At 39.5% G+C, this 121,896-nt stretch overlaps 5 protein-coding genes and 1 pseudogene across 6 annotated transcripts; 2 read left to right on the forward strand and 4 right to left on the reverse strand.

Annotated features, from left to right (window-relative positions):
* The first annotated feature begins 8,932 nt into the window (after positions 1 to 8,932).
* Positions 8,933 to 11,088, forward strand: LOC118221758 (interferon alpha-7-like). Its single transcript, XM_035407122.1, has 6 exons — positions 8,933 to 8,972; positions 9,076 to 9,209; positions 9,326 to 9,412; positions 9,921 to 10,073; positions 10,302 to 10,409; positions 10,769 to 11,088. The coding sequence occupies exons 2-6, from the start codon at positions 9,099 to 9,101 to the stop codon at positions 10,874 to 10,876; spliced, it is 567 nt and encodes a 188-aa protein (XP_035263013.1). The 5' UTR covers positions 8,933 to 8,972; positions 9,076 to 9,098; the 3' UTR covers positions 10,877 to 11,088.
* A 19,907-nt stretch (positions 11,089 to 30,995) lies between these two features.
* cd79b (CD79b molecule, immunoglobulin-associated beta) lies at positions 30,996 to 34,742 on the reverse strand. The gene is made up of 5 exons (XM_035402630.1): positions 34,570 to 34,742; positions 33,472 to 33,774; positions 33,065 to 33,183; positions 32,907 to 32,960; positions 30,996 to 32,039 (listed from the first exon to the last, which is right to left on the reverse strand). Exons 1-5 carry the CDS (start codon positions 34,616 to 34,618, stop codon positions 31,938 to 31,940), a joined length of 627 nt encoding a protein of 208 aa, XP_035258521.1. The 5' UTR covers positions 34,619 to 34,742; the 3' UTR covers positions 30,996 to 31,937.
* A 5,577-nt stretch (positions 34,743 to 40,319) lies between these two features.
* LOC118220358 lies at positions 40,320 to 46,712 on the reverse strand (annotated as a pseudogene).
* A 4,202-nt stretch (positions 46,713 to 50,914) lies between these two features.
* On the reverse strand, positions 50,915 to 104,550 carry scn4aa (sodium channel, voltage-gated, type IV, alpha, a). 2 transcript variants are annotated; one of them, XM_035397725.1, is made up of 26 exons: positions 104,372 to 104,550; positions 80,937 to 81,234; positions 80,350 to 80,468; positions 80,001 to 80,090; positions 79,261 to 79,389; positions 77,450 to 77,541; positions 76,950 to 77,222; positions 76,704 to 76,764; positions 76,269 to 76,410; positions 74,789 to 74,989; positions 72,946 to 73,128; positions 72,461 to 72,593; positions 70,452 to 70,690; positions 70,082 to 70,255; positions 68,344 to 68,700; positions 65,389 to 65,853; positions 62,141 to 62,267; positions 60,940 to 61,094; positions 60,510 to 60,683; positions 59,781 to 59,903; positions 59,069 to 59,347; positions 57,992 to 58,045; positions 57,707 to 57,844; positions 57,392 to 57,496; positions 54,145 to 54,415; positions 50,915 to 53,933 (listed from the first exon to the last, which is right to left on the reverse strand). In XM_035397725.1, exons 2-26 carry the CDS (start codon positions 81,183 to 81,185, stop codon positions 52,684 to 52,686), a joined length of 5,583 nt encoding a protein of 1,860 aa, XP_035253616.1. In that variant the 5' UTR covers positions 81,186 to 81,234; positions 104,372 to 104,550; the 3' UTR covers positions 50,915 to 52,683. The 2 variants fall into 2 exon arrangements, with proteins under 2 accessions (XP_035253616.1, XP_035253625.1); XM_035397734.1 differs by lacking the exons at positions 80,937 to 81,234; positions 104,372 to 104,550 and adding an exon at positions 80,793 to 80,895.
* Positions 104,551 to 106,895: 2,345 nt separating this feature from the next.
* Positions 106,896 to 116,116, reverse strand: ghrhr2 (growth hormone releasing hormone receptor 2). The gene is given in 9 exon segments (XM_035404227.1): positions 106,896 to 106,988; positions 107,086 to 107,127; positions 107,760 to 107,889; positions 109,066 to 109,157; positions 109,428 to 109,503; positions 109,945 to 110,005; positions 110,531 to 110,684; positions 111,090 to 111,222; positions 116,043 to 116,116. Coding segments are annotated over 9 exon segments (855 nt in total).
* zgc:163073 (uncharacterized protein LOC100037358 homolog) lies at positions 116,050 to 121,285 on the forward strand. The gene is made up of 7 exons (XM_035403298.1): positions 116,050 to 116,483; positions 119,449 to 119,476; positions 119,717 to 119,866; positions 120,375 to 120,548; positions 120,739 to 120,816; positions 120,920 to 120,955; positions 121,074 to 121,285. Exons 1-6 carry the CDS (start codon positions 116,115 to 116,117, stop codon positions 120,946 to 120,948), a joined length of 828 nt encoding a protein of 275 aa, XP_035259189.1. The 5' UTR covers positions 116,050 to 116,114; the 3' UTR covers positions 120,949 to 120,955; positions 121,074 to 121,285.
* Positions 121,286 to 121,896: the final 611 nt, after the last annotated feature.

The raw sequence follows: 121,896 nt of genomic DNA on the forward strand, positions 1-121,896 counted from the left end.
AAACGTCTCCCTTTCTAACACATCAATTTGTAACAAAAAAGTGGCAATTTAGAAATTGTCCCAAATGTGTTGAAAGTAACACAAACGTAGCAACACAAAGGTCTCCAAGAACATCACAGCGGTAAGCCGGGAGTGCAGATTTTTCCTGTATAACATCCGGAGAATCCGCCCCTTTCTCACCACCTACTCAACCCAGCTCCTGGTCCAAGCAATGGTACTATCCCGCTTGGACTATTGCAACTTTCTTCTGGCTGGACTACTGGCATCTGCCATCACACCCCTGCAACTCATTCAGAATGCTGCAGCTCATCTGGTCTTCAACCTCCCCAGACACTCCCACGTCACTCCCCTGCTCACTACCCTCCACTGGCTGCCTGTTATGCCTCGCATCAAATTTAAAACATGGGCCTAGCATACCAGGCAGTCAAGGGATCAGCCCCAGCATACCTCCACAAGATCTTTAAACCCAACATGCCAGCCAGACCCCTCCGTTCCGCTACCTCAGGACGCCTGGCACCTCCCCCTCTTCGCACCTGCGCTTAAGGGATATGCGTAATGTAGCTTAGGTTGCTACAATAACAATTTTAATAATAGGCTATTTTAAGCAAGTGCCACATTACATATAACAATAAAGCTAAATGAAACCATTTGAAAAAGATGCGGAAGTAGGCCTATGACGAAATGCCCCGTAACGCGAATGGCGTAATCTGAAAATGAAAGTTCTGCAGCGAAAGCAAGGTGGAGCCTACTCGCGGTTCATTCAGTTGCTGTCACACGTAATCAAATAATTTAAAGTGTTTGCAATTCATTATTTTTTTAAATGATTTTTTTCGACAAGTGATAGCCTATGTTAGAATTGTTCGACCAAAACTACATTTTCGGCGAAAATAAACCTAGGGGACAAAAAGAAAATGACCTTTTCTTCAGCGTTGTTTTGTTCGCCAGATACCCTAAATAAATAACCCCAGTAACAGCACTCGAAACTTCTTTACAGGGAAAATCCCGTCAAAAATATAGCATGCGAGTCTGTGATGTAACACAACAAACAAATGTTGGAACATTCTGAATAACTTGTTTAAATCCAATTCGGATTTAATAGTAGGCTATATATAAATATATGTGTGTGTGTATTGCTTTACTGTAGGGATGCGTGGGCTGTAGAAGTGGCTAATTTATGAAAGAGGGACAGAAGTTCTAGCGGGACTTTTCTTACCGCCGTTTCAGTTTCCCTACTTCAGCATTATTATATGGGCTATTCAAATAGTCCCACAAAACATCAACACTCAACACAGTATAAAGCACAGAAGCACTGTGTTAAGAACCTACAGCACTACTGACGATTACAGAGAGACAAAATATTGACAGACCCTAAATAATTTCGCGATGGTTGTTGTAGGACGTTTGCTTTGGTGTATACTTGCCACTCTTCCAGCTGTGCTTCCTGCATGCATTGAACAAAAGCATCCTTATATTACAAAAAGCATCACTCTCCTGGAATCCGTGGTAAGATTTTTGGTTTTACTTAAAATTGTCTCATATTCTTCCAGCAAATTATTAAATTGTCGCATCCTAGTAAATCGAAGACTGAATACAGACTTCCAAGTTTCTTGTTTTTCTTGTTATTAACCCTTGTACTGTTATTTATGCAATTTACCAGGGCAAAAGATTACTCAAGGATTGTCAACAAGAAGCGATGAGGATAAATATAAGCCATGACGAACGACAGAAGCTGCTTGATCTGAAGGTGCTTTATATGATTTCGAGGCAATTTTTGTATGTAATTAGAACTAAAATGAATCCAGTCTATCAATCAATAATCGCTCTCCACATTTGTACAGAGCAGGCAGGCTATCACGCTTCTCAATATGGGCATTTGATACATCACAAGAAAAGAAAAACAAGAAAAAATTTAGACAGCTGGACAATTTGTAAAAATCGGAAAAGTAACAGGGTCAATGCATTATTTCACCTTAAGTTACTACTGCAAATCCTTATTATTAACATGAATTACTTATATTTATTTATTTTTATGCTTAATATTTAATCTTGTTGGCAGATGTATCACTCGGTTTGTTAAACCACCACTGAAAGTACAATGGTTAGCCGCAATTTGTTTTTGTTAAACAGGTCTCAGTTAGTAGATGTGAGGTAGTTTACCAGAGCTTTTTCAGTATGAACTGGCCAAATGGGGAATAAAAAAAATGATGATCAACGGTCTAAAAGCCCAGGGGCTGTGGAATTCCAGGTTTTGCGCCTTCTGAAAATATGTGTTATTTGCTCACTAATTGAACAAGATGCAGTGGTAAATGAAGACATGACCGTACCTTTGTCGTATTTTTGTGGCCTTTGGAAGCTTAGCTTATCTGTCGGCGTTTATTTTACAGCTGTTTACATATAGACATAGAACGGTTTGTTTAAAACGAATTTGTTCACAAACAAAAGATCGTAGCGATTCTGGTGATTCAAACCATCATTAAAAAACTTATTTCCATCTTTGAGATTTGATAGCCAATTGGGCGATATAGAATTGCATTGTGTAATAAGTTTATTTGAACGGGTGCACGTGTTTCAATAAAACCAAGCAAACTCTCATTTTCACATTGCAGGAGGAAGACAATATTTCAACCCTGCAACAGGTTTTCAAACTCACTTGGAGAATCTTCCGAAAGAATATGACAGCAGTCAACTGGAATATGTCCAAGCTGGAATCCTTCAGAAAACTCCTGGAACGGCAAAGTAGGACGTTTTCAACCTGTGCACGTTTAACAGTAAGTTTTCATATTGAAGTTGGGTTATTTCCATTTAAATTATTTTCTTAAACTATTTTGTTTAATTTAAATAATTTGTTGACACTGTTGTGCCAATGTACATTATCGAAATAACAATGTCACAGACTCAGATTGATATCTGTATGTAATTTGAACTGTCCTATCATACTGATTTCACATGTGATGTCATTCTGTTGCATTAAAAGACAAGAGACAAGTATATTTCTTGACAAGAGACATGCACATTTATTTCAATTTTCCTGTGTCGTTTACTCATTGTCTACAGTTAAGGGAACACTAATAATGACATTTTTGTGTTATAGAGCAAGTCATCTCGGCCAGCAAAAAATGACGGGAAAAGAGTGTACTTCAGAAAACTTTCACGCTTCCTGTCAACCGAGGTAGAAAGGACTTTAAAAAAAGTTATAAGTCTAATCATTGGTATACAATTATTTCCAGAATCCCCACATAATACATGACATGTTAACATGTAAAATGTTAGTGTACTATAAATAACACGAATCAAATAGTTATTTCAGCTCTGTCCTGTCATTGCAGTCCGCTGACCTTTGTTCTTCATAGTTCTGGAACACAAAATTATGTTTTACACAAACTTGAAACATTCTGGGGACTTTTTAAAAACTTGAAAACATATTTGTCTCAAGGGAAACTAACGGAAGTTTCTGGTATTCAAATTACAGAGCATTTTGCATTTGTTGCATTTTCAGACAATGGATTTTGTTCTGATTTCCCCATTTCATTTTCAGAAGTACAGTCGCTGTGCCTGGGAGATTGTGAGAGCTGAAATACTGACGCTCCTAAGCCATGTTCCAAGGATTGCCCACAATTCTGGACACAAAGAGTCTACAGGATAGGATATGTCATGTACACTTCGAAGCTCAAGCTGGAATTTTGGCACTTCTACGTTTACAAAATTGAAGGAATATACTACAGGATGTACTACATCCACTTCTATGCTTTATATGTAATGTACTGAAAATGAGACTTGAGATGATTGACTACAATAAGCAAAATCACCATGATTTGCTATGAATGTAGCCACTGGGTAAAAAAAAAACAACAACAACAAAAAAAAAAAAACAGTCCAATAGGAACCACTCCTGTCCTTAAGTAAAGGCACAGAACCATGGAATGCTACTAACAATTCCAGGAAGCTTCCCACCTCAGCCAGTTAGCATTCAAGCCTCATTTTAATTCGAAACTGTCTGTGGAGTCAATTGTGTCATTACTACCCATATTTATGTATCTATTTATTTATGCATTTATTTATTCGGTGATATTAACTTATTTAAACATTGTATTTACAATGTGTTAGAAATTTTGTCTTGAAATAAAATTATTAAATTATCTGCAGATGGTTTCACCTATCGTTCCTTTCAATAAAAGACACACTTGGTACAGAAGAGTGCAGTCTATATACTTTCTTATAACAGACTGTAGTCTCTTTACCTCATGTACTTGCTATAATATACTGTAGTCTCTTTACCAAATAAACTTGCTCTATGAGATTGTAGTCTCTTTTCCTCATATACTTTGTACATCAGACTGTAGCCTCTTTACCTGATATACTTGCTATATCAGACTGTAGCGTTTTTGCCTGATATACTTGCTATATCAGACTATAATGTCTTTACCTGATATACTTGCCATATCAGACAGCCTCTTTTCCCCATATACTTTCTATAACAGGTTGTAGTCTATCTGACATATTTGCAATAACAGACTAGTCCCTTTTCCTGATATACTTGCTATGACGACTGTAGTGTCTTTACCTGATTTTCTTATGTTAACAGACTGCAGTCTTTTTGCCTTATATACTTGCTATATTACAATGTAGTGCCTCTATTTGACATACTTGCTATACCAGACTAATATGTGCAAAAATAAAGATATTCTGATTTACATTTTTATATGATATTAAAACACCCCACCGCGACTATCCCTTCCCCGCCTTTTTTAATGTCACAATTCCAGTCCAAGACCACCAGATGCCACTATTTCCCTAGTTCTAGTTCCCAGTTTGATCTGTTTCACCTTTGATTCTGCTCACCTGTTGTCCTGTATATTTAAGTTCCCTGTTCCTCCTGGTTCATTGCTTGGTCTAAGTGTTTTACATGCACGTCTACCACAGCTTCTAGCAACCCATTGTCAAGTTTATTCTGCAGTTCCTCTCGTGTTTGTTTTGGTTTTTGTCTAAGGTCATAGTTAAATCAATCTCTTTGACCCAGGACTCAGAGAATAAGTATAACAATCTGCACTGGGGTCCTTTTCCACTGTGATGTGGCATTTAAACTGTCCATTTAATTCAGGATTTTTTTTTAGTTGTCCAATTAATTTGGGGCTATTAGAATCTTGTCCTAGAGGCATTACTACTGGTTGTCATTTCTTGTCTCTCATGATCTGGGATGAGAGACTCATCATAAGATGAGTGAGATCTGTGGCCTAGCAGTGACATTAGTCAATCAATTAACTATCAGGCAGAGAAAAAATCTGTGGTATATTGACAACAAGGGCCTAATGCAAAATTTTCCCTGTTATAGCCAACAACCCCCTGCGTTATAATAACCAGGTAATACAATCTAGGTTAATATAAATGCCACACACCAATCACAGTTATAAAAAGAGTGATATTTAATATACTTGTGTGCATGCACACAAAATGGCTACCCATATCAGGCAAAAACAATTGTGTCCATATGATCCTATGCTGGAGGTGCTCCGATGTCCGACCAAAGCCTGAAAAGAAGGCTCACCTACTTGGATGATCGTCATCTTCTGCATGTAAGGTTCCACACTGATTCACACTATGCTATCACCCATCTATCCCCAAAAGAAAAATGGTAAATCCCAAAAGAAACAACTAAATGCAAATGACTGCAGAAGACAAACAACCAAAAAGAGACCACTAAAAAGATACAGTTAAAAATTAAAATGTAGGTTGCTCTGCCGCTATAAGCTAAAATTGAAGCTTTTTAAATATCCCACCACACAGCTGACACTCGTTTGTTCCTATGTACACACAGAGTGAGCTCCATAATGTTTGCCAAAAAGACATTTTTTCTTGTTTTAGCTATGTACTCCACAATTTTAGATTTGTAATCAAACAATTCACATGTGGTTGAAGTACACATTCTTTGATTTAAAGGCATCATAATGTTTGGGATAAATGGCATCACAGGAGTTTCTGATTAGTCAGGTGTGTTCAATTACTTCCTTAATGCACGCATAAGCTTTTGGTAGCTAGTTTTGATTGTCTTTGGAGCCTGTTTTTGCCATTTGTCAACATGAGGACCAGAGTCATGCCAGTGAAAGTCAATGAAGCCATTGTGAGACTGAGAAAAAAGAAAAAGAAAACAGTCAGAGACATAGGCCAAACCTTAGGCTGACCAAACGTTTGGAACACCATAAAGAAGAAAGTGAGCACTGGTGAGCTCTGAAATCAGAAAGAGCCTAGCAAGCCAAGGAAGACCTCTACAGTGAATACAATGAACTGAGACATTTGGTTGAACTTGAGTAGCGAAGATGCGTCTGTCCACTTCAGAATTTATTCTGCTGCTATTTATTCTTGTTTCACAGATGAGGGATCTTGCGCTGTTCCCACTAGCCTCCACACTTTGATCATGCTATAACTCTGATTCAAGTGAATCTTGCTCTTATTTATCCACAACACTTTTTTTCCCAGAACTCTGCAGGGTCCTTTATGTGGTTTTTAGCAAACTGTATTGGCCATTCTGTTTTTACAGCTTACCAGTGGTTTGAATATTGCAGTGTAGCCTGCAGTGTATTTCTGTTCATGAAGTCTTCTGTTGACAGCAGTCAGTGACACATTCTTTTTTCTCACCCTCATAAAGGCTTCCTTGAGTTTCATTGGCACGACTCTGGTCCTAATGTTGACAAACGCCAATAACAGACTCCGAAGGTAATCAGAAGGCTAAAATCAAGACTAGATACTGAAAGCTCTTTTATACCTGCACTAAGGAAGCAATTCAACACACCTGAAACACCTGTGACACCATTGGTCCCAAACATTATGATGCATTGAAATGGGGGACTATTTCTAAAAAAAATCTGTCATTTCTACCAGTGAAACCAAACTGTATGAAAATACCCTTAAATAAAAGCTGAGAATATAAACTTTAACCACATGTGAATTGTTGAGTTAAATCTTAAATGCAAAAACATCGGAACAGTAAAACAATTATTACTACAGTACATTGGATTTGAAGAGTCTGTCAGCTTTAATTTTAAGGTATTTACATCCATATTGGGTGATCCGTGTGGAAATTATTGCCCTTTTCTGACATAGTCCCCCCAGTTTGGGGGGGTGGGGGGTGGTGGGGGAGTAATTGGATGGTCTATACTTAATTCTAGGGGTGGCATTTGCATTTGAAGTCTGTCACTGTTGTCTCTCAACAGGAGGACCAAAGATGTGTGAATGCTAGTAAAGCGGGCATCATAAGGCTGAAATATGAATAAATTGATCAGAGATATTATAAAAAACATTGGGCCTGTGAAAATAAACTGTTAGGTACAGTGTTAGAATGCACGCATTGCAAAGCAAATCATTGGTGAGCTCAGCAATAGCAAATTATCTGGTAGCATACAGGAGACCACTGTAGTGCCTGACCAAAGAATATTTTCAATTGTGAAGAAAAATTCCTTTTCAACTGTAAGACAGATTTCAAAAACAGTCTCCAGGATGTAGGCATAGATTTCCCAAAGACTACCAGAAAGGTAAAAGTACACCAGCATGACCTCAGGGGGTTCACCATAAGATGTAAACCACTGTTAAGCTTCACGAACAGAATGGGCAGGTTGGAGTTTACTAATAATAAGTTAAAAAAACTATAGAGTTCTGTAACAAAGTCTTATAGACAGATTATGAGTTTTAACCTTTACCAAAGTGAGGAGAAAAGGAAAGTGTGGACAAAGAAATGGACTGCTCATGATCCAAAGCATACCACCTCATCTGCAAAACAGGGTGGATGCAGTGTTATGGTTTAGGCATGTAATGGCTGTCACTGGAACAGGCTCACTTGTCTTTATTAATGATATGACTGCTGTCAGAAATATTGAAGTTTACAAGCAACGTTTCTGGTCAGATCCAAGAACACACCACAAACCTCATTGGATGGTGCTTCACCTTGTAGCAAAACAAGGACCCTAAAAATACTGCTAAAGCAACCATGACGTTTTTCAGCGCTGATATGGTTCTGTAATGTTTTGTGTTTTAATGTGCAATAGAAACATGGAAACAAAGCCACTGATGGCTAGATAGTGATATTGTTATGGCTTGCCTATTATGAGGCGAGGTTATGACCATTCATATTAATTTTCCTATTTTAGCTGTCATATCGGTAACTTCATATATATATATATATATATATATATATATATATATATATATATATATATATATATATTTATGAATTATTGCATAAATGTATGAAACATTGACTAAATAACATAATGTTTGCTAAAAGTTTGAAACATTTAAGAAAAAAGGATTTGCTAAATAATAAATATTGAATATATTATCAGTTCATGATAAAACATTTATCTAAAATATTTATTTTGTTGCCTGAAATATATAATTTTGGGATAGCCTATTAGACCTGTCATTAAAAAAAATCAGAAAAAGGTGATTTCTTTCAGTTAAATACGAGAAAAAAAGAACATTCTGGCTAAATGTGGGGGAAAATGCATGGTAAAATACATTCTGCCACATTCAGCATCCCATTTGTCATAGATAACTAATGTCAATTGGGGGCTTTAATCTAGCAGAAAATTACAATTAATGTAAGATATAATTACCAAAGAATCTACTGTAGGCTACATGTAGCTATATTTTTTAAGCTGGATATCCCAATTTTGACAATCGCTACTACTGCTACTACTACAGCAACTACTACTGCTGCCACTACTAATATGTGTAGCCTACGATTGATGTAACTGTGCAGCGAGTTTCAGTGGGTGTAGGGTGAATCCGTTGAGCCAATGCTTTCCGTATTTGCGGTTGCTTCCTGGTGGAACTTTCCCATTTTAATTCACTTTCATCAAATGTTGAAAATTTAGGTCATCTTTCATTTTTCATTCATCCGTGATTTCAGACGATATAAACCACAGAATGGATTCAAAAGCCCGACCACACTTGGGAAGGCTTCGGGACGAAACTATATACAGGTAAACCCAATTCAGACATTGCTTAATAACCGTGACATCATTGTATTGGTGAAATGACTAAACGTCTAAATATTTTAATCCGACACAATTCGTTTGTTTTAAGGAACTCATCATAGGATACTTAGGATGGCTTTTTGGTTCATCTTCGTGTTCCTTACCCAGGCATGGTCTATGCCTCAGACATGCCAGCTTGATGGCAATCTCATTAGAACAAGCCACAACCTGCTAAAAGACGCGGTGAGTTGGAGGAATACAAAATGCGTGTAATCTATCAACTCTGGAAATATAAACGAAAACTGTACGAATATATGCATAACCCTATGACATATTTATATTATGAATATTTGTTCCAGGGAGGACATTTCCCTCTTCAGTGCATCAAGGAGAATGTTTTGATTATGTTTCCATCTTCTGCTTTTGAGTCTAACGGGACAATTGAGGTAAGTAGGCTACTGGTTCTGAAACATGTGGTTTATGAATGGTAAAATAAGACAACTGAACTGTGGCGGGTTTCCCGATGACGAGAGTAATTTTGTAAAACGAATATTCGCTCCTTTGTAGGCTAGTTTTTGGTGTAGACTTGGCTACACCACACCACAATTAGATGGTTTGTAGGCTACGCGTGAGGTTTCATTTGGCCTTTTTTATTATTTTTATTTTTATCTCACTAGCGCTCTGGACCACCCCCACAGCAAAATAACAAGCCACACTGCTAACTTCGGAGTTTGGGTAGCACGTTACCTTATGAGACTTGGGAAACGCACCTCTTGTTGTATTTTAAATGAGTTGGAGTGCAGCTGTTGTACTTGTCTATTATGTGCATTTCTGACGCGTTATTCGAGTAGCCCACACATGGTATTCGCATCCTAATTAATTTTATTTTTTTTAAGTTTAAGTTTAACAGTAACTAAACGAAAATGACGATGAACCCTTCTGTTTTCATCAAAGCAAGAGACAGGCGTCAAAATGGCCATCTATGAAACCTTGAGAAGCCTCAGTCTGGTGCTTGAAGATGGAGACCTGCCAACGAAATGGGATGAAAAGATAATGGACGACTTTCAGAACATTGTCTATCGTCAGGTTGACAGTTTCAGTAAATGTGTAAGTGCACATTCTACATAACCATTTTGCTTAATGGGAACAATGTGCGGACCGATTGATGAAGTTTCCCTGCCAACGCATGTTTAATATTATAGGCCTGGCCTAATAATTGTTTAGCTTGTTCAAACAGGCAAATGCAGATAAGCGTGCTGTATCGTCATCGCATTAATTAGATGAAATAGCAACAATTTTTAACGCCCATGTTTTTTTTATTTTTTATTTCTTCAGACGATGAGTAGCAAACCCAATGATGTGGATATGAACACGGATTTCTCTGACAGGGCGACGGCACTGAAGAGCTACTTCGATAAAATTACTTCTCTTTTACAGGAAAAGGTACAAGTAACCTCATACATAAGCGATAACATTTTCTAGGAGTTCTACTACGCATGTAGTAAAATGTTCAATGTTAAGTCAACTCTAACATTGGAGACCGGGAAAAAACGAACGCTGGGCATATAAACATGGGAATTTTACGTACAGTATGCCTAGTTGCACCTGAGGAAGAATTATGTAGCCTATTTGTTTTCACTTAGGCTATGTATTATCTCAACCCACTTCTCACGTGTGAGTGGTGGGATGATTTGAAAACGTAATCATGAGACATCAGAGTCAGAAAAACGTACTGTTAGCAGGCCTATATACTGTGTGATACGACTCTTCGCATTGTCCCCCCCCCCCCCCCCCCCCCGCAGAGTTTCAGTTTTTGTGCCTGGGAAATTGTCCGGAAAGAACTAGTGCGGACCTTGCACTTCATCCTGGACCACCGCTCTGACATGCTGCGTTGGCCAAGAAGACTATAAAACGGAATGCTGAATGTTTACTTCTTCCACTTCCACCATGCATATTTTGCCTTGTATCGGTTCAAATCTGAGTAGAGTTAATTATTTATTTATTTATTTATTTAAAGAACAGTATTCCTGAAATTAAAATGACATTTTCTCCACTTTTGTATGTTTTATACGCATATACAGCAAACATATTTTCCAATAAATACAGTATTGATGTTATTATATAACTGCTTTGTATTTTCAAATTATTTTTAGTTTAGTTTTTTTGTTTCTATCGTCGTCACGTTGGGTAACATTTTCACAGCGCATGCTTTACATGCCATTACAGGCGAAGAAAATTGAATGAAAACTCAAAAATAAGTCAGATGATCAGAGGGACCAATAACAGATTAATCTCAGCTTTATTGACTTCTTATAAAGACAGGTTCTGGGTAACGATGCATCCAACTGACACATTTAATAATTGCATCAGGGTAAACATGAAAACTTTATTCAATTGCCTGCGGGGATTTGAAGCTGTAGTAGCAGCAGCTGTCCACTTCACAGGCTTACTCCTAAAACCCGGCAATTCATTTTTGTCCAAACATGAGTCTCCGGTCTTGCCCATAATAACCATAGGCCTATGTGCTATTCTAGTAAGCTGAAACCAACGCGACATTCAATAAAAAATGAACTAAATAATATTTAGAAAATATTTTCACTGCAATGTTTTTTTTTATTGTCATCCAAAACGCTTAACCAAGTCAACAATGAAAACGCTTCCATTTTTTCCTGCCGGGTCTCCAGACTCGAGGATATGTTTTCAAGACAATAACACCAGGCTTAGGCTACTAAACACCTGCAAACCCTGGTTATAATGTCTAACAGCAGGCTGTAATTTGGTCGCTCGTATATAACGAAAAAATGTGCAACGACGCGACATTTAAAGTCAGGGAAAGCACATTGCTTTTTGATTAAATAAAGAGGCCATCGACAAAAGTCAACAACTGATGTCAACGGAACCGAACTTTCCTCGAGTCTTACCGATTGTTTTCAGTTTCGCTTTCCCATTCGGTTTCAGGGGCCTTTTAAACTGAAATGTAACATTTGAATAGGCTTAGTGCAGGGGCGTAGGCTATATTGCAAGGCGTTTAAACATTTAATCGAACCACACTCGTATCAGTAATTACATTTTAGATATACATAATAGCATTTCTCCTAGCCAAAATTGTATTCTCACTAGTCAGAATGGTAACTAAAGATATCCACAAGAACATTCTTACTAGTACAAATTGTATTTCAAGATATCTACCATTTTGATTGTACTAGTCAAAACATCGAAAAATCCTTAAAAAGTATAAGTGGCCGATTTAACATTTAATAGCTAGACTGGATTGCAGATATCCGTAATTCTTCCTAGTCAAGAAGAACATTTCAGATATCCACAATGACATTCTCCCTATCCACAATTGTCATTTCATATATCCACAACGTCATTCTTCCTAGGACAATTGCCATTCGCCATTCATGTGTATTGGGCTTTCAATTTCAAAGTCAAAGTCAAAGTCAAAGTGTTTTTATTTGTCAAGTGCACAGTATAACACAAGGTCATTCTGAGCAAAGAAATTCTTATGACATGGCAGGCAGCAACTACGTAGAAGCAAAACAGACAAAAATATCAAAAAATATCTAAAATATACATAATATTAAACATTGGCAGCAGTATCAGCCTGTACAGATGGGGGATATGGACAATGAGAACAGGAGTATTAAATATTTAAATATTAAACATATAAAGTGCAGGAGTGCTGATGAATATGTGCATAACATTGTGATAATGTACATTGAACGTACATAGGAAGTGAAGGAGCATCCATACGAGGTCATGTGATCAATGTGATCCCTGAGATTAATGTTGCTGGTTGAGAAGCCTGATGGCCTGGGGGAAAAAACTGTTTGCGAGTCTGGTCGTCCGTGCCCGGATGCTCCGGTAGCGTCTGCCAGACGGCAGCGGCGAGAACAGACCATAACCTGGGTGGCTGTAGTCTTTTATGATTTTCTGTGCTTTCCTAAGGCATCGTGTGTGGTAGATGCCTTGCACAGAGGGGAGGTGGCAGCCAATGATGCGCTCTGCTGTCTTCACCACCCTCTGGAGGGCTTTGCGGTCAGCAGCGGAGCAGCTGCCGTACCAGGCAGTAATGCAGCCAGTGAGGACGCTCTCAATGGTGCACCTGTAGAAATTGATGAGGGTTTTGGCAAACATGCCAAACTTCTTGAGTCTCCTCAGGAAGTATAGGCGCTTTTGGGCAGTTTTCACTGCTGCGTCTGATTGCCTGGACCAGGTGAGGTCATCATTTATGACCACACCAAGGAACTTGAAGCAGGAGACTCTCTCCACTTCAGCTCCGTCGATGTGAATGGGGGCGTGACCCCCCCCCTGTCGCTTCCTGAAGTCCACGATCATCTCCTTAGTATTGCAGACGTTGAGAGAGAGGTTATTGTCCTGGCACCATGTTGCCAGGACGCTGACCTCCTCTCTGTAGGCGATCTCATCGTTGTTGGAGATGAGACCCAGGATGGTGGTGTCGTCTGCAAACTTAAAGATGGCGTTGGAGCTGCGTGTGGCCACACAGTCGTGCGTGAACAGGGCGTACAGGAGGGGACTGAGTACGCAGCCCTGAGGGGCTCCGGTGCTCAGGGTCAGTGCAGAAGAGGTGAGGTTACCCATTCTCACCACCTGGGGTCTGCCCGTCAGGAAGTCCAGGATCCAGTTGCAGAGGGAGGTATTAAGACCGCAACATCCAGAATGAACATTCTGGATATCTGCAATATAAATCTTACTAGGAAAAACTCCCATTTCAGGTATCTACAATCCAATTGTTACTAGTCATAACCAGGGGTTAAACTGGGATTTGGGAGGTTGGTGGACCCTGAGATCCGGTGGAAGTTGGGTGAAAAAAGGTACAAACCAATGAATGTGACAGCTTAAAATAGTTGTATCTTTAATGTATTGTGCACATAATTGTAATTAAGGAAGACAATGTTTTAAAAAGAATGTATACTATTGATGCAAGCTCTTACATAATATTTCAAATTTATTGAGTGTCATTAATGCTGAGAATTTTTTTTACCCACTAAAATAATCGGCCATCCTCCTCTTGTCTTCACTTTCTTCCTCCTTTCCCCATCTTTCTTAAACTGGTGAGGCGCAAACCTTTCCTTTAAACTAATCATTGATCTCAAAATGTTTTAATTAATTTTCAGTGATTAACAAGCATGCAAACATCTGACTGATCAATTGGAAAGGGACACAGCTTCTTCGCATTGTGTTAGAGAGATTAAATTATAAATGCGATTTAGAAAAATTCGTTTTAATCACTAAGCAGTAGCGAAATCTTCCCCTGATTTTCCTTGAGTATTAATACAATTAATCCACAAAATAGGCTACTCAATACTATCATGTAGCCAGCTCTCCCCAAATAGGCAGTTTTAGCGAGTAGCCTAGGCCTTATAGCCTATATTTATTTTCATTTGCAGTACAAAATTGTGCACATTTTTAATCAACATTATTTGCGGATACATGCACTTCTTTCTCCGCACTCGTATTCATGGAAAATATCTGCAATGCGTAGATTGTAAACAAAATTGAAGTGCAGGTTTTGTTTTTGCTGGTTATTCTGAAGGCTAACACGGTAGATAACAGACTGGTGTATCTTGTTTGTTAAGTGTAGACTACTTAGTGATTAAAACTGATTTTTGATGGGTAAATTGAATTTATGATTTAATCCCCCAACACAGTATGAAGACGCTGTGTGTTAGGCTACTTGCCATTTGATTAATCCGATCGTTGGCACGCTTGATTATAAAGGAAAATTACTAATGAAAACTGGTTGAGATCAAAAAGGAAAGTTTTGCGCCCCACCGATTTTCAGCTCACCAGTCGCCGCTGAGTAAAACGTTATGTATGTGGGAAATATTCAATCCTAGTTTAGCTGCTGACCAGCAACCTGCTGATTTTGCTCAAGCAATCAAAGTTGCCGTTAATAATAGCCGGCGCTCGTGGGGGCTGTTTATTCATCTCTCTTTAAAATGTTGCATAGATGAAATTACATGTTAATGAAATTACCTGCCGTGTCCGCTTCCAAACAATCAAGACAATCAACGATATATTTCTTTCTTTGCCTGTCTATATAACGACTGTTACTCCTGAGTTTTTTTTTTTCTGATTTTTGATTGGTTGAGCGAGTAACTGGCTAGAGGGAACACATGGTCTGGAGCCTACGAAAAATGGACTGGATTGCCATAGTTATTTGTAAAACTGCCGGTCAAAATAATTTTTTTATTTACAAAAGGTGGGTGGACGCTGTCCACCCGCGTCCACCCCCAATTTAACCCCTGGTCATAACTGAAGTGAGCCATTTTTGCATTTATTATTAATATCCAGAATATCCAAAAAGATAATAATAAATTCTGTCCTAGGAAGAATGACGTTGTGGATATCTGAAATGACAATTGTGGATAGGAAGAATGTCATTGTGGATATCTGAAATGTTTTTTTTTTTTGACCAGGAAGAATTGAATTACAGATATCGGCTATACATATCCAGTCTAGCTATTAAATGTTAAAATGGCTTGCCATAGGCATAGGAACCCCCACTCCAATATTGGGAGCAGTTAAACTCCCCCCTACACGCCCCCCCCCCCCCCCCCAACCTCCAAAACTTTGCCTGGAAAAAAGTTTGCCATTTACTTTTATTTTGGAAGGCATTCTACATTGCTGCGGGAACGCAGTCAACGAGTCCACCCGATACAGGAAATATCATTCATTTTAATTGTGCAGTAGTTACTTACTAACCAGTAAGGTTGCACTCAGACAAATGAATGGCAACATTAAATACGGTTTAATTAAGTTGATTAAATGTGATACTTTCATTTTTGTATGCTTTTGCATACATACAGAACAATATTGAATCAGAAAAGTCAGCTCTTGCTAGTGAGAATGGATGAGATTAGCATGCGTCTGCATCTTTAATAGCCATAGTTGGCTCTGTTGGAAGCAATTAACCTTTCCTCTGTCTATTATATTAATTGTGGGGGTGGGTGGGGGTAGATGGTGGGGAGAGAATGTTTCCCCCCCAATGTCAAACTCACTCCTATGCCCATAGCTTAGTCTACACTCTGACTTGTCACCTGAAGGTTCCCGTTATGGTCTTGAATCTTTCCAATTTTTACAAAACTTTACAAAAAAAATCATGCCAAATTAACTCTTTACTGTTCATCCATCCATCCATTATCTATACCCGCTTATTCCTGGTCCAGGTTAGGTATAGCTTACATCCTATTGCTAATCCATCACAAGTCACACACAATTCATAGCTACGGGCAATTTAGTCTCCAGTTAACCTAACCTGCTTGTCTTTGTAATGTGGGAGGAAACTGGAGTATCCAGAGGAAACCCATGTGGACATGGAGAGAACAACTTTTTATATTGATCAATTTTTGGGTTTTCTGATTTTCTCTAATGAAATTTAATTAAAATTAAAATTAAAAGCAAAGCTGACCAATTAAGTGCATTTAACTATGTGCCCAATAATTTACTTCTTATACTGGAAGAAGACACAGCCCCTGGCTCAAGGGTATGTGGAGCCCTGCAGTAAGAATATCTAAAGCCATCCTGCAATTACAAATACATACCAGCTGGAAGGAACTGTTACAGGTCTTTTCTCACTTAGACAGCGACCTGTGAAAAGACACGCTCTTTTAGCAGCTAGAGAAGTGTCTTTATTAAGCCCAGTGCTAGGGGGTTAATTTCTACACATAACATGGTGTCAATTCACACTTAACTCACCTGTTTACAGGCTACTGCTAAACACACTGCATTACTGTAACACTTAAACTGCTAATAAATGTAACATGTATTGCATAACTTAAGTCTCACTCTTGCTGTGCTGCAGAGGACTGTGGAAAATTGGGTTGCACTAACTCTGGACTAACAGCATTCCAAAGATGTTTGATGGGGTAGAGGTCAGGGCTTTATGAAGGTCTGTCAAGTTCTTCGCCACCAAACTCGGCAAACCATTTCTTCATGGACCTTGCTTTGTGCATGGGTGCATTGTCATGCTGAAACAGGAAAGGGCCATCCGCAAACTGTTTCCACAAAGTTGGAAGTGCACAACTCTCTAAGATTTCCTTTCACTGGAACTAAGGGGCCTAGCCCAAACCATGACCAGACCATTATTCCCCCTCCACCAAACTTTAAAGTTGGCACTATTTGGGCCAGTACAGTTGGTACAATGCATTTCGTCAAACCCTGATTCGTCCATCAGACTGTCAGATAGCGTGATTCCTCACTCCAGAGGCTGCATTTCCACTGCTCAGAGTCCAATGGCGGTGTGCTTTACACCACTCCAGCAGACGCTTGGCATTGTGCATGGTGACCTTAGGCTTGTGTACGGCTGCTCAGCCATGGAAACCCATTTCATGAATCGCTTGACAAACAGTTCTTGGGCTGACATTGTTCCTCAGTTGCAACACTCTGTATTGAGTGTTGCAACTGAGGACAGAATGTTTACATGCTGCATGCTTCAGCACTAAGCGATCCTATCCTTTGAGCTTGTGTGGCCTACCGTTTCATGGCTGAGCTGTGTGTTTATTAAAGTTGGATAATAAAGAAAATATGATGTCTTTGGTATATTTCTACACAAATATAAGATAAAAAGTGCAACGAACTAAGCTATACATCTTCAGGTGAGTACTGAACTTAATATGTTCACTTCATAACACCTCAAATGTTAAAATGGGGACATAGTGTATCTTATCTATTATCTTATGAACTTTTGAAAAGCCTCAGTTTGTTCCTCATACAGTGTTCACAGTACATTTATTTGCTCCAGACTTCTAATATATTTTTTTATCAACTCTTCCTAGTTTTCTTGAACTACAGCCTAGTGGCATTGTGATTAATGTGTTTTCCATGATCATGGTGTCTTCAGGGTTCCCCTCTCAACTGAGTCATTCAGAAAATAAGCTCTGACTTGAATTGTAAGCCACTTTATGCCAGATACATTCAAGTAAGTTTAGTCACAGCTTCTATTTTTATTTAACCAGTGCTTGCAATTAAAATGAACTATTATGCAGCACCACGCTGGCATCTGTAAAGTAAGAGGTGGTCTTCAGGCACTGGCATCTGTAAAGTAAGAGGTGGTCTTCAGGCACTGGCATCTGTAAAGTAAGAGGTGGTCTTCAGGCACCACACTGGAATCTTTAAAGTAAGAGGTGGCCTTCAGGCACTGGCATCTGCATGATTTATTATTATGAAACATATATTTCATATATTTCTACACAAATATAAGATATAAAGTGCAATGAACTAAGCTATACATCTTCAGGTGAGTACTGAACTTCATATGTTCACTTCATAACACCTCAAATGTTAAAATGGGGACATAGTGTATCTTATCTATTATCTTATGAACTTTTGAAAAGCCTCAGTTTGTTCCTCATACAGTGTTCACAGTACATTTATTTGCTCCAGACTTCTAATATATTTTTTATCAACTCTTCCTAGTTTTCTTGAACTACAGCCTAGTGGCATTGTGATTAATGTGTTTTCCATGATCATGGTGTCTTCAGGGTTCCCCTCTCAACTGAGTCATTCAGAAAATAAGCTCTGACTTGAATTGTAAGCCACTTTATGCCAGATACATTCAAGTAAGCTTAGTCACAGCTTCTATTTGTATTTAACCAGTGCTTGCAATTAAAATGAACTATTATGCAGCACCACACTGGCATCTATAAAGTAAAAGGTAGTCTTCAGGCACTGATATCTATAAAGTAAGAGGTGGTCTTCAGAGACTGACATCTGCAAAGTAAGAGGTGGTCTTCAGGCACCACGCTGGCATCTGTAAAGTAAGAGGTGGTCTTCAGGCACTGGCATCTGTAAAGTAAGAGGTGGTCTTCAGGCATCACACTGGCATCTACAAAGTAAGAGGTGGTCTTCAGGCATCACACTGGCATCTACATAGTAAGAGGTGGTCTTCAGGCACTGGCATCTGTAAAGTAAGAGGTGGTCTTCAGGCACTGGCATCTATAAAGTAAGAGGTGGTCTTCAGGCACTGGCATCTGTAAAGTAAGAGGTGGTCTTCAGGCACTGGCATCTATAAAGTAAGAGGTGGTCTTCAGGCACTGGCATCTGTAAAGTAAGAGGTGGTCTTCAGGCACCACACAGGCATCTTTAAAGTAAGAGGTGGCCTTCAGGCACTGGCATCTGCATGATTTATTATTATGAAACAACTGCTAATATTCAAGTTTGGACCTATTTTCTTCCTAACAATATTTACAAATCAAAATATGCATAATTAATTTCTGTGTTTTGTAACTAGTTTTTGGAATATAGCATATGAAAGGGACAGTATGTTGTGATAATGGTTAATTGTTAACTTTATATGCTCAGCCTTTCATGTACACACATCACTACATGCTGTCATACTCAACATTTCACATGCACACATCACTAATGGAGCACCTTTTTTAAACCGACAGACAGACTTCTCCAGTCCATCTCATTGCCTGTGCTGCTCTTTGTATGCTCTGCTTGCTGCTGCTCACAGAATTTCTGCTCACCCTCCACTACTCCAGCCTTCACTTGTATTTTAGATCTGCTTCTATACTGTTTTTTTTGTTTGTTTTTTTTTGGTATTTCTTCTGTTTTGTAGGGAGATATATTGGGCTCCCTCTTTGATAAGTTAGTGCATGCTGGTGCACGCACAGAAATATGTAAAGCAGATCTATTCTGTGCCAAACCAAAAATAATTGCTTACTGCCAGATGATGATTAGAAGTAATCCAATGTTAGCCAAATGTCAGGTCACAAATTGTTTGGTTTGTTGCAACCAAGGATACTGATCACATATCCAAATCTTACTGCCAACTCAGTTAGGTAGACATAAGTGTCCTGATACTGTAGATCCCTTCAGGCCATTTTGTATGACCATTTCCCAAACAAGCTGGCAAGCTAAATGGAATGGTTGAAACAGAAAAAAACTGTAAATAGTAAGTTCAAATGTGTTTGGGGACACAAACTTGCGAGATTTATTTTTTGTTCATTAACTACAAAAGTATTACTTATGACATCGTGGGTAAGGGGTGCCATTTGTAAAATGTTCAGGGCCGGCCTGTGGCATAAACACTGAATGCGGTTGTTTAGGGCCACAACCGCTAGGGGGGGCCACATGATCTAATGTTCATCTAATTTTCGTAACAACGTTATTCATCCCATATCGCGGAATTAGGGATGTTATTGCATAACAACGTAATGTAAGAAGGATTTTTCCAAGAGAGCCCCCCCGGGCCCCCCTGACCCCCCCCCCCCCCCCCCCCCTTGACAGAATCGAACAGCACCCCCCATGTAAGAGAAGACACAAATATTATTATTTACAATAACTTGGGACATGGATGCCGTATGACCTGGTTAAGATATACTTAAAAAGTTACAGAACGGTTTATTTAATTGCTAAGAAATCATTCCATGTCCTTGTTTCATCTATACTATACTATTGAATGCCATTTTATCCTGTTTTGTTTTGGTTTATCTGTTTTATCTTTGTTTGTATATAGTAACACAGCATTGGCTTTGGCCATAAATGGGGTGGCAATCTCCCTTTCACCAGCAGGGGGAGACATCATCTCCCATTCAACCAGGAGACCAGCAGTTAGGTTCCACTTACGACTTTGACGTGCAGTTGTGTTTCTTAGCCTTGGAGCTAGCAAGTTGTATTTGTTACATTGATATTGTTGTTCAAATCTGGTTTTTATTTACTCATTATAGGAATGTCTTTGCTATTGGTTAATTGTTTTTACTTTAATGTGTTCAGCATTAGGAACACTTTAATGTGTCCAGCATCAGGAACTCCAGAAGTTATAAAAGCTATGATTTGGGCTGTAGTTTGCTTCCATAAGGAATCACAACTCATGTAATATAATTCAAAGAGGAAAATATACTATCCCTGAGAGACAAAGCTTCGATAAACCACATGATCCTCAGAAATCAGTATCCATGTATAAAAGTTCTGTAGTTAAGGTAAAATTCAAATGTATAAAATTACCATTTAATAAAAGCTGAGAATCTGCACTTTAGCCCCATGTGAATTGTTTGATTACAAATATAAAAAAATAAAAAAATATGTCTTTGTCCCAAACATTATAGGGGACATTGTATACATATTTCTACAGGAATTCTGTCTTCCACACGCACATATACACACACACACGCACGCACGCGCACGCACACAGTGGCCACATTATTAGGTACACCTATCTAATACCAGGTGGAATCCCATTTTTCCTCCAGAACAGCCTGAATTCTTTATGGCATGGAATCAATAATGCCAGAAACATTCCATTTTGATGTGATAGCATTATGCATTTCCTGCAGATTTTTCAGCCACACATTCATGCTGTGAACCACCAATTCCACCTCATCCCAAATGTGTTCTATTGGATTGAGATCTAAGGACTGTTGCAGGCCATTGGAGTAAACTGAAGTCACTGTCACATGTCACTGTCACATTCATGGAACCATTTTGAGATGTGTGTTTTGTATCTATTTGAAAAATGGTAAACCATGGCAAAAGGGATAAGGGATACATATGGTCACCAAAAATGCTTAGGTATGCTGTGTCATTCAGACAATGCTCAGTTGGTATTAAGTATCCTAATGTGTGCTAAGAAAACATTCCCCACACCATTACACCACCACCAGCAACCCGTACCATTGACAGAAGGTAGCATGAATCCATGGTTATATGCTGTGTATACAAAATTCTGTCCCTGCCATCTGCATGTCTCCATAGAAATCAAGATTAATAAGACCAGGTGGTGCTTTTCCAATATCATATCTTCTATCAGGTGGCACGGAGGTGCATTGGTGCATAGGCTCCAGCACCTCCTGCAACCCTGGCCAGGAATAAGTGGGTATAGATAATAGATGAATGGATGGATGTCTTTTGTCATTTAAGTCGCTGAAGTGAAGATTAAGTGACATGAGTTTAATTTTCAGAATCTACTTAAACCAATAAAACCTTTGTTTGACATTTGACACTGAATACCGAACACAAGTGTATAAGCAGTTTAAACCCCTCACTTAGCCAACATGTAAAATAAATTTAGTCAATTTCAGTTGTTAATTAGTATCAAGGATATCAAGTATTAATTCAATCGTCAAATTCATTGATAGGCAGAGAAATTTTTTGTCAAATGTAAGCAATGTATGAAGTTGCAACAAATATTCATGTGTAATCTAAAGACGAAGTTACCTTAAAAATGAACAAATGTTACAGACATGGACAGGTTACAGCCAAAAAAGAAAGGACAGGAGAGAGGAGAGAAAATGAAGACTAAGCACATACTATCAGGCTGGGGCCCTAAATGGGTAGACAAGGCAAGGTTCCACCCATGGCTCTCAGCCACGCTGCAAACTTTGTCACTGAGGCTAATATACAGTGCCCTCTGTAAGTAGTGGGTCAAAGAGCCGTTATGTATGAATAAATAGATGTCAATAAATATGTTCTACAGTTTGTTTTGCAGTCAAGTGTCATTTTATTTCATATTTTTAAATGACCTATTGATATTCACTCCGACTCCGGCGGCACGCGCGCACCACCCAGGTACAACAAAACCCTTTCACCCCGCTGCTGAAAAAAATCCTAGAGGAAACACTGTTAGGTCCAGCCATATACTAGGTTTTAACCTGGTCTTGTTTGTTCAAGCGTCAAGCCTTGAAACACAAGTTATATTACTTGGTGACCTATGGGGTTGACTCACCCCTGCCTTAGGTTGCCTCTCATTCGTTGTATAGTATAATTAGTACCACCTGGTCTGATAACAGTGGCTATCACATTTCCAGAAGAATCACAATATACGGTATGATTACACACACTTTTTCCCATATATGTAATCCCCGTTCCAGTAAAACATATAAAACCTTTTTCTGATGACATCAATAACATGGCAGGGGGCATGTTAGTGCTATTCTCTGGTACAATGGGATAACTGTAGTTGTTGTTTTCACATCCATAAGGTTCTCCTAACATTTCATAGATTATTTGTTTATTATGTCTGGGTTTGAGTCCTCGCTAAATTTAACATTCGGGGGGGCTCTCTTGGAAAAAAATACTGTATAAGTGACGTAGGAACATCAGTCAAGCGAAATGGCCATCATTTCCACTCCCCCTGCCGCACTGTGTGGTTGATGAATACACACCCAGCAATCAGAAATGTTTAAATCATCTGCATATTTTTTTGGTTCCTCTTTCTTTGTGAGCAATCCACAAATGACCATTTTGTCCACTCCAATGGTTACTCTCGTCACCGTCACTGTCATCCCTAAAAAGGTGTTCTTCTTCAACGCGGTCTGTATAAGAATAAAGGACCTCATTCACCAATATCTTCCTAGGTTTTTTCTTAAATTTGTTCTTGAGAAAGGTCCTAAGAAAAGTCTATGTCAGATTCATGACGTGTTCTTAAACCACATCATTGTTCGCAACCGTGTTCTTATAATGATGAATCCCATTGTCCTCGTAAACTGAAAGCGCGTGCCAGTTGTTCCTAATTAGCACAGGTAAACGCCCCGCCAATCCCCATAAAAGGGCATGAGACTGCAGGGCCATGTGCACACAGAAATCACACACAGAAATTGAAAAGAAAAGTTGAGAGAGAAGTCAAGAATGCCCAAACGAAAATCTAAAAACGGTGGAGCACCGGACTCCAAACGTAAGAAAAACTTCAGTAGTTCTGAAGTGAAGGTACTGCTGCAGGAAGTGGACAGCAAATGACCTGTCATATTTAGTAGTGTTAGTAGTGAATATAAAATAACACACACAAAAAAAAAGAAGATGCATGGGATGCTATTACTCGTTCAGGGACAAGGTCGCGCAACTGATGAAGTAAAAAAATAAATGGTTTGATGTCAAATCTGAGGCAAAAAAAAAAAAAATGCTGGTGGGAGTGGGCACAAGGAATTTCTTGTTATGCATTCAAATGACAAAGCAGTTCTCGTCACATTAATACTGCAAATTAAATCAACCGGCAGTAAACTGCATCGGAGAAACTAGCTGTTTCAACCCGTCGCTGCACAAAACACTGCACAAAAAATTTAATGCCAGTCATTTTGGTGTCACATCCCTCTGATGGTGTCACCCGGTGCGGTCCGCACCCTCCTAGTGACGCCTCTGAATAAGTGTTCTCTTCTTCAACATGTCCATGTGTTTAAAAAGTGTTACCTAAGTGCTTAGTTTGTATTCAAAATTTAAACATTTGCTTTTGCAGTATAGACCGAACATTGCATAATTGAAACCCCCAAAAATAAAAGGTCACTACAATGGTTTGATTTTTATAATTTATTTACAGATGAACTCCCGCTGAGGCAACCACCATCTGAGGCAAAACCTGGCACCTTAATGCTTTGTAAAATAATGAAAATAATTATTTTAAATTTAAAATATTATAAATGATAAAAATATTATCGTAATTTAAATCCTATAATATTATACAACTGTAGAATTGAAGAAAACGCAATAACCAATTATTTTGCACAAACATGTCAGCACTCAAATGTGCGTAAGTGTGCTCTTGAGTGTGCGTAGACTCTGTTCTTACCTAGGAACAAATCCCAAATAAGAAAACATTGGTGAATGTCAGAATCTTCATGAAAACTGCGTAAGTGGGTTTTAAGAAGAAAATTTTTCTTAAGAACGGTTGGTGAATGAGGCCCAAAGAGTGTGAAGCCACATGATATTAGTCGGCCGACTTAATGCCTGTGTGGTGGTATCACCATTTGTGTCCTTTAACCTTCACTGCGTTGTTTGTTAACAGTAGAATTTGGAAAGGCCACAGGCAGTGTGTTTCAAAAGGGGCTTTTGTCTGATTCTTCACATACACCAGCTGGCCTGGCTGGAGGTGGGCGGTGTTATCTGTTTTTAGCTGTCCGAGGACAGCTCTTCAGACAAAGTTATTTTGTTTCCAAAAAATGCAAATATATGAAGATGCTGATTAATTTCTGACAGCAGTTCATTAACATAATCTATTTTATGATCTCAATTATTGCAGACGTATTTTCCTTACTTGAGTAAAGGGAAACATATGATGGCGCCTTATTTTTATTTGGGAACCGCTACTTACACTACTGTAAAAAAACTACTTTTTGTTTTTCATCTAATTTCTGTTCATCCTCTCCTCCCTTCAGATTAATGAAAACAGTTACTGTCCTTAATACAGACCTTTTTGAAAAGAATACAGATGAATAATTTCCTCCTTGCACACAGCAGTCATAGTCCTGCTCTCAAAAATGTTTGCTTATCAGTCAGCAACACCAAGTTAAAAGAATGTGTTCGGACTATTTGAAAGGGAATCTGACTATTTGAAAAGAGAAGAGTAACTTTTAAATTGATTCGTGTTCAGTGTTACTCTCTCCCAATGCTGGGATAGGCTCCAGACCACCCCCCCCCCCCCCCCCCCCCCACGAGGAAAAATGGTTAGATAATTAATAGATGGGTGGAATTATTTATAAACAGCATATGCCGATTATTATTATCATGTTTGTCCCAAGTAACATAGATACTGTATTTGCATAGTTCCGAGGAGAAAGCTTGCCCTGTGCCCCACCAATGTTATTGACAGTATGCATCGTTATTTTTTTTCTCAAAAGTTCATGACTGCAATTTTGTGTCACACCAATTCTATTTTTAGGGACAAGATGTATTTACAAGATTCAGTTTTGGATATGACTATAAACATTTTAAAATCAAATTTGAAATAGAAATAGTGATAGGTTATGCCATAGATTTCAAGCTAGGGTATAACAGAGGAAATGCACACTGACTACTGCCTTATTTATATGTATATATATATATATATATATATATATATATATATATATATATAGAGGAAATTAATTAAAAAATAATAAAATAAATTATTTTTCTGGCCCACATTAGACCATAAGATGTGAATGTGTAATTGGCTGGCAAGAGTTCCCTCTGTGCAGGAGAAAAGCTTTATGCTGTTCTTCCCAGACTACCACTTACTCTTTTGAATTATCACTGGAAACTCTGGCAAAAGGCATTGACTGTGTGAAGTCCTCAGAATAGAGCTTTGGCATGTCTAGAATCCTGACCTGGAGAATGGTGCATTCTGCTACACTTTCTTTTACCATGTAAAGGGAACAAAACTGTGGGAATATACTGCAGGTGTAACTTTGTTATTATACAGTAGCTTTGGTATGTATTCTGTTTTATAGATCTCACCTAGGGTGCCTTCAAGATGCAAAACATTTTGCTATAGTTTGCATTAAATGGAATGTTCGCTCGAAATGGGTGATCAACATTTTGCAAAGATCTAAGATGTGATGCACGCTCTCGTTTCAGTAGACACGTTGAGCCTGGAACCAGTAGCAGTGAGAGACGTTTCACACATCGCACGATCACCTTATCAGCAGAACTCTGCATGTGGATGTTCAAAGTAGCATCCATTCACTTTACTAAACAATTTGCTATGTTTGATTTTTATGCGAATATACTGCAGCCCAAAATATTACTACATAACATAGACATATAACTTTCAATGGCCCACGATTGTAGCTTGGAACAGTTGTGACATCACAACTTACGAATAAACGCCTGGCTCCTTAGTGCAGCTGGAATTGTCCAATATAAAGTCACTTTAAGCAATGTCACTCTGTTGGACAGACATCTTGACAGCATGCATATACTTACATTCATGAACATAGCCATAAGTCAAATGTTACTTGATGCAGATAAAAAAATGTGATATATATGGTACATAAGGTACAATTTAAAGTAATAGCTATTTTATTAGAATCCATACTCTTAGTATAGGACAATAATAAATTACTTTTGATGGTGCTGTAAATTATCACCTTTCAAGAAATCACTAAATATTTTGTATATGAAAAATATATTATTTTAAAATGATGGTTGATATGCTGTGGAATGATCCATTGGTTCCCAGCAGTTTCAGTATGATTGCCCTGGCTCTGTAGTCTTCATAGTTTCATTGATGTCCACAGTTAGAATGGTTGGAGGACACATTAGGCCATTGGAAACTAGTCTGAGATGAGATTTAGATTAGGTCTTTCAACCAAGATTGGATTGGGGCTAAAAAGGAACTATTCAAGATGTCATTCTCACTGAAACAGACAGAAACAAACACAGAAAAACCGCCACAAGTTTACTTACAGAGAAATTATTAGACTTATTGCAGAGTAATAAAAATGGTGTCAGATTTTAACTGCTTCTAAGGAATCCTAAAATTAAGTTACAATACAATTTCACACCTCTCTTTTTCATATATGGTGATAGGTTCCCATTTTTATTTAGTATATATATATATATATATATATACATACATATATATATTGTTGTGGTTTCCAGACGAGAAGTTCTTCAATCTTTGTGCAGAATTTCTTCAATATTTTCAATAAAGAGGATGAGGCAGAATCTTCAGAATATCAGAATTTATTCTCAACCAGTGATCACAAAGCCGAAACCTTTCTGCAGAAAGCTCTGCCATCATCTGTTACATTCTTTTTTATACACTTTTTCAGACTTAACCCCCCTTAATTCCCTCCTTACGGGTGTTTCCTCTTTCAATGCGCCACCATAGTTTATCGATTTCTTATCTGTTTACTTTGCATAAAATGATGTTCATTGGTTGACACTCACTCTTGCTGACTTTATGAATCACTGTGCCCATGTTCCTTGGAAATTCCCCAAACCACCTCCTATTCTTGACCTTTTAGGTAACCACCTCCTATTCTTGACTTTTTAGGTTGTAGACTAAATGTTTTGCAAACATTGGCAAAAACAAAAATAAAACAAAAATATATTTGTTTAGTGACATGTGCTTTGATAAGTTTGATAAATTGCATGTGCCTTGATAAGTAATTGGCAAAAACAAAATGTCAGCCGTTAGAAGTTCCTGATGTTCTTTGATGTTGATTGAAGAAAGCAGTTCCTCCTTTTTGTTTACATGTGCTCTGATATAGTGATGGGTGTACAAAGAGTGCACAGCAGGTGTTATATATCTCTTGGAATTTTCCAACAATATATATATATATATGTATTGTGTTTCCTTTTCATGCCATTACTGTGTCTGAATTTTGCATGCCTCTGTGTCTAGCACCTCTGTAGTGTGTCTCAGTACAACACCTCTAGCGTCTGCGACAAGGATGTCACGTAGCTATGCTAAATGGCTGTTAGGGTTCCCAGGGAGGGACAAGACCATTTTGTCCCCGGCCGCCACTTAACTCAATCTTTTGATGTGTATGTCCACGGACCGTATATCAAGACAACACACAGTGTGATCGGCAGAGAATTGCTTCGCACACTACCCGAATGTTCTGAGTTTGTCTCTCCCTTGCGCATTGTAATAAACATCAAATTCTCTGAGGAGACGTCGTCAGCGTGTTCTTCATCGTCCTGCATTAGACTCCACGGAGAAGGGCAAAATAATCCTAACAATGGTAATAAAGATGGTTTTAAAGATGACGATTTGAATCCATTAGCACAAACAAGCTTAAGTAGCTTTTAAATATAATCTCTTATGCTACTTTGTCAACTCTCCCGTTTGCAACTGAATTTTTTTTGTTCATTGTTGATATGCTTGTGTGTGTTTTTCAATGTTTGCTTTGAGATTCCCTCATGGTGTGATTAAAAATATTTATGATGATGACCATAATCACAGTAACAGGATACTACACAGTGAAATGCCCAAATGTTCAACTCTAACAGAATACATATAAGTCCAATAGGAACCATATGTACTCTGTAAGAGTTGATTTAACACTGGACATTTTACGGTGAATTAGTGTGATTACTGCTGCTACCATCAGCAAAAATGTTGCTAATAATGACATGCTCATATTCTACTGTGGCTCATATTTTCCTGTCCGTGTGTAGACAACAGACTAAGAATAACACCCATCAGATGTAAGTCTGCACTCCTATGCAAATGTACCAGGAAATGTAACAGGAAGCACATGGGTTTCTTATTGCTTATCAAATTCCGACATCTTTTCATGTACCAGTAGCTTGTATATATTTTAGATATTTTAGGGCGGCAGTGTAGCGTAATGGGTAAGGAACTGGTCGTGTAACCTAAAGGTCTCAGGTTCGATTCCCGGGTAGGACACTGCTGTTGTACCCTTGAGTAAGGTACTTAACCTGCATTGCTTCAGTATATATCCAGCCGTATGAATGGATGTAATGTAAATGCTATGTAAAAGTTGTGTAAGTCGCTCTGGATAAGAGCGTCTGATAAATGCCTGTAATGTAATGTAATGAGATGGGCAGCTGCATACATGGAGCACTGTAGGACTTGGAAACATTTATGACTATAAAATTGTCCAACACCAATCAAACAAATGAGAATACAAAACCAATAGACTTTTGAAGTGTAAACTCGTTAGTCTTCAGTAATCAACAGCATTTTTTAACCTTTTGCCCCCCTTTTCAAAGTACTGCCTCATCTTCTCCTCTTGTGTTATGAGCACCAGACAGCATACAACAACTTCAAATATGAAAGACTTGAAAGTATATAATAATCATTGTGTCTAAATTAGTTGTAAATAAATGTTTCGGTTACAAATTGTGTAGTCTCTTGATTCTAATAAACAGACTTTGCAGATTCATAATTCCCTTATAAATAATTATAAATTGTTTATGTTAGTTCATTTATTGGTGCCTTGTTACTGGAGGAAATTGTAACACATTTCTGAAGGAGATGACTCATAATAAATAACCAACACTACAAGCTGGTGTCTTGTGCAAGGCCTGTAAAGATTGGTGTTATGGTAGTGAATTGTGCAATCATACTTTGAATTAGCATTAATAATTACATTCGCAGAAATATAGTTTTTCACAGTGTTTTGATACCATGCAATAAATTTAATAGATTTCATTTTTTTGTGCAGGGCTTAGTATTTGATAAATACTGAAATTGTATTCTTTGTGAATGTCTATGTCTGTATACATCATATACAGTATATTGTATTGCAATATACTGAAACAAATTGTACAAAACCATTGTAATATATCTAACTTTAATCAGATGTTAAATGATAGGCGTTAAAAATGGATATGCTGTCACATCTAAATGAGACACTATACATTAACCTTTGACTGGAAGCCAAGCTTAGCTGTGACACATGCAAAGCATGATCAGCCATGCAATAACTGAAACTTTCTGCTGTCTCTCTTGCATAAATAGCCAGTGTCATTACAAGTATAAAAATTTGGAATTTCATATTAGCTTGCCAATGTTTCTCCAACTTTAGTGAAAACCAGCAAATTTACCATTTAATCAACACATTTAACTTCAGTAGCTGATACCACACACTGCTTTCATAGCAAATTATGTATTTAGTACAATATCTATATGTATTTCCTCCCAAAGTACCCATTACAGTTCTATTTGCCTTAGGCACCAACGTGTTAGTGGAAACCAAGGAAACAAGAACTAGCCATGGTAGTAAGCCACCATTATAGCTAGCTAACAAATGGATCCATTTAAAGACCTTGTGCAATCACTATAATCACACATTTCTGAAGAGAACAATAATTCAAATTTCCAATTGATGTAAAGTACATAAGGTATATACTATATATACCTTATATACTATATATATAAAGTATATATACTGGTCTGACATAACAAGTCTGCTCTGCATGGATATTAGTTTAAGGTCACTTCTGATTGGCAGCCCACTTAACAGCCACACTGCTTATTGGCTACAATGGAAACGGCATGTTAATTAAGCAATAAACATGGTCTCCAAATGATCAACACCAAATCCTCCTGGAGTGAGCAGACTTTGTTGCTTTTGGGATTTAAAAAAAACTTGGTTAAATTCTTACATTTGTTTTATTTAGTTTCTTTATGTATAACTATTAACATGTAATAGTGAGTAGTCCTCCTGTTTTTTATATTTAGCTATTACCCAGAAGGCAATACATTGCATATTAGTAACAGCAGAACACTATTATTTACAGTATTTTTAACTATTGTTATTAGGCAATTAACATGTTGGGGCTAACGGCAAGGTTTGTGTGCCTGTTATAGGAATAATGCAATTAACACCCTTTCGGATTAAAAAAACAGCATTAAAAGTTTTTTAATTTCAGTTGCCGTGGCAATGCACAACGTGCTTTGTCCTTACTGTCAGAATCATTTACAAGATACATTTGACATAAAACAGAGTTTTTAGAAGCAAACAGCAAACAATACTATTTTACACATCTCTAAAAACAAAAAGGCTGTGGCAGTTCCATAATCGGTACACAGAAAGCGTGCATGTTGGACAGCAGTGCCACATGATTAGAGACTAGAACATGCAATGCTGAGGCTATATTTTTGATTCCTAGGTGGGAATGCCAATGTACGCTTGAGGGGGGTTGAACATGTTCTTTTAACTCCTGGGCCAGATGCTCTGTCATGTTCCTGTTGAGAGTTAATGTGGATGCTCAAATACAGTCCACAATGTTGCCTGCATATCTAAACATGCACGTAAACATATCTAAGCACCTGGGATCAGACTGAGCTATTGCGTGTGTACAGACTGTATATGCTCATGTCACTGTCTAAATAAGGTGGTTATAATTCACCCCAGCTCTGAGCAGCCTGTCCATACGATGCCAGCATGACATGTAATAAAACCGAACATATTGGGCTAAAGAAGGCACAAGAACTGCTCTGGCCCTCTTGACTCGTTATGAATTTTTGCTGCTGTTTAAAGTGGCTGTTTAAAAGCCAATCCCCTCCCGTGAGGGTCTACTCCATTTAAAAGTGATATTTTTGCGCTGGCAGGCGGTGTGGGACACTCTCGTGGCTAACCACAGGATAGACCAGGACAAATGGCGGTTGCTAGCTGGACTGGTGCTCGGCCGGGGAGAATTATGCCCACCTTACTGCAAGGGAAAGGGAGCAGCTGTCAGCGACGTTTACAGTTAGATGACAGCTCCTCTCACAGTGTCGCGTTGTGTCACGTTAGAGATCCTGTCACCCATTCTAAGAGGAAAAACCCCTCACTCTTCACATGGGGACTCAGTCTTATCCCAAGTGGCATCTGAGTTCTGGCAAACAGCTGGAATATCTTCATACAAACCGCAATGCTCAATGCCCAAACCCTGTACCAAAGGTAAAAGAAACATTTAAAATACATTTTAAACTACATTTACTATGATGTGAACTTACTGCATGCATAAACAATAAACAACTTACACAAGCGGTGGGAATAATAAAGACCTTTTACTTTTTACCACTTGGACACTCCTGGCTGAACAATTTAGGTCCAGCTTTGTGATACACAAGAGACATAGCTTTGAATGTATTTAAAGTAATATCAAAGTTAATCATAATCACTGAATGACCTGAATGGGAAGATTAAGGATATCTGCCAGTGTAAGGAATGAGAAACTGAACTGACAGATAGTGGAGAGAGGAGCAAGTGAAGCAAAGAGTGTGGGTCCAGGCAGCCATATCTGTGAAGAAGAGCCACTCTGATGTCACAGAATGGTAACTTCCCCCTCCTCCTCAGCAGGGCTGAGTTTGCGCAAGCTCTTCACCCTCCACACTTCTGTGGGTGCTCTGCGTCTACTGCGCTTCCAGTCAAGCACTAAGTGCTTTGTTGCACCTCTTCCTGTTTGCTGCACCTCTTCCTGTTTGTTTTTTCATGGTCTATTGTACTGTTTGTCTTCATGAGTTGTACAATGAAAATATGTGTGTGTGTGTGTGTGTGTGTGTGTGTGTGTGTGTGTGTGAGCATGCATGTGTACATGCAAATATGTATGTGTATGATGTGCATACTGCATATACAGTATGTGTGCACACACTCATGCTCTCTCTCTCACACGCACACACACGCACGCACGCATGCACAAACAGACACACACACACACACACACAGATATATATATATATATATATATATATATATATCTGAAACAATTATTTATTTTTTCCTGTCAAAATCCATAAGGAAAGATCAGAAATACCTCATAAATATGGTTGTCTTCAGGTTCTTCATAAATTGCGTCTTCTTTGCTTGTCTGGGGGCAAATAAAAATGAAGCCACAATTAAAATCTGCCTGTAACAAAACTAAACGTCCTCTGATGTCTCCTTGATCATCTGTGATATCCATGTGCCACTCACCTGCTTCAGATGGAGGACCAGAGAGGCGATAAGAACAGCCGCTAGCAGCAGAGCCTGGATGAAGATCATGGCGTCCTTAACCCTGCTTCTCCTCTCCGCCTGCTCTGCATTGACTTTCCCTGGGGATGAAAGCCACTGCATAATGACACTTGGTCACTGGAACAGAGTTGGGCTCGGAATCGTTGTAACAACAATTATTTATTCACCAATTAGTTTAGCAGGTAGATGACACCAACGTTTTTACACCAAGTGTCACATCGTCTACTGAATAATGCCAGTGAAGACACTTTAGAATTTTTTTTGGGGGTTTTCAGAAATGAAGTTTGACGAAAGTGTGAGTTAAAGATTGTTTTGAAATGTTTTGTAATGTTAACTTGGAAGGGGTGTTCTAACCCATGGATACTCACTGAATACTTGTAGCCCAGAACCTGGCCCCCACCAGGTATCATTCAGTTTGCAGAAATACACTCCGCTATCATCTGGCTGCAGATTAATGACACTCATTACACCGTTCTCTATGTTATGCTTCCTGCTGAACCTGAAACGGTCGGTCAGGTCCACAAGGTCTGTGGGTTTACGGTGGTATTCCAAAGCCTTGTACCACTCCGCCTTGAATGGAGTACTCCGGTCCTGCATTGCACAGTGGATTGCCACTGAACGCTGGCTTTTCACACCAAGAAATCGGGGCTTCTGGGAAATGTGCAGGCTCGCTAGAAAACAAACAAGGAAAGAATGATAAGGCTGAATAGTGACAGCTTAAGATGCTCATTGCTCATAAGAATGCAAAAACATTAGAATATTTGATGATGTGAACCGGTCTTTTGCCTCTTCTAGGCTTTTATTGTTATCTTATGCAGAGAGAGTATCCAGGACTGGGTTAAGCCAATAGACAAATGGCCTCTGCTTCTACTGCAAGTTATGGCAAGTATTAAAACTATTGCAGTAAAACGTTCCATGTGGAGAAATGTACATACATGTGCTACCTTTGCTGAACTTTGCCAACAGTTCGGCAAGTACAGAGATTGCCAAAGTTATCTTGCCAAACTGTTGGCAAAGATTCAGTAAAGGTAGCACATGGAAAGTATGTACATTGCGTACATTCAGATTAATTTGTTTAATCATTAAAAATGTAATTTTCACATGATCTCATGAATGTCTTATTGTGTGTATTATGAAATTGGCCAGATTCTCTGACTTCCTCTTTTACTGACAGATGGTCTGAAAAACAAGCCTGAAAAAAAGCAGCTGTCTGACAAGAAACCATGAAGAGTAAATTACAGTCTGAAACAGTACATCAACAACAGCAATTTTAAAAGGACTAATTTAGATGTTGAGTTGCGTGGCCTTTGTGAAGACTTCGATTCTGCATCTTATACAAAGATTACATGAACAATTAATGCAGCAAGCGTGTTCCACCAGGATGAAACTACTCTATATTTAGGATGGAACTTTCAGGATGTAACATAAAGGTCTGTGTTGTTTTATTCAGTTTAATGGATGCTTACCTGAGTTCACCAGAGTGAGTAAACAGCAGCCAATGAAAGCACAGTGCATGGTCCTCCACAGTACCACAGATCTAGAGAATATGCTGTTTTTTTGATCCAGAGATTCCCTGTACACCACCACTGCATGTAACTAATTGCGTCTTTACTGGTAGTGGCAGTTGCTAGGTCTGATACGCTCTAATACTACTTCCTTCTTCATAATCTCTGAGGGACGGGGCAACACAGAGACCCAAGATGCAAAACATCCTGCAGGCTTGTAGCCAGATATTAGTGATAGTTATTTTGACCTAAAGAAGCACAATTGGTACAAACATGTACATGTAGATCTGCTAGAGATGCTAGATTAATCTAATTAAAGACAGAACCATTTCAGTTATTTTTGAATGTTGAATGGTGAGGAGTGTCATGCAATAACCTATTTGCACTGATAGATACAATTTCTGTTCATTTATCCTCTGTGATACGTAAATTAATTGCTGAGTCCCGTTTCTATAAGACTTCACAACAAACAAACATCAGCCATCCACCATTCAATCAATCATTCATTTATTGTAAATCCTTATGTAACTGATGAAAATATAAGCATATAATTGTGCATAATTGTAGAAACATTAGACAAATCCCAGACTACATTCCAAATATTTTTGTCTAAATATTTTATCCTATACAGGGATGACTAGAGGCTTGTTTTGCTACTATACTGGCTTCCTTGTCAGGACTTGCCACAAATTCTGGCATGGAATTGAATCATAACCACATGAATATGACTGCAGCCATTGAGTAACACATAATTAGATGTGCAGTAGTATTGCCCCAGAAGGAGCAGTATCATTTGGCGTGTCCCTGTTTCCTCATGCAACTGAGTGTTCAGTCAAATGAACGCCTGCAGCCAACCTTGGCTAACTGCACAAGGGGTAGCTGTGTATTGTAATATTAAGGAACTGGGTATGTAACCAAAAAGTTGTCCTTTTGATTCCCGGCTGGGGCACTGCCATTGTTCCCTTAAGAAAAGTTATGTGTAATCACTGTAAGACTCTCTGGATAAGACCACCTGTAAATGCTGAGATGTAATGAAATGGAGAACTGCTCAGTGAAAAGAAGTGACCGCAGCAGAGCATGCTTTAGAGGAGCTTACTAATGTGATGGGATATTATGCAGCAGGAGAAAAGAACAGTACAATCACTCTTCCCAAGGAAATGTCTGATCAACTACGCTGAAGCCAAAAATCAATTAGATAAACTGTTTCAATAAGGAAGATCAACGGTAGTAACATGAATTATAGATTTTGTGACTTCTTAAAAAATTGTAAAAAATTAAAATATTAAATGAATAGTTAAGAAGAGATTAAATTATAAATGTAAGCAACACATACATCAGACATGCAGATCCTGTGGTTCAGGATCATGAATAGAAGGTAAATAGAAAGTCACTTGGGTTCAATACAAAGAGTCTTACAGCCAAACAGCCGGTAGAGGACAGTCCAGCTTGTTCTTACATTACAGGACTCAGTGGCAAAGTTAGTATGGTAACTTTACAGATATGAAAACTGAAAACTTGAATTTCAGTTTTCAAATCTAGTAATAGGGAACCGCTACAGCCTCACTAGATCCTATATCAAATGAGCACAGTCATTTTTAATGATAGAAAGAAATTAAAATTGAAATGTGGCACCACTCTAATCTGCACATGAGTACGTTGTAAATGAATGGTTCTGTTCAGAATGTATTGGACTTGTAAAGACTGAAGCATTGCATTTGACACCAGCAGGACAGCAGGAACACTCTTATGGTCACAGAAGTTCTTGCGACCCTTCCCTTGTCAAATTACACCAGAAGCTCCTGGGCTGAAATTACTTTGACATTTCCTTCCTTAAATATCGGAAAGGACAGGAAGGTCCAGAAGGATTTCCCAGCCACCTTGTGTTTCCGAAAAATGAATGGCCAAGTTTCCAGGCTGAGGCATGATAGCCTCCTATGAATAGTAAAGAGTTGCGTAAAACATCCGCATCCTCCCTTGAAAGTGCATCGTAAATGTATAGTGTCCCTTTTAGTTGCGACCGCCTGACTATTTTTTTTTACAGCTATCGTGTAACGTCTGATTAAAATTTGAAACCGTTACTTCCGCCTCTACTCCTAAGTGTAAAAAAAGGAGAACAATTTAGATGAACAGGGTTAAAGGACATCCTTTGACTGTCAACAACCACATTTTTAGTAATCTTCAAATGCAACGTCAAGCTTGATGGATTTATATTTTACCCTACAAATTCCGAAGCTTGTACAGCTAATGTATCAAGTACATGTTCTCAATTACAGATGAAGGACCAAAATACACTTCTGCATTTACTGTACTTACAGTACCAAAGTACACTAACAAGTCCCCCGTCCCAGCAAAGTGCTCAGCCTTAGCAAACTTATTACAACAGTACGGATTTTGGTCAGGGCATGTGTACAGGAAATAGGCGCATCCCCTTCATTTTTGAAATCATATTTCAGTAAAATATAAATAAATAAAATTACAGGCACTTTAATACTATTCTGTTTTCTTTTAAATTTATCTAAAAGCAACTTGGCTCATTTTAATAAAAACGTAAAACCAGATGAACAACTTTTGCTTGTAGTTTGCTAACAGTTTTGAATACTACTGCTGGTTAGAATTTCTACTTTTCTTAAGTGGCATTATGAGATGATAACTGCTTTTGGCAATGTATAAACAGGAACATGTGTGCACACACACTCACACACAGACACACACATACACAGACAGACACATACACACATATGCACTCACATACACACACACACATGGACACACATATGCACACTCAGGCATGCACACACAACTACACACTTAAACACAAAAACACACACATACACACATGAACGTGCACACATGCATAATAAGGCATGCACAATAGTGAACATATGCACACACTCCCACATACATACATACATGCATGCATCTGCTAAAAAATCTGCCTAATACTTAATAATCTGTGTTACTGATATATTTCTGAGGGTAAGTACAAGTCCGGAAGAGACCCTGAAATGTAAATGACTGATCTTGAAGCACACACACACACACGCGCGCACACACACACACGCGCACACACACACACAAATCAGAACAAAAAAACCTCCCCTGCAGCTGGACCAATAGAAATAAGGCAAACCAACATACAGTACCAAAAGTATCACCGCGTGCCAACGACAATGCTTAGGCATACCAACAGTTTTTTTTCGAAACCAAAATTGGCGCATTGAAATGATGTGTTAATACATCCCAAGGGATTATTATGGTGAACTGCAGCCCATGCATTTGGTGTTGAAGTCAGTGAAGTGTGTTAAGCCTTCTGCCATAAGTCAGTTCGCAGGGTTATAATAAGGAACATACATAGGAATGATAAGAATAGGCTATGAATCATATGAATCAGTAGGATCCCAATTAGTTTAAGTTCTTTCAGACTTTTTTTCCTGGTTTGACTTGTAATTTGCTTTGTCTATAAATAATTCATCATCCACCAAATGATTAGTTTTCAAGGCCATGTGTCCACATTTCACCAGTTAGGAGCCTATAGAATTACCTTCGTTTTTAATTTCAATAATTTTAAAATAATTTTGTTACCTCTTTTTGTTATTGTTTGCAATATATCACAATAGGCACAATGTGAACATGGGATTTTTTATTCTTCATAGCATGCATAACTATTTCTGACATATCAGGCTCTATTTTATGGAATCAATGTCACACGGTGCATGGATACAGTCATTGGCGTGGCCTGTGGGTGCACGGGGCATGGCTAGTGAATGTTGGTATTTTCGCCACCAGAGTCAAGGAGCATAGACATAAAAGTGCGTGGTGCACCTAGAAAAAGGGCTGGATTATACAGAATAATTCATCAGTGGGTGTGGTGCAGCTTGGTTCATTAACAGCCAATAAAATTACCTCTTTTTATTCCATTTAAGAGCTGGGCGCATTGCGCAGGGCATACTGTCAATTTCCATAGTTGATGACTGCAATGGAAGATGAGGATAAGGATATACTCATCTGTTTTTTCCTCACAAGACATTCTTTTGTGGGGGGTGCAGAGTTGGGCTGTCACTTTTTTCATGAGAGAAATTTGCTCAAATTGTCTTTCAGAATGTAAATAATACATTGTCTAAATGTACATGGGCCAATTTGAATTAAACCTAGCTAAATAGCTTAAAGACCCTGTGCAGTCAAAATCATGATTTTAAAATGCTTATATTATAACCAAAGACTATAAGGTTACTTACACATTGATTTTAAAAGTATTTCATACATGTATGTAATGAATTAGATTTTTTCCCCTAAAAACTATACAATGCTTGACATTGCCGCCTGGTGGAGTATTTTCCATTGGTGGTTTTGAGACCAAATTCGTGAAATCGCGAATGTTTCTAAATTTGCATTGACCAATGTGCGGTGGCCAAAACACTCACCCAGTATGAATATTTATGTAGTGTGCGCTACCAAGTTCAAAGCCGGTTGAACGGATCGGTTCCGGTAAGCATCCTTTTGGGCTAGATGACGTTCTGCTATTAATCGAATCAAGCCTACAAACTATAACGTTACCGTTATCCTCATCTCACCAATTTATTTGCTGTCTGGCTATCGATAATTTTGCTAATGTAGCTGTACCTATCTTGTGTAAATATAGCTAACATTAGCTGGCGAAAGTAACGTCACTGTATTCTCCAGACTGTTATAGCGTTACTGCCACAAAAAACCAAGCGATAATGTTATAATGCAGGTTATCCTATAACGTTAGGGTCCTATATTGTAGGCTGTAAGCGATGGGCTCATACATATACGGCTCAATATTTCTAATGCTGTTATTGCTGTACTTGTTATCCATTATTACGGTTGTATGATAACTAGCTAACATTAGCTAACAACTGACGTTATGTGGAGTGAGCGCTGATCCAGGTCAGTGGGACTGAGTGGCCCGGGCTGTCAATCAAAAGTGAATGCATAAATAATTAGGACAGAACTGACATGCCCAGTCAGTCTTGAGTCTGCTATATTAAGAAATTCAGGTTTTATATCAAAGCAGGTTTTTAAAAATCTTTTCAAAGTCTAATAAGTAGAAAAACTACATATATATATATTGTAATTTAGTAACTAAAGGAACAATTTAAATGTAAGAAAAGGGAGGCTGCACAGGGACTTTAACTAATAAATAACTAAGCTATAACTAATAAATAATAACAACAGTATCTGTTTTATTAAACAAAATAAAACCAGGAAAGATCATAGACTGCCAATGATACTGTTCACAGCAATAAAATGACTTGGTGTTGTTCAAACAAAAGAAAAAAAAATTATAATGCATGAGTCCATGATTAATTTGCAACAATGAAACGGCTTAACTGAACGAGCAGGTTTGGATGAGTTGTGGATTCGTCCATTAATTCGTTTTACACACAGCACGCTTATTTCAATCATTTGTCTCCTGGTTCCAAATCAGCATAGGTTTGACTTGTATTGCTTACTCATAAACATTACAAAGCAATGAAACATCTATCCCCATGTAGCATGGGTGTAACATCTACATACCTGTATGGAATGTAAATATAACACATGTAGAAGGGTATAGAAGAGGTACTTTTGACATACATCATCTTGTGATGCACCTGGACACAACATCAGTGATGTTACCTGGGATCATTGGGTGTTTTGGGTCTTTCAACAATCAGACACCCTCACCCAGGCGACCCAGCCGGGGTTGATCAAGCTTGTGTCCATGTAGCACTACCCCACCCACGGCTCTCCTCTCCTGATCCACAGCCACCTAGAAGCAAATTCTTCTGCCTCGGTGGTCAACTTAATGGCCCTTTGCCTACTGGCCCCTGTGATGCCCAGCATGTTGTAGGCCCTGCAGGGGGACTGGCCTGCGAACCCTCTGTATCCCAACTCAATGGGCTCGCACCTCGCTCGCCACCCGTTGCCTCGGCATTCCTCCACCAGCTCAGCGTACTTTGCCCTCTTCCTCTCATTGGCCTCCTCGATGCGGTCCTCCCAGGGAACAGTGAGTTCCAAGAGAATGATCTGCTTGGAGGCTTCCGAGATCAGCACTATGTCTGACCTTAGCGTTGTTGTGGCAGCAGTTTCTGGGAACTTCAGAAGCTTCCCCAGGTCAACTTTCAGCTCCCAGTCTTGTGCCATTGCTATCAGGCCAGAGGAGGTGGTCCTGGTGGCTGATGTTGGCTTCTCCCCAGCCCTGACGAAAGTGATGGTCTTCTTCACTGGGCGGAGGCGCTTACAGTGGCTAATCCCACTGCAGATGGTGTCCGCTATGGCCTTCAGGACTTGGTCATGGCGCCAGCGGTAGCGCCCCTCGCCCAGGGCTTTCGAACAGCAGCTGAAGATATGCTCCAGGGTCCCTCTCTTCAGGCACAGAGGACAAGCTGGTGAGTCCACCTTCCCCCAGCAGAACAAGTTGGATGGGCTTGGTAGAATATCATAGACAGCCTGGATTAAGAATTTTATTTGATGGGGCTCGGCTTTCCAAAGCTCAGCCGATGAGACTTTGCGCTCCACCACTTGCTCCCATCTTATCCAGGCTCCCTGCTGCATTCCAACCATCCTGCAGGCTCGCTCCTCCTCGACTGATGCTTGCACCTCATCCTGGATTGGCGACCTCCTGTCCTTCCCCTGCGCCTTGTCATAGCGCGGTGTTATGCTGCTACCCAGGCCAGCCCTTCCATGAGACACTGTGCCCACCAGCACCCTGTGCCTTAGCCGTGACTCAGCGACCTCCACGGCCTCTGCTGCCCTCCACTTCCATCCTGTTCTGACCTCAATACCAGCCTGAGAGACTTTTGGGTTGCAGGACTCCTGGTATTGCAGCACCTCCCTAGTACGGTTCACCATGAATTCTTCATTCAGGCTGCTGATGGGGAGCTTCAGCTTGTTGTTCTGCCCATACAGGGCGATACACTAGGTAAAACCTAGTTTTTACCGCACACATGATTAGTAGTTGGCCAAAAAATGACATAAAGCCTACAGAAAATCAAGATTAGCTGAAAACTCTGCCCTATTAACATGACTAAATAGACAAAATAAATGTATTTAAAACATGACAAACCACAACTCATCCAATGCCGCACATGAACTGTTTCTGGCAATAAACAATTGTTGCTGACTTGTTTTTTTGTTTTGTCCTGTGAATATTACACATATTAATGATTTGTGCAGTTATTTTTCATTGTTACAATTGTACCGCACATGCATACATCAGACTACAATATCATTTGTTTAAATTGTACACAAACGGTTCGTCATCACCTCAAACTTAATGTGACTTATTGCAGCAGACAAGTGCACACTCTTTGTGGTGAAATTTTGAAGATTTTTGCTTCTATGTAATTCAGTAAAAAGAGAAAATTGTTACAATTCTGCACATTCTTGTCACGTACGGGTAGGTAGGACCCAAACACAGAGTGAAGAAAAAAACTCAAAACTCCAAACGGTAAATAGAAATTAAGACTTTACTTTACTATGAACAAAAGCAGGGAACAAAAGGCCTCGCAGGGCAACTCTCAAAAAACACAAAGTAAAACTTCAAAAAAAAACATAAAACAGAAGAACAGAACTTGGGCAGGGCAGGAACTCACGGACGGAAACAGAGGCAAAGGTGCACGCGGAAACACATACGGAAACACAGGCAGAAACACAACCAGAAACACAAGGATCCAGCACCCGAGTCAGGGAAGAAAAGAACTTACATAGACAAGACACTAACGAGACACAGGAGGGAACAATGCACAATCAGACCACAGAGAGGGGAAGGGAAAACGAGACATAACCAAAAAACAATAATTGAATAATTGAAAACAATAAAGGACGGAGTGTAGCACAGTGGGTAAGGAACTAGACTTGTAACCGAAAGGTCGCAGGTTCGATTCCCGGGTAAGGACACTGCCGTTGTACCCTTGAGCAAGGTACTTAACCTGCATTGCTTCAGTATATATCCAGCTGTATAAATGGATACAATGTTAAAAAAAAATGCTATGTAAAATAGTTGTGTAAGTCGCTCTGGATAAGAGCGTCTGCTAAATGCCTGTAATGTAATGTAATGTAATGTAATAATACAATTAAACAGGGAGAAGGAACAAAACTACCGCCATCTGGTGGCCAAAAAAAGGAAAAAACAGAAAACAGGAACAGAAACCTGACAATTCTCCCCTAGTTTAAATATCCTCTTGACCATGACTGGTAATAACATTCTGTGACCATCAGTAATCTGAAATAAAGTATACAAGCCAAAAAACGTTTTATTGATATATATATATTTTTTTTTGGACAAATATTATCATTTTATGTAGAATAATTATACTGGACAAAGAAATACATATATGTTCAGACTCATTCAAAAATTTCTGCCAGTAAGATCGATTAGACGGCTCATTTATGTTGTTATGAACTAATGCATATAGGAATTTGTAATTATTATTTCTTGTTTAGCTCAAAACCTAAATTATTTCTATATTTTTGTGTTATGTTGATATTCTGTTCAATATATATTATATTTATTGCACCAAAAAGAGATTGTTGCAAAATATTGCATGAGTCATCAAACTCTGTATATAAAGGCAGTCTATCCATAATTTGTGCCAGAACTATTGCTGTCATTTTAATGACAGTGAATTAAAATGAAAAGATTGTTAATTATGTTTATTGTCATTTTTCTCATTACAGGCGGGTGTAAGAAAAATAATGAAATACAGCACCCTAGGAACCACAATGCAGTATAAGAACTGCCATGAACAATTAAAAATAGAAATAAATTCAGAAAATGAAATTATAAAAAAAGAAAACAGACAATGAACAATAAATGCAAAGTATGCATTTTGCTTATAAGATTTATATCAAATTTAAATTGGACAGCAAATAATCCATGAAAATCATTGATTGGCTTTTTTATTAGGCTGTGATCTTGCTCACGTTGCATGGGAAAGGCCTGAAATAAGAAATCTGCCTTACCCTGGTCTGGAAATTACATCATAGACCTGGTCTGAGCAGGCAGGCAACGAGGGCAAAAAATCGCACACCAGATCGACCGAAAAATTGCAATGAGCTACACCAAAATTGCAATCGACTTCTCAGCCTTGACCGACACACTCCCAGCAGCGACTCTCCTCCCACATCAGTGCAGGATAAGAAATTACCGAAAAATCTTGGATTGCAATTGTGGTTGGAATGAACCAGCACACACAGGGGTGCCCCAGGGCTGAAGTCGGGAACCGCTGTCTTAAAGGATCAGTTTTTCATGACTTTTTCACCATATCGGACAATTTTTGTTCCCCAGGTCATTCTTACAGAATCTTGTCATCAATTTAAAATCCATCCATCCACCCATTATCTATACCTGCTTAATCCTAGTCAGGGTCATGGGGGGTTCTGCAGCCTTACTGCAGCATGCATTGGGCGAGAAGCAGGAATACACCCTATATACACGCCATGTTTAATTGTTAGATCATTTAGATTGTTGGTACATAATTTAGTTGGTTTTTTAAAAAGTTATTACATGATTTACTGACTTTTTGTTTACTTCTGGTTGTTGTTCCAAATGATAATATTGTCAAACAGTTTACCTATAATAAATAAGGGTTAACCAGCACTTCTTTGTTTTGGCACTATACATAAAAAAATTATGTAAATTGTCCAATATATTTTATTGCAATACTTAATGCAAATCTAATCTTTGTTATGTTTTGGAATACAGTATTCAAATGTAAGTTTTTTGGTCCAGTTGACAACCAATCATGTGTGCATGGCAGTGGCACACTGATCAGTGGTTCTCAAGCTCAGTCCTGGACAACCCCTGTGTATGCTGGTTTTCATTCCAACCACAATTCCCAGAATTTGAAGATGCTAATTTATTTTAATTACACTTCATTTTATGTCAGAAGTAGTTATGCAAATTAAACTTAAAGATTGTGGTGAATCAATAGGCTCATAACTGATGAAAGTATGGACACCTGGCCACTAAGACTAACCATTTGAAGAACTCAGGAACTCAGACAGGGCAAAGATAACACATTAAAACCTGCATTTTGTTAATAAGAAAACGTATGACAAAATTTAAACATGTTCAACTACCTTAATTAAGCAAGAGATCAGCTGCACCAAATTAAGCAAGAGATCAGCCGCACCAAAAACCAGCATACACAGGAAACGCCCAGGACCGCCAACGCCCAAGTTTGAGAAGCACTGCTATAGATGTCATGATTCTGCAGGGCAAGTATGAGTAATTTGCATGCAGAGCTATCTCAGATGTGTACAGGATGTCACACCAGGCCCAGAGAAAATGACCCCAGCCTGTTGAGCTTTGCCCCAGTGACCACGGTAGTTGGTGCGGTGAACCAGATGATCACTGAAAAAGTCTCCCCTTTGACTCGACCTTTGTCTCACCCCTCCCTCGTCCACACAGCAGCAGAGTGTACCGTCTCTCCCCTCTCCTTCTCCGTCACAATACTTGTGTCCTCTCACGTTGCAGCTCTCAGGACAGCTGCTGGTACTTGACAGAATCAACCTTGTCATTAACACCCCCCCCCCCCCCCCCCCCCCCAGGACACTGGATCTGGCATTTGAGGCCCCCACAACACTCACCGCACTGCTCTAGGATGTGATTGAAGACATCGCAAGCACAGCACATGGCCCTGTATCCCTGCATTATTGCCACACTGTACACGACTTCAGACTGAAAAAAAGCAGCAACACACTGCTCACAGCTAACTGCTAGTGACTGCTGTTTGCACAGATACTTTCCAACAGAGTTGTTATCAACACTATTTCGATTTGAGGGTTATTGTTGGGTATTTTCTTAAATTGCTGGTTTTAGTAGGATGACTGGTCGGCCAATGGCCTTCAGGCATTGGACAGGCGGCACGGTGGCGCAGTGGGTAGCACCGTTGCCTCACAGCAAGAAGGTCTGGGGTTCGAGCCCCGCCTGGGCCTTTCTGTGTGGAGTTTGCATGTTCTCCCTGTGTCCGCGTGGGTTTCCTCCAGGTACTCTGGCTTCCTCACACAGTCCAAAAGACATGCAGGTTAGGTTAACTGGAGAGTCTAAATTACTCCTGCTGTTACCCTTGACCAAGCCACTGGCCTCGGAATTGGTCCCCGGGTGCTGCACTGTGGCTGCCCACTGCTCCTAAGAAATTAGGATCGGTTAAATTCAGAGGACGAATTTCACTGTATGTTCACGTATATGCACGTGACACATGTGGGCTGTCACCTATACTGTAACTATATTTTCCTGAGATCGGCAAATCAGTCTCTGGTCGTAATCTCAAGATCAATATGTTCTACTACGTAGAGACGTACACTACAAGGGACGGTCAAAAAAAGTTTTAAATAATATTTTCACTGAATCAAGACTTTGCATTTTGACATCCAAGATACTTGTATAATGTCATTTTTCTGTCGGGTCTCAGAAGTATATAAACATCCTGTTGGGACAGTTCAAATTCAGCAGTTCATTGCTCAGGCTCTTGAACCCCACTGGAAACCAACGACCTTGCTCTATGTCCATTATTTTGTAGAAGAAAGTACTTTATGAAGTTAAATATCAACCAAATGCTCTAGGATAAAACTAGCTGGTTTGTAGAGTCTGATGCAGTACAGTGAAGAGGCTACTTGTAACAGAAGAGAACGAAATCAGAGGCAGCATTTAGATGTCAATTGATGTAATGTAAATTAGTTTATTTTCATGAACAGGTAAAGCACAAATGACCAGGATTTATCATTGCACCAGATTGCTGATTAATATTGGCTTAGCTATGTTAGCTATTTACTGCGATGGCAGATGCTTTATTGTGAAGCCTTATGGGAAGTGTTAAACATTTGTGAGTGGTGCGAGCTGTAGACTCCTGTATCCAAGGGGTGAGTGATGATTTTATGGCACCATTATGAAAAGAATGCTTGTTAGGGGAATCCTGTATTTTTATAGAATTTTCTATTTTATAAAAATGACAAATTACTTGAACTGAATTACATTTTATGACATACAGCAGTGGTTCCCAAACCTCAAACCTAATCAAGCCCTTGATGCAGAAAATCAGGATCTGTGTTCACACCGTCCCTGGGGGCTCGTCCAGGATTAGCGCCCTTGTGTGCATGGGAGCTAATCATCCCTGAACTGTGAGATCTTGATTGCCTGGACCAAAGTGCTAGAGACCAGTCTTCAGTGATACAGTTATGTCTGCTCTGTGGGAACTGTGGTGGGAAATCCAGCAACAGCTTCATCTGCTGACCAGCTCTGCCAGTACAGATGTGCTCTTCTAGCTTGCATCCTCCTCCAAGGATGAGGTCAACAAAGATATGCCAGGTGCAGATGCAGTAGATGTGGAACTCTGACTTCATTGTGAACTTTTTGAGAAATTAACAGCTGTCAAGTCAAAAGGACTACGGCATAGCTCATCTGCCTACCTTTAATGACCAGTGATTTGCAAGCACCACCTGCAGCTGTTGAAGAGGACTATGAGTTGGTGAAAGAAACTCAGTGAGTAGTAGCAGGCATACAAACTAAAAACAGTCCATATAAGTAGCACACATCAAGGGAACCAAGCCAGTTCTCTGTAGACCCATACAAAAGTATAACGAAGAATAAATCCTGTGGTCAAGCAGAACACAAGCTGATGTTTGTGCCTCTTCTGTTCTAACTATGGGATCTGTGATTCACACCCTCCCTGACCAACCAAGTTAGGGAGGCATCATACAAGCATCTGAATGTGCCTCAGACACATCACCCTCCCACGTCCTGTGTATGAACACCTTCCAGTGGAAAAGAAATGCCTCAGTGAAGCCATAGTGAGGTGACACCAAATTGATAGTGTGACAATTGGATCTTCATGGTGTATAATGTTCCTATTAAGGCTGTTTAATTACTCACTAGTTCTACAAAACACGTGTGTAATGTCATTTTAAAAAGGCTTTATTAGAATAAATAGCTGGAAACACAATGACTGTTTAGGCAAATGTATTTACCAGATCTTGAATTCTTAAGTTATTGCTGCTTGTTATCTGGGGTTGAAGACATCTTGGGTGAGATAAAAATAGCTGGTGTGAAACAGAATATATTTGGACAGGGTGCCAGATGTGACTCCTGCTGACTTCCAGCAGATGGCGTGTCCTTTTAATCTTACGAGTCTGAAGTAAGCAGAATAAGCCCTAAACAGAGAATATACAGAGACAGCACGACAAATTCAGGAACACGCTGGTTTTAAAGTGTTAAAATATCTCCAACACAATTATATATGTTATATATTAATATAATTTACTAGATCACAGTAGTGGTACAAGGTGGAATAACAACAGAAGTAAAGGCATACTTTCTTTGTTTTCTCATTTACAATATTTTATTCTAACAACATTTTAAAATGTTATATTACATTAATAAAAGGCATTCATATAGATAATACAAAGGAATCTAAAAAATGAAAGAAAAAACGTCCAGTACTGCGCAAAAAGTATGTACAGGCAACACTAATACTATGCATATGGCATATGGACAGTGACTCTGTTCATTAGAAATGTAAACATTAGCATTATTTATATCATTTACATGCTGCCACAAAGTGCAAGCTGGCAAAGGCAACAGTGTGTTATCTTTTCTAAAGAGAAACCATTAGAAGGGGGTTTCATTGTTTTTATTTGAATTAGGACCTACTGGAACGGTTCATAATTTCCCTCAGATACATAAATTAGGAAACAAAAATGCAATGAAAGATGTTAAGATTACATTTTATAGGTGGTGGTTTTCAGCTGAAAATTGGACATCTTACAATAGATCTCTCATCCAGTTTTTTTCTCTTTAAATATGAGAGACAAATTTCTTCAATAGTTATCAACGTCTGGTACAGAAAAATCTGTTAAAAGTGCTCATTTTGTTCTTTTTAAAAATAAGACATTTCTCATTTAAGTAAGACATGTACACAACTTTAAATCAGTACATGTTTAAAGCAAGCTCAGACACTACATTACGGCACATAATTATTATCTTTGAAGACGCCATAGAAAATAGAATTGAATAACTTTATTTTTCCCAGGGAGAACTTCAGGACATCATATAGAACAGTGCTTTCAACAATATGTGTAAAGGCATAGTTTAATTTCAGGAGTTGTATGGGGGGCCTTCATGGGTTTGTGGTTTAAAGCAAGGAAACACAGTTCAAGTAACAACAAAGCAGCTTGCACAGCTACTTCATGCTTTAGAATTTTACAGAATTTATTCACAATTATAATCAAAAAATTATTTTTCCATACATGCCAGTACTTTGTCCCTTCTCAGTTCATAGGCTGTGCAAGCTCTTGCCTGTGTTCTTGCATGTCTACTGCTTAATATTAAAATTTAAAATTTTGTCCGATTGAAACAGAAGAAAGGTTCAGCTACATTGCTTGTTTATGAGGATAAGGAGCTGCAACAGATAGAGGCTAAGAGACTGAAGAGAGAAGTTTAACTGGCATGCTGAAATCCGGCTTCACAACAACTAGCCGCATTTTCAATAGATCAGGGTTGTCTAAATATTGCTGGTGAAAGTGGCATGGAGATGTTTTCAAAAATATTTTCTAGCAAGTTGGAATTGCACAAGCAGGAATCATTTTCAGTGCTATCAATTTGTTATTGCTTTGAGGCACTTCTCCCGTGTATAGTACTGTTAATATAGGAAGCCTGACTATTTCTTCCCTTAACTTCAGTGTTCTCAGGTTGCATCATAAGAAATAGTTTCAAACAAAGATCAGAAATAATATATAAAAAAGGTAATATACACATGTACAGCCTCTGAAGATATAACATTGCTGTAGAGCTGCTTCAAGTACTCATTTCTTGCTTTAAACCACAAAACTGTCAAATTCTCATGTCCCGGCTATGTTGTGAAGCCACCAGGTCACCATAAACTTCTGTAAATGTCCACAGTATCCTTCATCACCCACAATACTGTCGGGGCCAAACAGAAAAACTGAAATAATATTTTAAAACCATAAAAAGTAAAGAATGAACTGCTCTGAAATGTACCTTGATTGGGTTCAAGCAGGTATCCATAGAGTACACAAAATGAACTTAGTTCTTACACTAGTGTACGTCTGTTGTTAGGCTATATCCAAAAAAATAAACAAAAAAAAAACCTGCTGTCTAAAGAAGAGGAGGACTTGAACTGGCGAATCATTTTGCACTAACATAAATGTAAACATTACACATATCTTCAACAGTCATTTTTCCTGCACAAACAAAAACCAACTGACAAAAGCGGCAACTTTTAATATACATGACTTTCACTAAAAGAACATAGATCAAAGGCAAATAAACCTCTGGGGAGAATCTTCACTGCTTATGATAAGTGATAAACATAAGATAAATTGCTTATGAATAACTCAAAGCTAAAAGCAGACCTTTTTTCTGAAAAAAAAAATCAGGCAAAGAAATGTTATGTTAAAGGTGTTAAAGACTGGGTGTGTGTTAGGCAACAATGCAGCAAACTGCAGGAAGAGGAACATGTGTGATATAAATAGCACAGCAAAGCTTTGAGAAACACCCAGAAGTGTTGATACGGCAATGCTCCGCATTGCGTTTCAGCTTCTGGCACAGGGGACTTTCACTGCTTCCATAAAACCATTTCTAGATACTGCAAAGCAAGCTGAGACAAAATAGGCCAGACATGTCTTCCATTTTACTGGACACTAGCTCAGTAAAGCAGTCGTTGTTTTTATAATGCAGACCAATGCATTCACGGGAGGTTATAACACTATTATAACATTAACATTACTGACAGTAAATTATAATCATGTTTTTATTTGATCAGACTGCTGTACAAATGACATGGCGACGACACATTGTGTAAAATACACATACGATTAACGTTTTTGTGCAGATTGTGAATAATTGTTGATTGCTTATTGATCATGTGCATTATTAATCTGCACACTTGGTGATATTCCGTATGAAGACCATATGAAAATTTACTTTTTTTTTTTGCTTCTTTTCTGTCACAATTTGGATTGGCCAATTACATTTGCATACACTTCCTGTAGCAGCATCGCCCTCTTGAGGGTACATATTGGATTGCGCACCCTCCAATATGCATGCAGCTGACCTGCATCACAGAGGACTGCAAACCTGAGGCAGGCAGGTCATAGGCATGTGATCAACCTGAGAAGTCACTACTGAGCACCGAGATGAGCAATATCCTGCTAACTGAAATTGTAATCTGCCGCTAGGTTATGCTAGTAGCGGAATTTATATTGAAATCTGGCCTCGTTGAGTGACTCTATGGCCAATTATGCAACGGCTCAATGGGAATTTCTGTTACAGCTGGGAATGGCATGACCAGGATTTCATCTAGATGATAGGATGCATCGTTGTACAAAAAGCAAGTGCCTCAGCTGGATACGGTATTGGGAATCTCCAAAAACTGTAGTCTTTTTCTGGTACCTATCATTCCATAGTGCTTGACTTCCTAATAAAACAGCATGCTGTTTCATTTCAATTATTCTCTTTTCACTTAAATGAGTATTTTACCTCAATTAGCAGCATTTTAAGTAGTATTTTTGTATACACACAGTCAAACTACAACTGCTTTCCTGGATGGGTTACAGTAGATTTTCTGCTAAATATACACTACATTTATTGAGAGGTGTTACAGTAAGTGTGAGTTAATTAACCAAAATAACAATTCATCAGTCAAGAGCCCAGTGGTTTCTCGTGGGCTTCACAGAAGGCACATAGTTCATTGTTTTCTTTTTCACATAAAAGTTCAAAAATAGAGTTCTTCAAAACATCTCTTTAACGTTTAAGCAGTACAAATTCCAAATTATTGCAGACATTCTAGTTAGAATGCATACTGCTCAAATACTTAGAATGCATACTGTCCCGTCTGTCCAGTTTGTTTTTGTTTTTGATTGATAATACGCCCAGCAATGAATTTGCCCTCAGGGATAAATAAAGTTTATTGAATTGAAATGAAATGGAGCCATCTCAATTTCAAAGAAAGCAATTTCCTGAAAGGGCAGGGATAGCAAAAAGGACTGAAAATGACTATGATGTTTCTTACAGTCTAAAAAGTTCATCTTGGACTATAGGGGCATACATTTCTGATGTACATATCTATGCCCCATGAAATGAGTGGACGCCACCAATGCAGGAACATCCTAACAGCAGTGCCAATTATGCGGCACAGGTTAGGATACCCTCTACTGATTTTAGCACTGACCAATTTGTTAATTAATAAAACACTACGACAGTTGTGACATTGGGCATTACCTTCACAGTGACTGGTTTTAGCTTTGGAGTTTCATACAGCATGAAAAGTAGAGAGCAGTGTTCAGGGATTCATTTTACATTTGGGCAAACAAAATGAGCCCTTCATTTCACAATAGAACACCAAAAGTTATATGGCTATGCTGCTGTAGTTGTACAATTGACAATTACATCCCCTGGTACTTTTTTCATTCAAAGTTGCAAATGAACCTTGAAATGTTTTTTAAGTTTCTGTTTGTTTGGGTGATAGAAGGTGCTATTTATAATGGGAATGAGGAGTGGGTATTGCTGATGGTGTGATGGAACTTTTGTTGTGCTTTTGTTGTTCTGGCCATTTGGACCTGGAGGTATTTGCCCTTGATAGGTTTATAGATAATACTTCACTGGTACAGTATGTAGACCTATTTCTTAAAAGCTTACCATATATGCTATGTGGGTTCTTCTGATAAAGGTACCATTTTCTTAAAATTTTTACCCAGAAAAACGATAAATAATTTCTGTTCATAAAATTAAATCATCATTGACTTAAGTGGTAATAAAAACCATTTCAGGCACAGTTTATTGCTCTCAGACTGGTTTTGAATTACCAATCCAGGCCGAAGTTGATCAAAGGCTTTAAAAAAAGAATTCCAGCAGATAGCCCTGTCTTTCAACAAACCCAATTTCTGTATTTATCACACTCCCAAGTATGTGATCTATCAGCTAAGTGCAATCCCTTTCAATTAGTGCCATGCGAGGTGTTAGCCGTGTTGCCAAGATACTGCGGTCTCTCTCCCTAACAACTCACTTTAACTAGTGCCAATCTTCCAATGGACAACTTTCTCAAGTGCTGTCTGTTATACGATGGACTCCCTGATGTTGCTCTCTGATGTTAAGGGGTGACGGGAAGGGGCTGAGTGCAAGACCACCTCATTAGTGACTTCCACAGGAACCACAAATTGCGGCTCCTCAGTGGAAAGGGGAGGCCACATTACTCCGGGTTCTACGGAGCGTGGAGAATCAGGGTCATCATCAAGGGCCTGGCTTCCATAGAGTGCTTTCATCTTTCTGGCAATCAATCCCTCTGTTTCTGGTGGGTCATCATTCCCTTTCCTCACAGCAGCCTTGGAGCGGTGCATATAGGAGGCCTGTTTGATGGACCTCTTTATCAGATGTCCACGATAGGCCCTTTGAATCACAACAACTGCCATCTCTTCCTCCTTGCGCCTCAGAGTGGTGGTGATTGGCTCAAAAGATGAATTGGAGGGATTGTTCATGATAAACTTTGCCTCCATGCTCTCCTTCATGGCAACCATCTCTAACGTGTCACCCAAAACCTCCATTGTGAGGGCAACCAGTATGTCCAGACAATGGAATCTGTCCCCAGATACCATCGGAAGGTCCATGGCTATCAGTTTTTGCTTGTTTGGTTTTGGAATCCTCAGAGGATTCAACAAGGCATCACAGAAGTCTGACACTTGCTCATACTTTATAAACTGGCTTGCGTCCGGATCAAACTTCTCCCAAGTCTCGTAGAACATCTCAAAGTCATCCTCACAGAGGAGATCCCCGCTCTCCTCTTGGGCCACGTTGAAATTCTCTAGGATGATGGCAATGTACATGTTGACCACTACAAGGAAGGACATGATGATGTAGCTGCAGAAGAATATGATGCCCATAAGAGGATTCCCACAATTCCCTCTGACTTCAGACCCTGGATTCTCTACATCAGGGTCACAGTCTGGTGGCCCACTGTTCAGCATGGGAAGCAGGAGCCCATCCCAACCAGCAGAGGTGGTGATCTCAAAAAGGCAAATAATGCTATTGCCGAACGTCTCAAAATTGAACATGTCGTCAACCCCAGCCTGTTTTTTGACATATGCAAAGTTGGACATCCCAAATATGGAGAAAATGAACATGATTAAAAAGAGGAGAAGACCAATGTTGAAGAGAGCAGGAAGTGACATCATTAAAGCAAACAGCAGCGTTCGGATACCCTTGGCTCCCCGAATAAGACGCAGGACACGACCTATTCTAGCCAGTCTGATGACTCTGAAAAGGGTGGGTGACACAAAGTACTTCTCTATGATGTCCGATAGCATGATACCTGAAAAGAAAAAAAAACAAAGAGCCACATAAACTGCAGGCCTTGCATTCAGATATTCATCTGGCTTTTCATTATGATTTCTTGTTACATTTTACAAATTGTTCAAATTTGTCAAAGATGTAACATGCACAATTCCTGACTTCAAATTGCAATAATCTTTACTTTTTGCAAAAGTTTTATGTAATCTTAGAAGAAAAAGGCTGGTACACACCCACTACTGACAGGATGACCACAATAAAATCAAAAATATTCCATCCAACGGTGAAGAAATATTGTCTTAGAGCAAACATCTTCAGGAGACACTCTCCAGTGAAAACCACAATGAATATCAAGTTGATTAGGTAGAGAACATTCTCCTTCTCTGGACTCTGGTCATCTGTTTCTACCATCATGGTCACCATGTTGAGGCAGATCAGCACCATGATGAAGATGTCAAAGAACTGTTGGGTGATGAAGTCATACACTTTTCCTTGGATTTCATTCTTCAATTAAGAGCGAAAAAACAAACAGAATAAACACAAATAGAAGTTAAAAGAGTTAAAAAATTAAAACTAGCATTCAACAGTATTTCACAGAAGGCTATTTCACCATGTGTTTATATACAGATTATAATTCATGATGTTTGCCTTAGTCATTAATTGAATTGTTTAACTGCAAGAATTTAACTTTTCAATTTGTAAAAATCATACATGTTCTAAATATACATGTTCCAACTCAAAAAGAACATTAATTATTACATATTAATAATTACTTTGTACCAATCATACTTCGGGCTTTGCTAATCAAATACAACAAGATGCAAATTTCATCTGAAAAGCCATACACAGACATACTGTATAGCATAAAATTTCTACTTGCAGCAGTATACTGAATGAAATTAGCTTCTTAGCAGGAAAGTCGAACACTTCCGAGTTACACTGCACTGTTTAGTGCAACCCACTTGGTCAAAACTTGACAAAACTAGCAATGCTTTGATGTTCATGTCTTCCTAAATAATTCTGAGGGTTTTGATTGGACAAAAAACCTGCTGTCATTATTCACTTCCCTGGAAATATGAGGCATTGGTTTTATGGATTTCAAGGTATATTTCCCTGAGCGTCTCCTAGATGACTGCATTCCAGTTTGAGCTGAACCAAACGACAAAAACAAAATTCTTCCAGGTTCTGCCTGGCAGGGCTCCAATTAGTGTTGACTGACCTCTCCATATTATTCAGGAGTCTACTGACTGAATTAGTTCTAGTTTTAACATTCTGGTTTCACGCATATAATGTCCTCGAACGATTATAAGACGGGGTCAAACAGCTGACAAGTGGTAGAGACGTGTAGGGCAAGTGCAAGTCTGTTGGAACAGTATATTGCACAACTCTGCATTGCATTTTGAGTTTGCACTAAGATCATGAAACTCACTACAATTGAAACATCATAAACTGGAGTAAAGTCTAGAGTATCAAAAGGAAAGTATTAAATGGAATTCAGAAATTTAAAAATGCTTTTCAGTAGAGGCACTGAGTGGCTCTGTCAGTAAATGCATTCAGCATGAATTCAGGCTGGGCCATAAAACTGCAGATTTCAGCCTTGTCATTGGCTGACGATTACAATATGTCTGCTGTGGTGGGCCACAACTGGACTTTAGTACCACAACTAAACTTGAGCTGCCAGGGTAGGGTGGGTTTAAGTTGGCCAGAGTTCTATGAGTGAGTTCTTAAAACTTGCAAATGCTTTATCAGCAATGCTCCCATTCATCTGTCCTGATCCTCCTAGACCTTTCTGCTGCCTTTGACACCGTCAACCACCCCATCCTCCTGTCCTCCCTGGCAGCTATGGGGATCTGTGGCACCGCACTAGACTGGATTGAGTCCTACCTCTCCGGTCGCTCCTTCCAAGTCACCTGGGCTGGTGCAGTATCAGCACCTAGCCCCCTTGCCACAGGAGTTCCCCAGGGCTCTGTCCTTGGTCCCCTCCTATTCTCCCTGTACACCCAATCTCTTGGTCCTGTAATCTCTGCCCATGGGTTGTCCTATCATTGTTATGCCGATGACACCCAACTCTTTCTCTCCTTCCCGTCCTCTGACACTCAGGTCTCTGCTCGCATCTCTGCTTGCCTGAGGGACATCCAGAGCTGGATGGATAACCACCATCTTAAGCTGAACCCAGGCAAGACGGAGATGATCTTCATCCCTGCTCCATCCTCTAACCTTCTCGACTTTTCTATTTCCCTAGGGGACACTGTGGTGTCATCATCACCCACTGCCAAAAACCTTGGAGTGGTGATGGACAACAGACTGTCCCTCTCCCAGAACATCACGGCGGTGAGTCGAACGTGCAGGTTCTTCCTGTATAACATCCGGAGAATCCGCCCCTTCCTCACCACCTACGCAACCCAGCTCCTGGTTCAAGCGATGGTCCTGTCCCGCTTGGACTACTGCAACTCGCTACTGGCTGGTCTGCCAGCATCCGCCATCAGACCCCTGCAGCTCATCCAGAATGCTGCAGCGCGTCTGGTCTACAACCTCCCCAGACATTCCCATGTCACCCCCCTGCTCACTGACCTCCACTGGCTGCCTGTTATGGCTCGCATCAAATTTAAGACCTTGGTGCTTGCATACCAGGCAGCTAAGGGGTCAGCACCAGGGTACATTCAGAGGATCATCAGACCCTACACACCAGCCAGACCTCTCCGTTCTGCCACCTCTGGACGCTTGGCACCTCCCCCTCTTCGCGTCTGCACTTCCCGCTCCCGTCTGCTGTCTGTCCTAGCCCCCCGCTGGTGGAATGACCTCCCCGTGATGGTCAGAACAGCAGAGAATCTCACCACTTTCAAACGCAGACTGAAGACTCATCTCTTCAGGCTGCACCTCTCCCCACCCCTCCCTAGCCTATAGTTCAGCTCACTGTACCTAGCTAGGATAATTTGATTATGTTAGTGTATCTGGCAGGATTGTTTTTGTATGATTAGGTGTGATTCCAGTGCTAGTTTGTACTTGGTAGGATTCTTGCTTGCTGAACAAGCTTACTCTACAGGGTTGGAGTCCTGATCGATGTGGTCACTTCTGGCACTATGATCCTTACTTCACTCTAGTGTTTCTTTTGCGCCTCTACATCATGAAACCTATGCACTTGTTGTACGTCGCTCTGGATAAGAGCGTCTGCTAAATGCCTATAATGTAATGTAATGTAATGAGTCCTACTGAGCCAACCAGAGCAACAGCTGCAAATACAAAACTGGAAGTTCAAAGAAAATGCATTTGGATTCCAAAGTTTACCCATTTAAAGAATTCTTTAGATGTACCCTGATGAATCTCAAATAGATCACATAAACTGGACAAATTAAATTAGTTAAATTAGACAGAGTCCACTGTTAATTATGAATGTGAGTTTTCTAAAGGTTGAACTGTTGCTCCCAGTCATTCCAGTGTGTAGAGTATCATTCTGTGGTGCCTGTGGGTGTGTTTGCATACCGACGGTCTTGGAATGGGTTTCACTGGTTTCTTAGAGCCAAGTTTCTTCATTGCATTGTAGTATTTCTTCTGTTCCTCTGTCATGAAGATGTCTTTCCCTCCGAAGTAAACAGTTACAGATAATTATTTTTTATGCTCACGTTTGACCTTTGAAAGACATGTTATAAGCAACCTTACACTTAAGCCTTAAACTTAAACCTTAATTATTTGGCTTACAAAGCTACAGACAAAATATTATTATAGTTTGCATTATTTATTAAATGTTTTACCTAAATAAAAATGTTGCTATGGTGGTATGAGTGAAAGTATACTTATCTTTTTCTTTTGCTGATTGAAGTTGTCAATAATAACACCAATGAAAAGGTTAAGTGTGAAGAAAGACCCAAAAATGATGAAGATGACAAAGTACAGGTACATGTAGAGATTGATCTCATAATCAGGCTGATCCTCGACCTGGGTGGATAAACATGAATTTAATATGATACAACATATATTCAACCATCAGATTAGTTAAGGTTACATACAATTTGACACATCTTCCAATCTATTTTTCAACTACTACTGCTGATTAATGTGTAATATCAGTGGACAAATAATTACCTCACGTGAATCCACAGCTGCATACATAATGTCCATCCAACCTTTGAATGTTGCCTGAATAATCAGAAAATAAAGCTTTGAGATTCTCTGAAATCACTACATCTTTATTAGGTAAATACTATAAGCCAATGACTTTCATCTCTGTGAAATATATGATATTCTACATTCAAGGGCTATCCATGTAAAGTATCTGCAGTACTCCAAAAAATGAATGAATAAAATCAAAAAACTAAAAACAGGAAAAAATCTTACGCAAGCCATGCATGGAGATACACAAAGAATCCTGTAAAAAATCTTAACCTTACTAATACTCTGATGTGGAAATTAAGCAAGACATGAACATGTACAGAGTTTCATTGATATTTATGGTTTTTGCATTTTTTTTATAATTCAACTCAAATAATTGGAGTTTTGTGGGTGGAGTATGATCATTTTGGGCTTTTCTTTCAAGATTATGTGTGGCTAAGTGAGATGGAAAATACTTTCTTGCTTAATTTCTACTCAGTGTTCTGATGCCCATAAGTTCATTCAGGTACACTAAATTTCCAAAGGTTTGTGGACACCCCGTCTAATCAGTGATTTTGGCTATTTCAGCCACATTGATTGCAGACATACAGCCATGCAGTCTCCATTGACAAACTTTGGCAGCAGAAGGGGTCATTCTGAAGAGCTCAGTAACTTTCAACATGGCACTGTCATAGGATGCCACCTTTTCAACGAGTCAGTTTGTCAAATTTTTGCACTTCTAAAGCTGCCCCCAGTCAACTGTAAGTGTTGTTATTGTGAAGTGGATATGTATAGGAGCAACAACAGCTCAGCCACGATGCGGTAGGCCACACAAGCTCACATAACAGGACCGGGATGAATTGGAATGTGGAAGAGTGGAGGTTGTTACAGCAGCGGGGGAGGGGGAGGGGGGGGGTCCAACTCCATATTTATGCCCATGGTTTTGGAATGAGATGTTCAACTAGTACCTATGGATGTGATGTTCAGGTGTCCACATGCATTTGGCAATGTAGTGTATATTCCAGAGGGAGCTTTTACCCAAGAGAGCCATCTAGGGAAACTCACACTTACCACTTGCAGTAAGGAGAGGTAACCCAGGCCCACGTTGTCGTAGTTCACCTTGACGTTCACCCAGCGCACCTCATTGGTGTGCATGAGGGCCAAGCAGTCGCTCTTGTTGTTAACCACACTAACAGGGAAGACCTCCTCGCTGGTGGTGTTGATGCATCGATAAAACTTCCCGGCAAACAGGTTAACCCCCATGATGCTGAATATAAGCCAGAAGATGAGGCACACCAACAGCACATTGAAGATGGAGGGAATGGCCCCCACCAGTGCGTTCACCACCACCTGCCCACCCCAACAGAAGTACAGAGTACAGTCAGAATTTCCCCTCAGCTTATGAGGTGATTACAAACAAAAAAAACAAGATTCATGGACAAAGCCTAAAAATATTTTACATGGAAAAAATGAACAATGAACATTGCATGAAAATGAATTATTGTTATTATTATTATTATTATTATTATTATTATTATTATTATTACATATTGCATTTGTTGTGCTTCACTGGACTTCCCACCACAGGTCATTTTTTTTCTGCATTCGCATACCCTACGTGTATATTATAAGCTTCAATGAATAGTCATGCATAATCATAAAAAAATATGCAGAGCACTCCATGTGCACTCCCTTTCAGTGCCATAGGCCTAGCCTTTTACCTCCATTTCCCTGGAACATTTCAATACCTATTCACTACTGAGAAAGGGTTAAGATGACTTACCCTCATCCCCTCGAATCTGGACAGAGCTCTGAGGGGCCTCAAGGCCCTCAGTGTTCTCAGAGATTTGATGGGTCCCAGCTCAGAATATCCCATTAGGTTTGCTGTCAAACTGATCAAGGAAACCTGAAACAAGATTAAAGTCCTGCTAAATTAATATAATAAAACCATGTATATTGGGCACACAATATACAGTATTAATGGAGGGAACTGACAGAAGACATTTTTGTATTTTTTTACATTGAGAATGAAAGGTTGAAGGAATCTTGCAAGTTTGTATATTTTAAATGGTAAATGGTGAATGGACTGCATTTATATAGCGCTTTTATCCAAAGCGCTTTATAATTGATGCCTCTCATTCGCCAGAGCAGTTGGGGGTTAGGTGCCTTGCTCAAGGACACTTCGACATGCCCAGGGCAACCGGCAACCCTCCGACTGCCAGACAATCGGTCTTACCTCCTGAGCTATGTCGCCCCAATAAAGGAGTGAAAGAATTGTAACATTTTTGTAACATTTTTGTACAAAGAACAAATTAAGGATTGGCAGAATGTGTGGGTGGGTGGGTAAGTAAATTGATGAAGGAGTAAAAAAATAATGCTGAGGTAGAAATAGGACCCTATCCCTCACTGTGTTGTCCAAGCATAATTAAAAGAAGTTTTGTTCAGCACAGTATGATATTCTTTTTGGCTTAGCCTAAACATATCAGTTCATAAATCTAAGAATACTACTTACATCTACAATCAGGAAGTCCAGCCAGCACCAAGCATTAGTAAAATATGTCTTAAATCCATAAGCAACCCATTTTAGGAGCATTTCAATAACAAATACGTAGGTGAAGACTTTGTCTGCATATTCCAGGATGATTTTTATGGTTCTGCGGCGTTCTATGTATATGTCTTCAAAGGCCTATCAAAACATAAATGGGAAAAATGTATAGAATAGAATATGAACATAAAAAATGAAACTAAAAACATATAACAAATACTTGTATTTAAATGAATGGTATCTATCCTAGGAGTCCTTTATCCAGAACAAACAAATGTTATATAATTACATGAGGCAGGGGAGAACAGCAGAATTGCACGCCACCTGCAGTGTACCTGTACAATACTGACTCCTTGAATTGATGTTACAGGACACAAGCATCACTGGATACACATACCAAGGCTCCGCTGCTCAGGAGAATCATGAAGATGATGAAGGTCTCAAAGTAGTCGTGTTCCACAATGGTGAAACAGGCTCTCCGAAGGTTCCACCATTTCTTCCCTTTGCCCTGTGTGATGTCCACGTCCAGGAAAGGCCAACGTTTGATGCAACCTTGAAGGGATAACATGTCCAACTCCTCATTTCATGCTTTCTACAATATTTCTGTCTTGATTTCTTATAGAGTCGTAAAATCCAGGTTCAGAAAGTAAAAGTTATTCCCAGTTGTTCCAATTAGCACAATTCTTCAGCCAGGTGGTAGAATTAATTAGTGAAATAAACTGGTTGTGTTCATGGGTGAAAACACATTTTACTTTCTGATGACTGAACTTTCCACCTCCGTTTGTTTACTGATTTATTTGTTTTGTAAATTTGGTGCTCAACGTGTGGCTGACAATGTCCATTGCCCATACTAATTTAGAACATACAATTATCTGCAACCACAGTCACATTCATTTGTGAACCCCACTGCTGATTAAGGAAAGCGTATGGTTCTCCTGTGACAGGTGTTCCAGTGTGTTTCTTTTCACATCGCAGATTACAGCTAATCTCGTATATAGTGGAGATGAGGGAAGAGATTTAATGTGCAGCTTTAACATGCAGTCTGCGGGCCCCCAATCGACCAGCGGGGGTCTCTAGAGAGCGATGGAATGCAGACCCCTAACCTAATGAACCCTCTCATACCATGGGTGATGCAATTGCCAATTGTGCCTTGCCCTATGAAGCTACCTGGGTTCTGGGATCCATCCAAGATCGTGGGGCTCATCCTTGCACCACAGCATGGTGCCTTACCTGAATGAACCATCCAGCAGCCCCCCTCATTTCATGCTTTTAATTTCATTACTGTACTGGCCCCCCTTATAAGGGTGCAGTTTGCCCCCAAAACTCTTTTACTGGGTGTGAGCAAACATTCTTGTTCTTTTCACTTAGAGTACATAGACACACATGTAAAAGACACTGCCCCAGAGCCAGAAGACTGAACAAGGCAAGAAAGTAGGTGCCAGAGCACCCAGTATTGTTGCATAAAGCACCCACACAGACACATCGGGCCCATTGATCTCTATGACCTAATGCACCAAAACCACTGAGGCCAGTTAATGGAGAAGGGACAAGGTGGGCTAATGGACAATATATATCCATCTGAGACTCTGAATCTGTACCTTCTGTGAAACAGGCCTGGGGGTCTTCCGGCTCTGGTTCTTCCTCCTCCTCCTCCTCCTTCTCTGGCTCTGGAGGCACATAGTCCACTGTACTGCATTCTGATGATTCATCAAGGGCACCAAGAAGCTACAGAGTGGGAAATGATGAGAGACCGTGAAGGACACACCCCTGCACCCCAAGTAGACCTAAATTGCCATTTCAGAATTTGCAGGTGCTTGTATTTTGTAATGCATTGTGGAGCACGAGTACTTTCTCGATTAGCATATCTAAGACGTACTAGTGCTTTAGTGATGTTGCATATACACTCACTGCAATTGTCAATGTTGCTTGCCAGGTCTGGCACCATTTCTCATATAAATCAGGCGAATACACTTACTGTATGCTTATTTATATTGTAAGTCACTATGGATAAGATGAATATATACAGTGCCCTCAAAAGGTATAGGAACGATAGAGTGAAATGAGCTATTTTTGCTATATACAGCAGTTTTTATGTTGTCCCCCCATTTCCAGCTGTCCAAAAGTAAGTTAAAGGATGACTGAGATGTGTTAACTGTTGTTAAGACATCTCCATTTGCATGGATTGTTCACCTATAAAAGAGCAGTGAGTATCTCGTCTTGGTTTTAACCTTTGTTTATCATCAGTGGAGACTGCATTTAGAGTCAGAGGCATACACCACCGTGAAGACCAGAGGACTCACTATGGCTGAAAAACAACTAATCTATAAGCTGAGAGGACAGAATAATTAATTATGAAGGATAGCACAGAAACTGGGCATATCAAGTACACCTGTTTGGAAAGTCTTGAAAAAGAAAGAAACCACTGGTGGACTCAGAAACAAACAACGTACAGGTCGGCCAAGGAAGTCAACTACAGGTAAAGACAGACAAATCCTAAAAGCTATGAAGAAAAACACTAAAACGATTAGTTTTAGTGTTTTTCTTCAATGATTAGTGACATCACCATCAGACATTTCCAGACAGCAGGGGTGAAAACAAGACTTTGAGATCAGAATTATAGAGGCTACACTGCAAGATTAGAATTCACTAAAAAAATACAGAGATGAGCCATAAGAGTTCTGGAACAACATTTTATGGACAGTTGAGAACTGTCCAAAACTGTACACAGACAACTGAAAGCCAAATCTGCGGGGGAAGGAACAGCCCATGATCCAATGCACCCCCCCCCCCCCCATCTGCAAAATATGGAAAAGGTAGTGTCATGACTTGGGCATGTATGGCTGCTTCTGGAACAGGATCACTTTTCTTTATTGGTGATGTAATGGAGGGTGGCAGTAGTAGAATGAATTCAGAAGTGCACAGACAGTTTTTATATGTACATTAGCCGGAAATTCATCCTGCAACAAGACAATGACCCCCAAACAAACTGCCTACGCAACCAAAACATTCATCAGAGGGAAAAATTAGAAAGATTTGTACTGGTCAAGTCAATCAACTGATGTAAATCTAATTAAGCATGAATTTCATGTGCTGAAGAGGAGACTAAAGGCAGAAAAACAAAGATCTACTGCTGCAATGAAGGCCTGGAAAAGCATTTCCAAAGAAGATACCAAATGATTGGTGATGTCAATGGGTCAGAGACTTGATGCAGGGCTATACCACCAAATATTAGACTTTATTCCTTTTCCATTTACTTCTAAGCTCATCCTTTTGTACCACTGAATCGACACAAAAATAGCTGTTTCTGCACATTAGTAGAACATATAAACATGCAAATATCATGAAATAAAAGCTGATTGTTTGTATTTTGTCTCATATTCATCTTTTGATCTTAAATCCAAATAGTTTAAGTATATAGTAAAAATGGCAAATGCCCTCTACTGTTCTCATACTTTTGGAGGGCACTGTGAATGCTCAATGACTAAAATATAAAGATTTACTACACTTTGTATAAGGGAATATAGTTCACCGTAAATATTTCTGTGTGTGACAACATCCGTATATTAAAAGGACCGTTATCATGTGACTCAGTTTCCCTCAACCTGGGAACTTGTCAGGCTAGAGTTAAAATGCCAGACAGTGTAAGTTCAGCCATGGGAAGCATGTTACTTGATCATTCCCATAGCATTCCACATGTGCAATTGAACCTAATTATTTACAGTACATCCGTATGGTAACATACGTTACGTCATTTTAAATGAGAGGACATGAATATAAGAGGGATTTAAGTGTATTCAAGGAACTGCCATTTCAAGTTTCAAATATTAACCTATATTCGTGCACTATTGTGAATTACAGAACTAAATAAAGCATATACAATCTAGAATGATATGAAAAGGGAGTAGAGAATGGAAAGAGAGGGAATAAAAAATAAACTCATACTATGCAAGATTTTTACCTTGAAAATATTATAACGTAACCTGCTCATTCATCTATGATGGATTGGCAATCTCCGTCTTTGCGCACGTTTGCAGAATTCATTCTCCTCTGCCTGTATTTCTTCTTCTAAGAAGTGTTCAGGACATTTCTGGGCATGACACTACTTTCTGTATGGGGAGGGGTGGGTGTGGCTACAGAGACTGTAGGACAGATCAGAGTTCAGCGTAGTGTTTGTAGCTAGCTACTGCAATGGTGGAGGTGAAGAAGTACAGCAAATTTAAATGACAAGGTGACAGGGTGAGTTTTTAAGCCAGAGTCAACTCCATGGAATTGCCTTTCCTCAATGGTGACAGCTGAAGTTCACCTAGAGGATGAAAAGTGTCAAGGAGTTGTTGTGTTTACTGTTGGACCTGTAAGTAATGTTACCTTTAGCTGTCCAGCTAGCTACACTCGCTGCACTTAAGGGTGTTTCTTTTCCTTAACGAAGGTGAGTGGGCGGGGCTGAGGGCGGAGGAGAACACTTCTTTGATTGTAAACACAGGACCATAGCAAGAGTAAAAATCCTGCATAGTATGCATTTTAAAGTGCATACAAATTATATCAAATTATTATTGTTGAGTGGCAAAATCAGTATAAATTAAGATTTCAGTTAGAGATTTAACATGCAATAACAAAGGGTCGAGAAACCGCTGCAGTGTTGAATTTGCATTAGAACTTAGCCAGGGGAGGTTTTCAGTGTAGAAGTACCATATCAGATAATTTGATCTTCCTATAGATAGGAGACACCACAATATTTTTTTGCATTCATATTTGGTTTTGCAACACAGTGATAAAATAGATACCAGGTTTGTAATGAATGATTAATGACATTTTCATAAACTCACAAAAGGTAAATGGAGCCTCTTACTTTTCTTGAGTGATTGATATCTGCTTCATCTTCGGAGGAGGAGGACTCATCCTCATCCTCATCCTCATCCTCAGGATTTTCTAAATCAGACTCCCCCCGAGCAATGGGAACTTTGAGGGGCACGTCAGCTTTGACCATAAACATGCTGGGATAAACTTCATCTGTGGAGTTTGCCACACCATCCACCATTTTGAAGTCTGTCTTGGGGTCCTCTCCGGAATCCATGTGGTTCAGCGCAAAACTCTCTTTTTTTGCATCATCCTCATCGCCATTGTCACCACCCTCAGGGTCTTTCTTGCCCAGCATATGCCTGATTTTCCTGGCAATAAAAGCCTTTGCCCAGTCGATACCCCTGGTGATCCTGCCGATGGCAATTTGCAGGTTATTCTCCCCCTCATCGTCTCCCCCTGCCAAGTTGTCCCCACTGAACGAACTCAGAAGCAAGGCCAAGAAGAGGTTCAGGACCTACAGAGAGAGACAGAGAATCACACATGGAGCTGACATTTCTTCCAGTGAGTTTCATATAAAAATGAAACCACAAACACAAAAAATGACAGAGAAAAAGTTACAATTAGCAAGCAATAAGTGAATTTGCAGTGAACAGTGTACATATTACAGACTCCTTAGTTTCCAATTAATATCTACATACACTGAATATATAGAAAATATAGAACATATAACTGTGGTGTTCTTTATAAATGTATTGATTTCATGAGAAAAGTTTGAATTTGTTAAGATACTACGAATCCAGTATCAAGATATCTGAAAGTGTAAGTTTAAATCAATGGAGTTGCCGAAGAACACAGAAGAACGGGATACAATGTAATCAGTAATATTAAATTTGCATCAGTAATATCAGTAATATTAAATCTACAGGGATGGGTGAGGAGTGAACTGTGGTGCATGCGATAAAAGTTCATAATTTCAATTTTAAACCTGTGTGACTCATATGCATGACGCATATCAAATTTATGTGGTTCAAGTCTTGATGCAGACATCAATAAATATTATGTTGTCTGTCGCCCGTGTCGAGGCAGCTATCTTTAGTGTCAAAATGATGTTAGTCCGTTTCTGGGTTCCCATTTCTATTGGTTGGATGGAGATCATGGTTACATGGGTCCGAGCAGGCTGATCCTCCACTATGGGAGTTGTGATTCAGAGAGGGGCACCCAAAAAGGGCTGAGACAAGCAGAAAAGAAGCCTGGAATTACTGGGGATAAAAGCTGAACAGTGGCACAGTCAGGCCTACAGCCCTTTTCAAGTTGTACATTGGACAAATAATGGATAGACGGCCCTCTTTCCACAACCCCACCCACTGTAATAAGGATCACAATGCAGCTGTTTGCAAAACCAGATATACCGACTGACTTTTCTCCAAGGGTAATGTGACTGCTGCTTATGGCAACTAATCCAATCCTTGCAATAAATGCATCACATAGTATTGACAGGACATCCGATTGCCTCCCTATCGATTAATGCATTCTGCTGATGTGCGGCAGACCTCTTGTATCAGGTCTCGCGGTCCTCACTGTGTGCTCTCAGCTGTCCGAGTTTGTTCCCCGCGTGCCAGGAGCTCACTTGAGATGGGTCTTAGCACATACCCCAAGGTCAGAACCACTGTTTGCTGCCTCAAGTCATACGATTTAAATAGCCCCTACACTGAATATAGCTGGTCTCCCATTCGCTAATGTTTGTCTTCAGGACGAAGCTTGGCCTCAAGGATGAGACAAAAAAGCTGTGTTAGTCTTGGCACGCTTTTTGCTGCCATACTTTTGTTAGCTCAATGGAGGAGACATTTCCTATTTACTCTATGAATAACCTGACAGGAAATGCAAGTGGTTCCCACCATGAATGTATGTGACACTTTATAAATATATATATGCTATTGCAAACATTTCATCTGCGTGCCCTTTAACTTTAACTAGTTCTTTAACACTGAATGCAATGTCAGGGATATATTTGTTAGGTGATACGCCAACACTTCCTCCTCACTTGTTTATTGCTCATAGCAAACATAAACAATCTGTTAACTGTGCACCACTGCACTAATACACATCTAGTGCATCCACTATATATGCCATCAAGAATCTCCAGTGAATAATTGATTTTATTTTTCACAGGACAAAATACATTATGTTAACTCCTTGCAAACTTTATATTTACAATAGTTTCTTTAAAAATATGTAATCTCTAAACGTAATCTTACACAAGATTCCATAATCTAGGTATTAAAATATGTTCCTGCAATTTAAAAAGTGAAAAGGCACCAAAAACTCTATTATCTGTGTTTGTGCATTATGATCAGATACAAAAAGAGTTACTCACAAGATGAAGCAGTCTGTTAGTAGCATCCATTACCATAGTTAAAGCCAATGTGTCACTGACCTTACCACGCTGTGAGATAAAAAAATGAAGGATAATTTCTAAATTTGTTTACATAATTAAAGAAGATTCAAGTCACTGTGATGATTGCTACATTGAGAGGAAGATGACACAAAATTATTTTACCACAACACCAGAAAATGATGCAAAAAATTGGTAAATGTCCAAAGCAGTGGACTTCTTGTGGCACAAACGATACACCAAGTATTTGAAGTATGTTTTGATATCATCTGCAAACAGCTGTGTTAACTGTGTTTAGTGATTAAAAGGAATGTTGAAAGCCGCTTGACAGAACCAGAATTATCTGCATTATAATAATTGATTAAGTGTTGAATGAGGTCTAATTTGTTAGTTTCAATTTACAAGCCCAATCAATAGCTCATCTTACAAAACCATTTCAAGTGATTGTCAGTGTGTGTGGGTGTGGAAGTCAGAATCCGTACCCGCAAGTTCAGACCAAACCAATTAAGGCTTTCTCATTCTCTCCCTGTCTGACACACATGCTCACACACCAGTGCACACACACACACACACACACACACACACACACCAAATCAACAGGGCACTACTCACCACCAGATTTCCGATGACCATGACCATCATGAATACGATGAGACACATGGCTGTTCCAGCCACCTCCATGCAGTCCCACATGGTCTCGATCCACTCCCCGCACAGGATGCGGAACACGATCAGGAAGGAGTGGAAGAAGTCATTCATGTGCCACCGGGGCAGCTCACAGTCCTCGGCGATCTTGCACACGCACTCCTGGTAGCTCTTGCCAAACAGCTGCATGCCCACCACAGCGAAGATGAAGACGATGATGGCGAGCACCAAGGTTAAGTTGCCCAGGGCGCCCACGGAGTTCCCGATGATCTTGATCAGCATGTTAAGGGTAGGCCAAGACTTGGCCAGCTTGAAAACACGCAGCTGTCTCCAACACATACCACACAACAGACATGCCTGGTCATTCATTCATGGCTACATTTAAACATGAAAAAGTCACCAAACAATCAGAGGACCAATGAATTGCCACTCATTAACAACCCTAAATGCAAGAACGTTTTTAGGTGTCTAAAGCCTTCCACCCACATTGAAACAAATGCCTTCCATACATTAGATGACATACATTACATTACATTAGATGACATACATTAGAAGACTATTAAAGTCTGACACACTTTCAAATTGAACAACAATCAGCCATAAATCATGGGTTTTTAGTCCTAGAGGTGCACACATCTTTAGGGAATCATGTAGCTTCACAAATTATAAGGATCTTTGTATTTTGTATTTTTTAAATCTTAATCTCACTACTGGCGTGCTGATGTCAGACAACAGCCATGTCTGGATGGGATTAGTTTCACTAGGCGAGGTCAGATACTGTCATTTTTGCCAGCATAATTCACATCATTGATTTTTACCAGGCACACAAGTTCCAGCTAATAATTCCAGCTGAAACAACCTACGGTTTGAGGTCTGATAATTCTAATATATACCGTCAAGACCAACATGTCAATATTTAGCAAATTACAAATATTTTGGGAACATTTTTATGATATAATTTTTTGAATAGCCTATTTCTGTATTTCATATATTTTTTATAGATATATATACATTTCTTTCATATATTTTTGGCATGTCTTTTAGGAATATTTTTTTTTAATTCTTTTGTTTTATATATAAAATATATATATATTTTTTCCCCCTGGTAGAAATGTGTAACAAATAGGCCTACACCTGGGAACAGCCAGACAGACATGCCCCCTTAGTAATACTGGGGAGTAATAAAAGGAAAGGTTTTTTCCGTGTGGATCACTCATTGAGATCACGGATATGCAATGATAAAAATAGGTGCATTACTGATGTTGTCCTGCACTACTAATCCCTTCCGGACAGGGCAAAAAAACGCTGATTGATTGTTGGGTGTGTAGGATTATAAATTGCGTTATTGACCATCACAACTCTTTGGAGTCAAGACTAAATGATAATATAAAACGTTTGATTGAGTCGGAGCGGTCAAGATGAGGAACAGACCGTCACAAACTCAGTTGAAGCTATCTTAATACAATCTCACACAAATCGTGAGTTGTGACGGGCATTCGCACCGGCTGAGATAAGATTGAAAAGATATTACATTGACTCCTAAGACTGTGAAAGCACTTAAAATATCATCTAGTGTAAGGCCACCATAAGACCAGCATTAAGTGTTGTTCGCACAGGATCACTGAGCTATTGTAGAAAAAGAAACATAAAGGTTTGAGTCAAGACACACAATAAAATTGTAAGTGAGAGAATCGTTTGCCCTTACCAAACGGAAAGACCTCAGAACAGATAGGCCTTGGACATTGGCTAGCCCCAGCTCCACCAGACTCAGCGTGACAATGATGCTGTCAAAAACATTCCACCCAACCTGGAAGTAGTAGTATGGGTCCATAGCGATGAGTTTGAAAACCATCTCAGCTGTGAAGATCCCTGTGAAAACCTAGAGAAGAACGAGGCATTCATATGAATTTCTTGCCTATGTGTGTTCGGAGGGAATACGAGAGAGAGTGGCAACAACAGAGAGAAAGAGAGAGGCACAGAAAAATCACAGTATGATACAGTAGGTGCTTGCTGACTAAAGCCTCCACTCAGCACAAACTCAATAATGCTGTAAATGCACACAAGAAATGTCTCACCAGGTTTCCCACAGACAGCATATGATCAAATTCTTTGCTCATTGGGTAGTGCTCCATAGCCATGAAGAGGGTGTTGAGGACGATGCATATGGTGATGCCCAAGTCCACAAAGGGGTCCATCACCACAAAGTAGACCCACTTTTTGAAGGTGATCCAGAGTGGACAGCAATTCCATTTCAGGAATGTGTTAGCAAACTTGTACCATCCTGGAGGACATGGCCTCTGGGCATCTTCGAGTTCTGCCAGAATAGAACAATGAACGTCAAAGACTCAAAACTGCCTTGCCAGCCATCAGGGCTAGGTCTAGCCTTTGCACCATCCTAGGTGGGGTCATGGACTGGGGTGGGGAGGCTTGGGCATATCGTACATATGTACTGTTTGTATGAGAAGCCCATATTTGAAACATAATGGTTGTTCCCTCCAATTTAACATGATTAAATAACAACTGCTTTGACTGACAATTCCTTATAACTGAACAGACGTATATTGCTGGGGAATCCCACTGCCGGTGGCTCATAGTGTCTGTTAACATTCATTATACCTTATGTGTCCGTACCAAGAAAAATTTATATACTTAATCAATTTCTGCTGGTGTAAATCATTGGCTGACATTCCTGTTATCAGTTAGTTCTGGAATTCATGCATGTACTGCAAGTGATGTATACCGACATTGTGGCTGACATGCTGTGTTCTTTCTAATTAATACACAAACTAGCTAAATTTCTTTACAGTCATTCAATCTCATGACCAATATATTGAATGCATCCTTGTGAACACATTTCAAAGCAAGGGAGAAAACGATTCTGAAGAAACACAAAACATTAACATTAAATTGATATTATTTTCTTATTGATGAATATAATTAGCTTATTGTTTCATCTTTCATCTGAAACTTAAAGTTATGAATGCTCTGTAACCTGCCAGGGAAGGCCACACAAACTGGGCTCTGCACCAGTAAGGGAGTTATTAATATTTTCTGCAGTTCAGGATCTTGATGCCTGTTAGCCTGTGGTGAGCTGACCCTGGTCATGAGTGACAACAGCTTCACATCAATGGGCATGCATACCAAGCTGAAATAGCACAGGATTAACACTATGAAACATGTAATTGTATGTATATCAGTGGTTACTCTCCACACAATGTGACCGCCTTTAATCTTGCCCGTCACCTCCAGACAATGCAGCACTAATGCTTCTCAGCTCAGAGATGCATGATTAGCTTGACATGATAATCCTATCAATTACACTTCACATTAGAGCACTTCCTATTCAATTCCCGGCTAAGTCTGATGTATTTTATAGCTTTGCCGTTTGAGAGACAGGAAAATAAATACACTGCTGTGCTACATGCATTAAGGCATCTCACAGTATGCAGTCCCAGAGGAAAACTCTTTTGCTCAGGATAGTCTTTTCTTTAACTCTTGAGAAAGTAGTAAGATCTCAATTATACATCTTTTTGAGATCACTTCAATCTGAATTGTTGCTCCTAAAACCCCTTTAGGAGAAAAGTTGAGATAATGAGATAATGAATTTGAGACTTCAGTAAGACCAATGGATATTGAATCGACATGCGGTTGTTTCTCATGAGGTCACTATGAGAAAACTGAGACATATTTGAGAAGAATCATGAGATCCTAGGAGTCATAGCTGAGTTTTCTTTGAGCTCTTTCTCTGATCTCATGGTCCCATGTTCAGGAGACCTAAATTAGACTTATTTAAGATCATTTAGAGATCTCCTGTTTTGATCAGAGTAAGACATAAATGAAATTATATGTGGTTGTTTCTCCTGAGTTGAATTTGAGAAGTAGGAGAAAAAGCCTTTGGTCTCACCTTAGCATTAAAAATAGCTCATTTGTGTCTAGGAGAAATGAAAGAAACAACTATGAGATCTCTTCTTGGATTTTGCTTTCCTATGGGGTGTGCTGAATTTGAATGCTAAATTTACTGGATTAAAACCCATGAAAGCTATTTCAGTTTCTATCCTGATGCCAAATCCCTCCGCTCTGTCACCTTCTATGGCAGTAGAGAAGACACTCATTTTGCTAGCAGACTTCTTGGTCAGGCCAGGCTCTTCCAGAAACATCATACTGTGTTTGGAGCCACTGGACTTCTCTTCATTGCTGTCGGTTTCCTCTGCAGCAGACTGCACAACACAACAGAAAAACCAAGAGTTTTTTCTTGTCCGAAAATGTAAAAGATATAGCTGACTGCAAAAGCAAATGCGTGATGCAAACACCACTAATCAACTGCATCCAACCCACCCTAGGCCTTTTGAGTGGAATGCTCCGGTGGTAGTTTGGGGTAGTGATTTGGGTTTGTAACTGAAAAGCTGTGGGTTCGATTCCCACATGGGTTTCTGTCGCCGTGCCCTTGCTTGAGTAAGATATTTGACTGTATAAAATGCTGCGGATAAGAGCTTTTGCTAAGCAATGTAATGGCTATATATTAGGGAAGTAAAACAGTGGTGTTGGAATGACAGAGCAGTGATGACTCACCTCTTCCTCTGAAGATGCTTTGTCGATGACAAATCTGGGCACAATTTTCCCACTGCGGTCTTTTATGACTTCACCATCCTCCCCAAGGCTCTGCTCGTCATCAGCAAAGTTATGTTCTGACCCGCCCTCCCCCTTTTTGTCTTTTTTACTGGCCAGCGATGAATTGCTGTCACTAAGGTGCACCTGTCAGTGAATTGTTCACCCAATTAGAAACCAGAAATAAAATGTCCTTTTCACTCATTATGCTTTTATAAATTTAAAGACAAATACTTGGAAATATCATTAATTTTATGTTTATCTATAAATTATCATTCTGCTCTTGATATTCATGAGGTGTACCTCATGTAACAATGTAACTATAAGCAGGAAATTGGTGGCATCTGGCTTCCTGAACACAGGACTGACCCTCCTCTAAGTCACATTCCCATTAAACATCTCTGGTCAACCAAGTCATAATGAAGTACCTGTCCCCTTCCTCTTGTGATTCTGCAATAAATTCACTGCTTGATCAATTAGGCACCAGTTTGGGGAGGAACTCCTCGCTTTGAGAAAAAAAATGATGATTTAGTACGCTTTACATTTACCAGTTTGATTGGCAGCTCCAATACAATGAGCCAATCAAATGTTCTGGCTCACAAAATAATCTACCAATCTGGTTCCAGGGAACGCACATTTATTGGACCAGCTGACGAGCTGATGCAACACCTAACAGATTTGGGACTGGCCTTCTCTTTTTACTGTTAAGTATGGAAAGACATTTTATTTAAAGTGACTGTAAAGGTAAATCTGCGAATGGCTTCAGACTACATTATATTCAATTGCAATGGAATGTATTAAGCATCATATTGAGAAATTGGGCATAGACTATTGTTAATTGCTTTAATTTATGAGGTAGGCTATACTTTGAGTCTCATATTTCCCATTTCGTGAAATCGGACGGAATCACAGAATCTGTGTTTGTTTGGCCACGTGTGTTTGTTAATTATGGGTGGAGCCATTCAGTGGGGAGGTGGGGTGGTGGGGCACATCCGACCACGCCCATACAATTCTGAAGTTGTTTCCAATACAGATTTTATGATTGATTTGAAACGTTTATAATTATAGTCAATGACATTAATTTGAATATATATTTGGTGGATGTGCATTAGATACATACCTCTGTGATAATATATGGTTATTTAAATTCTTTTCATCCCTCATATTATGTAAAATATTGTTTCCAATGAGCCTATTCATGTATTTTCATTGTCATTTTGAATATAGCATTTCTCCAAACTATTGTAATGTCTGTGTTATTTCACTAAGTTGAGTTGTTGTAACTAGGTAGCTGTTTTCGTAGGTGACTTAGTTAATGCACTTGTCTTAACTACTGCCTGTATTTTTGCATAGACTGCATTGTTGCTGTTCTCGTTTGTGTTAGTATTAATCAGTTTATCCTTCAGGGTCCAAGTTTTACTATGCGGTTGTTCCCTGCACTTGGAATGGTACTTCTCTCTAGGGTTTTCGACACACTTGTTCCTGGTTATAGTTATACACTTTGTTGTACGTCGCTCTGGATAAGAGCATCTGCCAAATGCCTGTAATGTAATGTAATGAGTTCTATAGATGTACAACATTCTCATTAGTTGTTAAACTGCATTTGTTCTGAATAAACCTCACTACACTAATACAAGCTAATACAATGTCTAGAGCTGAATCTCACCTGAAATTCTAAATAAAAAAATCATCTACACCTAATTTGGAATATCATCCACACAATTGGTTGGTGATTGCAACTGTAGGCACAAAACAAAAAGGTTTAAACTGTTAATCTGTATACTTAATATTTTGAGCATCAACTGACGTGTGTATCCTGTTGCTTCAGTTGCTCCAGAAACCTTTGAAACTCCTCCTCCTTCTCCTTGGCCTCAGCCATTGTGGCTTCATTCTGTTCATCATAGGCCATGGCCACCACAGCAAGAATTAGGTTGATGAGGTAGAAGGAGCCCAAGAAGATGACAACCACAAAAAAGATCATGTAGGTCTTTCCTGCTGCACGTAATGTCTGCATGAGGGAAAATATACAAAGAACAGGTTGGCAGGGTGTAATGCATCTGTGATGAGTCCATTAGTTGACCATACAATATTTTAAATATGCTGTATAGCCTTGTATACTTTTAAATGCACTGCATATGGAAAACAAAGACAAGGATCTATATTATTTTAAATATACAATATTAGAAAATAAAACAAAAATATGCGTTGTATAAAATTAAATTATGTTACATGCCCAGATAAACTGATTTTTATTAAACAAATGTCAAATGCCCTTGGCTCAAAAGACAAAATTAACCTTCAGTCCAGCTACGTGGCACACTTTTAATATGAGAGGTAGTTACTGCCATTGTAGAAGGAGACTGACTACTTTTGGGTTGATTTGAATTGTTTCATGACATCAGGCAACATCATGAGTTATGTCCCAGTTAGCCTAGGATCCTACATAAGCATGTTCATGCCACCCTTTTATGAAGCCATTAGGTCATGTTTATGAAGACATTATATATGGCATATAAAGCCTTAATGAGAAACACTTTGTATAAAGTGTGACCAAAATGCTCAGGTCACTATGATCATGTGTAATAGGTTCTTTGACATGGCAGCTAAAAGAAAGGTTCTTTCTGGTGATAAAAACCATTTCTGCTTAAATAATCCTTGACTGAAAAGGCGTGCATTTCCTATCATTAACCTGCCCAATCACAATAGCACCAGTAGAGTTTCCAACGTTCCAGTAAGCATCACTGACAGTGACATTATGTCAACACAATACCCTATGACAGAGCAGTACCAGCTACCAGATGGGTATAGTGTTAATTCCATAATGGTAACTTTAAAAAGTAGTACTCCAGGCATCAGAAAATGATACGACTGCCATCTTATTCTCATGACAATGAAAGTAATATTTTAAAGACAATAACTAACAACAACCAAAAGCCCAAGCAAGTGCAAAAGCAACCTGTCATCAAAAACTAACAAAAGTATGCACCATATTTCTCCATTACAGTTGTGACAGTTTTACACTTTTTATACTTCCTAGTTTCCCGAGATAATGGCTGTGCATTTTCATTTCTTAAAATTTTGATATGTTATCTTGCAATATTAACTCAACCCTGCTTTTTGTCTAAAAATGTTGTGAATGTCAGTAAAAATGTCTCAAAATGTAATGCCAGTGTCTTAAGCTGTGTGTGCTATAAGCTTCTGCTGGTGAGGTAGACACCCATAGAAAGTGAATTTGTGATTATATAACACTTTATTTAACTGGATACTGAGATTTCAGGTGTAGGTACCAGCTGGAAGAGGTTCTCCCAGTAGTCCTGTGTCATGAGGCGGAAGAGAGCCAGAAAAGCCCAGCCGAAGGAGTCATAGCTTGTGTAGCCATAGTTGGGGTTTCTTCCAGCCTTCATGCATGTATATCCTTCAGGGCACTTTCTATCAACAGAGGTAAATAATCAGTTTATATCAGTTACTGTCTGAACCCATCTGCTCACAGCCAAGACCTCACTGAACCTGCACCTAAAAGTTTATAGAAATGCAAATAAAGACTAAGAAGTTTAAAAATGGAAAAGAATGCAATGTGAAAAATACAATGTCTTTCTCTTGCAGTGACATGGTGTGGTAATTCCAAAAGTAATCTATGCATCCTTATTTTTTTGTAGCACCGTTAACAACATAAACCAAAAAATGATTATGATCTTGTGTACCTTGGTAACGAATGGACCTACCCAGCATCTGAGCCGTTTCCACAAAGAAGGGGATCTAAACCGCCATTATAGTAGAAGTTTTCTGTAAAATAGAAACCAAAATATGAATTCACATTACAACTTGATATCAGCATAAACATATGTCATTGACTTTAACATACAACTCATCATAAAACAATTGTAAAGTGTAACTATCACTGCTCTAAAATGATAATGTGGTGTAAAGGAACGGTATTTGGTGATAAGATGCATGGAGCTTGGAGTCACCTTCATTGTTGATGTATGCCTTGAAATCGAATGTGCTGTTGGTGCTGGCGGTGATGTTGAAGGCCATGGTATCGTTGATGGACATGGTGGAATTGAAGTCGTTGACCAAAGTGTCGTTCACAAGGGGCCAGCGAATACACTTATGGCGCAGGTTTCCCATGAACAGCTGCAGGCCGATGAGGGCGAAGACAGCAAGGGCAAACACAGTCAGGATCATCACATTCACCATCTTCTTCACCGACTGGATGAGAGCTCCCACAATAGTTTTCAATCCTGTCCACCACAGAGAACACAGACAAGTGGAAAAGTCAATTCTGAAAGCCCAGATAGATATTAACATTTCATTATTATGCTTTTAGATTAAAATATAGCAAACATTGCTCTAAAGACCATAGGCTTGTTTTTGGACATACATTTCCATACCCATTTTGTTAAACCAGTTACTTATGAAGGGGCCAATGCATTTAAAGAATTTAAAGAACTATTTCCACAGTACATACCAGGAATAACAGTGATTGTTTTTAGAGCTCGAAGCACACGGAACGTCCTGAGGGCTGAGACGTTTCCCAGATCAACAAACTCTGTGATGTACCTGTGGGCATATCCAAGATTGAGGCGGTTATTTTATGAAGTGGTAAAAAAAGAGAAAAAAACATAATATTTCCCTTAATATTTTCATGTAACTGATTACAGGAAAGGTAGACTGGATGGCTTTTGCTCTGGCAAATGATAACAGTTAGCAGAGTCTATTTTTGGATTAAGGCAACTGTCCATTTCTGAAGCCAGATGGCAACATTATCTGAAGGCACGCAGTCCAGCCACCTAGTGGAAATCAGGCTATGAGACGAACATAAGATAAGCCAGTCTAGATTGTGTGCAATAATTGACTCAGTTTACAAACAGCGAGAAACTATGGCACACCACAATACAAGGGATGTCCTGCTGTTCTTCAGTGATGAAAATTATTACATTTTGCAGGACAGGTTGAAAGTTCAATTCCTCGCCACTCATGCATGCATAAAACAGTCGCTGCAGGGAGGTATCATTGAGTGATGTGGTCCAAATAAGTGTGTCTCGTGGGCATTTTGGATAGGAGGAAATTATGAAAATAAGTTTTCTAGGAAATACTGCTGAACATTTTTACAAGTAACACCTCACGGTACGTTTTATAGTAAGCACAGAAACAGGTATAAAAAGCACATATTGTAGCTAAAGTGAATGCTGATGTCTGTTGTTCGAAACATTAAATTGATGATAAAGAATCAAAAATAATCAGAAAATATCATGGCCAGGTATTGATAAAAAAACTAATGATGATTACAAATAGGGACGTTTTTGTTTTTACCAATAGGAAAAAAAATACACACTCACTAACTGTGTTTTAGGAAGTCCTGTGTGTTCAGTTTTCCACCAGAAGTCCTGGTGGAAAGTCTGGAGATTAAAAGTGACATTGTAGACGTCAACAATTTAGAGTTGGGACTCCACACAAGACCCAGCTGAAGAGGACCAAGAGAGGGGAGCGGGGATCGTGGCTATAAATAGATTGGGTACGTGAGCCCATTTTGAATGGACACACATTTTCATTCAGTTGAGTGGCAATATTGGTAAAGCTTAACAAAACACAATGGTGATGAAGGTTCTGATGGGGGAGAGGGCATAGTGGGGGAAGGAGGAGGGTAATGAGAGGCAGAGGGTCACCATGCCCTGTGAAAGGGTTTTAAATGCCATGATCTTTGACCCCGCTCAGCCATTAATATTCACACCCTCTGTGTCTGCTCGATCCTCTCTATGAGCTGGACATTGTGTTCCTGATGGACACTGTGCTGAACACCATGCTCCTGACGGGCACTGTGCTCTACACTGTGTTCCTGATGGACACTGTGCTGAACACTATGCTCCTGACGGGGGCTGTGCTCTACACTGTGTTCCTGATGGACACTGTGCTGAACACCATGCTCCTGACAGGCACTGTGCTCTGCACTATGTTCCTGATGGACACTGTGCTGAACACCATGCTCCAGACGGGCACTGTGCTCTTGATGGACACTGTGCTGAACACCATGCTCCTGACCGGCACTGTGCTCTACACTGTGCTCCTGATGGACAATGTTCTCATGATGGATACTATGCTGAATAGTGTTCTCCTGATGGGCACTGTGCTGAACACCGTGCGGCTGATAAGCATGGTGCTGAACACTGTGCGGTTGATAAGCATGGTGCTGAACACTGTGCGGTTGATAAGCATGGTGCTGAACGCTGTGCGGTTGGCAGGCACTGTTCATGCTGCTAATAACCACAGTCCAATACTTACGCCATGCTGATCACCATGAAATCCAGCCAGTTCCATGGATCTCGAAGGAATGTAAAAGGTCCAACGACAAAGCCTCTCGACAGCATTTTGACTGTCGCCTCAAAGGTATAAATACCAGTAAAAACGTACCTGCAAAAGAGGAGGAGGTCATAGCAAAAATATGTTTTAAATGTCACACACCCTGACGAAGGCACTGTGCGCTGAAACATTGGTAAATATTTGGTAAATAAATTAGATTTTGGAGCATAAAGAATGTGCAGTTTTCTTTTAAATAAATGGCTCTGTATAACAGAAGTTTAAGCCACACATCAACACTGCCAAACATAATAAATTACATAGCAGAACATCTCACTGTGGGGCTAGGTGTAGCTCAGTCTTTCGGAAGCTCAACCTGTATCTGGACTGTTTTGGTATTCTTAAAACATGTAATTTTACTGGGACTGGATGAAGAATTGCATTTCTGGATAATTACTTTAAAATGATCTAACATTTTCCATTGATATATTTCAGCAAGTATCCTATGGATTTGGTAAATATCTCATGTCCCTATGTCCCTATCTGTATTTAAAAATGATTAATCATTATTATTGGGAATTATTTGATTATCAAGCATATATATGGGCCGTACATCAATAGAACTAGAAAAAAATAAACAGTGTATTTGAAGAACATTTTGAAAGCTGACAGAATTCAGAGCAGAATTTCAAATAAATAACAGAAAAGAAAAAATAAACACTTACTCAACAGTTTTACTCCATGGTGGCGGTTTACTCATCGTCATGAACACACAATTTGACAGAATGGTGATCATGATGAACATGCTAAATAATTTGATTAATAGTTAAGGGAAACATTCCAATTGCACTTGTGCCTTAAATAGGGATGGTCATCAATCCTAAATATCTTCAGTAGAATGCAAACAATTCTGACAGAACGTGCTCAGCTGCATGCTAATGGTCCCATTGTTAGTAATTAGTATTGCACTAGAGTTAAACAGGGGTAAAGTTTTTTGGACATAAATGTAAAGTACTGAGGGTTGAATGCAGTTCACAAATGTTACAACGTAGTATGGCATTTCTGAAAGGATATGAATGTATGAGAATTTTGATTGATCCTCTTCTCAGAGGGCTAAAGGGGCTGAGAATGTACATGGAAGGCTCCGCATTGAACCTGTAGATTGTATTCCCTTTGGTGATGACAATAAATGTCTGGAAAGAGAGAGAGAGAGGTAGAGGGAGAGTGCATGTGAGAGGGATTACACATCATCTCACTAAAAATTAAAAAAAAAAACTCAATACTTTCAACATATGCTGGTATTTGTGAAAGTCATCTTTGAATGGGGCGACATAGCTCAGGAGGTAAGACCGATTGTCTGGCAATTGGAGGGTTGCCGGTTCAAACCCCGCCCTGGGCATGTCGAAGTGTCCTTGAGCAAGACACCTAACCCCTAACTGCTCTGGCGAATGAGAGGCATCAATTGTAAAGCGCTTTGGATAAAAGCGCTATATAAATGCAGTCCATTTACCATTTACCATTTGAAGAAGTCATTCAGACTAAACGTCTTTATTGTGTTTTGCTGCCAATAGAACATGAAAAGGAAATGATGATGGATCTGAATTGGCTATGGTGGACTGTGTGCAGTATGAAGCACATGTGCACGTGCACCACAGACGGACTTTCTGTGACTTGTAGTACGGGTCCAGGTCTTCCAGGGGATCGTTAAGCATCTCCGGCGGAGGATCTCCGTAGATCATGGGCAGGTTCTTGCCCGCCTCCAGGTCACTGCTGGGCGCGAGCGCCTCCTGGACCTCTCCCTCCGCCTCCTTCAGCTTGTTCTCCTCCATGCGCCTCTCGATCTCCGCCAGCGATTCGGGGGTGAAGCGGCGGAACACATGGGTGCCTGTGGGAGGGAGCAGGCTGGCCATCTTCGCATTGCGAAGAGATATGACCACACCGGGGTCTCTCAACAGGGGTCTGTAGGAGGAATAGGAAGGGGAGACGATTACACAGGAAGGGTCTTACAACTCCTGCACCTGTAGGTTTCCTGTAAATCGCAAATAAATGCGCAGTCTTTGCTCCCCAGGTCCATGTACTACCCATGAATCATTGCACCCGAGCCCACCCCTGACCATATCCTTAAACAATAACATTATTGGTTAACTGTCAACTGTCATTAACTGTCACAGAGGAATAGATACTGGTAGTTAAAGTCCTAATGAAAAATAATTTTATATAATATTAAATTGAGTCAGTCAGTCAAAATGCAAAGTATCACCAAGGCTTTGTGTTGAATCTGTGCTCTCCTCTCTAGATGGTTGTTGCTGTTGCAATACATGCATACATCCAATAATATAAATGATTGTTGTAGTCTAAACATGGTTTATAAGATCTGTCAATTTCAAGATGTATGCATACTCATTTTATATGTGCCACTCATTTTGGTGATTATATACATATGATATGTTGTTGAGAATATGTATAGTGTCACTTAAATAGTCTTAAAAAACTTGAAGTGCAGTGAGAAGCACCGTTGCCTCACAGCAAGAAGGCCCTGGGTTTGAATCCTGGCCTGGGCCTTCCTGTGTGGAGTTTGCATGTTCTTTCTGTGTCTGCGTGGGTTTCCTTCGGGTCCTCTGGCTAATTGGAGGCTCTAAATAGCCCATAGGTATGAGTGTGTGTGCCCTGCAATAGACTGACGACCTGTCCGGGCTGTATTCCTGCCTCTCGCCCAATGCATGCTGGGATAGGCACCAGCACCCCCCACAACCCTGACCAGGAATAAGCGAGGATAGATAATGGATGGATGGATGGATGCATAGACAAATATTAAAAGAATAACTTACAATTATATCCACCAAAGAAGAAAATAAACTAAATAAGGAATGTGCACCATGTCTTCCCCTCCATTTCAGAAAACATAATTTCCCAGGCAACACCAGTGAGGCTTTATTGAGTGAAAAATCCAAATTCTCCAATACATTCTCCTTGCGAGTTTGTTTGTTGAGTTCAATAATCACTAAAACAAACTCACCAAACTGAGTTTGTGAAGAAAACAATTTCAATCACTTACAATTCACAACAATTCCTTTTTATTGTAAGTTAAAGTTGAGGACAAACTTAATTGAATGCCAACCTCTGTTTATTCCACATGTTACAGTCCCAACTCTACCCTACATCACAAAAATGCAGACCCAGTTTTACATTGTATCTTACACTCAGGTTTGCAAAATCTGGATGTATGTACTTGAAAAAAGTAAAGTTAAATGTATGTATTGTAGATTAAATGCAGGCCAGTTACTTTGAATATTTCCTAAATTTTGAATATTTAAAAGAACAAACTAATAGGAATACATAAAGAGCCAACTAGCAAGAAAATGTATACCATTGTATGTATGACATTATTTTTTTTTTAACTTTGAAACAACCAGCATACATCTTTAGCTTTGTGCACACTTTAAGGTAAAATGGATTGCATACAATTGGCTCCAGAATTATTGGCACCCTTGATAAAAATGAAGAAAAAAGGCTGCATATAATAAATGACACAGATAATAATATATATATTATGTTCAAACATGTTCAAAACTATGTACTTTTATTTCAATACATTTACTCTCATGCTTCAATGTTTTTTTATTAAGTAATCTATTTTTTCTGAAAACCATAAGTGCCATAATTATTGGCACACCTAACAATTATTGTAAGTAAAATTAAACAAAATGAAATTGGCAATACAATTTTACTTCATTTAGTTCATCTCAGTCTAAAGGAACTATATTGTATCATTCCATCACTTCCACTTTCACTAGAGAATAAAAATGAGGTAACAAGCATACAAAATTCCTTTGTTATCCATCAGCATCGGAAAAGCCAAATAACTGTCAATTCAGAAGAGACCGATGGTAATTTACCATCACAAGTCTGGTAATGGGTACAAAAAAAGACATAAATGGTTAAACATACCACTTAACACCGTAAGGGCAATAATAAAAAGGTGTAAAACATATGGAATGGTTGCAAATTTGGCAGGAAGAGGAAGCAAGTGCAGGGTGTCCCCACGGACGGTGAGGAAGATGGTGAGGGAGGCTCTTAATAACCCAAGGATCACTGTATAAGAATTGCAGAGATTGGTTTGTTTCTTGCGGTCAACAAGTCTAAAAAAAACATAAAATGGCACCTCCATACCAACTAACTCTTTGGAAGGGTGGCACGAAGACAGCCCTTACTGAGCACAATAAACAAAACCAAGAATCTGGAGCTTGCCATACCTCATTGGAATTATGACTGGAAGAGAGTGCTATTGTCAGATGAGACCAAAATTGAACATTTTGGCCATGCACACCATCGACATGTTTGGCGGCAAAAGAGGAATGCATACAGGAGAAGCACCTCATACCTACTGTCAAATATGGAGGTGGGTCATTGATATTTTGGAGATGTTTTGCTGGCAGTGATCCTGGGGCACTATTTTAGATCAATGGCACAACGAATTCAACAAAGTACCAGGACATTTTGGCAGAAAATTTGGTTGTCTCTGCTAAGAAGCTAGGACTTGATCATAGGTAGAGTGTCCTGCAGGACAATGACTCCAAGCATACATCAAAATCTAAACAGAAATGCTTAAGTGAAATGAACATCCATGTTTTCCAATGGCCATCTCAGTCTCCAGACTTAAATTCCATCAAAAACCTGTGGTCTGAACTGAAAGGGGGGGGGGGGGGGGGGGGGGGGGGGGGGGGGGGGGGGGTGGGGGGGGGGGGGGGGGTCCATAAGCGCAAACCAAAACTATCAATGATTCTGAAAAGTTCTGCATGGAGCAATGGTCAAAAATCCCTCCAAATGTGTTCTCTAACCTTATCACAAATTATAGGAAAAGACTCATGGCTGTCATCTTTGCCAGGGGCGTTTTCACAAAGTATTAAACCAGGGGTGCCAATAATTGTGGAACCTGTTTTTTGAGGAAATATTTTTTTTATTTAAAAAATGTAAGACTTTGGTTGATTCCAATGAATCATTAATCAAGCACACTAATTTACACATGTTGAAAAATTAAGCTTATGTCAATAACTGTATTATTTTTTAGTTCAGCATTTTTTTTAGCAAGGGTGCCAATAATTCTGGAGCACATTTTATATTTACTCATGCCATAGCATACCAACTATATTAACCATCCCCATACCTGCTTATCCAGTTTACCTTTACCATGCAATGCAAATCCATCATATTCTACCATATATTTGTGCCTATGCAAGGAAACCTATCTTACCATACTTTACTAAAGGCAACATGATTTACATGCGTAGTATACAGAAACAGTTTTGTATACAGACATATTTTGAACGTATTTCTGAGTAAAATAGAATTTCCCCTTAAATATCTCCAATTTGAAATCTATATTTCATTGCACATTGTGCCTGAACTACAGCGTACAGCAATATCGGTGTAGATTAATCTAGATAAAGGCTTTGGGAAAAATAATGGTAGCTACTACATTAAACAATTTTGTATTTAACCAAACTTGTCAACCTTTTAGAGTCTCCTTATGCCAGTCTGTGCAAAATGCAAGAGGAGTGGTTATTATATCAAGCAGGCTGTGTCCTCTGTACAGCACACATGCAAATTATTTTTAATTCATTTTCTGTCTATAAGAAGTCTTTTGATCCTAAATTATGGAAAAATATGTTTTTGCAGATTTGATCTGTCTAGATCCTGGAAGTCCTAAAGCTGCACAAGGATCCATTTCAAAATAAATGGAAGTTCACAGATGAGAATCCAGGTAAGGTTCTGATTCAAAATCTCATTGAAATACATAACTAACTAAATAATCTTTGGTTATGATTAGTAATTGGACATTGTATGTGCAGTCAAACCCATATCCAAAATTATTCTTAAAATATATTATTTTCACTAGAAACTAGCTAAGAAGCAAATGTAACCAGTCATTAGCAGCTTAGAAATGAATACTTTAAAAACAAAAAAGTTTAATAACTGTGGATTGAACATGTTCACATTAGCACCTTCTACTGATTTGATGAACGAATCAATATCAAAAGTGCTACACACAGAGTTTTAGTACCTAACCATTCAGTCATTACCTAATCCTGGTCAAGGCTGCGAGGGGCTGCCATCTTTTGTATCCAAATAATATCAAGCAGACTGTCTTATGGTGGTGCAGGGTAGCGCTCACAGCAAGAAGGTCCTGGGTTTGAATCTCTGCCTGAGATTTTGCATGTTCTCCCCGTGTCCGTGTGGGTTTCCTCCCACAGTCCAAAGACATGCAGGTAGGCTAATTGGAGACTCTAAATTACCCATAGGTGTGAGTGTGTAAGTGAATGGTGTGTGTGTAGCCTGCGATGTATTCCTTCCTCTTGCCCAATGCACGCTGGGATAGGCATTCCCCGCGACCCTGACCAAGATAAGCGGGTATAGATAATGGATGGAAGAAATGTCTTTTGATCCTAAAATGAAAGGAAAAATTTTCCACTCAAGTCCTAGAGCTGCACAGGGCCCCATTTCATAATGAATGGAAGCATGCATTGGGAGAGGCAGGAATACACCCTGGACAAGTCAGCAATCCATCACAGGGTCCACACACCATTCAATTGCACATCCACACCCCAAGGAAAATTTAGACTCTCCAATTGGCCTAAGCTGCATGTCTTTGGACTGTGGGAGGAAACCGGAGTACCCTGAGGAAACCCACACAGACAAGAGAAGAACATGCAAGCTCCACACAGAGGGGCCCCAGCTGGGATTCAAACTCAGGACCTTCTTGCTGTGAGTGTTTGATTTAGTAACTAGCAAGATGCAAACCTGCTGTGAGGAAAACATTCCAAGGAAGAGGGACCTGCCATATGCAACTCATTTGCCACTTTAACTTGTTTCTTCTTTTTCTTAGGAAATCAGTTAAAATGTTATATTGTTAGGGGTATGCTTGTACTGTAAGCTCCACTATCAATAGGTTGAATTTTAATTGTATTCTTTTTTAGCTGTTACTTAGCCTTAACCTTAATTTGACATCATAACTGTCACCGTTGTATTATTCATTTCCTGAAGCTAAATTTGCAGCCCCATGAGCTGTTCAGATGACTGGTTTTCTACCAGAAAGCCCGGTTTTATAATTATTTGTACATGTCTGGGTTGTGGTCCCAACCCGGCTCAAATGTCCATTCTGTGTAATTGGCAGAATGTAATGAATTCGTGTCCCAATCCCTCCCTGGTTCATGATTCATTCTGGTCAATACTGCACCTCATTTTTTGGCTGGACCGCAGCGGGGCCAGCCCTACAAACGCGAATGTCTGTGACTGAGTGATGAAGTTACACCATTGGTCGGCCGGATGAAGTGTGTTAGGTCCAGCCATATACTAGGTTTTGACCTGGTCTTGTTTCATCAAGCTTTATGTTGTTCGGTTTGTACAAATTCTAAATTTGACAACGTTAGTGTGAAAAACCGTGCAATGTCCCATCACTGCTTCTTTTCACACCACAGTCCAGAGATTGCACAGACAAAAAGGCACTTCAGGTGTGCTGTGGGTGCTAAATTGATCAGCAGGGGTAACCCCGCAGGCCTACTGGCCACAGCCACCAATGGCACAGTCCACAGCCCCCCCCCCCCCCCCCCCCGCACTGGACCACCGTCTTTACATGATGACCCAACAAGACGCCTTAAGCTGATTCTTACTTAACTTGCACTACACTGTCATGCAAGGAATATCAATTTGTTGGAAATAAAGTCACTCAAATTAAACACTGAAATATTCCCAGTAATACTCCAACCCATACAAAACCTCATTCAACAGCTGGAGACCTTGTTGTGCTGCTGCTAATGAATATCAGGGGTGCCAATTTAGGGCTGAATGAAAACATACAGGAGGGTAGAACTACAGGAACAGGATTGGGCATTGAACACTGCAATCTTTTGCGGAGTTTTTAAATGCTGTTTTTTTTTACAACTGTAACTTTGGGGGAATACCATTAAAGTAGTGGCTCCCTCTACTTCCTTGCTTCTCTCTTGTGAGACTGTACACCACTTTTTAAAATCTCACACGAGTGCCTGTTTGAGTTAAACTAATTTATATTGCGAGCGGAAGGAGATGGCATTTCAAATGGTATCAATGACCTCAGAACTTGTCCACTCGGTGGAAACATTGAAACATCTATAGCAGGAAAGATGTGCCTTTCCACTGCCATGAACACCACTGTTGTCACCACAGTTATATTTCAGGAACGTCCTGTCCTAGCTTTGCAGTATGTTGTTTATTCCTGAATAAAGTATCATTAGCCACATGCAGTTCAACTGCCTTGCAGCTCTCATCTGGGCGGAACAATCACATTATCCTTATATGATGAGCATATACAAATATAAAATGTTCATATTTATGTGTCGTATAAATGAAAAATTAAAAGCTGTATAATATTCTAGTTCAACACAACTTATATTGTGCTTGCAGCAGCATGGCAGAGTTTGCAGTTGTTCATACTCAGATATACACATTTCCCCCACAGTTCTACAGATGTGTTTTTATCCATATTTTCAGAAAAGAATCAAGGAAGATATGAACAAGAATTAGTCTGAGGGTTTTAAAGAGTGAGTGCGCAATGATGTCAACTCCACTTCACCTAAAGATGAAATGAGACTGCCCTTGAAATATAGGTGTGAAAGTATCATGACGTGATACGTTCTTGCTGCTATGGTAATAAGATATAAGCATCACTTAACCACATCGGGCCAGCATAGTCAGACTTGGTATTCAGTCAAGGTCTGAATGAAACAACTTCTTAAAGTTAGAAAGGAAGTTTTGTTTTCCACTATATATCCAATCAGGAATAAATCTTTGTGCCAGGTACCATAAATCACTTGAGCCCTCTGGATATCCTGGTTGCAAGAGCAATTGTAAATAGTGCATGGCATTAATGAATTGTATAAGCTTGCATCCTAGCCATGCTATACTAAAGACTTGCATGTTTTGTGAATTATTTGTATTTGTCCTTTTTACTTATTATTAACTTTTCAAATAAGAAATGATGTAATTTGCTTCAACAAAAGAGAGTTAAGACTCACTTGTTTCTAGTGACGTATTATAAACAACACACTAGGAAATGTGTTGTGATTTATGATTAAATTGAACTGTGATCATTCTTTTCTGAGCCGTTATGTGCTGAACACTGAAAGGTGCTGAACTGCAGCCCTCTCAGCCGGATCTCATTAGAGAATGAGAAAGCAAACCTAACCGAGACTAAAGCCAAACAAAAAGGTAACACGGATCAAAGTGGCATTGATTTTCTACAAATTTTCTTAAAATACCTAGGCTCAGCTAGCTGCGCTCTCTCTCCCTCAACCTCTCTCTCTCTCATTCTACCACTCTCTCTCCCTCTACCTCTTCCTCTCTCTTTCTCCCTCCCCCCTCTCCTTCTACCTCTCTCTCACTCTCCCTTCCCCCATCTCTCTCTCCCTCTACCTCTCCCTCCCTCTCTCGCTCTCTCTCTCTCCCTCTACCTCTCTCTCTCTTTCTCCCTCCCCCCTCTCCCTCTACCTCTCTCTCTCTCACTCTCCCTTCCCCCCATCTCTCTCTCCCGCTCTCCCTTCCCCCCTCCCTCTACCGCTCTCTCTCTCTAGTCTGTTTTCGAGTGAACAGACGGCCCGAGCCTGGGCCGGGATGATGACCCACATAAAAGTGTCAAGGTAGTGACAAAGTGACGGGCTGCCCTCGAGACGAGCGCGGGGGGGGGGGTTCAAGTTCAACGGGACACTTTCCCACAGCACCAGAGAAACTCTGGCATTACCCACGTACATCATATTACTTATTAGCTTAACAGACGGCCCTATCCAGGCCAGCTCACATTGCTAACACGTCACGTCTTAAAATGTGTTCTATAACACGTTAAGACAAACGGGTCTATACTGGAGCAATTCAGGTGAAGCACCTGACACTTTTAACAACGAGCGTTCTCCAAACATGTCATCAACTCACATATAATATTTATAATACACAGAGAGATATGCAGCTACAGGTTTCTTCTGAGGCTACACACACTGTGGGATGTCTATAAATGTGTGAGACTCGACTGGAAACGCTTTTTTTCTGTTCTGTGGCGCCGTACTGTCGCCGAGGATCCATTTTCCACTGGGCAAACCAACAGCACCGTCTTTCTGGTACTCCATGAAAAGGATCAATTCCAGTTGCCACCATTCAAACGCACCATGATCTAATCTTGATTGGTTATGATCAGGATATAGTGCCAGCCTGTGGAGTAGGGCAGTCATCACTCTATGGTCAATTGTCGGACCCCACCCCCCTCTAAACTCCTCTTCCTCCTGTAAAAGGCCACTTCCTCTCATGCAGGGAAGGCCTCCTTATGTGTAGGGGTTTAAAAGGCTCTTCGTTGAGTCTTTGGATAGTATTTACTCACACTGAGTGAAATCAAAATGGCTATCTTTTGGAATTTTAGTTTTACACAGAACCAGCTAGTGTACATCAGTGACTTTCTTTAATCCCTTAGTATTTCTTGAACACCTCACTGACGAGTGGTATTTTGACTGATTGATGACGGGTTGAATTTCTGACATGACTGAAGCCTGATTATAGATTAAGGGTAATGTTGAAAGCGGTTGTGAAACGAGTTTACCACAGACGTAATCTCCCCAGCAGGAAGCTGAGGCAGGCGTGCACTAGTCCAGCCAGAGGGCCCATGTGTCCTGTGTGCTGGACAGCTGATGGTCTGAGACTTGGGGACCGGGGCAGATATATGACTGTGCGTATTCTGGAGGTTTTTTGGGGGCCCACCGATGAGAGGGAGCGGGGCGGGGAAAAGCGGAGGGCAAGGCGCGCACGCACGCAGATACGGTAGCGGCGCAGCTGCCGCGGGCCGTCAGGGCGCGGCGTCGGGTTACAGCAGCACGATGACTCCGCTCATTCCTGCTTCGCTGAACCCTCGCTCTCCCTCACATCGCACCGATAAACAGGCCCGCATGCCAACTTAGCTTACAAACTCCCACTCCAACGACAGTCTATTTTACACCGGCAGAAATCTTCCCGGCTTCCGTCTAGGCCCCCATCCCCCCCCCCCCCCCAACCTCCACAGCCCTGCGCTATGTCTGCCGCTAGTCCCGCCCCCATTCTAACATGTCGTCTCGAGTTAAGCTTTCATTTTTCCTGCCAAAGATGGATGTCCGCCGTTATTTTCCCACAAATATAAGGCTACACTGTGCCATTCTGGTCGCCCCTTAACCCGGCATCTCCCAGCTCTCAGGTGGTTTTCTCCTCTTATTTTAGGAAAGCCTCACAGGGGCCCTCTTCCACCAGGGCAGAATGGCTGCACTTAAAATACACAGCCTGTGGTCTGCTTTTCTCCCAGGGCTTGCCTGGGCTGCTTCCTAAAGGCGCTATGACGAGCAACAGACCAGACCAAGGGCCGGTCAACGGAGTGGCCAATCAGAAGCCCTCTGGCCGGGCCGTGTTCTGAAAAAGGTATGAGCCAATCACTGAGTGAGTAATCACAATGCCATTCCATGCCTCCCTCTTGATGGCTTTTGATCAGGCTTAGGAGGGTCAGTGGCAGTGTTCAGTTTAAGTAAATCATCCTTTTGCTGACTTGCTAACATCTGCTCTGTCTTCATTCGGCAGAGCTAAAACTGGTTCTCAGGTGACCTGCGGCCCATAGTAACATCACTGGAAAGAATTACAGAGGCAAAATAACACAGGCAGAAAATAAAATCAATCAAACGATCAAGAAAAAACAAGGAAATAAAACACCAATAAATTTAAATGGCAGTCATTACAAGACTGTGCTGCATAACATAAAATGCAATAAATAGAAACTTGTGATTCTGATAAACGAGTTTGCACTGAACAACTAATTCAGCTCTATGGTGTATTTCCCTCACCGTGTGTGGAAAGACGTATCTCAGTCCTGAACATCGCACAAATCAAAGGTCACTTTCTTGGCTTGGCACAGCTGAAAGAGCACCCAGAGAAAAAGGTCATTGCAGGTCAGTGATTGCGTTCTATGAGAACTGCTCATAAATCCAAAGCATCAGTGTGCCGAATTGTGTGCACAGCAGCATAGTTCCTCTTAAAACCAGCAATTTACATGTACTCTCTTTGTCATTGGCTATGTTTACATGCACACCAATACCCCAATTATTAGGGAATAATCAGTTTGCACATGAACATGGATATAAGTACTGTGATTACTTCTTTAGCAGTGTATACATGATTCTTTCCATAATCAGCATAAGGTCAACAAAAACTTCATTGAGGATCTATGACTTCTGCCTGATATGCACAGTTTAAAAAATCTAAAAGAAATCAGAGTAAAACATGCACCAAAAAATCGAAAGGTGCAGGTGTCTTAATCAGGTTTTGAATTCACCGATTATGACATCACACTGATAAAGATAAAGGCATTTACATGACTATTTCAATAATTAGAGTATTGGCATAATCATAAGAAAAGTACATGATTGGAATATTAGTGTGCAAGTAAACGCACCCAGTGACATTCTCATGGAAACGAGTATTCATATGTACACAATAGCCTCTAAAACAGTGGTTCCCAACCTTAGTCCTGGAGTACACCGTGTATGCTGTTATTAAGCCACATTATGTCAAAAATAGTCATGAACAATAAAATTCCCATGTTCATATTGTGCTTATTGTGCTATATTGCAAAAAATGACATAAAAGAGGTAACAAACTTTTTGGACCAGTTGAAAGTCTGAGGTCATCAATAGACTCCTGAACACAGTGCAGGTTTGGCTTGTTATCATTTGCTTTATCTTTGAATTCCTAATTATCTTCCAGATGGCTAGTTTTAGTGGCCACGTGTCCACACTTTGACCAGTTAAAAGCCTGTTGATTCACTTCAGTCTTTAATTTCATCAGTTAAAAATAATTTTGCTTTTTGTTTAATTGTTTGCAATGTAGCACAATATACACAATATGAACATAGGAATTTAATTCTTCATGGCACAGACAGCTATTTCTGACATAATGTGGGATAAGAGGGTAAATAATCCCTCTAAATATGAAAAGCACCTAATTAAGGAAAATTAACAAATTGTTAAAATTCTGGGTTTGCAAATGTGAATAGAACAAAACCCAGCATGCCCAGGGGTACTCCAGGACTGAATTGGGGATACACTGCTCTATATAAGTGTTTGGCTGAAATATAACATTATGCTCTCTGTTTCTTGAAGATGTCATTGTTTCATGAGCAAATAAAATGTATGCATTTAAGCAGAGGTGGGTAGTAACGCGTTATATTTACTCCGTTACATTTACTTAAGTAACTTTTTGAATAAATTTTACTTGTAAGAGTAGTTTTAATGCAACATACTTTTCACTTTTACTCGAGTATATTTGTGAAGAAAAAATGTTACTTTTACTCTGTTATATTCGGCTACATTCCGCTCGTTACTTTTATTATTTATCCATTTTTTATTCAATGCACGTTCTGTTCGTTTCATTCCCTCAAAGAGACTTCAGCCAAAGAGGCTGGTCTTTGCTTTGGCTCTGTCATAGCCCCCATGACTCCGTTTCACCAATCAAACGTAGCCAGTCACAGCACACACAAGGATGAGTGGGCGACAACAATGGCTGAAACAACGGCGGGTGATTCATAGGAGGCAGAACACCCCTGGCCTCACGTTCAAACTACGTTTTACTTACAGACTACCAAAAACAGTAGTTACATTATGCGCTGCCTTCTTTGTCTGCCTAGAAATGTGGACATTTCAGCCTACAAGAACTCAACTTCGAACTTGAGAAAATATGTGGCGGTAAGTTGTAGGTTAGTTTTGGCTGTGGATAGCTAACTATTTGACTGAGTGGTCATTTATTGTCTTGGACAATCCGTTTGTGAAATGTACGGGCATTTGTGATGCCTCGGTATCTTCCAAAATAGCTGTGCGTAATACCACACGCGTTGTTTACGGCGTTGTCGCCCTTTTTAGTACAGTCTGGCTTGATTGACAATTCATTTATTCAGTAGGTGAGAGTATAAGCTTTCTAACGATGTATAACATGTCTAATTTTGCTTTTGGAATAGCGTTTTTTAGGTCAGCGTAACCTAAATTTTTCTTATCATCACATTCACTTATGTATTTACTCTGTGGTAGCAGTAAAAGACGTGGAACGTGGTCAATGATTATTCGTAATTTCTTGGGAAATACTATTATTATTGAGGACTTCTGGGCATAGCTAAGCCGTATGTTTGCTGATAGACCTAGATGACATCGTTTTATGGAGCAAAACAGAAGCGGATTGAACTGTATTGTTGATTTACGGTCTCTGTCTCCATCTACTGAACACAGATAAGATTTCATCATTGCTATGTAAGTAGGCTATTATTGCTCAAAATACTTTGGTTATATACGTTGTTTTTGAAATTGAGTGTGTTTAAATAGGTTACTGGTATTAATGTGGATATTTCACACTGTAATGTAAGCATTAGTTAGTAGTGTAATAGTTTTTGTGAAGCATGCAACAGTCAAGACGTGAGTGCTGGAACATTGCATAGCATACATAACGTTTGTTTACGCTAAACCGGAAGTTCTGCACATATTCCGCGCAAGGCATCATGGGACTTTGGAATATCGTGGAGAAGTGCATCATAAGGTACAATAATGGTGCTACAAAGCATTATGTTTCCCACATATAAAGTTTCTGTTTGAATTTGAGCAGGCTCCTCTTTGTTGTGATGATGAGTCTGTTTTAATGGATAAATCCCTGTTGCCTCATTGATATTTTTTCTGTCAACGGAGGGTTCACCCCAACAAACTGACGGGGTATACAGACTTAATAGAGTCCAACAGAAAGCGAAAATCCTCCTCTTCTGACGAACCTCCTGTGTATTGTTTTATTGTATTATTGTTTTAAGGGTTATGATTTAGGCCATATTTGAATTTGCACATGGCTATTTTATATTTTGTTTATTTCTATTGGACAAGCATTTACAATTTTATATTTTGGACATTTAGATTTTTACGTTCATCTTGCTCTTCTTATTTTAACATTAAATCAGATTATATGAAGTAACTCAGTACTTGAGTAGTCTTTTCACAAGATACTTTCTTACTCTTACTCAAGTAATTATTTGGATGACTACTTTTACTTCTACTTGAGTCATTATTATTTTAAAGTAACAATACTTTTACTTGAGTACAGGTTTTGGCTACTCTACCCACCTCTGTATTTAAGAATGAGAAGACCCACATTATGTACATATCAAAGGCTAAGGGAATGTGAGATGTCAGACTTGAGACAATCTGCTGCTCACAACAAAACTGATGCAAATACATGTCCTACTGACTATCCCCCTAAAATCAGAGCCAGCACACATGGAGTGGGCCCACGTCACATGCGGTGTGCCTGCCAGACAGATGCAGGGAAGAACTGCTGAGACTGCAGCCCGGATCCATACATTGCATACGGTAGTCCAGGCAACCAAACCGCTCCGACATGGGACGTTCCCAGGGAAGGATATGGGAGGAGGGGCAATATAGACCCACCCTGTCACACTACCCTGTGACGGAATGCGAGCACTGATATTTGTCTCCGGAAACTAACTTACACAGCTTTAGGTTTTTGGCACATGCACAAAGATTATAGACGACAGGAGGCCACAGTGCATACAAAGATATAAAACATCAGCTTTAGGTGAGGTATCATAAGAAGGCCATATTAAGAAGGATGTCATCTGAAAATGTCACACAGATTATAAAGCAGCCTGATTTCTGAAGTACATTGCATTTGAACATAATCACAAACACACAAAAAAATATTTTCTTTAAAATAGATTAATTAATTAATAGAATTCATAATTTTTATTTACAGTATATGGAAATGTTACTAGCACTATCTGTATGTCATTTGGATACATGCTACAGAGAAGTGCTTAAATGTAGCAGGTGCATAACATTAATTCTCACATAAGTGAATTATCAATTAGTGGTTTATACTTTGTGATATACATTCCAATAGACAAAAGGATGTCAAATAAATTTTAATTTTTAATTTCAAAAACATTATTTGCTGAAAAGTTTTTGTTCATTGACTTTCCTATATTGATCAGACATTTTCTCCTGAATGTCAGACAGGATATAACATTATTCTAACTTGAACACAAATACATAGAAACACTGTCGATGGGAGTCAAATCCCTAATACTATATTTGGAAAATAAGTATATTTAACAAATAACCAGTTTACTATGGGGCCAAACTAATGACAAATGTTATTAATTTTATTAATTAATAATAATTGATCATTTAGCCTCTCTGCTGTGTCGCTCATCAATGCTTACAAAGTGCTAACTGTAAATATAACACAGAAGCAAGGCCTCTCATTCCTTTAGCCATATAATGGGAGTGTATAATAATAATAATATAATATAATAATAATAATAATAATAATAATAATTCATTGCTCAAACCTCATATTTCAGCACATCCTTTCCAGGCAACAATCGTCAACAGGGCCCAAAATGATTGAGGAATGGATATGCATTCTCCATATAAAGGTACTATAGTTGGTCCAAATATCTTCTTTAATATACAACATTAAATCAGTAAATGCATTCAGTCAACAATAACCATTTTTGCTCATAATAATAATAATAATAACAATAATACAATTATGCCCCTGGACTTCATATTCACCCCTCCATCAAGAACAGACTGATCGGCAGGTTAATTACATATAACACTCAACCTGACATGCACAATGTCCTCAAACAACTCCCACAACATTTTACAGCAGGGAGGGGGAAATTCTTGTTCCTGGAGGGCGGGTGTGTATGTAAGGTTTGGTTTCCTCCAATTACCCAGATTAAATTAGGGAATTTAAATTAGGGACTCACTCCTCCAGGAGCTAGCATCTAACATTTTACATATTGGGATGGCAAGTATGCCATCAACCAAGTTACGACTTGGTGGTGCACACTCCATACCTATACAGCACCGAGAGTTTGCCACTTTTCAGGGTTTCGTACAGAAATAACCATAGTGACCACAGACTCTCAGCCCTTAACTTCTATACCTCCTGACCTCATGTTAACAGACAGAATTCACAAACAACTTCACACGTCCACACAATAAAGCCCCGAACTTCATCTTGCATTTTCTCCTTTACATCATCACAAATGCTCCAGTACCACAATCACAAATTCTCCCTATTGGACATTTAGCTACATCTGCAAATAGCAACATCTGATCTTGAAAGCAGCCAATTGCAGGACAGTCTATTTTGCACGATACATAGGCAAAATGGACATATAAGGAAGTGCACACGTGATGCCATTTTAAGCTTAAAACTGTGGCCGCCATCTTTGTTTTGTGCGGAAATTAGCCTACTTGTTGACTAATAATTTGCAAAAAAATTAAAATAATATTATGAGTATTTAGATTTTGATAATGCCCGTGCTAAACCTTTGAAATGACTACCTTCTTTAAAATAATGAGCAAACAATGACATTAAAGAATGTTTTTATTGCACTGGCACATCCCATTGTTTGAATCTTTTTAGGTACAACACAGCTACATTTTACGCAGTTTTGCTTTTGGCATTTCGATCGAGTTAACGTTAGCTAATTTGCTAACAGTACAGAGTGAGTGTAATGTTAGTCATGAAGATGGCACTAAAATGAACCACTGAAATCTGTGTTGCGATTCAGTCTAGTAGGTAGGCCTACCAGTCATATGGGAACCAGTGCCATAGTGCTACTGGGTTTTGCTACCCAACCCTATTCACAACTCAGATGGCTACATGACTAAAACTTTGGACTACTATTGCAGGCATTGTTTAGCCAAGTAAGTACAATAGTATTTTACAATGTGAAATTATAAAAAATCTTATTTGTGTACATATCTAAAAATTTCTAAACATAATAATAATGATAATAGTAAGAACAACAACAGCAATAATAATTATAAGAATAATAATAATAGCTGCAAGCAGCAATGAAGGGGCCAAGCGCTATGTCAGACAAAATATGCGATTCAGCTCACTGGGTACAGTGGCACCTTCAGCACACTTTTGCTCTCCAGGCTCGGACATAATTTCAAGTTTCACTGATTCAGGATCGATGGAGCCAGATATACGGCTAATTGAATTTCAGAAACTACTGTAGATGGCACTACTGAGTTCTGTCTGTGCACCGCCAGGGCCTTTGGCCAAAGATTTATTTGACATTGTGATATTAAGAAGCATTCAGGAATTACACCTCACTTCCTGTTAGTGTATCTTCACCAAAATGGTGGCAGATGAACTTTGGAATGAAAAGAAAGCCATGTTTTATCTGTACAAGCAAAACGGAGTATGAGATTTGGCCATTTGAAAAGTGCACATATGTGGCACTATAGAACACTACCAGATGAGCTTTAAAACTCTTAGGGCATGGGTCCTGGGTGATCCAAAGGGTTTGTCATAAACAGTGTTAATATGCTGTGTGTTCCCTGTTGTTGTCTTCATTGGCATGGCCAAAGCAAAGGGGTGAGCTGTCCTTTCTGTTGAGTGTAGTTAGGTTAACTTATCTGTTATTTTACTTTAATCATTAGGTTAGTGTCTTTCCTTTGAAGGCATGTTTTTTTTGTAAACATGTGTGGCTAGTTTAGTCCCAGTGAGAAATTGCAAAGAAGCTAAAGATTTCCAGGTGCAGTGTTCAATACACACTTGGAAGGTTTCAAATGAGGGGCAGCAATGCTAACCGAAGACCAGGAAGAACAAGAGGCAGAAGACAAATATCTTGTGAAGAACTCTGCAACTGAAATTTTAGCATTTCAATTTTGGCATTTCAGTAAAACCAAAATGGTGGGAAAAATGGTGGATGATATAAGTCCAAGAAGCACGTTTGTTCACCATTTGATGTCTTACCTGTGGCAGTAAGTCAGTGCTAGTCAATGGCAGTGCAGGGTCTATGCCATTACTGTAATAGATCACAAAAGAATTGAGTTGATTCTTGATTTCAGAGTAATTGGCATTTAAATCTATTTCCTAGCATAGCACTCTGAAGTGGCTATGTTTCATGTAACCTAGTATATGTCTCGTAGGCATCATGGTACGCATATGTTCCAGGTTCGGTGCCAATAGATAAAAGTGTTGCAAAAATATTGTTTGACCTAGCAACTACCTTATAAAGACTGTTGAATGATCCAAAGAAGTAACAGAATTGCAGATTGTAAATTGAGCAATATCTCAATGAGGAGAGATTTAAATATTTTTTCAACAAAATCCAAGATAGCTGAAAAACAAAACGGCCAACAAAAAACGTACATAATTTGATATGATCCTTTACTGCAATAGCCCACAAGGAGTTTGGATGGAAAATCTGCCTTCATTGCGGAGTAATTCATGAAACCTAGTCTGTGCCTCCAAGGCCCCAAGCATGTGTACCAAGTTCCGTGCCAATAGACCAAAGTGTTACAGAGATAGGGCCGCTCACGGTGACTTTGCCGCCAAATTCATTGATATTGAATAATTGCAGCCATATTTTTTTGACCTAGCAACTATCTTAAAGACTATTTAAGGCAATGGTGCTAATACCCAAATTACAGCTAGATTTGGCCACAATTCAAGGAGGAGTGGATTATTGTGTTTTTGACTATGGCCGAAAAACAAAATGGCTGACTCCAAGGCTGCATTGTTTGGCAACTAGTATCCCTTACTGCAATGGCTAACCTCAGGTTTGGTTGAAATCACTGCTTTCATTCCAGAGTAATTGCCATTTACAGCTTTTTTCTGATATAACACCCCCAAGCGGCCAAATTTCATGAAACTTTGTGGACGCTACTTAGACTACCTGGGATAGAGATGATGCATGCCACATTTTGTGGTGATCCAGTCAGTGATCTAGGGGGAGATGCTTAAAATTCAACAGAAAATCCAATATGGCGGAAATTGACAGGGGTGGGTACATTGAACTCAACAGGACTAAGGGAGCTAGAGAAAAAAAGACTAGGCCAAATTGTTCAGAAATTAGAGCCAAAAGTTTAAGTTAAACTTTGGCCTCGGTGGTGAAAAGGGGCTAATGTACTTAGCCCAAATTTGGTGAGGTAATACCTAGACTGTTCTCTATCAGTGTGCCGATTTTCAGAAAAAACCACCAAATGATTCTAGGGGCTGACACAGACTCCCATGGCAGAAAAATGATAACAGTGAAAAAACTAACAGATATAACAGGTATCCGCACACCTATAGTGCTTGGTCCCTAATAATAATAATGCATTGTATTCATGTTGTGCTTTTCATACACCCAAAGCACTGAATGCAAACAATTGTTCAAACACATGGTGTAGTCATGTTTACTATTTTTAAGTGCAACACAGTTGAGTTGAATGACCACATTCTCTTCAGATAGTAAGATGAAAAAGCACAGGACCAAGTTACATAATAGTACAATAATCGAGGAAACATTGAGTTTCATTGCTGTGGATTAGTTCTTGTGATTAGATTGGCTATTTTAGTTTGTGTGAATTAAGATAACCAATATTGCGTGTTCATTTTTTATATCAATACTTTTGACAGCAGGCCTAGATTTTGGAAGTTTTAATTAAAGACTTAAAGACAGTGCTTTGTATGCATGAGTAATTTGGAATTTTTGTATGTTGTAAGTTTTTTAGGTAATGTGTACCCACCACTAGTTAATATCACACATTTAAATGTTTCAAACTGAGGGTATACAGATGTAGTCTTATGTTGGATATTCTCCAAAGAAACAATATACACAAAACACACCAAAACTAGTCAAAATCCAGAATATCCTAAGCCAAGCATATTCTGCTGCTTAGTTGCTAATTTATTTAATTGAATCATAAACTAAGGTTAAATATGGGGCACCATGACTTACAAAAGAACAGTTTGGAATGCTGTTGTAAGTACACTGTATAGCAGTACCTCCAGCATCAGAATACAGCAGACATTTTACAGCCTTTTTGTTTCTAATTAACAAAAGACAGAAACTTTGAAACAACACAGCTGAAAATCCTTAGCCTTCTCCTCTTACAGTACATACATTGCCCATAACCTCAACCCCAGGAGTTTTATTTTGCCAGGACTTACCCATTACAATTAATATAATGCAGTTTTGCTTTCCAAAGTCATGTATTTGATAGAGAGGCAATATCTCTGTCCAAATTATTCAAAACATTTTTAGAAACCAGGTCAAAACTCAAATAAGTATATAAATGTAACACCATTCGAGTAACACATTATTTCTTATTCATACAGAAGTAATTTCAGACATTTTTCTGTTAAAATTTTTTAATTTGGCATGAGTTAGACCAAAAATGATTTGTTATCAATGCTAATGTGTCACCAAAACAACACAAGACTCGAGTTGTCTTTCTCCATTCTCATGATGAAATCATTTTAAGACCAAGTCTTAAAAAAACTACCACCATTTGCGGTAAAAATAAAAAAAGAACATTGTTATGTGATCTTCAAAGACTTTAAAATTAGACACTGGAAAGAATTTCGGAAAATGTACTGTATCTTACTCCTCTCATTATGTATCTTGTGATTCAGTTCATGTACTCAGCTCTCAATTTCTGTGAACACATGGTCAGTTGCTTCAAACAAATGATGTGAGAACCACACCTTTCTCAGTACTGTTTGATCTAGACTGTATTCTGACTGAAATTACAGATAAATTCCTTATTTTTTTGTTTACAAAGCTAATACCACTAAGTTGTTAAAGCTGTATTTATACATGAGTATGTTATGTGACTTATTTGATTGGACATAGGCTTTTAATGAAAATATTAGCTGATCAAAGGTAGTTGGAGGAGGGAAGGTCTAAAATTGACAGGGATACACAACAGAAACCGTTTATGTTGTTGTTGGAGGTTTGAGGCTACATATGAAACCCTGTGGGACCAAAATGCTCAAATGGAAAAATCTGCCCCACTACATTTACAGTTACCTTCAACTGATTTCACCTTTTGCCCACTAAGGAGAGAGGACGACGGGCGAAGCAATCATACGACCTCCCTGAGTGAAAGAAACCCAAAACCAACAGCTTCTGCATCCAAGTGCATGTGATGCCCTGACGCTCGCAGGCGGAACGGCCTTGCGACCTCGCCGCTGAACGGCAACACCCAACACAACGTGGCATATTGCCACCCGTGACATGATTGGGTATCTCTTCTCATATGCCTTTACAGTATACCATAGAGCTGTGGTATGAAGCTTGCAGCATGTCAACCACACCCCATTGCAGAGCCACTCCCAGGGCTGGTCGATATCAGCAAACAACAATATTCAACAGACACTATAAATATAATATAGCCACTAATACCATAGAACTATTTACCACTAAATACCAAATCACGGGAATGGCCTGAAAAGATTCCATGTCCCACATTCTGCAAACTGCAATGGAATAAAGGCTTGCACAAACCCAGCCTTTCTGTAATTGGAACTTTGCAAAAATATTGCCTTGATCCTTTCTGAAAAACCCCATCCGGGCTAGTCTGTGCAGTCCCAGAAAATAAAAAATGCTCTTTCAGAAGTAAACACCAAAAGTACTTCTAACACAAATATAGTACAGATAGATTGCCAGTAAGACAATGTGAGCAATACATAGACTGGAGTTCAAGACAGCAGGGCTCGGAGACACAACAAAACTTCATGGAGTAGCCCTGAGCCTGTCAGGTTAAATAAAGAGGGCATACTGCTGACAGGTACTTATGTGAAGGGGAGGCTACAACCCGATCTTCGTGTCAAGTGCAAGCCTGGGGAGCGGCGGGCCTCGTCCGTCCCCTCCAGCCCGCGGCTCGCGTTTGCCTGGATCAGTGGTGGAGGAGGGAGTGGAGGGGGCAGGGCAGCGCTACGCACATGCAGCATCCTCAGAGCTAAAAATACGGCCCAGCCTCAGAGGAGGGTCAGGTGAAACCGGCCAATCCAGGAAACAGGTGCAGGACTCTGTCCCACAATGAGCGTGAGTCGCCCACTTCTGCAGGTACAAGGCAGGGAAGCTGGCCTACCCACCTTCCAGCCACCACCGTCTCCCTCATTGATACACACACACACACAACAGAGCGCACATCTGCTACTTATCTCACACAGCTGCAAACGCATGGATGCACATTGACGTAATATTGATGAGTATGTACTCCCAAGTGTAGCAGGGAGGATGTTAAAGAGAACATCAATTGGCCATTGCCATCAACCATTGGCATCGTTATGGCCAGAAGTCAGCCTATCGTCATGAAGGGTGCTTGTCCAGGCTACTTTCTCAAGTTTCAAAGATTATCTAACCGATGATATTCATATACTAGTACCCCCCCCCCCCCCAAAATAAAATAAAATAAATAAATAAATAAATAAAAATAAATAAATAAAAATACATTTTAAAATGCATTAACTAAATAAATAAATAAATAAATGACACTTCACTTAGTAAATGGTAAATTGGAAAGTAAAGAACAGCATCAGTAGAAAACTATTCCTTTAAAGGCCGGCTTCCCAGACATGGATTTCGCCAAATCCTAGACCAAAATAAAAGTTTTATGAAGATCTCCTTTGAAATATGTTTTAGACTAGTCGTAACCACCACTTAAAGTTAAATTGCCAGCCGTACTGGATTATTGTAAACATCCTCTCATGCCCTACTTGTCAATACGTCTGACCATAGTCAGACACCCAATGATAACACTGGAATTTGATATGGAATATAGAAAATTTCCTTCTTCGAAAAAATATGGAGAATATACATAGCCTAGAAATTTTATTATATAAGACTGACTTTGTATTGTAGGCCTCATTTAACAGGCCTATACTCCGAAAGTTTCACATACTCTTATTCGTGACTGGATTAATTTTATGAAAATGAATCCTCTCCCCACGAATTACAATGGTTACAGCTAATTATATTAGAACTTGCTTTGCTATATCTTTAACCAACTAAAGGTTCTTCTAAAATATATTTTTGTATTTGGTTTTTACACCATATGCTTATGTTTCTTATATGTAATAACCCCACAATAGCATTAATAGTGATCTCCATTGCCTGTAAATCTGCTCAGTGTACTTCTGTATATAAAATACAATTAATACACAATAGCTGTTATTTTATGTGTTTTTATATTAATTTTATTAAAATGAAGTTCCCCTGAATGTTTTTCTTTAAATCAACTAAGTATATCAAAATCAGATCATGAAGCAATTGGGAGTGGGAAAAATGGCTTACTTTCCTTCAGTAGACATTGATTCAATGCTATTATTATTAATGAGGCTGGAAGTCAACTGCTTTTCCTCCTCATATTTGCTCTTGGTGCGCTTTCATAAAACGTGTGTAATTCTAATATATACTCATGCTTCAGAATGTATGTTCTAGAATTAAGAGAATACTTTCCTTTATAGTGCACATAGTATTTTATGTTTGTGACAGTGGTCTACGTCCAAAATTTGAAGGATTATGATGAACTGAAGAGATATATGCAACAAATCTTTGCAGTATTGCTGATTTTTAGATTTTAATAAAACTAATATCTGCTTACCAGCCCATTTAGTCACGGTTGGTGACATATTTGCTTAAACTGTCAACATCCAGTAGCTCCACTTCAAAAATAGAAATATGCAGTTAATCTAGCTAGTATATAAATTAGTTTAAAAAACTGCTTATCATTTCAGTGAGTAAACAAATTAACGCAACAAAACAACTTTTATACAGTGAATGCAGGAGTGAGCATCGCAAGCAAGTGCCTATATAAACAATGGCAGGTGTATCTGAAGCATTATAATTATCTAAAGACGCACATTCTAGGCGTGCGAAGAGGTAAAAACAATAATTACATCTAAGCCAAATTTGACCCAAGGAGGTAACTCATTAGGGGGTCATATAAAAAAATATTGCCAAAATAATGCTGATAAATAACATGAATTCAAACAACACCCGACTAAGAACATTTTCTGACTTCACGAACTGATCAAGTGCCATATCCAGTAAAAAAATATTGTCTCAATAACACTGACATGACATGAATTCAAACACCTTGCCACGACCATGTTCTGACGTCAAAAATTCAGACACGTTGTGCAAATGACTATTTCAACCAAGACTTAAACAACCACTGCAACATAAAAAATAAAAAAATAAAATCGTATGGTTTACCTTTCGCAGTTAAAATGTATATATTTCCAAAGAAGCCAATAATTAGCCCGTTAATTATGTCCTTCTTCAAGTCTTTCGCAGAGAACGTTATTTTCCACTTCTCCTAGCCAGTTCACGCTCCAAGGCAGCTGTTGCTGACGCGGGGGTGTCTTGAATGAAACCTGAGCGTTGCTTCAGGTAGGATCATCACTTAGTCGAAACTTTCTGACACTATAAGACGACTCGGTAATCGCGCTGCGAGGATTCGGTCTCCAATAGAAAACTTAATCAAATAGCCTACAGTGTTGGCCTACAACATATATAGGTATACGCTACAGGTATTCAACGAGTTTTCGTTTATTCAGTAAAAATTTTAATACGATAATGAATCGTTGTCAGTTTAACTGACTTTTGATTAAGTCTTGCAGCATACTGTACTTTTATTCAACTTTTTTTTCAACTTTTATTAATGCCGTTTTTGAGAGAATGAAACGTGCGGACAAGTGAAGAGTTTGTGAAATGAAGAGTTTGTGAAATGTGTGAAGGTTTTTCTAATCTGCTATGAATTATACGTAATCAATAGAAATTATTCAATAGTTGTTCTACAGTGCATATTAATTGTTTATACTGTATATAGTGGGTTATATCTTCAATAGCACAACCAAGCCAATGTGTTTCATTGGACATCTGTCAGAAACGTTGGTTAGTTTTAGGATTTTCGCGCTCACAGTACTGGCGCCGTTTTGGCAAGGTTTCAGCCCTTCTCGTTAGGTTAAGAACCAGTACGGCTCCAGCATTTATAGTAATCCATTTCAAATTAGACAGAAGCGCAACATATTTCTTTAAACAGCGCCGCCTCCAGACGCGAGTAAGCGTGTAATCCAGTGGTCTATGGGGAACTGAGCGCATTTGCGATTACACGGCTGAAGACTCATTGACAGCTAGCTCACGGGTATCTAAACAATGAGAGGATCAATTTTTTCCCAGCAGAGTTTTCTCTCGGTATAATAACGCAGTTAAACCGTAGCTTGCAGTAACGGGGACAACGGCAGGCCTATAGCATACATAGCCTTAGAGAAGAATCCCATTAATTGAAATAGGATATCAAGCTTCTCGGCGAGTGCCATTTTATCCGATCCAAGGAAAAGGACACCTAGCCTACTAAATGATTTTACAGATGGTTATATTGACTCAGATATTCCATGCTTTTCCGACTCTTAAAATTAGTTTCCGACCCCGATAAGGAACCTTCCCATTTATGAAAAAGTGTAACTTATTTACGTAAACTTCGCGTTTGGCTCACACACACGCGCACGCACACACACTCTCACACACGCACACACACATGCACACGCCTCTCTCTCTCTCTCTCTCTCTCTCTCTCTCACTCTGGTCACAAATGAAGACTCTTGCATACTCCCTCTAGCCTGTGTTGATCTAGATAAAGCAGCTGAGGAGATATTTAATCCTGCCCTGATCGCTCTATGATATTCTGACATAATGGGCAGACTTTTCTTGGAAGCGAACAGCAGCAGCTCTGGTTGGACACTTGCTAACTCTCCCTCTCTTGCATAAAGCTTGTGCTCACTGGCTGGTAAGGACGTTAAATTAAGATACAAGCTCCTTAAGCAATGTGAAAACATGACTGAAGAAGATGACACAAACTAAGCCCTGAAACAAACAATGGAAAATTAAGTTTGATCCCATTAAAAAAATTTTTTTGTTTATATTTTTCAAAAGTTCCAAAGGAGTCAGAACAGAGTGAACTATAATTTTTCAGACAAACCAACACTGAATCACTTTGTACAGCATGTCATATAAACTGATAATTCCGAGTAAGAATCAAAAATAATTCTTGTTTCAATTTATGTATCAAAGTTAATCACAAAGTGCATTGCAGGCAATTAGATTAAAGAGAACCCGAGTGCTGCAGAATGTAGTGTCTGAACCATTATGAAGTCATCAGTCAGTACCTCATGTATCTCACTACTGCCATCTGCTGACAATATCTAGCACTGAAACAGATGTGAGATGCACAATGTTCAGCAATGGTAGCCATGGTTAGGGTGTCTAATTTGTTATGCTTCAATATGTCCCCTGGGCCTAGAATTGAATAAATAAACATTGACAGTACAATTAAAAATTGTTTGATTCATTTTAATTCTTGACTGTCACATCGTAAACAAATAATATTTTAGCTTCTGTGAAATATTCCCTGAAAATAATAAGAAACAAGTAGTGGTGAACATCACAAGCCATTGTTTAACTTCCAACCTTGTGTCGACAAGGCTGTGCGATGCTCAACTTCATGCTAGTATGTGCTAATTGCATGTGTCATCAGTACCAAGTACCAAATGTGATTTTCTAAGGGCAAGTACAATCTTGGAACAAACATCTTGTTAGTGGAAAAAATAATAACAACATCAGCAGTCATTGAGTTTATACCGTGAATTAAATGAATGAAGATTAATTCTCTTAATTAATCACACAATTGAAACAAGACAACCAGAGACTGACAAATGATGCTGTGAGCTGAGATTCCATTCTAGGCTGTGTAATCCTGGATCACCAGGTCGAAGGCATTGCTGCCACTAGTAGGCCGACATCGCCGCATTTGCTTTATCACTTCATTCTGAACCTGACAAAAAAGGTATGACCAGCTCAATATTACTCCTGTACCTGTGCCAGATGACACTAGTAGATTTAATAAAAAAATCTTAAGCAACATGTCTCACCTCCCCGTTTAAGAAGCAGTAGAGCAATGCAACAACAAACCCCTGCAATAAAACAGAAAGTATTCAATGCTTGCACATCTAATGCATATTGTTCAGTTCTCTGTGATAATAGCCAAAAACAGCCACTGTATAGAAAACTGCAAGTATGGCATTACTGGAAGGGTAATGTCAAAAAGAGAATATCTTTACACATTGTTGTTTCTGAGAGGAACTGTGACAGAAGTGTGAGAAAAATATTTACTCTTTGACTGCAGTTATGCTCCAAAGCTCTTCAGCCATTTCTATGTAGGTGGCAATGGTATATTATGTACGGAGGGAAAGATATTGATCTGATCTTCCAGTACTGTGTCCCGGCTAAATATTGATCAGAGTGCTGATGAAAGCAAGGCCTGTATATGATTTATAACAGGTGATCATAGCTGCAAGTGATTCTCCTGATGAACCAATGGCTTTGCATAGAGAAGTGCAAGGACCAGGGAGTGTGGTAGGGATAATGTGCTTTCTCTGCATCTAGCTCAGCTGATTAGCATTTATAAGCACCACGGGCAAACAAATTCTGGGCACAGTTATGATGCATGTTTACGAACACTGCTTAAGTGTTGGGCCCAGGTCTGGAGGTTTGAGGAAGCTCTGGTGTGAGCCAAGCAGCAGGGGGCAGTTCAAGAGCTCCGTACCTGGAAGGATCCCAGAACCAGCTCAAAGCAGAGCCTTGCCTCCAAGCCCATGTTCTCCGGGAAGAGCGCAAACACCGTTTAATGCACCCCAAACCGGGGGATTAGCAGCAGGGTGGATTTTGCAAGCCTCCTACACAGGGATAGGTGTAACCAAACAGACATTCAAACAAACAAGCAAACAATTAAATTAATACCCAATAGGAAAAGGGAAGGAAATAAGAAACTGTACTTATAGTTAGTTTGTGTTACCTATCATTGCTGGTGAAACATGCCAAGACCAAATAGGTCCCTTGATGACTTTCAGATCGTATGATTGGGATGAGGACATTAGCCTCTATCCTTCTGAGCCAGCATATGCTGAGAAGGAGCTATAAAAAGACAGTGACAGCACATAGTTGCTTCAGCTAGCATTGACACCTTGGTGTCTGTGGAAAATGTGAAGCCATGGTAACAGATGACTGTGAATGGGACCTGGGACAGTACTTACTGTCTGAAGTAGAATCAAAATTTTCATTGATAACCTTTCAAATATTCTGCAGTTTGCCTTCCCGGCAAACAAGCCACCAGCTGTGTTCCTTAATTTTTATAAAGTGACTTTGAAAAAAAATAAGCCCAAAGTCACCTTGAATAAGACTGTACATTATCATTGAATACATGCCCGCTATCACAGGTTGTATGGATCTTCTGTGGCCTCAATGTGCATAGGGAAACATAGGGAAAAAAAGCACAAAATATTGTTGGTTGAGTCAAACTGGTGTGTTTTGGATGCAGGTTCTGGGTAGGGAATATAGATGCAGGATGTGGAAGTAAGACATCTAAGTAAACACAAATTAAAAAGACACAGAACTTGAATTAAAGTTCCCCATTAGATATCATGTTACAGCCAATGTATTTTACTCTATATTAATTTGTTTAAGGAATAATAAGTGTGTGAGGGGCGTACAAGATTTCACACACACCGTGAAACTTCAATGCTCAAGTTCTTTCTTAGTTTACTTCCTTGAATTGTTCCTGATGTATTTTAACACAAATATACACATGTACAGTACGCACACAAGCTCTTGTTACCTGCCATTGGTCAGTACATCATTGTTTGCACCAGCTGTCGCTATTTCACCTTTTGAATGTCCGAGTTTGACTCGGGTCTCGGTCGTCACTTCAATGGACTTTCAAGGTGAGTTACTCTCACTCAAGCAGAAATCTACTAATATTTGTGTTTTACTTCATCCAGTGATTTTCACGAACAGGATTCGTCCCCAGGCCTGACTTAGACAGCTTCAAAAGCCTTTGAACGCTTGACGCTCACCTGTAGTGTGGATTCTCACTTCCCTCTACTACTGGCATCTTCATCTTCTGAACAATGATCCTGATGATGTTCACAAACACTACAAAGTTTACCTGGATATAAGAAAACATCAGGTGTTATTGCTTTCCCTATAAAAAAAAACATTTCCCCCATATTTGTGTGTACACTTCAATGGATTTGCATGGATAGCATTCTCGCAAACATGACATGTCAAGTTTAGAAGCATACTTTGCTTTTAATGGACAGTAAATTATACCAACTGCTGAGCTGAGGAGGGGAAGTACTCTATTAGACAATCGGAATAGTATGGATAGCTGGTTGGTTGTTAAGGAATTATAGTTGTATTGTAGGTTGTGAAGTGCCAATCTTATAAAGATAGAGAGCGGGATGGGTCCTTTAATGATCCACCAGAGGGCGCTTTCTAGGTCGTCCCAACACCTGCCAGGAACACAGACAACAACTGTTACTATGGCAACCAGGATGCCTGTAGACAGTGGATTCTTTTCTTCCTTTTTTAAAATGATGTCATTAGCTGCCGCCCTTTTCCAGGGTTATAATAATGAGACCAATCACCGATGTACACTGTGAAATAAAATCTAATTTAAAAGTCTGTTTGAAAACATCAAAAAGATATAATGCATATTAAAATGGGCATTCATATGATATATCAAAAAATGAAACATAGTTTTAGATAATAAACAATTCAAGGAGAAATATCCATGGGAGAAAAGAAATCATGTAAGAAAATGTTGTGGCTATTATAAATTAGATTTAAAGCAGTAAGTAAAACAATGATAAACCATCTTTTGGTTTATCATTGTGACCTACATTCTCAGTTATATGCCTGATATTTGATTTTAGAATTATGGTAATACTCACCCTGTGTTGTCATACTGAATCTTAAATACTGTCCAGATGACAATGGTTATCGAGGGAGATCCTTAAAAAAGACAGACAGACAGACAGACACACACACACACACACAATTTGAATACATGTGTAGTCCATTTTTATGAATAATGGACTACATCATAGATGTTCTCTGAATGCCAATATACACTGATGCATTATTTCCCTGATAAACATTGTTATTACCTAATATAAATTAAATGGTATCTTTAAATATTCAATACCCTGATATTTGACTTTTCATTTGTTTTATATTCCAGAATGTTCTATGAGTTTATCCTTATTTGGTGCTCAGGTGGTACAGGGCACAAAAACACAGAAAATATAGATGAGAAATGTAACAGAAATTACATTCTTTAAAATGTATGCTACAACAAGTAGATACCAACCTCTCCCCCCTAATTACGTTCTCTCCTTGTCAAAACAGTAATTTGTTACCCATTACATGATTTTGCCCTCATTATGCATAGTGTGTAATGGCTAATTTGGCAGTTAATCACTCCTGTTTAGAGTCAAGCCAGTAGGCCTGGGACTCCAGGTGTGAGCTGGCCCCCACCTCAACCAATGAGGATGTACCACCAGAAGAATCTCCTGTGCTGGGTGAAGGTGAAAACCAGGAGGGTCTGCAGGTAGAGCCCCTCCACCAGCAGCCAGAAGAAGTTCGCCAGGACACAGTACTGGAAGAGAGCCACTGCCACCTTACAGCCAACCTGGAGGAAGCAGAGTGCAAAGATGGAGGCCAAACAGTGACAAAACTTGCCACTATTATTCACTATACTGAGTAACCAACCCACCCCAAGAGCTGTTGAATGTTTTTAGACTGTATTTTATATTTCTGTTTTATATTTTAGACAATGTTTGTGCTGTTTTATACATATAATGGGGTCAGTTTTAAAAAAAGAAGTGACCATATAGGGGTATTATGAATAACTAAAACCCTTCAGTACAATCATTCCACAATAAATGCCTGCCCACATTTCACATGAGAGAGTATTGAACATTAACAAAGGCAGAGTTACTACAGCACAGAGGAATCTGTGACCTGTTGTTGAGTGTGTCCCAGCATGCACCGGGGCTGACAACAAAGGCTGCTGCTCAGTGGCAATTGCTCTTACAGTAGACACAGTGCAGTGGTCGGTGCTCTCGTCAGCAAACAGCACCGCATCCTTCACGAACACTGCCCCCCCGCGCAGGATGAAGGAGGAGAACAGGTTCAGATGAATGCAGGTCCGTGTGCACAGCAGATTCCTGAAGGATCAAGAGACTCTCTAACAGGTGCAGAGGGAATACATTAACAGAGCACAAATGGATCCAGTAGAACTGTCTAATCAAACAAAAATAATGATTTCCTCACGAACCGAAAAAGCCTTCAGCTCTGAAAACGAATCTGCTTCCAGGGACTTTTCATCCCTGGAGACCTGTTGCACTGTCTTCTTGGATTGGAGATGTATGGGAAGCCATCATTGTTGCAGTGTTTAACTGCATTTGTAACGATAAGAAAAGTTTCACATGTTTAACAGAGACAAATATAATATTATACAGGAATAATAATACCACAAAACAAAATAAAAAGAGCTGTGGATAGGTCAGTTTGATGACTGTTCTAGACTGTTCTTGACTTCTTCAACTTGATGTTTGTAATGCTTTATTTATGAAACACAAACCAACTTTCAGCTGAGACCTGAGGGACACCTTTACAGCTTCTCGCAGTGTTCTGGATGTTTCCCTGTCTTTGACAGGGAATACGCGGTGGATTCGTAAAGCATAAATAAGCAGCAGTGTTCCACATACACAAACACCAGTACTGCCTTCTTCTTCATCCGAGAGTGTTTAAATGAGTTTCCCATCGCTATAACAGTAGGTGTTCTGATGCTCAATTCACAGATGGTTAGGTACATCTTTATGTTAAGACAGCCTGAAGAAAATGCCAATGTAAGAATATTTTGTTGTTGTTGTTGTTGTTGTTGTTGTTGTTGTTTTCTACATATGCAGCCCCGAGGCTCTGTCTCTCTCATCCATCTATCTACATCCCCAGAGGACAGGCTGAACCAGAACAGGTATACAACTTTCTCCAGAGCAGCAGTAACACAGCAGTAACAGTACACAATCACACATTTAAAGGTTGAATGCACTTACATTTTAGACTTAAAAGGATGACAAGATATGCAAATTACTTTTGTGAATTCAAAAAATAGCAGGCGCAGTATTGTCCTGGATGCACAAATCAAATGTGCATTAAATGAGGAGGAATTCTCTATCAGGCCAAGCACACCATCGTGAGTATGAAAACTAAACTGCTCTTTGAAAGAACTCCGCTCTAACTTCAGTTTGACTGCATCATTCACTCAATTCAGTTTCAGGAATAGAGTATGGATAAAGACCTGGAAATTATTCGTTTTAATACCCAATGGGCACAATGTGGCCTGGGGAAAATACAGAAAAGACACCATTAACAATAAAGTACTATAATCCCTAAATACAAAAAAAACAAAAAAACACACAATTCAAAACTGTCAAAAGAATGCAGTTGTTTTGCATATCCAGATATTTGCTGGCATTTGTTAAAAAAACATGGTGCTAGTCCACTCTGAGCTTTTCAGTGGAAGCATATCTTTTCTCAGACCAACACGATTATACCTGCTTCTGGTTTTTGAGGTGAGTTTCAGCAGAGCCCAGCAGAGGGCAAAGCAGACCTCTGTGTTTAAGGACTATAGTGCACACGTTGCAATGGTCTGTCTGTTTAAGGACTACAGTGCACACACTGCAATGGTCTGTCTGTTTAAGGACTACAGTGCACACACTGCAATGGTCTGTCTGTTTAAGGACTACAGTGCACACACTGCAATGGTCTGTCTGTTTAAGGACTACAGTGCACACGCTCACTGCAATGGTCTGTCTGTTTAAGGACTACAGTGCACACACTGCAATGGTCTGTCTGTTTAAAGACTACAGTGCACACGCTCACTGTAATGGTCTGTGTGTTTAAGGACTACAGTGCACACACTGCAGTGGTCTGTCTGTTTAAAGACTACAGTGCACACGCTCACTGCAACGGTGTGTGTGTTTAAGGACTACAGTACACACGCTCACTGCAATGGTGTGTGTGTTTAAGGACTACAGTACACACGCTCACTGCAATGGTGTGTGTGTTTAAGGACTACAGTACACACGCTCACTGCAATGGTGTGTGTGTTTAAGGACTACAGTACACACGCTCACTGCAATGGTGTGTGTGTTTAAGGACTACAGTACACACGCTCACTGCAATGGTGTGTGTGTTTAAGGACTACAGTACACACGTTGCAGTGGTCTGTCTGTTTAAGGACTACAGTGCACATACTGTAATAATTTGGCTGTTTGAGGATTACAGTGCACATACTGCAATAATTTGTCTGTTTGAGGATTACAATGCAAACACTCACTGCAGCAGATTGTCTGTTTGAGGCATTGTCTTAGGTGAGCGAGGATTCACACTTTTTGGTGTGTTTAAATTAAGTTTATTGTGAAGAAACGTAAATTTAATATGCTGTAAGAATAAAATGTAAGCTCAAAATATAAGTGCAGTGAAAAAGTATTTGCCCCCTTCCTGATTTCCTCCATTATTGCATATTAGTCCACTGAATGGTTTCACATCATTAAACAAAATGTAATATTCAACATTTTCATCAAAATGAGACATCGCTGTGGAGGAATTTAGGACACTCTTCTTTGAAGAACTGCTAAAATTCAGACAAATTAGTAGGTTTTCTGCATGAACTGCTGGGTTTCAGGCCTTGTCACAGCATCTCTATTGGGTTCAACTTTGACTAGGCCACTTCAAAACTTTTTTGACGTTCAGATGTGGACTTGTTTTTATATTTTGTATCAATGTCTTGCTGCATAACCAAATTACGCTTCAGCTTCAGCTCACAGACAGATGACTGGACATTCTCCTTAAGACTTTTCTGGCACAAAGAAGAATTTATGATTCCTTCAATAATGGCAAGCATCCAGGTCCTCAGGCAGCAAAGCATCTCTAAATCACACTGCCATACTTGTATGATGTTTGCACTGTGAAATTGTATATTTGCTTTATGCCAGACATAATGGGGCCCATGTTATCCAAAAACTTATTCTTTTGGCTCATCTGTTCTTACAACATTATAGAAAAAAGGTTTGGGGATAATCCAGGTGTTTTTTGAAAATAAGAGCATTGATATTTCTCTATGTTAGTAGCGGTTTCCCCCTTGCTACACTCCCATGAATCTCATTTTTGCTCTGTCTCATTCTTATTGTGGAGTCATAAAAACATACTTTAGCTGAGACTAAAGAGAGGTCTGCAGTGCTCTGGATATTCTTCCGGGATCTTTTGTGACTTCCTGGATGAGTTGTCGCTGTGCTCTAGGAGAAATGTTGGCAGGCCGGGCACTCCTGGGAAGATTCACCCCTGTCACCCCGAGTCCCAGAGCCTTAGAAATGACTTTGTAACCCTTAACAGAATGATATATTTCTAGAACTTCTTCCTGAAATTACCTTTTGTTTGTGGCATAGGGTGCTTATAGAAACTTTGTGGTAACTACTTCACTCTGATGGTCATGATATGAGTGAGGTTTAAATGAATGAAATAATAATTTAAAGAATGCATTTTGCATTTACTCAGCTTACCCTTACATGTCTACTAGTACATTTTGTCTAAAGATCTGAAACCATTCAGTGTGATGAAAATGCAATTATAAGAAGGGGGGCAAATCATTTTTCATGGCACTATATATAATATGACATTTAGTTTTTAATGCATCAAATGGTGCTCTTATTATTTTTTTTTTTACTTTACTGAGTAAAGTTTTATGTTGGTAAGTACTAAATTGTAACATGACATGAACGAACATTGCCAAGAGAGACAGCAGTGGCCAGCAATAGAAGCTTCTGGTAATTGCTGGAATGAAAAAGCAGTGACTGCTGTACATTATATAAGCTGGACTATTTTCCAGGCCGGCGTTGAAAGTTATCTTCACACCCCCGCCCAGTTCACCCCCCAGAGGAGCAGCGGGAATGTAAAGGCTGGGCCAGCAGGTGGCTAGCGGGCTCTGACTAGACCACACGGTCAAAGACATGGAATGTGGCCTGTCCCCTGGGTGTTTAAGTGTTTAAGCATTAGAAGCTAGGGGTCCCGCAAACACGAAGCAAACGAAGCACTCAAAGTTCACAGTTGCCTTTAGTGAGAACCATGACTGTGTGCAGTCCCAAAATATTTTCCTAAACTATAGTATGGCAGTAGTACAGTATAGTAAGTCATATCTTGGGTTTGAATTATTCAGATTTGATATGTTACCCCATTTGTAAAGACACTTTGTCATGATTGAAATTCCTATATAATTCTGAAAAAGGAGAAAGGAGTACGTGCTTTCTCGGTTTCAGCAAAATTGGACTCTAGCCTCTTTTCTCCTCCCTCGCAGTTAGCACTCCTTGGGTGACGATGATTTGGCACATGCCCACATTTCTCAGGTCCAACCGCAGTGATGCTATGTGTTCTGCTATGAGTTCAAGAAGAAGGAGGACATACTGTACCTTCTGACTCATGGGAGCCCTGGCTGGCTAAGTAAAGAAATGGCAAAAAGATTCTGTTTCTTAGGCGTGCATATCAAGAGGCATGGAATTAACATTTCAACAGAAGTGCTTAAAAAAAGACAGGACACAACCTCCACCCCCGTCGCCGACAATCCTCCCCCATCTGCTCCATCGCATCCCTTGTGTATTGCCTGTGCTTCTGTACAAGAGCAATGCATACTTTTGTAAGCCCCTACTCACTCAGACACTGTTTGCAATCGATTTCAGCCTGAGAAAAATAACTGCTTTATCGGTATCCCCTCATATAGAGGACAGGGTGGGCAGAGGCAGGATAATAGGGTGAGCGGAACGTGATTAGACGACAATAGGCCCCCCATTTCTGAGGTGGGAATTTTTGGGGTTCAGCTTTCTCTCCTTTTATAGTATGCTGGGGTGGCTCTGATGGGGTGGGCCCCTGCCCTCGCCCCTCGCCTCTCTGAAGTGCGAGATAGGGGTTGGGTATATAAATCCACGAGACTGACCTCAGCCCTTTGTTCCTGGCAGCGGATTCCATTGTGTCAGTTCTTCTCTTCCGTGCTCCCAAAGGCTGAGCCATGGCCCCCAAAAAGCCTGAGGCGAAGAAGGAGGCTCCTGCTCCGGCTCCGGCTGCAGCACCGGCCCCGGCACCGTCACCGGCACCGTCACCAGCACCGCCACAGTCACCAGCACCACCAAAGTCACCGGCACCGCCACAGTCACCAGCACCACCAAAGTCACCGGCACCGGCACCAGCACCGTCACTGGCTCTTGCCCCAGAGGCAGCACCAGCGGCAGAACCAGCACCGGCGGCAGCGGCAGCGCCCGCTGCAGAACCAGCACCAGCACCAGCAACAGCGCCAGCACCAGCGCCAGCGCCAGCCCCAGCACCAGCACCGGCCCCCGAGCCCCCTAAGGAGCCCGTCACCACAACCAAGATCATCTCGGTGAGTGTCCCTGCATGGGGTAGATCTGCACACCATCAGCCTGCGCGTGAGTCTGTACTCCTGCATGTCCTGAGGCAATCGAGGGCCATCATCACCATCTGGTACACTGTGTGCAGCTCTATTTCAGGAGAAGCTGTGCTTACACTCTGTGTCATTGTGTTTGGGCTACAGTAGCAGCGGCATTACAAAGGCTGCACTGTCTGTGCAGAAGGAAATGAGTTTGAGACAGCCGGATTACTGCGGTTGGCTCTCTCAAGTTTTCCCAGCATCAGCTGAACAAACAAGATTCCAAATGTCAGCCTGAGTGTGCAGTTAACTTGGGATTATGCCACAATAATCACTTGGTAGTGGGGCTTGGGAAATCTGACCTCAAACTCATTGTTGAATTCTAAAAGATGATCTGTGATGTTGATGTTGTTGCCACTGCTTGTTTTGTACTCTTCATTTTATAATTGAATGACTTTTTTGTGATGGGAGAACCTTAAACATGTCATCTAAATCTACTAAAATCCAAACTTCCAATAGGTGTTTGTCGGTTGATCCATCAGTAAAGAAAATTAAGTTATATTGGAAAAATTAACATAATTTCATCACAGTTATTAAAGAATCGCTCCTATTCAAATTAGCTTACAAAGGTGTGCACATTGAAACTACATTAATATGTATTACTCGGTCTGAATAGTTACCCAGCTCCTGCAACTCTCAAATTAGGGTTTGTAATAGGGAGTGAGGAGAGTGTTGTTATTCTACAAACAAGATTGTTTGTTTGTTCGATTATTCACACATATCAAGTTAAAAAATACCAAAATATACAACAGTAAAACATATAACATACTAAAAAACACAAAAAACATACAATAGCAAACATATTAATAAAAATATGTGGCTGTAGAGCAAAAAAAGCTGAAAGACTTACCAAGCAGCTCCCCTCATTATGATATACATGATTGTTACCTATGTAAAGGCAAATAACACAGCAAGGCAACATGCAGCAACCCAAGCAAAATCTATTCATAGGACAGTTATTCACAATTTCAGTACATGTACCCTAACACAATTTTTAACGTAGATAAAGCAATAATAGTGGATGATGTGAGTTAGCAATTTAGGACTTCTTAATATATTTTTTGAAAAGTATAAGTTTGGCTAAATTCCAGATCTGAGAAATTTTGAATTGAGCATTTCATGTTCTTGAACAATCAAGGACACTGACTATTTCTTGAGGGATTATTACGAATGCAGTTTGATGTGTTGAAATACTTGTTAAAGACAGAAGGCAGTGACATGATGAAGGTGCCACGAATAAACTGAACATTCTGCAGTTTGTTTATTTGGTATACATTAAGAATGGAAGTTTATAAAAACAAGTGGCATGCTGGGATGACGTAAGTGCAGATGGAAGCTCCGAGCAGCCAACCAACCAGATTACTGCCTTATTAGCAGGTCTTTGTGTGCAGCTTTACATTCCCATTGTTCTTAAATTAGCTTCCATCTTACCACCAGGACTGACAGACGGAGATATGGTTTCTCGTTAATCCCCGTGAGCAGCGAGTAATATTCTTAGACCAAGATATATGTATAGGAATGCGGTGTAACTGCTGTCCAGATCTGACCTTGACAATCCACCGCTCTTCATCAACACCAAAGGTTGACGTAGTGGTAACTTGTAAGAGCTTGTTCCCCACTCAACCTTCAAAGCTGAGTTAATGCAGATATACTGAACAATAGAGAATGACAGCAAGGTCTCTTTGAAGCTAGAAGCTAATAGTAAAAATACAAGTCACATCAAGGAAAGGCACCACTTATACAGTGCTTCTGAACTTTTTCTAGCTAGAAAATCATGTGCTGATAAAAACATTTTAAACACAGCAATTAATTTACCTGCAAAAAAGGGATGAGTAGAATGTCCTTTAATGTATCTAAGGAAGTAATGTTACGGGTTAGTAATGGTTCCTGATTTATTAGCTATAATATTATTTGAAAAAAGAGAGTGACTTTTACACTACTTTTTCAGTCTTATCAGGCTGCATATCTGTTTCTATATTCCTTCAATACACACAAAATATTTTTTCAGGAAAGCATGATAACGTCACTGGTTACCTCTGATGGTAGGATTATCTTTACATGTTGTCTTCTGCAGAGTAAAAATTTTAATATACGACACCACACTTGTAAAAATCAGAATACCTGAATCTGGATTTTCTAGGACAAAAATAAACAATAAGGTGAATATCTTCAAAATGCAAACATGGCAAACATTTGTGAATGGTTTTAATATGTAGTCCCATATCCTAATTCAACACCAGAAATATTAAAGAAAAACATATTCAATGGGCAGTATCTTAAAACGCTGTGCTTTTATGAAAAAAACAAAACAAAAAACATTTTCCTACTGAACGCATAAGAGAAAGTTTACAGAAATGATAAACTACTGTGTAATGACGCCCTACCACAGAAGCAGAAATATAGCATATCTTACATATTTACTTTTGCCACTCCTGGTACAATTTGTCAATCATCAGTGGTGTTAGTTTGCATGCAAAGACTTTCAGGCCCTTGGATGTGTCTGCAGGGAGGGCCAATCTGTGCACACCTCCCTCTATACAGATTGCCGTGTTTGGCTAATGCTGAATCACTTTAATTACTAAATACTGACACAAAAATACACAGACTAACACTGAAGGTACAGGTATCTTCACTACTTCGTGGACTGAATTGAATTTGAGCTTTCTCGACCAACTTTGATGGGTTGTTGATAAGGTGCCAAATAAAATGGCACTCATTTCACATTCATTTCAATAATGTTGAAAGCTCCCTTGAAGACATATCCCCGTTTGAGATATCAAAACTGTCACCTATCAGTACATTACCTATATCTTTTCTATGACTTTGTTTTGTTTGATTAATGCTTGAGTGATGAAAAGAATTGCTGCTATCATGACTAGGGTCTCTGTATCTCTTCCAGAGTGATTTCAATGCAGACCAGATTGATGGTAAGCAAAGCGATAACTTTGCCATTAAATGATAAGTTATGCTACTCTTTCAATGTTTAGTTTAAAGATTTTCATAACCTTAGAACTAACACATAGACCATTCAAAATGGGATTTGCCATTTTATCAACCAGCTTGAAAGACAAATTATGATATGCCATGGGATTATTTTATTAATAAGCTTGTTGACAAGTGCAGTGACTTGTGTGCCTCTCACCTGTACGCTATACCACTCCACACAGAGTTCAAGGAGGCCTTCCAGCTGTTTGACAGGACCCCTAATGGCGAGATGAAAATCAGCTACGCCCAGTGCGGGGACGTCATGAGGGCCCTCGGACAGAATCCCACCAACGCAGAGGTCCTGAGTGTGCTGGGGAAACCGAAACCTGAAGGTCAGTTTGAAATCACGCTGGGATTGGGTGGCATGATCTGAGGAAACACAAATTACATATTCACTCTGGGAGTTCAGTCAAGACACCAGGAATCATCCCAAAGAAGGGTGTTTTTTTGTATTTTGTCCTTTGATTTGCTACTTCTTTTTTATTTATTTATTTATTTTATCCTTATTTTCTCACAAGAATGCTCTGACAATCTATCTCTTACATTTCTTGGTCTCAAAGGCAAACAGGAAAACCAAATCACTTTTAGAGTATATTGCCTTTGTAAATTAACTTTAAAAATAACGTAACTTGACTCTCTCAAATTACTATGTACAAAAGGGTTAGGTTCAAAGTCAATCTGTTTACACAGGAATTTCAAGATAGTGACAATGTACCATCATCTGATTCAAATAAGCATCACTTTATACTCATGCTACTTAGGTTAAACCGACTGACAGTTGGATATCAGGTCCTGGCGCTCAAAAATCAGTGCATTCTCCCATTCTCTGCTCTTACACAGACATGAACAGTAAGCTGATCGACTTTGAGACCTTCCTCCCCATGTTTCAACAAATCACTAAGGCCAAGGACCGGGGAACCTTCGAGGACTTTGTTGAGGGGCTGCGCGTCTTCGACAAGGAGGGCAACGGCACCGTCATGGGAGCCGAGTTGCGCCACGTTCTTGCCACACTGGGTGAGACCTTCCTTCTCCTGGGTGGGACGCCAAAAGTCTGAAGAAATTCTGAAAAAACTGATAAAACTTAAAGAGAGCAGATTAGAGAGGAACTTAAAAGATGAATTCCCACACAAAATGAATTTGAGAGTGAAGTCCAGCCCATGTCTTCTTGGCTAGACAACTAACAGACCTGTTTTTGCCCTGGCAGGTGAGAAAATGTCTGAGGGAGAAGTGGAACAGCTGCTCAATGGACAGGAGGACACCAATGGCTGCATCAACTATGAAGGTGAGCCAATCAGATCCTATTTCCAATTCTGTTAATTAATTATTATGAATCAGAAAACTTGCATATACCAATATAAATCCCTTTTTTCCTGCTTATTTTCTAGCTTTTGTCAAACACATTATGGCTGGTTGAACAGCAGGTAAGTCAACCCTCTAATGTTCTATTTTCACGTTTCCATAAACATACAGCACCATGTTCTTCATATTTTAAATTTCAATCCTTGTTGTGACACATACTCTTCATGTTGTTGGTATCAGGATGCAACGGTTCCTATGACACACTCTCCTTGGAACAGCGTCTGACAGTCTCAAGATCCATGACCATCTGCACTGAAGCCCCAACAAGCACAGCCCTGTGTTCTTCCCCACCTTCGTGCCACAGTATGGGCTCCTCCACTCTCTCGTCTGCTCTTTTTTAACTGTTGTTTTGTAGTTTCGCTGGCTGAAATAAAACTTCAATTTCAGTTTTACAATAGTTTCCTTGTTCTTCCCTGTCATTTGGTCCCATGACTACTTTTCATTAGAATAGAGGAGAAATAGTTAGCTGACAGATGAAATGGGAAGTTTTTCTCTTTAAGGTTGTTATGGCCATAAGAAAGAAAGACATGAACATGTATTCTCATCAGAAAACCAACAGTTTTTCCTCCACAAAACTAAAAAAATTAGAGATTGGAGGATGCACCTGAATGTATGCTTTCACTGTGACCCTGGGTTCCATAGCACAAAGAGGCAGATACAGTATATGCCAGTACAATCAATAGGCCATGCCATGGCCTTCTTTCAGGGTTAAAAAACAAGAAACAGAAGATAAACAGGCTACGTGAGGGATATATATGAACCTGAATACCCTGTTTGGAAATGCACAGCTAAAGTGATCTATTCAGGTATTTTTGTGTCTCAAAGGTGACAAATGATATTTGAAAGATTTTTTATATGTATTCATTAATAAGTCATGGATGTTTTAGTTGTTGCATTTCCTAAAAATTTCATACATTTACTAAATGTTGAACGCCACTAAACACATTCAGCTTACATATTTGTTTTGTCTGAAATATATAATTTTTGGATAGTACATTTAGTA

The sequence above is a fragment of the Anguilla anguilla genome, chromosome 2 (assembly GCF_013347855.1).
Source record: "Anguilla anguilla isolate fAngAng1 chromosome 2, fAngAng1.pri, whole genome shotgun sequence".
NCBI lineage: Eukaryota > Metazoa > Chordata > Actinopteri > Anguilliformes > Anguillidae > Anguilla > Anguilla anguilla.

Bases quoted from the DNA above. Each gene is read 5' to 3' on its own strand.
- LOC118221758 (XM_035407122.1), top strand. From the start codon at position 9,099: ATGGCTTTTTGGTTCATCTTCGTGTTCCTTACCCAGGCATGGTCTATG. The intron at 9,413-9,920 runs GTAAGTAGGCTA...TTTTCATCAAAG, and splicing joins AGTCTAACGGGACAATTGAG to CAAGAGACAGGCGTCAAAAT. The intron at 10,074-10,301 runs GTAAGTGCACAT...TTATTTCTTCAG, and splicing joins TTGACAGTTTCAGTAAATGT to ACGATGAGTAGCAAACCCAA.
- cd79b (XM_035402630.1), bottom strand. From the start codon at position 34,618: ATGCACTGTGCTTTCATTGGCTGCTGTTTACTCACTCTGGTGAACTCA. The intron at 33,775-34,569 runs GTAAGCATCCAT...TTTGTTTTCTAG, and splicing joins ACTCACTCTGGTGAACTCAG to CGAGCCTGCACATTTCCCAG. The intron at 33,184-33,471 runs GTGAGTATCCAT...TTTCATCCCCAG, and splicing joins TTCTGGGCTACAAGTATTCA to GGAAAGTCAATGCAGAGCAG.
- scn4aa (XM_035397725.1), bottom strand. From the start codon at position 81,185: ATGGCCAGCCTGCTCCCTCCCACAGGCACCCATGTGTTCCGCCGCTTC. The intron at 61,095-62,140 runs GTACAGATTCAG...TATCCCTTCAAG, and splicing joins CCAGGCCTGTTTCACAGAAG to GTTGCATCAAACGTTGGCCT. The intron at 54,416-57,391 runs GTATGCAAACAC...TCTTAATTGAAG, and splicing joins AACCCATTCCAAGACCGTCG to AATGAAATCCAAGGAAAAGT.
- zgc:163073 (XM_035403298.1), top strand. From the start codon at position 116,115: ATGGCCCCCAAAAAGCCTGAGGCGAAGAAGGAGGCTCCTGCTCCGGCT. The intron at 116,484-119,448 runs GTGAGTGTCCCT...TATCTCTTCCAG, and splicing joins CCACAACCAAGATCATCTCG to AGTGATTTCAATGCAGACCA. The intron at 120,549-120,738 runs GTGAGACCTTCC...TTGCCCTGGCAG, and splicing joins CCACGTTCTTGCCACACTGG to GTGAGAAAATGTCTGAGGGA.